Source organism: Panthera tigris, chromosome F2 (assembly GCF_018350195.1).
Source record: "Panthera tigris isolate Pti1 chromosome F2, P.tigris_Pti1_mat1.1, whole genome shotgun sequence".
In the NCBI taxonomy this organism is placed as follows: Eukaryota; Metazoa; Chordata; class Mammalia; order Carnivora; family Felidae; genus Panthera; species Panthera tigris.
This window is the reverse complement of record NC_056676.1, coordinates 60,907,555-61,051,733: the sequence shown is the minus strand read 5'-3', so window position 1 is coordinate 61,051,733 and position 144,179 is coordinate 60,907,555. Positions and strand designations below refer to the sequence as shown.

At 37.9% G+C, this 144,179-nt stretch overlaps 1 long non-coding RNA gene across 1 annotated transcript; it reads left to right on the top strand.

Moving 5' to 3' along the window:
• Positions 1-39,569: 39,569 nt before the first annotated feature.
• LOC122234948 lies at positions 39,570-114,354 on the top strand. Its single transcript, XR_006212949.1, has 3 exons — positions 39,570-39,618; positions 113,800-113,952; positions 114,096-114,354. It is a non-coding gene; the product is annotated as an uncharacterized LOC122234948 (long non-coding RNA).
• Positions 114,355-144,179: the final 29,825 nt, after the last annotated feature.

Here is a 144,179-nt window from a genome sequence, read left to right as displayed (position 1 = left end):
AAATCAGCCATGGCAACACTCCAAATTTATTTTTCCAAGTTTAGACTTTAATTTTATTCCAAGATCTTTCTCCTGAGTATATTTCGGTCTCTTTCACTAAAGAACTGTCCATTTTAACCATTCATATTTCTTATCTTCCCAGTATTTGAGTTAGTAGTTTGTGTCTCAGACTAAGCTCTAATAGAGTTAAGAAGGAATGATGTTTGTTAGTTCAGCAAAGAATCCAGGAAATTGTTCTCAAGTCATTTAAAAAAACATTTAGTATTTAGAAATGTTCACCCTGATTTGGAAATTGTACATGGCAGGAAAGAGGGAGGGTGAGGAAGAACTCAGAGAAGCCTTTCTTAGACTTGTTATCCCAGAAGAACCCTTGAAATAATTTTCAGGTCTCAGGGAATCCCTGCATAAAATTATTATATCTTTAGCCCTGTATACATTGGTATGATGTGTAAGTTGTAAATACAATAATCCAACTAAACTCTCAATGCTCTTTTGGGTGTAAAAGATATTTTCCGTAGATCGGTTTATTCAGTCAACTTCTGAGATTCTTTTTGTATGTTTCTTCCTTTTCACATGCTAATGCTAGTCAGTAGTGAGGGTGGAAGAAACATCAGTTCTTTTGGTTTCTGAATTCTTACTTGATTGTTTTTTAAGCCTCATCCAAGTAGGTTTGACAGTCTGATCACTAATTTTTACCACACAGTTGCTGAGGAGCTATTGAATGTGATAGATGACATGTACAAAAGCAGTGTAGTCTACCTAAAATTAAAAAGAAAAAAATCTTTGTAGCCAAACTTTCTTTTTCTAATTTTTAATTACAAAATTATTTTAGAAAGAGCACAAGTCGGGGAGAAGGGCAGAGGGAGAGAGAGAGGCGGGCGGGGAGAGAGAGAGAGGGAGAGAATCTCAAGCAGGCTCCACACTCAGTGTTGAACACAACATGGGGCTCAATCCCATGACCCTGGGATCATGACCTGACCTGAAATTAAGAGTCTGATGCTCAACCAGCTGAGCCACCTAGGAGCTCCTATAGCCAAACTTTCTTTACAAAAAACCAGGTAGGTAAGCTCAGCTCACCTCTTTTGAAATTATTCCCTTCTTTTAACAAAATTTTAAAACTCATAAGGCAAGATAACAAATTTCTGTTAAATAAATGATTTAAGTCAAAAAAGGGGCTTGATAGGCAATCAAAGAGGGGCTTGGTAGATTTAATTTAAATGAAAGTTCACAATAGATTTTAATAAATGTTATTTATGATATGAAAATTACTGATAGTGTCATTAATACATTGACCTACTTATATGAATAGTGGAGCCTTTCCAACTTTTGATACTGCATATGTCCTGGCATTTTACTCACTTGAATATTATATGCTGGCAAATGCTTAGCAATTATGTTACTTTTACTTTTCTGGTCAGTAGTTTCTACTGCTAAATAACTTGGCTCCTGAGCGTTTTCACTGAATATTACTTATTTTAATTTTTTTTAACAAAAGCTTTACTGTTTTGAGATTCCAGTAGCCCTTTAAAATAATTATCCCTCTTATTTGTCAAAAGGATATGATTAATATTTGTGTCTTTTAAACTTTGCTGCAATTCTAACTTTCTGGCCATAGAGGAGGCACAAAAAATTGGACAACTTAGATTATTAGCCCATTTAAAATCACTGATAAGTAGCTTTCACTGTAGTGCCAGTGTATGTGTGTGTGTGCGTGTGTGTGTGTGTGTGTGTGTCTTTTTCACTCTCACAGTGAAATAACTCAGAAGATTGTAATTCTTCATCAGTAAATGTATCAGACTTGTTTGTAGGCCAAGGACTAGAATCCTTCTTTTCCATTTTATACATGCCCTAAAAACTCACCACATTGTATCATCAGAGATGTTTCTAAAACAGTCTAGAAAACATAAAGGCATAAAAAAGAATTAAATGAGAAAATCACCCAAAGTATCAAAACTTCTCAACACAATCAAGTTTGAATTACACAATTCATATTTTGCAACCCTCACAGCAACAGCAAAGTGGCAAGGGATAGCTAAGCCATGGCATGTAAAAATTCTTTCTTTAGAATAGAAATTTCTCATAAGTCAGTTGGTAGTATATGATGGGAAGTTGGGAGCGATAAGCTGACACACTATTTGCCTTCTGTCCTTCCTTTTGTACAATGAAATGCTTACCAGTTATCAATGACCTCCTTAATCCCACATCAAAAACTAAAAATTAACTCAAGCAAATGAATGTGGGCCTACTATAAACCCTGTCATGCAAGACTGAAAGACCTTTATCAAAATATACCTAACAGGGTCATTCACTGTTTACCTCTCTAAGCACTGAGTGGAACATTAAGTTAAAAAAATGTGTCTGTGCGTGTGTTTTATTTTGGTCCAAATCTGCTGTGGAACCCATAGTTACAAATGTGAGAACCATAGCAATTCACAGAAACCCTGCTGAGAAACACTATATTAGAATTAAATAGTCCCAGTCTTCCTTCTCTCTCTCTCCTCACCTTGACTACACCTTGTTTTGTGTATCTACTGAAAATACAGTACCAAAATTGCCTTGTGATTTAGAGCTTGGGCCTGTTTAACCCCCAAGGCATTTGCATGAGAGAACCTAGACATAGCAGACGTGCAGGTGTGCAGTTCGTTCCCCTTTCAAGAAAGGACTCCCTGCCCTGCTGCAAAGGATGTGGTTAGCTGATGGTCTCCAGTTGTTTGTTTCCTCTTGACCCACCTCAACCTTTGAGACAAGGTCTTGCTATTCTCAGGGAAGTCTCAGGGAAGGTGGTGGTATGAGGGCCTGGCCATTTCTACCCAGTGTGAGAGCTACTTCAGTGAGCAGTTCTTGCTCTGAAGTTGTCCTTTTGGCTGGGAGAGGATTGTGAGATCTGTATTGCAGCCTACTGGCTTCCCTGACCAATTTGCTTCCTTCATTTTCCTTTTATAGGAGTTTATTCTCTAAGAAACTATTTGCATTTCAAACTCCATCTCAGCCTTTCCCTCTTGGCAAATCCTAAATGGTACAGTTGTACCAGAAGTGGTCTGAAAAAACAGGTGGTAAGATGCGACTTTGGAAATTGATCATTCACTGGCTAGCTAGTAATAAGGATCCTATCCCCCATAGGTAGCCCCTAGGACAAGGTGGTAGTCCAGTTAAAATGTTCACCCATGGTGACCTGGGAGGTTGAGCTGGGATAGGACATGGACTGGCCAGTGAAATCATTCAGGGTTTAAAATGTGCCAAGAAATAAGATCAAAACAATGGAATTGGATAATTATTACTAAATTGCTTTGAGACTCTTTGTTAACTTATACAGCAGAGGAGCAGAAAAAGCTGAAGATCAAGCTCAAGATTTGATAGAGTGGCCAAACTTCAAAGATGATTTAATGGTCAAACGAACCAGATATGTTCTTTCAAAGTCAAGGCAAATTGGAAAAACTTATAACTCTATACATGGGATGGGGACATTTGACCTGAAGATTGATTTTCCAGACTTATCTGATCTTCTGGCCTTGAAGAAGTTGCTCACTCCTCCCTTTAAGAGCTAGCCTTACCCATTCCCATGCCCCACCAAGCCAGAAGATACAAAAATAGGTATTCCACCTCAGAAGCTGCCCTCTCTGCTTTCCTGACTCCCAGCCTATAACCAGAGTTAAGTAGCAGCATAATGCAGCCAGGGATGAACTACATCTTATAAAAGAAAACAAGAACTGCACTTCAAAGGAGCTACAAGACCTAGCTAATAGGGACCAACAGGGGCTGGAGTGAACCTATGTGCTGGAGAGTGATCAAGGGAGTCCAAATATAAGATTGGTTGAGAGAGTTTATTGACCTGGGGCACTTGTTTGAGGTACAGGATTTAATACCCTGGCAAGGGCTCTAGGAAATGGTACAAACTTGCAGCTCCTACTAGATAAGGCAATGGCCCACACCAAATAAGGTTGAAATACTTAACGTTGCTTAGTGATATACACAAGAGGATGGAACTAAAAGACCAAAAGATGTGGATATGCTGGAATGGTTATATAACATAAGGCAAAAAGAAGCACCAGATGTTCTTATGTTCCATAGTTGGAGGGGTCCCCAAATCAAACATTGACCTAGGCCATCAGGAATTCACTGGGGAGAAGGACATCAGCATCACCATGGTGTTCAATGCTGCCTCTCTTTTGTGGACCAGAGCTGAAGGTAGAAGAGACAGGATAATTGGGTTCCAACACAATAGAGGCCAGGAAATAGTTCTTAACACCAGACCTGGGAGATCATTGCTCTCCTAAGCATAGATAAGATCAGAGTGGCAGCCAAGGGCACCTAACCCACAGAGAACTATGAAAATGGCTTATCGAATGTTATTATATTTTGCCATAGGAAAATAAATGGATTGCCAATACAATCAAAAGGAAACAAGAATTGATGAACAGGAATCTGAGGTCTTTTGCTTGAATAAAGCCACATTCTCCTGCCCTGTTTTTCTGCATCTGAGTCAGTTTGCAGACTAGGATCCACTGACTCAAGAAATGTGGGATCCCCAGGGGAAGCACTGTATTAAACACTGTGACGGTTCCCATAGTCCTTCTCCAGAAGAGCCAGCAATCTATTCCAGTGACTATATGTTGGGGAAGGGATAATACCCAAACATACAGAGGCCTATTGGACATAGCAAGTGTTCTGACACTGATATAAAGTGACCTGATGCATTACCATGCCTCTTCTATTAGAGTATAGCATTTGGGGGGCAGGAAATACATCTACAGATCTACAGGTCTGTGGATGCACCCATTGGTCATTTCCCCATTTCTTGAATTCTTATTTGGAATTGGCACTCTTGGCTTTTAGAATAATTCCCACATTGCATTCTGGTTCTGTGTGATTGAAGCGATTATAGTGGAGAAGGTCAAGTGGAAGTTTCTTAAACTGCCCTCCATGCTTTGGCCAGGATGGTCAGTGAAAAACAGCATCACATCCTATAGACAGATGTTGGAAATTAATGCTACTCTTAAAAATTTAAAGGATTCAGTGGTGGTAATTTATATCATATCTACATTTAATCCCATTTGCAAAAACCTGATGGATCCTAGAGAATGACTAGAGACAACCACAAAATCAACCAGGTTGTAGCTTGTATATTGCTACTGTGCTTGGTGTGGTTTAATTACTATAGCAGATTATATCAGATACATGATATGGAGCTACCAAGTTGGCAAATGCATTTTCTATTTAAATCAGGAAAATGCTCAGAAACAATTTCCCTTCATATGGAACAAACAATACTATTTAATTTACTGTTTTGCCCCAAGACAAAACTCACTCTTAGTCCTGTTACAGTCAGAAGAGCTCCAGCCCATATGGACATCCTGCAGAATGTCACATTGATCCATTACATTGGTGGCATCGTGTTGATCAGGCAGAACCAGCAAGAAGGGGCCAGCATTCAGGGCAGGACTCTCCAGAGGGCGAGAGGTAAATACTTGGAACACTCAGGGACTTGGCATCCACTGAAGATTTAGGGGTCCCGGAGCGAAGGGTGTGCTGGGTCACCTCTTTCCAAGTAAGTTGTGGGAGCTTGCACTCATCTTCATCTCAAAGGAATCTCTTGAAGTGCCTGGTCATCCACTTCAGGGTTTGAAGGCAACACACATTCTGTACCTAGGAATACTGCTCTGATTTTGATAATGACGAGAGAGGCTGCCCACTTTGAATGAAATCTAGAGTAGGAGAGGGCTCTGTAGCAGGTCGAGGTTGCAGCCACCTGGGCAGCAGACCTTTTGGAACTTAGTGTGGCAGAGAGCTTGTGGGGTGAGGAAGGGAGGTAAGGTAGGAAAGAAAGACAGGTGAATGGGCCGAACTCAGGGGTTGAGAGTGTTCAGTGCTCCTCTGAAGAATATATTCATTCTCCTGTGGGCAATTGGGACCCATTAATTTTTTGTTGGTTTTGTAAAAGAATAGCTTAGCGATAGAAGTTTTATAGAAACATTGATTAGGTCCCATGTACAAGATGGACTGAAGGATGTTGGGTGTTCTCAGGAAGTTAATTGTAGAATGTTATAGAATGTTCCTCCTCCCTTTCACCTTGAGCATGCTCATCCACATTTATCTAAACTAGAGCTTGGGAGGAGAAGACACAAGAGAGTAAGATTTTGTGCATGACACATTCCATTTTGTCCCTGCTTGACTCGGGGCTAATTTTTTCTCACTTATTAGTTTGCTGCAAAGTGGCTATTTCTTTCCCTGCTCCAGAAGACTGGGAAAGTCATTTCTATCAATGCCTTCATTACTACATAGATCCACTACAACCAAATTGCATGTCTTGGGGAATTCATTACAATGAGCTTCTACCTGTGTATTGTAAGTACTACATTGCCTATAAAGGACTCTTAGGTTCCTTGGAGAATAATGTTATTTATTCTTTGCAGCTCCTTTAGAATCTCTTAAAAGTGTTTGACTTCCAACAGACTAAAAATATTTTCTAGCAGGAAAAATAACAAAACTGTTGCTAGTCATAAAACAATGAGACACTTGTAATAATCAAGCTAATCAAAGCAAATGAGGTCTTTTCATTTTGCTTCCATGATCAGGATAATTGAGTTAATTCTTGATTTCACTTGCAATAATAAATATTTGTAGAATTCATATATTAGTCATATAATTCATAGTAACACTGTTTGCCAAATATGCCTTGAGACCACACACACACACACACACACACACACACACACACACACACACCAGAGGGAGGGAGAGACAGAGAGAGAGAGACAGAGACAGAGACAGAGAGAGAGAGAGAGAGAGAGAGAGAAATTACACTTTGTTCTCCAAAATCTCCTTTTTCTTATAGTGAAATCTTGTTTTGTATTGATAAATATATAAATATAGGCCTGGGGTAACCTTATGGGTTAGTGGTGTTTCTTGTATTTTTCTTAAGTGTAGGTAATTAGACTCCAGGATTTCCTTACAGGTTTCAATGTGTTTCAGAGTAAGGCCAAGTTAGTACTTGAGTAAGAGCTCCCTCCGCTGGAGTCTGAGCTTTAAAACTTTTGTCCACTATCTGCCTTCCTTCAAGAAGTTCCCCTTCCAGCATGCACCCCACCCAGCGCTGGCAGATTAAACCAACAGGGCATTGAATAATGTCCTTCAGAAAAGCTGCAAGTAAGCCCATTTATCATTCCAAGGAGGTTGAACTGCAAAGAAAAAGAAAAACTCGGTACAGCAACTTCTTCACTCTTGAATCCTGTCGGCCACACAGAATATGCTCTTGGAAGCTTGGAGCATAAACTGACTGTAATCATATGCCTTCAAGGTCCTAGCCCAGTTTTTCATCAAATGCACCTTTTCATGAATTATTGCTTTCAAGAAGGAGTGGGAGATTTACATCCCAAAAGTTCTACCCTAGGGTCACTGCTTTCTTTAAGAAAGTTTACAAATTTGAGCTATCTTTCTAAAAAAATAAAAACTCAGGATATTTAATATTGTATTAGGGTATTTTGGTTAATCAAATATTCTAGTTAATTCTGAGTGACCACTTTTGTCATACTTGGATTGCATATTTTCAATGAACTGGAATAAAATAAGACCAGATAATTAGCACAAGCTATATAGGCCATGTTCAACCATTCTTGTGAGGTCTTGGGTTCACCATTATGAATATTCATTACTAGCTGTGTAACCTTTATCAACTTACATAAGCATTTTGAAGATGCCTCTTCATCTAAAAAGGGGGTGTTACCACATTACTTACCTCTGAGGTTTGTTCCAAACATTAAATGAAATAATGAATGTAAAAGTGCCTTGTAAACCGTAAAACCCATTACAGGAGATACGGCTATGAAGTAACAAGATAAATGTTTTCAGACTAGCTGAGCTTTATAATAAAATCTGTGAATGAGTATCATATGTGGAATTAATATCATTAATATAGAGATACGCTGCATACCATAGCTTGATAGTGAGGACCAGCTAACAAGTAACATCTGGCCTAATGGAGAACATTATCTTTTCACAGAATAGAAATACACCATTTTTAAAAAACTGATGTTATTTTTCTAAACCCAGTTTTCCGTTTGCAAAGAAAGAGAAAAAGTGAAATTTCATCTTGGAGGGCTTATTGTGGATTTCTTTTTTGAGCGAGCAAATATTTCTAGCTTATCATAGTTTGATAGTGTCAGTGAAATTTGAGTATTTTTGCATAAATTGCACTGTCAAAGTCAACATAAGCCAATTGATGCATATAGTCCTCCAAAAATAAATTAGATTGTGTGATCACATGCTGTCAGGATGTGTGTACGCATTTGCTATGTTCAGCTTTATCAGTATCTACTCCTGACCGCATTTCTCCCTTCCGGTGTCACAGATCCAATCACGTCCGTAGGAGCTCAGTAAATCTTTTTTGAAAGTAGTCATTATACTTATGTATGGTAGAAATATCAAGCTCCCTGGAATAACGTTGAAATTAAATATTATAACTTTTCAGACATTAAAAAAAATCAGAGACTGTTTGGCCAAGGGATTACCAACGTGTACTTCAAATATTTTTCCATGGAGTGAGTGCTCCTTATCAAGTGGAAATCATTATATAATTGGCTCAGTAAATGTTTGCTAATGATTCTCATACTGAAATCTTCTAGAATTTGTTTATTGTGACCAAAGAAGATGAGAAACAATCTGTCTTTAGAGGTTCAAATTTTGTTATAGTTCTGTATTTATAACAGCTGTATCTCATTACTCACATCATTGCCTTCTTACCTTGTCTTTTCTGATAAAGTTATGTGTTTCCTTCTTGTGTTCAAGTAATTCTTTGTATATTCCATAATACATTGCATTAGAAGCAATTGTTTCAAGGACTCAAGGACTTTGAACTTTTTAAGGTGTATTTGTTTATTTATTTATTTCTTTAATCATTAGTACCTAGAACAGTGCCCGGGGTCGCCACCATAAAGAATCTCACTATACTGTTGTATAATAAGAAAGTAACAAAAGAAATACTTTCATTCTTTCTCCACCTTGTTAAGATCCTTGAGATATGACAAGGTGGTATCCTCAGGAAAATATTCTTAAATGTAGGGGCAACTGCTTGCTTGCTTTAACAATTTGCCTATAAAGCCTGCTTTAAAAAAAATCTCTGAACTTCCCAGCGGATACAAGTAAATGATAATTTTTTGTTGTTGTTGTTTAGGGCTGGAACATTTAAAGTGAGCAGCTGGGACTATATCCTCCTTGCACTTTGTTCATACATAAGGAGAAATGAACATTCTGAAAAGACATCTGTATTGTAAATCAAAATACATTGCTGAAATCAATGTTGAGTTGACATTCTGCTTGCAAATATTCTTTTGAGATTGGTTCTTGTAAATCTCTTTCCCATCTGGTTTTTATGTCTGCTTTGGGACTTGTATGCACATAGTTGTCTAGGATCTGCTCAGAATGTTGAAATAAAGTGTGTGGTTTTTAATAAAAGGTTATCTGGGAGGGGAAGATACTGTCTTGGTCATATCTAAACTCGCTTATATATCTTGCAGCTTGGCTTAACTTTTGGAAACTTTGCAAAGTGTTTTCTTTGAATATTTGAAAACTTATTTGAAGTCATGAAATAATTCTACCCTGCAACTTATATCTTTATAAAGAGCATTTGCTGGGAGGATAATTTTTATTTTTAAACACAGGAAGAATGAGCCATAGAGAAGCGTTGGTGATTGCAATTTCCTCTCTTACTATAATTGCACTATTTCCATTAGATTAATGATGGAAAGGAACAATTGTTTATATAAGTTCCTTTCCTTATTGAAAGTTTGTTAATTTGAGAATATTTACCCTTCTTACAAGACAAATTCAATGATGACAAAGGAAAAAAAGTCAATCTGAAATGTGTCATTATAAAAGCCCATGATTGGAACTTCACATCTGGAACTGATATCCCTACTTGAGTTTTATAAGGGATTGGTGTTCTGAATGGACTTCCAAGTGAGAACATAATCACCACCATCATCATGTAACATTTACTCAACTGTAGTCTCTAATTGCAGGTCAGTGGTTAATCTTTACACAGCAACCAATCTTGGATTCATGCAAGGAAAAAGAAATACCACCTTGCCTCTTGGAAGTATGAAGTTGGTCCTTATTATTTGATTTTTTATGTTCTATGGTGTGTGTGTGTGTGCACGCACGTGCCCGTGTGCATACAGGAGCACACACATTCACATATGCACTTGTGTGTGTATCAGGGCAACCTAGGGGTTGACAGGAAGAAGAGAAAGCACTGAAGAAGCTCTGTATAACCCTGAATAACCTACTTACTGAGGAAAGAGCTAAATAGATCCACTGGAGCTAGGAGCTTTCTCTTTGAGAATAAGGATAATGCTACTGACTTCAATTTGTCATTGGTGGGGCTGGGTGGAGGGAGTTCTTTTTGATAAATAATATGGAGTAAGAAATCATGGAAGGAGTAAAGGGAATTGAAATGCCTCCCCTTATAGACCTTTGGGGACCGTTGCTGTGTCCATAGGAGATGTAAGGGAAGGAGAGAATAAGTCCACCTCAGCATCTTCCTCCTTCTAGTAGTGTCCCTTCCTACTTGCATTTAACATCCAGCTCTCTCCACCCAAGCTCTCACAACAATAGCAAATCCACAGCCTACTATCACATATTGAAGTTTTAGACTTGATTTTAAAATAGAATGGGACAAACTATTTTGTAAAGTGGAATATTTAAAAATTCTCTACAGATCCCTCACTTACCACTAAGGATTTCACAATTATCCTAGAAACAGAATGGTTTTCATGCCTTGACATCTCTTTTCTTTCTTTCTTTAGTATAGATTAGGCATCTTCAAACTTTGATTTCTATAAAAAAGAAATTTTTTTCAATAGTAATTTTGTGTATATACACTTTTTACTTTCTTGTTGACTTAAGGCTTTCACCTGTGCTTAAACTGTAAGTCCCCTTATTATGATCCCCCAGATCTCTTTCTCTGTATTTTTTTTTCCTAAGAGGAGGTAAAACCAAAAAGAAACCCAGTGAGGGACCAACCCTGCAGCCCACTTGCTGACCTGCTGGATAATCCAGGATACCTTAAGGGCATTGATGGGCTTACAAAATAACAATTTAATAACACTTAAGGGAGGAGGAGACATACAGGCCATGAGCCAGGCCTCTATTTCTAGAAGCAGTTGAACAGGATACCTGCTCTGTATTGGTCTTCAGAAGGGATTTGATGGTTGATATCAGATGTAAGGCCATGTTCCTTTGTAACCTGACAGTACAGCCTCATTACCTACTACATGTGCATAACCAATAGTAGCTTCTTCCAAGCTCAGGAGTAAGTCCAAGGTGCAGTGGGCACTCCCTTTGTAAACCTAAAGACAGCAGTATCACCAAGATACATTGCATTCCTTACAATTAGGTTACAAAAATGTCCATTACACTTGGATTTTATAAAGCACACCTGTTAGATGACCAGTTCTTACAGTTAGGACTTCCCAACATTACATAACATCAAACTGAATGGATATCATGGGGCTTTCCTTCCTGAGTTTTAACTACTTTATCCAGATATCTTGTGAAATACATGTTTCCTTGTAGTTACCACTGCATTCTAATTCTTCCTTATTATTTGCAAGTCTGTCTGTAACTTTGGATTTTATTTACCTTTCCTTTTCCCTACATTTCCATCCACCATTTCACATGGAGCTTTCATTCACTTTCTCTGGTTGATTATTAGAAAGTCACCTGCTCATTGCCAGTAATTGCTCATTGCCAGTAATCTGTAACTAAATACGTGGAATACCTGATATGAAATAAAAGTTTCTTATTATCACTAATATCCCCGTTTTCTGTTATAGGGAGAGTGCTTACAAATTTGTGTTGTAATGGAATGATGTTTAAATGTTTATGGGGCACCTGGGTGGCTCAGTTGGTTGAGCATCCAACTTCAGCTCAGGTCATGATCTTATGCTCCATGAGTTCAAGCCCCGTGTCAGGCTCTGTGCTGACAGCTCAGAGCCTGGAGCCCGCTTCAGATTCTGTGTCTCCCCCTCTCTCTGCCCCTCCCCTGCTCATGCTCTGTCTCTCTCTGTCTCAAAAAAAATTTTTAAAAATAAAAAAACCAAAAATTAAAATGTTTGTATGTGTGGTATGTGTGTGCAGTATGAAATTATGTGTCGCAGGTGGTTTAATTAGTGATACTCCAGAACATATTCTGTACCCATTGGTCTCAGGAATTTGAGATTGAGTTTGCACAAACAAGTCATTTTAATGCCAGCCACTTTCTATTACACTGCGACACAGCCCCGTTATGATGGCTATAAAGACAATAAAGGCTAACTTAATATAGATCATGTCACTTCTGAAGTGGTCCCCATCCAAGATAATTGAAACCTCTCTGGACCATTGGGAAGCACCATCATGTAGTATAAATGGTGTCCGTGGTTTACCACTCTTCAGAAACTGATTTATTTAAGTGCATTTGTACAACAGAAATATATCCTCAAGTAAGGCAATGTAAAGACTTGATTGTAAACTGGATCTTTTTTTGATTCCTAAACACCTGAGTAAATAGGTAAATATTCTGCCCAGCTGAACCTCAAACATCTGGACAAATATGGAGATTGGTGAGAAACACTAAAAAGTAAGCAATAGGGTGGTTGTTCTATCTAACAATCAGCTTCAAAGCACAGAGATTGGCATCCAGTGAATGATCCAGCTATCACAACGTTTATTTTGAGACAAACAGAATAATGGTGTGGAAAGGAACAAAAGGGAGAATTTATGGGTGTCTCATCAGACACATAGACAAATACCAAGAGAAACAAATGCAGAGCAACTTTTTAGACATGCTTGTTTCGCAGATCTGACTACTTCTATCAAGATTCTATTGGTGAAGATGTAAAGGGCATTTTCCCCCAGATTGATCTGTATATTAAGGAAAAGTAGAGCCCAGGCAGTCTCTGTAATAACCTCTGGAGAGGGTCATTTGTCTCATGTCACACAGTATGATTTCTGTGAGGGAAATAGGGGTAAGGGAAAGAGAGAAGGTTGGAGAGGAAATCCCTTGATATTTTCTACCAGCATGGCATATCAAGGTGATTAGGACTTTCTTTTTGTGTAAGAGTTGTTAAGCCCTTACTGAAATACAAGTTAAAAACTAAGAACAGACACTCAATATATGAAAAATATGAATTCAGCAAGATTTGGGTTCAAACTGTGATGTATGTGTGTACACGTGTGCTCACTTATGCATGACAGTGTGTGTACGTAGTTACTGAACTGTAGATTTTAAAGTTCATAAGATTAAAGGGAAATAATATATTTTCACAGAAAACATGATATTTACTAGTGAAACTTTGTAAGCATTCCCATTAAAATCAGAACAGGACATTTAAATTATATAAACATCTTGTCTGTGTTATTTCGTGTCCTAGAAACTGTAGTCTGTGTTTCTTGATTCCTTACTCTGTGAAATGAGGTCATTATACCTCTGCTCATACCCAGTTCTGCTAGAAGGAAAGAATTTTTTATTTGCCTATTTCATATACATAGACAAAAATTTAGTAAGTTGGATTGTTTAGAGCTTCAAAAATCAAATTAAAGCCTTTGGTCTTCGTAAGAGATGTACAGTATCTTTTAAATGTTAAGTAGGAGTGTGAAATAATCAGATATTAATTTTAATACTATACTGCAGCTTCTGGGTAGAAAATAGATCAGAAAAGGATAAAAGTAAATGAAGAAGAACTGTGAGGAAGTTCTTTGGACATGGTGGTGGCTTGTTGTTGGGTGAGGGTGTGGAGATTTTGAGAAGTGAACAGTTGCATGGTGTTGCTAAGAAGTAGTATGGACAGGAATCAGTGATGGGCTGTACATGGGACAAAGGGACAGGAAATTGCCCAGTATGCCCCCATGTTTCTGACAGGAGCAACTGGATGAATGATGTTGAAGAATAGTGGAGGAAAATATTCAAAATGGGGGTGGGTGTGTAGGAAGAAAAGCATGCCAGTTGAGGCATGCTCAATTTGAGATTCTAGTGAGACAGTCAAATGCAGATCTAGGATGGGAAGCTGTTTGTGTGCATCTAGAGCCCAGAAGAAAGTCTTGGAAGGAAACAGAATATTAAATGTATTTTAAGTTTTAAAGAACAAGATGGTAAATGACAGTGAAATAAGACACAAATAAGAAGTGATCATGAGCAAGAGTGAAGACACAAAGAGGGCCAAGACAAAACAGAGTTTCAACATTTAAAAGGTAGATAGTGTGTGAGAAGTTTCCAAAGAAGACTTAAGTGCAGCATTGGAAAGGTAAAAGGAAATTTGGGAGAGTGTATAATTGTGGAATCCAAGGGAAGAGAATATTTCTAGCAGGAGGAAGCTGATGAGAAATTGCCTAAGATCTGGAAGGATTGGAAAATGTACATTGGGTTTAGGAACATGGAGGTGACCTGTGGCCTAAGCAAGAGAAGGCTATTTGGGTGATGGGAACAGATGCCAGAATGGAATTACCTGAGAGTGAATGCCATGTGTGCAAGTGAAGGCTGCTTGCAAAGGCATTCTTTGGATAACAATTGCTGTTAGAAGGAAAGAGAGGGGCCAGGAGCTTGGGGGCATGTTTGAGTCAAGGAGGTTATTGTTGTCATGCTGTTGTTGCTTTTAATAAGAGAGACTGTAACACATCTGAATGATTATGGCAAGTGTCTAGGAGGTAGCAAGAATTTGACGATATTGCCACAGTGGAGAAAGCACAGAGGCAGCTGGGTAGGGACAGAGATGCCAGAGGCAGAACAGAAAGCTCAAAGACAAACCACACACACAAGACACACACACACAGACACACACACACCCCCACATATCAGATTTCTAAGAAATAGGTCGCCGGCAAGGAACATTTCTGAAGGACACATTGTTTATCATAATAGATACTAAATGTGCCAGGTAAAGTCCTATTTTCTTTACTTATATCAGTCCAATTCCCACAGCACACTACAATTCCCAAGCTCCTACATTTTGCTCTTTGTTGTGCTTCCCAGTGCCTAGAACTGTGCTTGGCACATAGTAGGCCCTCAATAAATATTTGTTGAATAACTGAATAGTTAGATAGGTTAGGTGGTTCTGCCTTTGTGATGAGGGAACAGATTATTAGAGAGGTTAACTAACTTGCCCAATCACAAAGGCAACAAGTAGGGACTTCTGAGTTTGTACCCTATTAAGGGTCTTGATTAACATGCGAAATTGCCTCCAATTTGAATCAGATTAGATGAAACAAATATTTCTTTTTAGAATTTTTGTGTCTTCATATGCTAACCCCATAATCCCAAGGGATTTTGAAGTATTAGACTCAAGCTTATTAGAGTTGTAAGAAAGTATTGACATTGACATGTGCCTAATAGTTTGATTACTTACGAAAAGAACGCATTACCATGCTATTCAGCCCTAATTCAAGAGCAATGAGCAAGCAGAAGCCCTGTTTCTTTTCCCTTCAAACCACAGACCATCCTTCTGACTGCCACACTCTCTCTTGCGCTCAGAGGTGGATATACTTTGTTCTTTTTCTGTCTCAGTCCGGGCCTTCAAGGTATCTTTGCCTACCTCTCTTAATTTGTGCCTGTAATCATCATTGTCTTTGCTTTTTTCTTTTCTCTCTTTCTACCTCTGCCCCAACTATGAAATCCCAGATTTTATTCAGCTTTTCAGGGAAGCTCACATCTCATGAAATTGTGAGAGCCTGGGAGTTCCAGAGAAGTAGAGATACCATCACACTGAGCAAATAGACTTGATTATCATTCTATCCTTAAAAAAATCTGAACTTTGAAAGGCAGAATTGTAGCAGTTCTTGATAAATGCAAATGTCCATTTCAGCAGGGAATGGAATGAGAGGAAAATAGTTCAAAATCCAAAGCAGAGGGTCAATGAAAGGCGAGAAAGCCTGACAAAACAAAAAGAAAGTATTTCCTTTGGACATGCTAGGCTTATTTCTGATGAGGAAGACTTGGACTTCTGAGCATGATTTATAGCTTGTATGATTATATTTAAGTGAATTCTGTAGTAAAGTATGTTAAAGCTCATTCTCAAATGTGAGTTGGGGTCTCAGTAATTTTTCATGTTGATAAAGCTACATTAGAGAATTTCTTCAGGTATTGTTGTATACAGAGATCTTTAACAGGCTTGACTCCAAATGACTCCTGAAGTCAAGACAATGTGATTAGTCCAGAGGACCATGTAAATAGTACTCTTAAAAAACTCTTCATGATAAAGTCTTATTTCTGTCTGGATGTACTATGGGCTACTTCAGACCATGAAAATGAACTCACGCTTATTTCTCTCTGTTGATTTAATTGTGTATTCCTAGCAACTTCTATTTTAATGGCCATGCCTCCTGCTCCTAGGTTATTACTATTGTGCTGCTCACTGAATTAAATTGTCTAATGAAAGGGAGAAAAAAAATGCTTACTTTCATCACCCCCCCACCTTTATTGAAATAAAACTGATAAATAAAATTGTATATATTTAAGGTATACAATGTGATGATTGGATATGCTTTGTGAAATGATGAGTATAATCAAGTTAATTAACACACTTATAACTTAATATGGCTTCAGTTTTTGTTTTCATTTTTTGGCAGTGGTGGTGAGAACACTTAAGATTTACTCTTTTAGCAAAGTTTTAGTATACAGTATTATTAACTATAGTCACCATGTTGTACATTAGATCCCGATGACTTATTCATCTTGTCACTGAAAATTTGTACCCTTTGACCAAAAAACTTCTTACTTTTAAGAGGCATAATGGGGTGCCTGGGTGGCTCAGTCAGTTGGGCGGCCGACTGCGGCTCAGGTCATGATCTCGTGGTCCGTGAGTTCGAGCCCCGCGTCGGGCTCTGTGCTGACCGCTCAGAGCCCGGAGCCTGTTTCGGATTCTGTGTCTCCCTCTCTCTGACCCTTCCCCCGTTCATGCTCTGCCTCTCTCTGTCTCAAAAGTAAATAAACATTAAACAAATTTTAAAAAAAAGAGGTGTATTAATTTTTTTAGTTGCCAGAGTAGAATTTACAAATTTTACAATCTGCGTGTTCCTGTGCTCCAATCCTCAATGACCAGATTATCTGAGAAAAGGCTAAATTGTATTCTTAATTCAGAGGTTTCAGGCTGGTTGAATACTGAGAGCTGTGCTGAATGCTGTTAATATGGCTTCTTCTCACTCATCTCTAATGGGGTCCAAAAGCAGTTCTTACCCGCTTGCAGTGAAAGTGGTCAGCAAGGAAACCTACCATAAGGACGGCAGTAGTTCAGACTTTGATAGCAGATCTACCATGTGTTTTAGACAAGTGAATTAAACTTTCTGAGTCGATGCTTTCATAGTTTAAAATGAACAGAGGTGAGTAACATTCATGTACTTCTTCAAATATTTACTGTGTTCCTTCTGTGGTCTAGACACTGTGCCTTTTGTTTGAGATACAACATTGAACAGGATAGACACTGTCCCTGCCTTCATGGGACATACTGTATACTAGCCAAGATAAACTACGAGGCAATAATAAAACAGTGAAATAGATGATACCAGTGGAGGCATAAGCTCTAAGATCATGTGCTGTCAAATTTATTAATCTTTTAGGTAGACTGATGATTGTCTCCATTTCTTTGAATTTGTTATGCACTATCCATTGTCTCCATGTCTTTGAACATGTTCCTCTGTCCAGAATTGCATTTTTCCTCTTCTTCACCTTCACCTCTTCTTCACCTCTTCTTCACCTTCCTCTTCTTCACCTTTATGTCTACCTGGTCTCTAAGGTCCAGCTCAAGCATGACTTCTCAGGGAAACCTCTGAATTTTTGAGTTGGGTTTAGGTGATCCTCCTTGAACATTCCTAGTCTTCATATGTGTCTTTCAATCATAGTAGCTTGCCTTTGTTTATTTACTTACCAATATTCACTGTTAGGATTTGAACTCACTCTGTGCAGGAATGTCATTTTTCCATCTCTATATTCCTGGAACACAGTCTAATATTTGATCTGTAGTAATTATTGATCATACAATATCAGACATTAATTGAATACCTACTAGGTGCCAAGAACTGTAAAGGAAGTTACTTTCATCCTGTTACTTACTTTATTTTCATAATAACCCTCTGTTATTCTGGTTTTAATATTCTTCTTTACAGCTGGAGAAATTGAGGCTCACAGAGGCTCAGCAATTTGCTTAAGGTCACACAAAAAGAGAAAGCCAGAGTTTGAAGCTTTGAAGCCAGAGGTTTCCTTCTTTTATTCTACCACTGAATGAACATCATGGATTTTATTGTATTAACATGTGTGTGTGCTGTGAAGGAAATCGTCTTCTCTAGGAAGGAACCCAAGGCTAATGGTTTTTATGTCATATTTGCATAAGCTGGTATAAATCCACACTTGGATAATTTTGCTCAACAGTAGGAGAAAAAAACAACACACTTCTTCAAGTGAACAGATGTCTGTGCATAGATATCTCTGTGAGACAAGGTCATGTTAGGGGCTAATCTGCATACCTCTATAGAATATGTATATATATATATCCATCATATATATATATATATATATATATATATATATACACACACACACATAGATATATGTGTGTGTGTACATATGTATACATACATAAGATGGATATGTATGCACACACAGAAATATACACGCATGTATATCTTACAGATAATATCTATATATACAAATACATACACATATATACATATACACATACATATACATGTACACATATACATGTGTATACACATATACATATACATACACAGGACACAGGACAATAAGAACAAACAGAGAAGGAGAGCAGGAGATCTGAAGTCCAGGACCTTGGGGATGTTAGAATTATAATTCTGAAACAGAGAAGAGATTATGCAGTTTTCATGAAAAGATTTGTAATTGTGACAGACCCAAATAAGAGATTTGGGAGATAGGCAGTATTGACTCCAATGAGATGTATGGAGGTGGTTGGAGAACATTTTCTGCCAACAGAGAAGAGTTATATCTTCATTGAAAGCCAGAGGAAGTCCTAAATTCCCACTTGACTAGACTTTATAGAAGTCAGTTCAAATATTGAAACAACACATATTTTCTTTGCTTTCAAATTTTCCCAACATAATCGGGTAGCCAGACAAAATCTTTGTTCTTTTTTAGCCAGAGTCAGTGGCATAAAATAGAGATATGAGTGTTTCTCCTATAATGCCAATGTTTGCACTATTGAAAAACCTTACATTCTGCAAAATTGAACAGTAAAAATAACAGGGCCCATGGGAGAAATAAAATGAGGGGAGACCACTCAAAACTGTGGAATTTGGAGAGCAGGGCACTAAGAAAACAAAACAATTACTATTAAAAAATATATACATAGGCATCATTAACCCACTAATGGCATTTGCACCTGACTTTAAAGTAAGTTGGTCCTTAGCAGCCTTAAGTCCTAGACTTTGAGGTATAGATTTTTCCAATATGAACAGTTTTTATCAAAACTAAAAATGTCATCTAATGTTTAATACAAGGAGTAACATCTTTGCAATTTTGTTAACTGTACTGGCAACTTCACCAGCAAGCTTAACATCATTGCACATCTAAAGATATCCTTGAAGCACCAAAGGGAAGTGCTTTTGTCAATTTCTAAGCCTTTTTCTAAAGATTTCTATATATGCTTTTTCTTTAATTGTGCTTGCTCTGGATAACTTTAAAAGATTAAGCTGCTGGGAAACAATATATAAGAACCAGCATTACTTCTGAGTTATAACAACATCTTTCCCTATTTACCAGTCATATCGAGGATAATTTACATCAAAGAATTGGCTGTTTTACAAGAACAGATTATCCTAATTCATGTGATAGTAAGAATCCAACATCATGGAATGAATGCCAGATTAGTCAATATAAAACTGTCTCACTGACTGTATTCAGGACCTGTTTCATCTTAATCCATGCCAGCGTTTTCAATAACAACACAATTAACAAGATTTGCTCGTAGATTAGCAGTGTAGAGTAGGCATGCATGGTGGAGGTGGGCTTTAAGGAAAGGCAGGGTGATACCTTGGGAAAGATAAAAGAAACAAAACACTTCTATACATTTAACAAGTAGTTTTAACTGCGCTGGTTCATTAGTTTTACATCAGATGGTCATTTACCTCATTGTTCCTTCTCCAGTTAGGTGTTTCTTCCTTTCTTCATTTTCTCTCTTTCCTCGCTTTCTTTCATTTTTTCATTCCTTCATTAATATTTTCTTCCATCTATGTGCCCTTTCCACCCTTTATTTACTATACATTAAATATCTAACATGTACCAGGAACCCTGATGGTTTCTGGAGATGGAATGGTGAACATAGGCAGGGTTAAGAGTAGTGTGGGGAAGTAGGCATTAAACACATAATCACACAAATAAATGTAAACTAACAAGGTGATAAGTGTTACCAAGAAGAGGAGCTATAGAAGTCTGTCAGAGAGCAAATACATGCTGTAAGAACATGTCAGGGGTCATGTGCACAGACCTTGCAGCCCTAGCCAGGACAGTGCTTGTGAGGAACTGAAGGAGGGCCAGCGAGGCTGGAGGATGGAGAGCTAGGAGTGGCTTCAGGTGGAGCCAGATCAAGCAGGACCTGGATGACTTGGGCTGGAATGCAGAGTTTCATCTTTATCCCCAGTGATATTGAATAATCCCCAGGAATTATTGAAGTGTTTCAAACCAGGAGATGTAGGATATGATCAGACTTCAATATTAAAAGTGTGTGTCTGATTACAGTATACCAAGATTACTATATAATTTTTGAGATTGTTGAGATAATTTTGCATCTTTAAAATGTCCCCGTGAAAAAGCAATCCTTATATTTGCATTCTTGTTTCCAATTCACAGATAGAGAGACTGAGGCCAAAGGGAGAATCATCCTTAATCAGACTGTTTTGTTTCTCATATTTCTTCTAAGGGACATCAGTGTCACATGGGGTGACATCACAGCTATGAAACAAAGCATATAATCATTTGACATTTCTTTGAACAGAGGTCCTCAAGTCCCTCACTTTTCCTACTCTTAATCCAGAAAACAGCTTCTACTCCCACTTCAGTTCTCATTTATAAGTTACTTGTGTTTCAGATTTATTAGAGGTATTTGCAGGTTTTTTTTCTTCCACGTCACACACACACACACACACACACACACACACACACACACACACACACACAAACACACACCTTTAGGGATCTGTCAGCAAAAAGGGAGGTTTGAAAGGATCACCAGAATTAGAAAAAGAATAAAAGAAAAAGAAGTTGGAGTTTTGGCAGTAAGCTATCTACCTGAGGCCACATTGCCTCATTCCCTTGGCAACCATACTTGCTATTAACAGTTTTCATAAATAATTCAAGCCTCCCATTTACACTCTCCATAATCTCTCTTATGGAGACAACAACACAGTGTGTGTCTTTACTGAGGGGTTTCTGTTTAGGCAAATCACACACCTACTCCTCCACCTTCACACAAACCATTAAGGCATAGTATTAAAACCTCTAGCAATGTGTTAGGTGTTGTGCAGGATCTAAAGGAAACACTGGATATTTCCTCGTTAATTTTACATCCAACCTGTCACCAAGCCCTCTGCTCAAACCCTGCTTTAATGACATGCTGTTTCTCTTAGAAAGCAGGGTAGCTCTGAGAGAGGGCACTGTCTTAACAACTAATGGTGTCTCTACAAATAATGATAACACGCTACTTGGCAAATTCTGGCTGCTAGCAGTACTGCTTGAGGTGAAATTATGAGAGGTGGGGCCTGGGCCAGAAGCAAGAAATTGATGGAGACGTGTCACCAGCTGTAAATTTTTCACTTGTCTAATGGACTGTGTTTTTAGGGTCAAGAAGCAGAGTTGCTGGTGGGGAGGAATTGCATTATCACAAAAGTGTTTGAAACAAGAATTCTCCCTACTCTTTTGTCATGATCAAATCTTCAAGACTCTCAGATGATAAATGGGCATAATGTAAACTTACCTAGGGTCCAATCACTTTGAATCTAAACTGTGATCATACATCATCTGATGATATAATAAATGATTTATCAGGTTAGGGCTAAGATAGTTCCACATGGCAAACAAACAAACTTTCCTGGAATCAATTTCCTGACATGAAAATGTTCAGTAAGCAAAAAGTAATGAACTGACCTGGGCAGAAAACGAACAAGTTCGGAAACACTTTACAATTTTGAAGTTCTTTTTCCTCCACTAAACACCCAATGACTTAGAAATTGACGTGGGAACAGAAAGAAAAGAGAGAGAGTAGAGAAAAAGACATTAACAAAGGGAGAATGGGAACAGAAAGCTCAAAAAGAGTGAGAAACAATGAGAGAGGAAACCTGTCAAAGGGATGCTTTTTAAAGCAGTCGAGAATGTGAGGGACTGAGACCATGTAACACTACAGAATAATTTTGGATAGGGATAAACCAAGAGTGTTAATTAGTCTAAATACACTATTTGTTTTTATGGAATATTGTTTTGTAATCTATTTCTAAATAGGAACTATATAATCCTTTCTGGAATGAGATGTAGAATAAATAAATTATGAAAAACAAACCCCAAATGACTTACAATGCTACCATAGAATAGGGCATGTAAAACAAAAGATTTAAGAAATAAAGTGAAGTGAGAAGAGGTATTTGAATAGAGCTTCCTATTATGGAAGTGTATTTAGCTTTTGATTCGGGCAAAGGGAGAAGTGATCTAGTATTGTTGGGTTAAAACTACAAGAGCAACAACAACAAAAATAATAAGCAACCTAAAACTTTATCAGAACATTAACACTTCTTTTCTGGTATTAAAAAATAATTACTTATACACAGGATAAAACAAAGGGCAATATTTTCATTATGATTTTCACAAAAGAAAAAAAGAATGAAAAAAAAATTTATGAGTAACTTATGTTTATTTAGTGGTTTATAATTTATCACCTAATATAATTATTCACTTGATCTTCACAAACAACCCTATGATTTACATACGACACATGGCAATGATCATTTTAGACACAATTTAAAAGCTTACAAATAGAACATGGTAAAGTTGAGGGATAATGAAACTTAAACTCAGGTCTTCTGACTCTTAATTCAATTCTATTTTCTTCTTTGAAAGAGCTAAAGGTAGACCATTATGTCAGTGATTCTACTAGCTGGATTGCCTCTGAATTAACTGAAAGTTTGAAAAATACAACATGTTTGGATATACCCTAGACCTCCTGATATGGATCTCTGATATAGAGGTACAGGCAGGTTTATTTATAGAAATCTACGGGATGGTTTTCATGCATATTAAAGGTTGAGATCTTCCTGAATTAAATCTTTTTTTCCTACTTTATTTATTTACTTATTTTATTTATTTATTTATTTATTTATTATTTATTTATTTTAATATGAAATTTATTGTCAAATTGGTTTCCATACAACACCCAGTGCTCATCCCAACAGGTGCCGTCCTCAGTGCCCATCACCCACTTTCCCCTCCCCCCACCCCCCATCAACCCTCAGTTTGTTCTCAGCTTTTTTTTTTAATTTTTATTTATTTTTGACAGAGAGAGAGAGACAGAGCATGAGTGGGGGAGGGGCAGAGAGAGAGGGAGACAGAATTCGAAACAGGCTCCAGGCTCCAAGCTGTCAGCACAGAGACTGATGTGGGGCTCGAACTCACGAACTGTGAGATCATGACCTGAGCCAAAGTCGGATGATTAGCCAACTGAACCACCCAGGCGCCCCTGTTCTCAGTTTTTAAGAGTCTCTTGTTTTGGCTCCCTCCCTCTCTAACCTTTTTTTTTTCTTCCCCCTCTCCCATGGTCTTCGGTTAAGTTTCTCAGGATCCACATAGGAGTGAAAACATACTGTATCTGTCTTTCTCTGTATGACTTACTACACTTAGCATAACACTCTCCAGTTCCATTCATGTTGCTACAAAAAGCCCTATTTCATTCCTTCTCATTGCCATGTAGTATTCCATTGTGTTTATAAACCACAATTTCTTTATCCATTCATGAGTTGATGGACATTTAGGCTCTTTTCATAATTTGTCTATTGTTGAAAGTGCTGCTATAAACATTGGGGTACAAGTGCCCCTATGCATCAGCACTCCTGTATCCCTTGGGTAAATTCCTAGCAGTGCTATTGCTGGGTAATAGGGTAGATCTATTTTTAATTTTTTTGAGGAACCTCCACACTGTTTTCTAGAGTGGCTGCACCAGTTTGCATTCCCACCAACAGTGCAAGAGGGTTCCCGTTTCTCCACATCCTTGCCAGCATCTAGTCTCCTGATTTGTTCATTTTAGCCACTCTGACTGGCGTGAGGTGGTATCTCAGTGTGGTTTTGATCTGTATTTCCCTGATGAGGAATGACGTTGGGGGTCTTTTCATGTGCCTGTTGGCCATCCAGATGTCTTCTTTGGAGAAGTTTCTATTCAGTTTTCTGCCCATTTCTTCACTGGATTATTTGTTTTTCGGGTGTGGAGTTTGGTGAGCTCTTTATAGATTTTGGATACCAGCCCTTTGTCTGATATGTCATTTGCAAATATCTTTTCCCATTCCATTGGGTGCCTTTTAGTTTTGCTGATTGTTTCCTTTGCAGTGAGAAGCTTTTTATCTTCATGAGGTCCCAATAGTTCATTTTTGCTTTTAATTCCCGTGCCTTTGGGGATGTGTCAAGTAAGAAATTGCTGCAGCCGAGGTCAGAGAGGTTTTTTCCTGCTTTCTTCTCTAGGGTTTTGATGGTTTCCTGTCGCACATTCAGGTCCTTCATCCATTTTGAGTTTATTTTTGTGAATGGTGTAAGAAAGTGGTCTGGTTTCATCCTTCTGCATGTTGCTGTCCAGTTCTCCCAGCACCATTTGTTAAGAAGACTGTCTTTTTTCCATTGGATATTCTTTCCTGCTTTGTCAGGGATTAGTTTGCCATACTTTGTGGGTCTAATTCCAGGGTTTCTATTCTATTCCACTGGTCTATGTGTCTGTTTTTCTGCCAATACCATGTTGTCTTGATGATGACAGCTTTGTAGTACAGCTCTTAAAGTCTGGGATTGTGATGCCTCCCGCTTTGGTCTTCTTCTTCAAAATTACTTTGGCTATTTGGGGTCTTTTGTGGTTCCATACAAATTTTAGGATTGTTTGTTCTAGCTACGAGAAGAGTGCTGGTGCAATTTTGATTGGGATTGCATTGAATGTGTAGATAGCTTTGGGTAGTATTGACATTTTAACAATATTTATTCTTCCAATCCATGAGCATGGAATGTTTTTCCATTTATTTATATCTTCTTCAATTTCCTTCATAAGCTTTCTATAGTTTTCAGCATACAGATCTTTGACATCTTCGGTTAGGTTTATTCCTAGGTATTTTATGCTTCTTGGTGCAATTGTGAATGGGATCAGTTTATTTGTCTTTCTGTTACTTCATTGTTAGTGTATAAGAATGCAACTGATTTCTGTACATTGATTTTGTATCCTGCGACTTTGCTGAATTCATGTATCACTTCTAGCAGACTTTTGGTGGAGTCTATTGGGTTTTCCATGTATAGTATCATGTCATCTGCAAAAAGTGAAAGCTTGACTTCATCTTTGCCAATTTTGATGCCTTTGATTTCCTTTTGTTGTCTGATTGCTGATGCTAGCACTTCCAACACTATGTTAAACAACAGCGGTGAGAGTGGATATCCCTGTCGTGTTCCTGATCTCAGGGGGAAAGCTCTCAGCTTTTCCCCATCAAGGATGATGTTAGCTGTGGGCTTTTCATAAATGGCTTTTATGATGTTTAAGTATGTTCCTTCTATCCCGACTTTCTCAAGGGTTTTTATTAAGAAAGGATGCTGAATTTTGTAAAATGCTTTTTCTGCATCGGTTGATAGGATCATATGGTTCTTATCTTTTCTTTTATTAATGTGATGTATCACATAGATTGATTTGCGAATATTGAACCAGCCCTGCAGCCCAGGAATGAATCCCACTTGATCATGGTGAATAATTCTTTTTATATGCTGTTGAATTCGATTTGCTACTATCTTGTTGAGAATTTTTGTATCTACATTCATTAGGGATATTGGCCTGTAGTTCTCTTTTTTTACTGGGTCTCTGTCTGGTTTGGGAATCAAAGTAATGCTGGCTTCATAGACTGAGTCTGGAAGTTTTCCTTTCCTTTCTATTTTTTGGAACAGCTTGAGAAGGATAGGTACTATCTGTGCTTTAAATATCTGGTAGAATTCCCCAGGGAAGCCATCTGGTCCTGGACTCTTATTTGTTGGGTGATTTTTGATAACTGATTCAATTTCTTCACTGGTTATGGGTCTGTTCAAGTTTTCTATTTCTTCCTGTTTGAGTTTTGGAAGTGTGTGGGTGTTTAGAATTTGTCCATTTCTTCCAGGTTGTCCAGTTTGTTGGCATATAATTTTTCATAGTATTCCCTGATAATTGCTTATATTTCTGAGGGATTGGTTGTAATAATTCCATTTTCATTCATGATTTTATCTATTTCAGTCATCTCCCTTTTCTTTTTGAGAATCCTGGCTAGAGGTTTATCAATTTTGTTTTTTGTTTTTTTCTTTTCAAAAAACCAACTCTTGGTTTCATTGATCTGCTCTACAGTTTTGGTTTTTTTTTTTTTAGATTCTATATCGTTTATTTCTGCTCTGATCTTTATTATTTCTCTTCTTCTGCTAGGTTTGGGGTGTCTTTGCTGTTCTGCTTCTGTTTCCTTTAGGTGTGCTGTTAGATTTTGTAGTTGGTATTTTTCTTGTTTCTTGAGATAGGCCTGGATTGCAATGTATTTTCCTCTCAGGACTGCCTTCGCTGCATTCCAAAGCATTTGGATTGTTGTGTTTTCATTTTCATTTGTTTCCATATATTTTTTAATTTCTTCTCTAATTGCCTCATTGACCCATTCATTATTTAGTAGGGTGTTCTTTAACCTCCATGCTTTTGGAGGTTTTCCAGACATTTTCCTGTGGTTGATTTCAAGCTTCATAGCATTGTGGTCTGAAAGTGTGCATGGTATGATCTCAATTCTTTTATACTTATGAAGGGCTGTGTTGTGACCCAGTGTGTGATCCATCTTGGAGAATGTTCCATGTGCACTTGAGAAGAAATATATTCTGTTGCTTTGGGATGCAGAGTTCTAAATATATCTGTCAAGTCCATCTGATCCAATGTATCATTCAGGGCCCTTATTTCTTTATTAATCCTGTGTCTAGATGATCTATCCATTGTTGTAAGTGGAGTATTAAAGTCCCCTGCAATTACCACATTCTTATCAATAAGGTTGCGTATGTTGTGATTAGTTGTTTTATGTATTTGGTGGCTCCCGTATTCGGCACATAGACATTTATAATTGTTAGCTCTTCCTGATGGATAGACCCTGTAATTATTATATAATGCCCTTCTTCATCTCTTGTTACAGTCTTTAATTTAAAGTCTAGTTTGTCTGATATAAGTATGGCTACTCCAGCTTTCTTTTGACTTCCAGTAGCATGATAGATAGTTCTCCATCCCCTCACTTTCAGTCTGAAGGTGTTCTTAGGTCTAAAATGAGTCTCTTTAGACAGCAAATAGATGGGTCTTGTTTTTTATCCATTCTGATACCCTATGTCTTTTGGTTGGAGCATTTAGTCCATTTAAATTCAGTGTTATTATAGAAAGATATGGGTTTAGAGTCATTGTGATGTCTGTAGGTTTCATGATTGTAGTGATGTCTCTGGTACTTTGTGGTCCTTGCAACATTTCACTCACAGAGTCCCCCTTAGGATCTCTTGTAGGGCTGGTTTAGTGGTGACAAATTCCTTCAGTTTTTGTTTGTTTGGGGAAGACCTTTATCTCTCCTTCTATTCTAAATGACAGACTTGCTGGATAAAGGATTCTCGACTGCATATTTTTTCTGTTCATCACATTGAAGATTTGCAGCCATCACTTTCTGGCCTGCCAACTTTCAGTAGATAGGTCTGCCACTAGTCTTATGGGTCTCCCTTTATATGTTAGAGCATGTTTATCCCTAGTTGCTTTCAGAATTTTCTCTTTATCCTTGTATTTTGCCAGTTTCACTATGATATGTCATGCAGAAGATCGATTCAAGTTACGTCTGAAGGGAGTTCACTGTGCCTCTTGGATTTCAATGCCTGTTTCCATCCCCAGATCAGGGAAGTTCTCAGCTATGATTTGTTCAAGTACACCTTCAGCCCCTTTCTCTCTCTCTTCCTCTTCTGGAATCCCTATCATACGGCTATTGTTGCATTTGGTTGCATCACTTAGTTCTCTCATTCTCTCGTACTCCTGGATTTTTTTATCTCTCTTTTTCTCAGCTTCCTCTTTTTCCATAATTTTATCTTCTAATTCACCTATTCTCTCCTCTGCCTCTTCAATCCGAGCTGTGGTCACCTCCATTTTATTTTGCACCTCATTTATAGCATTTTTTAGCTCCTCCTATTTCTTAGTCCCTTGATCTCTGTAGCAATAGATTCTCTGCTGTCCTCTATGCTTCTTTCAAGCCCAGCGATTAATTTTATGGCTATGATTCTAAATTCTTGTTCCGTTATATTGCTTAAATCATTTTTTATCAATTCGTTAGCTCTTGCTACTTCCTGGAGTTTCTTTTGAGGAGAATTCTTCTGTTTCATCATTTTGGATAGTCCCTGGAGTGGTGCGGAACTGCAGGGCTCTTCCCCTGTGCTGTCTGGAGTAACTTGCACTGGTGGACGGGGCCGCAGTCGGACCTGATGTCTGCCCCCAGCCCACTGCTGGGGACACAGTCAGACTGGTGTGTATCTTATCTTCCCCTTTCCCAGGGGCAGGGCTCACTGTGGAGTGGTGTGGCCCCTGTCTGGGCTACTTGCACACTGTCAGGCTTGTGGTGCTGGTCTTTGATGGGATCTGGCGTATTAGCCAGTGTGGATCTGCAAGGTGCACAGGGGCGGGAGGGGCAGGCTCAACTCATTCTGCCATTGGTGGTCCCCTGCGGTAGGGGCCCTGCAGCACTGGGAAGGAGGCAGACCCATTGGAGGGATGGATCCACATAAGCACAGTGTTGGGAGTTTGCATGGTGCAAGCAAGTTTGGTGACAGGAACTGGTTCCCTTGGGATTTCACCTGGGGATGGGAGAGGGAGATGGCGCTGGCCAGTGCCTTTGTTCCCCCTCTGAGCTGAGCTCTGTCTTCCTGGGCTCAACACCTCTCCCTCCCAGTGTCCTCTTACCCTCCTGCTCTCCGAGCAGAGCTGTTGACTTACAAATTTCCAAATGTTAAGTCCTGCTGGCTGTCAGAACTCACATGGTCCAGCCCCTCCACTTTTGCAAGCCAGACTTGGGGATTTCACCTTTCTGGGCGGGCTGCTCCTCCACCACCCTGGCTCCGTCCCACCAGTCCGTGTAGTGCACACCACCTCTCTGCCCTTCCTACCCTCTTCCATGGGCCTCTTGTCTATGCTTGGCTCCAGAGAGTCCATTCTGCTAGTCTTCTGGCGGTTTTCTGGGTTGTTTAGGCAGATATGGGTGGAATCTAAGTGATCAAGCAGGACAAGGTTAGCCCAGCGTCCTCCTACGTCGCCATCTTCCTAATGTCTCCTGAATTAAATCTTAAATCAGTAAAGACCTTGTTCATGAAACGCTTATTATCCAGGTGAGTTCTTTTTTTTTTTTTTTTTTGGAAAACACTTTTTTGAATTTACATCCAAGGTAGTTAACATATAGTATAATAATGGTTTCAGGAGTAGAATTTATTGATCCATCACCTACATATAGCACCCAGTGCTCATCCCAACAAGTGCCCTCCTTAATGCTCATCACCTATTTAGCCCATCCCCACCCCCAACACCCCTCAGTTTGTTCTCTGTCTTTAAGAGTCTCTTATGGTTTGCCTCCCTCTTTGTTTTTATCTTATTTTTCTTTCTTTCCCCCCTATATTCATCTGTTTTGTTTCTTTAATTCCACATATAAGTGAAATCAGATGGTGTTTGTCTATCTCTGACTGGCTTATATTCCTTAGCATAGTACAATCTAGTTCCATCCACATTGTTGCAAATGGAAAGATTTCATTTGCTTTTGACTGCCGAGTAATATTCCATTATGTATATATATACCGCATCTTCTTTATCCATTCTTCAGTCAGTGGGCATTTAGACTCTCTCCATTCTTTGGCTATTGTTGATAGTACTGCAGTAAATCTTGCAGTGCATGTGCCCTTTGATTCAGCATTTTTGTATCCTTTGAATAAATACCTAGTAGTACAATTGTTGGGTTGTAGGGTAGCTCTATTTTTAATTTTTTGAGGAACCTCCATACTGTTTTCCCAAATGGCTGTACCAGTTTGCATTCCTACCAACAGTGAAAAAGTGTTCCTCTTCTCTACTTCTCCCCTTCTTGTTTCCTGAGTTGTTAATTTTAACCATTCTGATGGGTGTGAGGTGGTATCTCACTGTGGTTTTGATTTGTCTTTCTCTGTGATATTGAGCATCTTTTTATGTGTCTGTTAGCCATCTGGATATTTTCTTTGGAAAAGTGTCTATTCATGTCTTTTGCCCATTTCTTCACTAGATTATTTTTATATTTGGGTGTTGAGTTTGGTAAGTTCTTAATAGATCATGGTACTAACCCTTTATCCAATATGTCATTTGCAAATATATTCTCCCATTTTGTTAGTTGCCTTTTAGTTTTGTTGATTGTTTCCTTTTCTGTACAGAAGTTTTTTGATCTTGACGAGGTCTCAAAAGTTCATTTTTGCTTTTGTTTTCCTTGCCTCCAGAGACATGACTAGTAAGAAGTTGCTGTGGCCGAGGTCAAAGAGGTTGTTGCCTGTTTTCTCCTCTTGAATTTTTGATGGTTTCCTGTCTTACATTTAGGTCTTTCATCCATTTTGAGTTTATTTTTGTGTATGGTGTAAGAAAGTGGTCCAGGTTCATTCTTCTGCATGCTGCTTTTTCAACACTGTATGCTGAAGAGATTGTCTTTTTTCCATTGGATATTCTTTTCTGCTTTGAAGATTAGTTGGCCATATATTTGTGGGTCCATTTCTGGGTTCTCTATTCTGGTCCATTGATCTATGTGTCTGCTTTTCTTTCAGGGCCTTACTATCTTGATGGTTACAGCTTGAAGTCTGGAGTTGTGATGGCTCCAACTTTGATGACTTTTTCAACATTATTTTGGCTATTTGGGGTCTTTTCTGGTTCCATACAAATTTTCGAATTGATTGTTCTAGCTCTGTGAAGAATGCTCGTTTTATTTTGATAGGGATTGCATTGAATATAGATTGCTTTAGGTGGTATCAGCATTTTAAAAACATTTGTTCTTCCAACCCATGAGCATGAAATGTCTTTCCATTTTTTTGTGTGTCTTTTTCAATTTCTTTCATAAGCTTTCTATAGTTTTAAGTGTATAGATTTTTCATCTCTTTGGTTAGGTTTATTGCTAGGAATTTTATGGTTTTTGGTGCAATTGTAAATGGGATCGATTCCTTGCTTTCTTTTCTGCTGCTTCATTATTGGTGTATAGAAATGCAACTGATTTCTGTAAGTTGATTTTATATCCTGTATCTTTGCTGAATTCATGTATCAGTTCTAGAAGTTTTTTCATGGAGTCTTTCAGGTTTTCCACATAGAATATCATCTCATCTATGAGGAATGGAGGTGTGACTTCCTTGCTCATTTGTATTCCTTTCTTTTGTTGTCTGGTTGCTGAGACTAGAACTTCCAGTACTATGTTGGACACCAGTGGTGAGAGTGGACATCCCCATAGTGTTCCTGACCTTAGGGGGAAAGCTCTCAGTTTTTCCCCATTGAGGATGATATTAGTTGTGGGTGTTTTGTATATGGACTTTATGATCTTGAGGTATGTTCCTTCTATTCCTACTTTGTTGAGGGTTTATCAAGAAAGGATGCTATATTTTGTCAAATGCTTTTTCTGCATCTATTGAGAGGATCATGTGCTTCTTATCCTTTCTTTTATTAATGTGATGTATCACATTGATTGTTTTGTTGTTATTGAACTAGGCCTACATCCTAGGAATAAATCCCACTTGTTGTGGTGAATAATTCTTTTAATATGTTGTTGGATTCTGTTTGCTAGTATCTTGCTGAGAATTTTTATATTCATGTTTGTCAGGGAAGTTGGTCTGTAATTCTCCTTCTTGGTGAGGTCTTTGGTTTTGGACTCAAGGTAATGCTGCCCTCATAGAATGAGGTTGGAAGTTTTCCTTCTGTTTTGATTTTTTGAGATAGCTTCAAAAAAGTAGGTGTTAACTTTTTAAATGTTTGATAGAATTCCCCTGGGAAGCCATCTGGCTCTGACTCTTGTTTGTTGGGAGATTTTTGATTACTGATTCAATTTTACTGGCTATAGGTCTGTTCAAACTTTCTATTTCTTCCTGTTTCAGTTTTGGTAGTTTATATGTTTCTAGGAATTTATCCATTTCTTCCAGATTGTCCAATTTGTTGGAATATAATTGCTCATAATATTCTCTTATTATTGTTTATATTTCTGCACTGTTGGTTGTGATCTCTGCTCTTTCATTTGTGTTTTATTATTTATTTATCATTTTTCTTTGTAATAAATCTGGCCAAAGGTTTATCAGTTTTGTTAATTCTTTCAAAGAACCAGCTCATAGTTTCATTGATCTGTTCTACTGTTTTTTTTTTAATTTTGATATCATTGATTTCTGCTCTAATCTTTTTTATTTCCCTTCCTTTGCTGATTTGGGGCTTTATTTATTGTTCTTTTTCCAGCACCTTTAGGTGTAAAGGTATGTTATGTATTTGAGACATTTCTTCCTTCTTTAGGAAGGCCTCGATTGCCAGAACTTATAACTGCCCTTCTACATCCCAAAGGTTTTGGGATGTTGTGTTTTCATTTTCAGAGGCTTCCATGTACTGTAAAATTTCTTCTTTAATTTTTTGGTTAACCCATTCATTCTCTAGTAGGATGTTTTTAATCTCCAAGTATTTGTGGTCTTTCCAAACTTTTCCTGTGGTTCATTTCAAGTTTCCTAGCATTGTGGTCAGAAAATATGCATGGTATGATATTGATCTTTTGGTACTTGTTGAGGGCTGATTTGTGACCCAGTATGTGATCTGTTCTAGAGAATGTTCCATGTGCACTTGAAAAGAATGTGTATTCTGCCTCTTTAGGATGAAATGTTCAGAATATATCTGTTAAGTTCATCTGGCCCAGTGTGTCATTCAAAGCCATTGTTTTCTTGTTGATTTTCTGCTCAGATGATCTATCCATTGTTCTAAGTTGAGTGTTAAAAATCCCCTACTATTATGGTATTATCAATGAGTTTCTTTATTCTTGTGATTAATTGATTTATATATTTGTGTGTTTCCAAGTTGGGGGCATAAATATTTACAATTGTTAGATCTTCTTGGTGGATATATCCCTTAATTATGATATAATGCCTTTCTTCATCTATTGTTACAGTCTTGGTTTTAAAGTCTAGTTTTTCTGTTATAAGTATGGCTACTCTGGCTATCTTTTGCTTCCAGTAGCATGATAGATGGTTCTCTATCCCCTTACTTTCAATCTGCAGATGTCTTCAGGTCTAAAATGAGTCTCTTGTAGGTAGCATTTGGACGGGTCTTGGTTTTTTTTTTGTTTTGTTTTTTTTTATCCATTCTTATACTCTATGTCTTTGGAGCATTTAGTCCATTTACATTTAGATTTAGAGTGATTATTGAAAGATATGAATTTAGTGCCATTATAGTGCCTGTAGAGTTGTTTCTGGTGATACTCTTTAGTCCTTTCTAGTCTTTGTTGCTTTTGGTCTTTTTGTTTTGTTTTGTTTTCCTCCCATTAGAAAACGCCCTTACCATTTCTTGAAGAACTGGTTTAGCGGTCACAAACTCCTTTAGTTTTGTTTGTCTGGGAAGCTCTTTATATCTCCTTCTATTTTGAATGATAGTTTTGCTGGATAAAGAATTCTTGGCTGCATATTTTTCTGATTCAGCACGTTGCATATATACAGCCACTCCTTTCTGTCCTGCCAAGTTTCTGTGGATAGGTCTGCTATGAATCTGATCTGTCTTTCCTTGTTGGGTAAGGACTTTTTTTCCCCTTGATGCTTTCTTGATTCTTTCCTTGTCTGTGTATTTGTGAATTTGACTATGATATGCCTTGGTGATGGTTGTTTTTTTGTTGAATCTAATGGGATTTCTCTGTACTTCTTGGATTTTGATGTTTGTGTCCTTCCCCAGATTAGGAAAATTTTGAACTATAATTTGCTCACATGAACCTGCCCATGTTTCTCTCTCTTCATATTCTGGGACTTCTATGATATGAATGTTATTCCTCTTTTATAAGTAACTGAGTTCTCTAAGTCTTATATTGTGATTTTTTGGCTTTGTTTCCTTCTTTGTGTGTGTGTGTGTGTGCTTCATTATTTTCCATAATTTTATCTTCTGTATCACTGATTCACTACTCTGCTTCGTCCATCCTTGCCTTCATGGCATGCATTTCAGATTGTAGTTTGGTTATAGCATTTTTAATTTTGGCCTGATTAACTTTTAGTTCTTTAATCTCTGCAGAAAGTGATTCTCTGGTGTCTTCTATCCAATATGTAAGTTATCCATCCATTAATTGTCTTTTCTTTTAAGAATAAATGCCATTTTTCTTGTTCATTTTGTTCCATGAAATGTTTAGTTGCATCATAGACCTATGTTGAAGAGTCTCTAGATTCCATCACTTTCTTCCAAATAGCATTGATATTTTAATTTTAACAGGAAACTAAGTTGATTAGACTACAACTGCCAACTGTGCCTGTGAGGCAACAAATTCAAATCCCAGTTCAGTTCTTTTATTCTTTCTGGCTGATTATAGTCTGTCCCTCCCACCCTCCATCCACATGGTTCATGGGTGGCCAGAGATTTTGGAACAGTTTATATAGAGACTTTGAGCTGCCTGTCTCCCATGCCCCAGATTTCTCATTTTGTTTCCTCTCTTACTTTCCAATAGTCAGAGTTCCTTGAACTCTGTCCTCTGGTTCTTCAAGATAGGAAAACTGTAAATTTTTTATTAGAGTTTTAGCCAACCTGCTTAGGCTGCCTACAAACTAAAAAGAAAAATAAACATTAAAATGGGATACACATCACATGAATCCCTTCTTGAAGGCATCAACTTCCCTTCAGAATCTGCCTTGATTTGTTCATTCTTTAGAGCCTTCAGGTAGTTGCCTTTTACATTTTTTTCCAGTATTTATAGTTATCTGCAGAAGGGTCATTCTAGTACAAGTGTGCTTGCTTACATCATATAAGGAACTCCAGGTAGATTTAGTTTTACTTTTTTTAAGTTTATTTCTTTTGAGATGGGAGGAGCTGGGACAGGGGGAGAGAATAAATCCCAGGCAGGTTCCATGCTGTCAGTGCAGTGCCCAACACCAAGGTCAATCCCATGACCATGAGATCACAACCTGAACTGATACCAACAGTCAGTCCTTTAACCAACTGAGCCATACAGGCACCCCAGGTTTATTTTTTTCCAGATTTATTTTTAATAACATTTTAGGCACATCATTTCAGGCACACAACTGTAAACTGACCCCTACTTCCAATTTTTGCCAAAGAATATCTTGAGACATCTGACTCTTAGGAGAAAGATTTAGGGTCATTCTTATTGACTCTTCAAGTTCTACCTCTGTATTAAATCCAATAACAAATAAGTTGGAATTAGCAGAAAGTACATAAAAGCAGCTATTATAATTATGTTCATAAGGTATAAGAATATATGCTCATAATGAATGGAGAGATTATAAATCTCAGAAAAGGTAATGAGACTATAAACATAAATCTAATTCAGACTCCAGAAATGAAAAATATAATATCTGACATAAAAAAATTCACAGGGTGAGCTTGACAGCAAAATGAAGATGACAGAGGAAAGATTCAACAACAACAAATCTATCTAACAAGCCAATAGAACCTCTCTGACCTCAGCCGTAGCAATCTCTTACTTGACACATCCCCAAAGGCAAGGGAATTAAAAGCAAAAGTGAACTACTGGGACCTTATGAAGATAAAAAGCTTCTGCACAGCAAAGGAAACAACCAACAAAACTAAAAGACAACCAACAGAATGGGAAAAGATATTTGCAAATGACATATCAGACAAAGGGCTAGTATCCAAAATCTATAAAGAGCTCACCAAACTCCACACCCGAAAAACAAATAACCCAGTGAAGAACTGGGCAGAAAACATGAATAGACACTTCTCTAAAGAAGACATCTGGATGGCCAACAGGCACATGAAAAGTTGCTCAACATCGCTCCTCATCAGGGAAATACAAATCAAAACCACACTCAGATATCACCTCACGCCAGTCAGAGTGGCCAAAATGAACAAATCAGGAGACTATAGATGCTGGAGAGGATGTGGAGAAACGGGAACCCTCTTGCACTGTTGGTGGGAATGCAAACTGGTGCAGCCACTCTGGAAAACAGTGTGGAGGTTCCTCAAAAAAATTAAAAATAGACCTACCCTATGACCCAGCAATAGTACTGCTAGGAATTTACCCAAGGGATACAGGAGTACTGATGCATAGGGGCACTTGTACCCCAATGTTTATAGCAGCACTCTCAACAATAGCCAAATTATGGAAAGAGCCTAAATGTCCATCAACTGATGAATGGATAAAGAAATTGTGGTTTATATACACAATGGAATACGTGGCAATGAGAAAGAATGAAATATGGCACTTTGTAGCAAAGTGGATGGAACTGGAGAGTGTTATGCTAAGTGAAATAAGCCATACAGAGAAAGACAGATACCATATGTTTTCACTCTTATGTGGATTCTGAGAAACTTAACAGAAACCCATGGGGGAGGGGAAAAAAAAAAGAGGTTAGAGTGGGAGAGAGCCAAAGCATAAGAGACTCTTAAAAACTGAGAAAAACTGAGGGTTGATGGGGGGTGGGAGGGAGGGGGGGGTGGGTGATGGGTATTGAGGAGGGCACCTTTTGGGATGAGCACTGGGTGTTGTATGGAAACCAATTTGACAATAAATTTCATATATTGAAAAAAAAATAACAAGCCAATAGACAAATTAAAATGGAATTCTAAAAAAGTTCAAATAAGCCAAAATAGGCAAATAAAGGAAAACAAAGGAAAAAAGAGGGACAAAAAAAACAAGCTTAAAAAGACAGAAGTCCAACAGAATCAATAATTACATTAAATATTAATAAACTAATATCCCAATTAAAAAGACAGAGATACTTAGAATATATAAACAACCAAGACCCAATGACATGCTTTCTAGGAGAGACACTTCAAATACAAAGACACAGTTAATTTTAAGGAAATGGAGATCAGAGAGCTGTACTAATATATAAAATTAGACTTTAAGGTGAATAGTATTACCAGACATAGAAAGGGAAATATCATAGATATAAAGGGATTAATTCATTAAGAAGACATAAAAATTATATACAAAACTTCAGAATACATGAAGCAGACTTAACAGAATTAAAGGGGGAAGAAAACTTCACAAATCAGACTAGATTTTACTATTCTTCTCTAAGCAATTCTTAAAAGAAGTAAACAACAAAGAAAAGGTTTAGATGACCTGAACAACACTATTACCCATTTTGATCTAACTGATATTTATAGAACATTACAACAAAAAATGAAGAATATTCCTTCTTTTCAAGTGCACATGCTATGTTTAAAGAGATCTATTTGGGGCCATAAAATATATCAAAAATTTTTAAATGTTGAAATCATATGAAATGTGCTCTCTGAATATAATGGAATTATACTAGACATCAGTAGCAAAGATCTATATCTATATGTCTGTATCTATCATATATATATTTTTAATCTATCTATGAGATATATATCATAGATATATATATATATAATAGATATATACATATATATGATATAGATATATATGAGATATATATATATGAGATATATATATCTCAAAGCCAAAATATTTGGAAATTAATTAACATGCTTTTAAGTAATTCATGAGAAATATTTTGAACTGAATTCCAATGAAAATATCACATATCAAGCTTTGTGGGATGAAGCTCATTAGTGTCTAGCATAGAACTTACAATTTTTAATACTTCTTTCTAAAATTAGTCATCTAACTTTCCACCATAAGAAGCTAGATTTAAAAAGAGCAAATCCTTTGGCACCTAGGTGGCTCAGTCGGTTAAGTGTCTGACTTCAGCTCAGGTCATGATCTCACAGTTCATGAGTTTGAGCCCCACGTTGGGCTCTGTGCTGACATCCCAGGGCCTGGAGTCTGCTTTGGATTCTATGTCTCCCTCTACCTCTCTGCTTCTACCCTGCTCATGCTTTGTCTCTCTCTCCTTCAAAAATAAATAAATAAACAAACAAACAAATCAGATCTCATCTGTGTTTCCTTTTCTTGCTGCTTTCCAGCTACACAGTCTTTTCCAGACTTCATGGTCTGTGAGACAGGTCTAGTCAATGAGATGTTAGCAGAAGGGATATGTGTTTCCTGTTGTAGAGTCAGGTCCAAAATTTTTTTGCAAGTGACCTTCTATGCTCTACCCCAATCTACTGTCTGGATATTGATGTTTTGGTGATTCAGAAGACTATGTTTTGAATATGGCAGAGATTCTATCAGCGTGGATGACTATGATAATCAAACTTCTATTATCTCTGATCTGGAGCTCCCGTTCTGACCTTTGCTAAAGTGAAAGACAAACTTAAGCCATTGTCAAGTCTGCGAGCCACTAGCTACATGTATCTTATAATTACTTCAGATTTGGCTAGTGTAACCCAGGAGGTGAATTTTTAATTTTAGCACATTTAATTTTAATTTCCCTATGTGTTTCATGACAACCATATTATCACAGTTCTAGTAGCACTTGGCTACATTTCCTTTTTTGTTTGAAGAAAGTTTGGACTACGTTTTTGCCATCAGGACAAGAGCCTATATTTTATACATGGCATAGAATGTCCTTATTGATATGCCCTCCATGAACTTCCCCAACATCCCATTTGACCATGCTTCACCTCACACATAGTGCCGCATTCACTACCAAATTAGTAACACTATTGTTCTAACCCATGCCTTCCTCTCTGCTCTTCTGCCTGACATGCTTTTCTCTTTCATGGCCATTGGCAAATGGCCTCTCATCTTTCATAATTTAGAGCTCATGTCACCTCCCCTATGAACACTTTTCTGACACATTCCAGGATGAATTGCTCATTTTCTTCCTTGTGTCACATTGCAACCTTCTAGATTTCTATTTTTCACCTACAACATTTTATTGCATTTATCAGTTATTGTGTTTCTCTCTTCTATTATTAGACTGTAAACTTTTGAGAATGGAGTATGTCTACTTAATATTTGTTTCCGTAGCATTTAGGACAGCATCATTTATAAAAATATAAATCATAATAAATGACACATGGATAGGAAATTTGGGAGACAGAATTCCATAATCATCTACTATTCAGTTGTCTTGATTTGCATTAGCTCACAGGAAGTTAAGAATTGATTAAGGCTGGCCCGGTGTCTTCTACCTTGTATTTATATTCAGAAGGATCTGCTTCTGATACTTTGCCCTCAGTGAGCACATAATCAAGTTTAGAGAATGGAACTACAACTGCACATTCCATTTCTTTCTTGTTAATCTCAGACTACAAGCCAGAAAATGTTTGTTGTGAAAACCTGCTGATTTAGGTAAGAGTCTCTGATGTGACTAAAATGAATACTGGAAATTATAATACCAGATTCTGACATATATGGCATATGGTCAATATGTTGGATTGGGTCAGTTTTATTGATAAATTTCATCTTGTTGCTACCAAATGATCATAATGAAAACAACACATTTTGAAGTTTATACAAAGACTTCAAGTAAAAACCTTGGATATTTCAATAATATTTCCCATGTGTTGGTGTGATGGTATATCTTAAAAAAATGGATATCTTCATTGTATTCTTCTTTATTTAATAAATTTGAAGAATAACTCAAACCTTTACCCTTTCCTGTTATTTCTATTTATTTCCATAGGTATGCACTTCCACCTGAGATAATTTCTTGTATGCAAATCAACTGGCAATTCAGGTTTTGTTGTTTGTCTTCCTTTCAACTTTTGTTCATTTTTACATTTTTTTTGTCTTTGCCTTTATTTTTGAAGGCTATTTCATGGTATAAACTTCCACATTGGCAGCTCTTTTACTTTCAGTTCCTTAAAGAAACTTTCATAGTTTCTATTCAAATGTCTATTATCACTTTTATTGTTCCTTTGAAGGTAATATGTTTTTCCCCCTGCTGATTTGATTTGCTCTTTCATTGGTGAATTAAAGTATTCTGACTATATCATGCCTATGTTATTTTTAATTATTTATTTTTTTAAAAATTCTGCATGGAGTTTGTTGAATATCTTGAATTTGTTGTTGTCTTTCATCAGAGTTGGAGAATTTTCAGCCAACTTTCATTTGAATGTGGCATTTTCTCCTCTTCTTCTGGGACTCCAATTACACACGTGTTAGACCTTTTGAGTATTTCTCCCATGTATCATGCATTCTTCTGGTTCATTTCTTCAGTTTGGATTTTTTTTTAGTGAACAGTTTCTTAATTCACCAATCCTGTGACACACTGTTTTCAGTACTCTCTTTAATTACCTAATGAAGTTTTAAATTATTATATATTTTAGATCTTCAATGCTAATGTGAATCATTTTCTCTGATACACCATTGAAATATTTTAACTTTTCATCCTTTTGCCCATCTTTTCTTTTTATATTGTTAAACATATTAATCACAGTTATTTGAAGATCTTGTCTGCTAATTCTAATATCTGTAATTCCTCTGAGTCTCTCTCCCATTGATTGCTTTCTCTCTTGATTAATATTTACAGTTTCCTCATCCTTCACTTATCTGGTAATTTTTTATTTTACCTTCTCAACTTTGTGGGTGATAAACTATAGAGCATCTAGATTATGTTATCATTTCCTAAAGAGAGTTATACTTTGTTTTGTTAAGCATTTTAATAATTGGGTGTTACTTTGATTCTGCTGAAGGTTGCTTCAGGCTTGATCAGGTTGGAGCTATTGCATGTGTGCTCTTATTCTTAAAGAGTAGCCCTTACTCTTTTTTTTCAACTTTATTAAGATATAATTGACATATAACATTATGCAAGTTTAAGGTGCATAACCTGTTGACTAGATACACATATATTGCAAAATGATTATCACCCTAGCATTAGCTAACACCTTCATCACACCATATAATTACTATTCTTCTTTTTGGGATGAGGACATTTAAGATTTACTCTCATAGCAACTTTTAAGTATGTAATAGAGTATTGTTAACTATAATCACAATGCTATACATTAGACCCCCAGAACTTATTTGTCCTTTAACTGTAAGCTTGTACCGTTTGACAAACACCTCTCCATTTTCCCTACCCGGTAATTCCTGGTAACCATTTTTTCTACTCTCTGTTTCTATGAGTTCAGCTTTTTTAGAGTCCACATACAAGTGACATCATACAGTATTTGTCTTTCTCTCTCTGACCTATTTCACTTAGCATAATGTCTTCAAGTTTCATCTGTGTGGTTCTAAACAGCAGGGTATCCTTCTTTCTCATGGCTGAATAATACTCAGTTGTATATATTTACACTACATTTTGCTTATCCATTCACCCATTGATGGACACTCAAGTAGTTTCCATATCTTGGCTATTATGAATGGTGCTGCAATGAATATGGAAATGCAGATAGAGCTTTGAGATCCTGTCTTCATTTCTTTTGGATATATATTCAGAAGTGGAATTGCTGGATCATATATATAGTAGTTCTATTCTTAATCTTTTGAGGAACCCCCATGATGTTTTCCATAGTGGCTATACCAATTCAAATTTCTACCAAAAATGTACAAGGATTATCTTTTCTCCACATCTTCTTCAACACTTCTTCTTCTTCTTCTTCTTCTTCTTCTTCTTCTTCTTCTTCTTCTTCTTATCTCTTATCTTTTTGGTGGTTACTGTTCTAAGAGTTGTGAGGTGATATCTCATTGTGGTTTTGATTTTAGTTTCCCTGATGACTAGTAAGCACCTTTTCATCTACCTATTGGCCACTTGTATATCTTCTTTGGGAAAATGTCTATTTAGTTCTCTGCTCAATTTTAGATCAGATTTTCTTTCTTTCTTTCTTTCTTTTTTCTTTTCTTTTTATTTATTTTTTTTTTTTTTGCTGTTGAGTTGTATAAATTCCTTATATATTTGGATATTAAACCCTTACCAGATATATGATTTACAAATATTTTCTCCCATTCTATTGTTTGCCTTTTCATTTTGTTGATTGTTTCTTCGGCTGTGTAGAAGACTTTTAGTTTGATGTAGCCTCACTTATTAATTTTTGCTTTTTGTTGCTTGTGCTTTTGGTGTCAGCCAAAAAATTATTGCCAAGACTAATGTCAAGGATTTTTCTCCTATGTTTTCTTCTAGGAATATTATGATTCTGTGTCTTCTGTTTAAGTCTTTAATCCATTTTGAGTTGATTTTTGTAAGTCGTGTATGATAGGGGTCCACTTGCATTCTTCTGAATCTGATTAACCAGTTTCCCATCACTGTTTATTGAACAGACTATCCTTTCCTCATTGAGTATCCTTGGCTCCCTTGTCAAATATTAGTTGACCACATATATGTAGGTGTATTTCTGGGCTCTTGATTTTGTTCCATATGTCCCTGTATCTATTTTTATGCCAGTATCATATTGTTTTGATTATTATGCCTGCATAGTATAGTTTTTAGTGAGGAAGTATGATGCCTCCAGCTTTGTTCTTCATTCTCAGAATTGCTTTGGCTATTTGGCATCTTTGTGGTTCCATACACGTTTTAGGAATTTTTTTCTATTTCTGTGAAAAATACCTTTGGAATATGAAATGAAATATGCAAAAAAGAAATAAAACAATTCCAGTTTATAATGGAATAAAAAACAATAAAATAAACTTAAGAATTTAACCAAGGAGGTGAATGATCTCTGCACTGATAATTATAAGACTATGATGAAAGAGATTGAGGAAGACAAATAAATGGAAAGACCAATGTCTTATATTATAAGAATTAATATTATTAAAATGTCCATACTACCCACATCTATATTTATACTCAATGCAATACTGATCAGAATTCCAATGGTATTTTTTATAGAGTAGCCTTTATTCCTAGTACATGGTCATTACTCCTAGAACATGGTTCTTCCATGGTCTCACTTGAAAGAAAGCCTGAGATGTTTTCAAAGGTCTCTTTACTGAATTGGACCTGAAATCCAACATCTTCTCAACACTCTACAGCTTCTGAAATTTCTGCAGACCTCTCCAGCGTCCCAGTAGTTTTCCTATGATAGGCTTTTGGGATACTTGTCTTATAAACATGCAATTTAGGAATTAATCAAGAGTCCTAGGAAGACTGTTTATACTGATTTTGGTGCTCCTTACCTGTGGATCCTTTCTATGTAATAACCTATCTCCAAATCCCTGTGTATTGGCAGCCTCAGACTTCAATCTTTGTTTATGTAGCCCAGCAAGATTGCCCCTCTTGTTGGGCTTTACTTCTCTGTGCCATTGTTTAGATAGTGTCCTCAGGGAGAAAGTGAAGATAAATGTGGTACTCACCTTCATGCTTCCCTTCTTTCAATGACCAGAGTCCTGTGTTGATCATTAAACAATGTCTACAAACAGTTACTTTATGTATTTTGTCCACATTTTATAGTTGCTTTTGGTAGATGGTAGGTTTGATACCAAATCCTTAAGGCCCTACCAATCAATATCCCTTGTTTCCATGGCCATTCCTTGCTTATGCCAAGGTCTCATATTTTCCTTCTTGTTTAGTAACCTTTTCCCCATTCTTCTTAAGACTTAATTTCTTTCTCTCAAGAGCAAAAGAATTCTACCCACTTTTCTATGAATCAGTAATCTTAGACAAGTTACTTACCCTTCCTGACTCTAACTTTATTCATCTAAAAATGGGCATAATAGGTAATTTTTTTCATAATGTGTTCCACATACCACCTATATCAGAGATATCTGGTGAAGATTGTTAAAAATATAGGTCCCTAGGATCCTTTAAAATCTTCTGAGACAGAATCATGGCTGAATCAACCCTGGGTATTTGTCTTTTTACCAAGTTGTATGGATGATCCTTATGTAGACTAAAGTTTGAGAACACCATAATAAGGCTATTACAAAGGTTAAATTAGTCATATTTCATGAAACACTTGAAACATAGTGCTTAATAAATACTAATTGTCATCTCACTATCTTTTACCCATACAATTTAGAAAAAAATATTTTAAATAGATGTGCCATAAGTTGAAATATTTTGAAACTATTAATAGAATAAGATTATATATATTCAAATTATTACTGATATTAAGTAAAGTACTCCATGACCCAGCATTTTTTGATTATCTGTTGGAACACTCAATAAAAGAAAGTTCATCTCTAAACTTTATGTGAAATATAGAACTGAAAAGTATTTCTATAGTCAGAATCTGTCAAAATATTTCAGCCTTGTGAAATATTTTCTTTCTCAGGAAATCTTAAAGGGAAACTAAAATTCATCAGGAATATACACAATGTATGAATAAAGGGGGTCAAATAAACTACTGTTATGACTTGTGTTCTATTAAAGTGAATTCTAGTAAAGGAAGAAAATATCAGAAACTGAAAGAATACAGTGAGGTCCAACTTCACAGTTCTGCACAGAGCTAATTGTCTTAATTGTTGTAAGTGATTTAGAGGTCCTTAACATTCATTAAAGTAAAATAAAAATGAATAACCCCCTAAGTAATATCCTCCTTGGCTTAATGACACACAGAATCAATTGTGTGCAGCATTTAACATGCATTTTTAGAAAATTGGCTTCCTTTTTAGAAATGGCATCCAAGACATAGCTGCAAGGCATTCACCATCAATTACCTGATTATTTCTGTTTTAGTTATAACAGAATTCTCACTGGAAATAGATTATACTATTGAGGTATAATTAATCTTGCATCTCCTGCCCCAGTATAAGTTTAGAGTCAGTTGAGAAAATTTGGTAGGAACAAGATGGACAGTGATCAAATTTCTAGAGGCATATTTTTAGTAAACATAGTTTACAAAAGGTTACTTGGATCTATGGCCACAACTGGGCTTTCTACTACCTTTATCCAAACTGGAACAACATAGTCAAAGGGAAATTTGGATCTGCCAAGTAGGTTCACTTGCCCAGAATTGTTGCCACATGCCTGTTGAGCCTGTTAGTGTTGACTGAGAGAGACAGGCCTACAGACATGCATCTAGCAGAATTTTTTTGGTCCTGACCTATGTGTACTCATTTCAAAGAAGTAGGAGCAGAGCACAATTAACTCCTCATGGGCAGGGGTATGAAGAAAGAAAACGAGACAGCACTTGGGTCATGCATGTTTGGTTCATTTAAAAAATTTTATGGCAAGAATTTTTACTTTAGGATCAAAGTAGGAAGTTGGGTTGTAACGATAATAATTTATAATACTTAGAATTAGATATGAAGTTTCTTTTTAGGATAGAATACTGTACTTCCTTGTTTACCTCCCTGATTTCCATAGATCTGTCCTTTCTAATGCCTAGCAGAATTCAAAATTCTAAGAGAACTTAGAGTAAATTAATAATGACCAAATGGTATCATCAACATACACAAATGCTAATGCCTATATTATTTATATCCCATATTTGGACAAGATTTAAATAAATATACATTTTATTTCTAATGCCCTATTTTATGTACTATGTATTACATGTAAAACCCAGATGTGAGCTTATCTTTGAGTCTCAAATGAAGTTTGTTTAAACCCCACCCAATTGCACAATAGCAGAGACTCTGCACATGTGTATATATGATTGGGTGGTGATGTTGGGGGAGTTATGTCTGCATCATCCTGGTCTCCTCTGGTACTGATATCTTGTTTCTGATCAATCAGTTTAGCGTATGGATTATTCTATTTTGCTGTGGATGTTGTCTCCGTTCCATAATATACGCATTGAATGCATCTTCTTTATCCCATTTCCACCAAAACTGTGAAAATTAAAACATTCTCACGTGGTATTTGGGTGGCTTCAATGGATGTTGTACTGAAAGTTTGTGAAGATGGAGATGATTTATATAGTCATAAAAATAAACTAAGTTGCAAATTTGCTCTCCTTTACAAAACTTGTTACCATCAACATCATCTCATTTTCCTTTCCCTTTTCTCTCTTTCCAGTGTCCTTAGGAATAAACTCTACCCACCCCCTTCCCCAAACTATTTCTACTTATTCATGCAGTTTTCTCCAGCTCTTATTCTAAAACTCATCTTCAGGTCTTCAAAATCAAAGCCAGGTACTACCTCCTTGTGGTCTTATTTCTCTGAGCCGCTATAAGGATATGAGAGTAGGGGGACCACAAAGATTTATGTCCCCAATGATGTGAACTGTACCATAACTAGACAGAAGTAGATTTAATCTGTTTTGGTTTAAATATTAATTATTTTTGAATTTATTATATATAAATTGGATATCTATGACTATTATAAAAAAGTTGTTAGTTTATACTTATACAAAATTAGCAATAACTCTATAATTTGGCAAATGTAATCACTAGCCCCTAAAAAGTCTTCATAGGAATATGATTTCTTATCTAGTTGTAATTACATTCCTAGCTTACATTGTTTGATATTGTGTATCAGATGCTTCACCCTTATGGGACAAAACAACAAAATTTCCATAGCCTACTTTATGATTCTTGACATTTTTACAACTACAACTAGAATTATTTCTTTAAAAAATTTTTTTTGATGTTTATTTATTTTTGAGACAGAGACAGAGCATGAACAGGGGAGGTGCAGAGAGAGAGGGAGTTACAGAATTTGAAGCAGGCTCAAGGCTCTGAGCTGTCATCACAGAGCCTGCTGCGGGGCTTGAACTCACAAGCTGTGAGATCACGACCTAAACTGAAGTTGGATGCTTAACCAACTGAGCCACCCAGGCACCCTGAATTATATATTTTTTTAATTGAAGTATAATTGACATACAATATTGTGTTAATTTCAGGTGAATAACACTGTGATTTGATATTTATATACATTATTTAATGGTTACCATAAGAAGTCTAGTTACCATCTGTCACCGTACAAAGTTGTTACAATATTATTGACTATATTTTTTGTGATGTACACTACATCCCCTTGTTTTATTTACTTTATAAGATTGTACCTCTTTGCCTATTTTATTCACCATTTTGTTCCCATCCCTCTAGATATAAATTTGTTTTCTGTACCTATGAACCTGTTTCTGTTTGTTTCTTTTATTTTTTAGATTTCACATATAAATAAAATCATACAGTGTTTATCTTTCTCTGTCTGATATTTCACTTAGCATTATGCCCTATTGGTCCATCCATGTTGCTGTAAATGGCAAGACTTCATTCATTTTTATGGCTCAGTAATATTTAATTATACACACACACACACACACACACACACACACACACATCTTTATCCATTCATCTATCAGCGAACATTTAGGTTGTTTCCATGTCTTAGCTATTGCAAATAATGCTGTGATGAACATATGTGTGTATAGGTCTTTTTGAATTAGTGTTTTTGTTTTCTTTGGATAAATACCTAGAAGTGGAATTGGTGGATTGTATGATAGTTCTATTTTTAATTTTGGGGAGAACCTTCATACTGTTTTCCATAGTGGCAATTTACATGCCTACCCACAGTGTTCCAGAGCTCTCTTTTCTGTACTCCCTCACCCACACTTGTTATGTCTTATCTTTTTGATAACTATAGAATTACTTTTTTTACATGGAAGTAGTTTTCAGACAGATGTCTATAAGGCAAATAAATTATATGATCTTTTTATAAGAGTGGGTTTTGATCAGGAAGTAGGTGAGCATACTACAAGGACTCCAAATTCTTAAAAGGAAATGATGTCACTGATGAAGAAATGAGCTGAGGAAGAAGTTAGGAGTGATATGCCACATTTCTCCAAGCATACAATTTTGCTGAGAGCTGCTTTCATCTAACTTGGTAGCATTTGGGGGATAGGTTGAACTCTAGTCCCTTTACTTCTTGATACTAGATAGTTTTCAAATATAAATCTGTTATATTTTTGCTCAGTTTTAATAAACATGTTCTTTCATTTCTGCATTTTGCAGTTTGATCCAAAATCAATAATTTGGTTGTGGACATAACAAACCACTTGGGAGGTTGGCATAGTAATTTGTTAAAGTACCTAGCAGCTGCCTAGACACAGCTTCTATGTCTGAGAATGCAGATAGAAGGTTCTTTTCTAATCCTACCATATACTGAATAGAAAAAACATTGTTTCCTTTTGATTGGGGGAAATATTAGTGCTTTTATAACATACTTGGGCAAGTTTTAACTTCCCAGTTGGTTAGCTACATCCCTTTGTTTTTAATATATGTAGAGATTAGATGAGAAAAACAAAGAAACAGCTTTGGAAATTTCTACCTGTCAGTAAGATTCTAGAAAGAAAATTAATATTTTTCCATCAAATGTTGAGAACTAGTTTAAAAGCTACAAAATAGCAGCTAAAGAATAAGTAGTACAAATGCTTAAAATATAGGGCTATTTTAAAAGTGTTTCTAAAACTCCATTCCCCAAATAGGTGTGATGCTAAGAATCACCTTGATGTTTACTAAATATACAGATTTATGGGTTCTACCCCAGAACTCCTGAATCTGAATCTCCAGTAAAGGGGCCCAGGAATCTGTGTGTTTAACAAGCATTCCAGCTGACTCTTTAAACAAAACAAAACAAAATAAAACAAAAAACTTCATTTTTAAGTAATGTCTGCACCCAATGTGTGGCTTGAACTTGCAACCCCTAGATCAAGTGTTGCAGGCCCTACCCACGGAGCCAGCTGGGCGCCCCATGGCTAATTCTTATTATAAGGTAAATTTTGAACCATGATACTGATAGGTATTCCCCCATACCTAAGCAAACCATTATCACTACTTGGATATGTCATATCCCTAGATTGTTTGGGGAGATAAATCTAGGATATCAGGCTCTACTGAATAAGATTAGTATTAGAGAGAACTTAAAAAAAAACACTAGAGGCTAGGAAGGAAAATTATTTCCATATTTTTATTTTTCATCATGTCTATTCTGAAGCATCACTGTTAAATTAATGTATGTCCATTGCTTCCCCATTACTTTAAAAAAAATGTTTACTTATTTTGAGAGAGAGAGTACGTGTGTGTGTGTGTGTGTGTGTGCACGCGCATGTGAGTGGGGGAGAGGCAGAGAGAGAAAGAGAGAGGGAGAGAGAAAGAGAGGGAGAGAGAATCCCAAGCAGGCTCTACGCTGTCAGTGCAGAGCCCATTGTAGGGCTCCATCTCACCACTGTGAGGTCATGACCTGAGCCGAAATCAAGAGTCAGACACTTGACCAACTGAGCCACCCAGGCACTCCTCCCCATTGCTTTCTAAACTCTTTAAAAGTAGACATAATTCTCTAGTCATCTCTGCATCTCCAGCCTTAATGTAAGGTTTGCTACATTTATTAGTCAATAAATGAATGATTTAATAAATACTAAAATTGCTATGTTAAACAGTTTTAATGAGAAAAATCTTTGGTGCATAAGGATAGAATATTCTTGGCATATATTTGATAGAATATTTCTTGGCTTATATTCATAAACAGCAAGCACAATCAAGTCAAGGCATTGCAGAATTGAGGCTCAAACTGCAAAAAGAAAGTCACCAGGTGACAGTTTTATGACAGTGGCTCTACACACTTGATTCCATTGCTTAGACAAGTGAAAACTTCCCAGCTGGGTCTTTACTTCAAATTAACCTTAGTCTCCAGCAGCAGGAGCAATTATTTGGACCTACATTTAGAGACAGGAAAAGGAAAGAAATTCTTCTTTTATGCCTCATTAGGCTACAGAATAAGTAACACAATACAAATGTCTCTGAAAGGATTAATGATACAGCTCAAGATAGCTACTATTTGTTCTAATTGGAAATACGATCATCATTTCCTCTGATCTTCGGATCTGGGGATGAGCAAGGATCACAGCTGAACAGTAAGTAAAGAGGCAACTGGAGAGAGATGAAGTCATCCTGAAGTTGGCTATTATCAGTTTATCCAGCACTTCTTCCCAGTTTTACACTTTTCTGGAAGCAGTAGCCACATGGCTGCATGGTGCAATTCCAATATTACTGAATGGTAAACTATTGTCCTAGAGACTATGAGTACTTTGGGCATATTAATAGACTCTTGCAAGAGGCCATTTGGAGATAATGAGAACCTAAGCAGTTGTGTAGACTTTGGGTGAAATTGTTCTTGGCTGATGTGCTCTGATTCCTCAAAGAGTCTCCCTATTTAGCAATAGAATTAGAAGAACTTATTTGAGTTGATCCATTATATTTCAGGTATGTGTTAGAAGACTCTAAACACTATACTAATAAAGAATGTCATGTAGAGAAGCAGTTCTAGTTATCTATTAGCTATCTAGTTACTTTTTATCACATCAGCCTGTTACATAGCATAGCGCTTAAGATTACTTCTGGGAGCTGATTGCCTAGGCCCAAAGCTTGGCTCTTCTTCTGGCTGTATAACTCAGAGCAAGTGACTTAACTTCTCTGTGCCTCCATGTTCTCATCTAAAAAATGAGGGTTATGATATTCCCTGATTCACAGAGTAATGTTGAGAGTTAAATGAGTTAATCTATGCAAAGTGGTGAGTTGTCTGATCCATAGAGAATACTTTTCTATTGTTACTTCTTATTAATTCTCTGCACAGCACATAACACGGTAAGATATTTGTCCTGTTTATTTACATTATTTGATTCATTGTTTTCTATATAATGTACTCCACTAGATGATAACCTCCATGAGATCAAGGACTTTGCACTGATCACCACAATATCCCCAGAATTTGGACTCCTGTCTGATGGGGAGTAGATGGTCAGTAAATACTTCTCGAATGAATGTGTTAGGTGGAACCATATGAAATGCAGATGGTCAACCATTGTTGAGCTACAAAATCGTGAGTGCATGGCTCAAATGAATAGAATGAATGCTCTGGACTTGGGGACAGTCAACTTCAACTCTCAGTATAGCTAAGCCACCTATTCTGTGACCTTGAGCAGGTTTCTTCATTTTTCTAATTTATAGTTTGAAGATGATATATACCTGTCTCCAAGGGTTGTTATGGGAATAAAATAAATAATGTATGTGGAAGTAACTTGCACACAGTAAACAAAACATTTTCTTTTTGGAAACACAATAAATTCCAGAATTGATATAGCACTTTAGAATTCCAGAAATGCATTTGCCAGTTTTATCTCATTTGCTCCCTATAACAATATGAAGTTGTATAGATAAAAGAGTCTTGTTGTGTAAGGCTAATTATTCCCTACGAGGGAATCCACTTAAAGCTGCACCAAGACTTTCACAGTGTGTAAGGGGAAAATATTTCAATTGAAAATTTATCTTGAGAAATATGGAATTAAGTAATGAAAAATAGTATTTTTCTATAAATATAATAATTTTGGTCATAATGACAACTAGGGCTAATTAGTGAAAATAGTGAATTTTTTTAAAACATGATTTCTGGCAAAACGATATGAAGCACAATGCAATATCCTTTTATTTTATTTTTTAATATGAAATTTATTGTCAAGTTGGTTTCCATACAACACCCAGTGTTCATCGCAACAGGTGCCCTCCTTTTAATGTTTAATTGACTTTCTTTTTTTTTTTTTTATTTTTTAATATATGAAATTTACTGTCAAATTGGTTTCCATACAACACCCAGTGCTCATCCCAAAAGGTGCCCTCCTCAATACCCACCACCCACCCTGCCCTCCCTCCCACCCCCCATCAACCCTCAGTTTGTTCTCAGTTTTTAACAGTCTCTAATGCGTTGGCTCTCTCCCACTCTAACCTCTTTTTTTTTTTTTTTCCTTCCCCTCCCCCATGGGTTTCTGTTATGTTTCTCAGGATCCACATAAGAGTGAAACCATATGGTATCTGTCTTTCTCTGTATGGCTTATTTCACTTAGCATCACACTCTCCAGTTCCATCCATGTTGCTACAAAAGGCCATATTTCATTTTTTCTCATTGCCACGTAGTATTCCATTGTGTATATAAACCACAATTTCTTTATCCATTCATCAGTTGATGGACATTTAGGCTCTTTCCATAATTTGGCTATTGTTGAGAGTGCTGCTATAAACATTGGGGTACAAGTGCCCCTATGCATCAGTACTCCTGTATCCCTTGGATAAATTCCTAGCAGTGCTATTGCTGGGTCATAGGGTAGGTCTATTTTTAATTTTCTGAGGAACCTCCATACTGTTTTCCAGAGCGGCTGCACCAATTTGCATTCCCACCAACAGTACAAGAGGGTTCCTGTTTCTCCACATCCTCTCCAGCATCTATAGTCTCCTGATTTCTTCATTTTGGCCACTCTGACTGGCGTGAGGTGGTATCTGAGTGTGGTTTTGATTTGTATTTCCCTGATAAGGAGCGACGTTGAACATCTTTTCATGTGCCTGTTGGCCATCCAGATGTCTTCTTTAGAGAAGTGTCTATTCATGTTTTCTGCCCATTTCTTCACTGGGTTATTTGTTTTTCTGGTGTGGAGTTTGATGAGCTCTTTATAGATTTTGGATACTAGCCCTTTGTCCGATGTGTCATTTGCAAATATCTTTTCCCATTCCGTTGGTTGCCTTTTAGTTTTGTTGGTTGTTTCCTTTGCTGTGCAGAAGCTTTTTATCTTCATAAGGTCCCAGTAATTCACTTTTGCTTTTAATTCCCTTGCCTTTGGGGATGTGCCGAGTAAGAGATTGCTACGGCTGAGGTCAGAGAGGTCTTTTCCTGCTTTCTCCTCTAAGGTTTTGATGGTTTCCTGTCTCACATTCAGGTCCTTTATCCATTTTGAGTTTATTTTTGTGAATGGTGTGAGAAAGTGGTCTAGTTTCAACCTTCTGCATGTTGCTGTCCAGTTCTCCCAGCACCATTTGTTAAAGAGACTGTCTTTTTTCCATTGGATGTTCTTTCCTGCTTTGTCAAAGATGAGTTGGCCATACGTTTGTGGGTCTAGTTCTGGGGTTTCTATTCTATTCCATTGGTCTATGTGTCTGTTTTTATGCCAATACCATGCTGTCTTGATGATGACAGCTTTGTAGTAGAGGCTAAAGTCTGGGATTGTGATGCCTCCTGCTTTGGTCTTCTTCTTCAAAATTACTTTGGCTATTCGGGGCCTTTTGTGGTTCCATATGAATTTTAGGATTGCTTGTTCTAGTTTCGAGAAGAATGCTGGTGCAATTTTGATTGGGATTGCATTGAATGTGTAGATAGCTTTGGGTAGTATTGACATTTTGACAATATTTATTCTTCCAATCCATGAGCAGGGAATGTCTTTCCATTTCTTTATATCTTCTTCAATTACCTGCATAAGCTTTCTATAGTTTTCAGCATACAGATCTTTTACATCTTTGGTTAGATTTATTCCTAGGTATTTTATGCTTCTTGGTGCAATTGTGAATGGGATCAGTTTCTTCATTTGTCTTTCTGTTGCTTCATTGTTAGTGTATAAGAATGCAACTGATTTCTGCACGTTGATTTTGTATCCTGCAACTTTGCTGAATTCATGTATCAGTTCTAGCAGACTTTTGGTGGAGTCTATCGGATTTTCCATGTATAATATCATGTCATCTGCAAAAAGCGAAAGCTTGACTTCATCTTTGCCAATTTTGATGCCTTTGATTTCCTTTTGTTGTCTGATTGCTGATGCTAGAACTTCCAGCACTATATTAAACAGCAGCGGTGACAGTGGGCATCCCTGTCGTGTTCCTGATCTCAGGGAAAAAGCTCTCAGTTTTTCCCCGTTGAGGATGATGTTAGCTGTGGGCTTTTCATAAATGGCCTTTATGATCTTTAAGTATGTTCCTTCTATCCCGACTTTCTCAAGGGTTTTTATTAAGAAAGGGTGCTGGATTTTGTCAAAGGCCTTTTCTGCATCGATTGACAGGATCATATGGTTCTTCTCTTTTTTTTTGTTAATGTGATGTATCACGTTGATCGATTTGCGAATGTTGAACCAGCCCTGCATCCCAGGAATGAATCCCACTTGATCATGGTGAATAATTCTTTTTATATGCTGTTGAATTCGATTTGCTAGTATCTTATTAAGAATTTTTGCATCCATATTCATCAGGGATATTGGCCTGTAGTTCTCTTTTTTTACTGGGTCTCTGTCTGGTTTAGGAACCAAAGTAATACTGGCTTCATAGAATGAGTCTGGAAGTTTTCCTTCCCTTTCTATTTCTTGGAATAGCTTGAGAAGGATAGGTATTATCTCTGCTTTAAACGTCTGGTAGAACTCCCCTGGGAAGCCATCTGGTCCTGGACTCTTATTTGTTGGGAGATTTTTGATAACCGATTCAATTTCTTCACTGGTTATGGGTCTGTTCAAGCTTTCTATTTCCTCCTGATTGAGTTTTGGAAGAGTGTGGGTGTTTAGGAATTTGTCCATTTCTTCCAGGTTGTCCAATTTGCTGGCATATAATTTTTCATAGTATTCCCTGATAATTGTTTGTATCTCTGAGGGATTGGTTGTAATCATTCCATTTTCATTCATGATTTTATCTATTTGGGTCATCTCCCTTTTCTTTTTGAGAAGCCTGGCTAGAGGTTTGTCAATTTTGTTTATTTTTTCAAAAAACCAACTCTTGGTTTCGTTGATCTGCTCTACAGTTTTTTTAGATTCTATATTGTTTATTTCTGCTCTGATCTTTATTATTTCTCTTCTTCTGCTGGGTTTAGGCTGCCTTTGCTGTTCTGCTTCTATTTCCTTTAGGTGTGCTGTTAGATTTTGTATTTGGGATTTTTCTTGTTTCTTGAGATAGGCCTGGATTGCAATGTATTTTCCTCTCAGAACTGCCTTCGCTGCATCCCAAAGCGTTTGGATTGTTGTATTTTCATTTTCGTTTGTTTCCATATATGTTTTAATTTCTTCTCTAATTGCCTGGTTGACCCACTCATTCGTTAGTAGGGTGTTCTTTAACCTCCATGCTTTTGGAGGTTTTCCAGACTTTTTCCTGTGGTTGATTTCAAGCTTCATAGCATTGTGGTCTGAAAGTATGCATGGTATAATTTCAATTCTTGTAAACTTATGAAGGGCTGTGTTGTGACCCAGTATATGATCTATCTTGGAGAATGTTCCATGTGCACTCGAGAAGAAAGTATATTCTGTTGCTTTGGGATGCAGAGTTCTAAATATATCTGTCAAGTCCATCTGATCCAATGTATCATTCAGGGCCCTTGTTTCTTTATTGACTGTGTGTCTAGATGATCTATCCATTTCTGTAAGTGGGGTGTTAAAGTCCCCTGCAATGACCACATTCTTATCAATAAGGTTGCTTATGTTTATGAGTAATTGTTTTATATATCTGGGGGCTCGGGTATTTGGCGCATAGACATTTATAATAGTTAGCTCTTCCTGGTGGATAGACCCTGTGATTATTATATAATGCCCTTCTTCATCTCTTGTTACAGCCTTTAATTTAAAGTCTAGTTTGTCTGATATAAGTATGGCTACTCCAGCTTTCTTTTGGCTTCCAGGAGCATGATAAATAGTTCTCCATCCCCTCACTCTCAATCTAAAGGTGTCCTCAGATCTAAAATGAGTCTCTTGTAGACAGCAAATAGATGGGTCTTGTTTTTTTATCCATTCTGATACCCTATGTCTTTTAGTTGGCACATTTAATCCATTTACATTCAGTGTTATTATAGAAAGATATGGGTTTAGAGTCATTGTGATGTCTGTATGTTTTATGCTTGTAGTGATGTCTCTGGTACTTTGTCTCACAGGATCCCCCTTAGGATCTCTTGTAGGGCTGGTTTCGTGGTGACAAATTCCTTCAGTTTTTGTTTGTTTGGGAAGACCTTTATCTCTCCTTCTATTCTAAATGACAGACTTGCTGGATAAAGGATTCTCGGCTGCATATTTTTTCTGTTTAGCACACTGTAGATATCGTGCCAAGCCTTTCTGGCCTGCCAAGTTTCAAAGGAGAGATCAGTCACGAGTCTTATAGGTCTCCCTTTATATGTGAGGGCACGTTTATCCCTTGCTGCTTTCAGAATTTTCTCTTTATCCTTGTATTTTGCCAGTTTCACTATGATATGTTGTGCAGAAGATCGATTCAAGTTACGTCTGAAGGGAGTTCTCTGTGCCTCTTGGATTTCAATGCCTTTTTCCTTCCCCAGTTCAGGGAAGTTCTCAGCTATAATTTGTTCAAGTACCCCTTCAGCACCCTTCCCTCTCTCTTCCTCCTCTGGGATACCAATTATGCGTATATTATTTTTTTTTTAGTGTATCACTTAGTTCTCTAATTTTCCCCTCATACTCCTGGATTTTTTTATCTCTCTTTCTTTCAGCTTCCTCTTTCTCCATAACTTTATCTTCTAGTTCACCTATTCTCTCCTCTGCCTCTTCAAGCCGAGCCATCGTGGATTCCATTTTGTTTTGCAATTCGTTTAAAGCGTTTTTCAACTCCTCGTGACTGTTCCTTAGTCCCTCGATCTTTGTGGCAAGAGATTCTCTGCTGTCCTGTATACTGTTTTCAAGCCCAGCGATTAATTTTATGACTATTATTCTAAATTCACTTTCTGTTATATTATTTAAATCCTTTTTGATCAGTTCATTAGCTGTTGTTATTTCCTGGAGATTCTTCTCAGGGGAATTCTTCCGTTTGGTCATTTTGGAGAGTCCCTGGCGTGGTGAGGACCTGCAGTGCACTTCCCCTGTGCTGTGGTGTATAACTGGAGTTAGTGGGCGGGGCCGCAGTCCGACCCGATGTCTGCCCCCAGCCCACTGCTGGGGCCACAGTCAGACTGGTGTGTGCCTTCTCTTCCCCTCTCCTAGGGGCAGGATTCACTGTGGGGTGGCGTGTCCCGTCTGGGCTACTTGCACACTGCCAGGCTTGTGGTGCTGGGGATCTGGCGTATTAGCTGGGGTGGGTAGGCAAGGTGCACGGGGGCTGGAGGGGCAGGCTTAGCTCGCTTCTCCTTAGGTGATCCACTTCAGGAGGGGCCCTGTGGCAGCGGGAGGGAGTCAGATCTGCTGCCGGAGGTTTGGCTCCGCAGAAGCACAGAGTTGGGTGTTTGCGCGGAGCGAGCAAGTTCCCTGGCAGGAACTGGTTCTCTTTGGGATTTTGGCTGGGGGATGGGCGGGGGAGATGGCGCTGGCGCCTTTGTTCCCCGCCAAGCTGAGCTCTGCCGTCCGGGGGCTCAGCAGCTCTCCCTCCCTTTGTCCTCCAGCCTTCCCGCTTTCCGAGCAGAGCTGTTAACTTATGACCTCCCAGACGCTAAGTCGCGCTTGCTGTCGGAACACAGTGTGTCCGGCCCCTCCGCTTTTGCCAGCCCGACTCGGGGGCTCTGCTTGGCCGGCGAGCCGCCCTTCCGCCCCGGCTCCCTCCCGCCAGTCCGTGGAGCGCGCACCGCCTCGCCGCCCTTCCTACCCTCTTCCGTGGGCCTCTGGTCTGCGCCTGACTCCGGAGACTCCCTTCTGCTAATCCTCTGGCGGTTTTCTGGGTTCTTTAGGCAGGTGTAGGTGGAATCTAAGTGATCGGCAGGACGCGCTGTGAGCCCCGCGTCCTCCTACGCCGCCATCTTCCGGAACCCAGCTGCCACCTCTAATTGACTTTCAAAGCATGATTGAGAAGGTCACTTTTTAGAAGTGTTCAAGGCTTTATCAGTTTTCCCAAGGACCTGTATTATTGTTTTGCTATTGGAACCTTTCTCCTTCAACATGCCTGCCTTGTTATCAACCTGGCCTTTCCTCTCTTCTGCAATTCTGAACTGCTCACCTAGGCCAGATCCTTCTATGGTGGTGGCTTTTTATGTGATTTGCACTGTTTGGCAGCACTACTCCCATTTATCGCTCAAAATTCTGAAACTTTTCTGAGATTTATAGTTTTTTTTTGGCAAAGAACTTGTGTTATATTTATAGACTAATGATCAAAGACATTGACTTAATGGTTAGAGATAGATACGAATCTTAAGAGAGAAGGGATGTGGAGAGCAGACTAATTTTATACATGATCAACTCATTAGACCATTAGAGAATATTTTCATGTTATGATGGCTTTTGCTTTCCTGTGCAGTCTCATTACTGTGCAGACTCAGATAATAAAATTGAGATAATGAGGAACTTGTATATTATTACTATCTTCATTTTATAGATGATTAAAATGCAGCTCAGAGAAGTTTAGTGGTTTAAGGCAACACAGAAAGTTAAGTATGCTACCTTAATCCATGCTTCTTATGCAAAGGAACAGACAAAATTGGGGTTAAGAGTAAATCTATTTCCTCTTGGTTGGTAGCAACTTGAATTCATGCTTTATTGTAATAAGAGAGAGTCTTTTCATAAGACCCATAAGTCTGTATAGGTGTTAGGTTTTCTGAGTAGTCTGAAGTTCCAGGCTCAAGTCTTTTCTTGTGCAGGTGATTTTGGTCTCCACATAAAGTGAGTGCAGATCCCATGTCTGAGAATTTCTTCCTGAGAACATTGAATGGAATAATGGAAAGAGCCTTGAATGGAGAATCAAGATTTATGGGTTCTAAGTTTGGCTTTGATGCTGATCAGTTGTCAAAAATCAAATATGACCATGGACAAAGAGCTTTCTTATTCCAAATCTTGTTTTCCTTAACTCTAAGATAAAGATCCTGAACTCATTTACCACTAACACCCTTTCCACATCAAGATTTTGCAGGTCTGCTTAATACAGGCAGTCCACTAGCCAGGGCTAGTGGCAGGGCAGGCTAGCTCATGTTGCTCTGTATTTGAACTGTAAGGTCTGACACAGGCAGAGTGTAACTCCAGCTCTCTGCTTTCCTTCTCCTTGTAATTCTCCCTGTCCTTTCCTTTGAATCTCAGGTTTTCTAGCAGGCAGTGTATTGGTAAGAACTTTGCCTCAAGAGTCAGACATACCTGGGTTCAAATCTCAGCCCTATGGTATTAGAAAACTCGCTGAGTTTTGCTTCATATATTTAAATTGGTATATTAGAGGAGTGACTGGGTGACTCAGTCTGTTAAGCATCTGACTCTTGATTTTGATTGAGTCCCACATGGAGCTCTGCACTAAGCGTGGAGCCTGCTTGAGATTCTATCTCTCTCTCTCTGTCTGCCCCTCCCCTGTTTGCTCATGCACTCTCTCTCTCGTTTCAAATATATAAACATTTAAAAAATTGGTATATTAGAGAAATGCTGGCTACTAGTAAATATTAAATTTGTTAATATATATAAGATATCTGGTACATAGGAGAAATTCAGTAAATACTGGTTCCCTCTGTCCCTCCCCACCTTCTCCAAACACAAAAGATATAAAACATTTGCTTTAGGGACACCTGGGTGGCTCAATCAGTTAAGTGTCTGACTCTTGGTTTTGGCTTAGGCCATACATGATCTTAAGGTTTGTGAGTCCACATCAGGCTCTGTGTTGACAGCGTGGAACCTGTTTAGGATTCCCTCTCTCCTTCTTTCTGTGCCCCTCCCCAGTTCATTCATTCTCTCTCTCTCTCTCCCTCCCTCCCTCCCTCCCAAAAATAAATAAATAAACATTAAAAAAACACAAATTTGCTTTAGGGCCACCACATTCCCTTCACTGGGAGAACATGGAGAAGCAAATGGTTAAGAGAGAAAAATAAGCTAATTATTAATTGAAATGGGCTTAGATACTTCTAAGCAATGTTTATTTAAAAGGGCAAATCCTTTCTTTCTTTCTTTCTTTCTTTCTTTCTTTCTTTCTTTCTTTCTCTTTTTCTTTTCTGGCTTAAACAATAGACGTTTATTTCCTCACAGTTCTGGAGGCTGGGAGTCTGAGACCAAGAGGTGGTCAAGGTTGTTTTCTTCTGAGGCCTCTCTCCTTGGTTTATAGATGGCCACCTCTGTGTCTTCACATGGTCTTGCTTCTGTGTGTTCTTGTGTCCCAATCTCTTCTTAGAGGGACACGAGTCTTTGGATTAGGGCCCACTCTAACAACCTCATTTTATTTTTTTATTTTTATGTATTTGTTTGTTTGATTATTTCTTTATTTATTTTTAACTTTATTTAAATCCAAGTTAGTTAACATATAGTGTAATAATGATTTCAGGAGTAGAATTTTGTGATTCATGACTTACATATAAAAGGGCAAATCTTGAGACTGTTACCAGTTGTATGTACCTCCACTTGGAAGTCCCTAAACAAATCACTGACATGATGAATTCTAACTCACTGTCTTTTTAGTGACCTTGGACTTCAGGCCATTGCTTGGCTTTCTTGCTAATCTCGGAAAGTTTGATGTTCTCATAGCCAAAGACAATGTAGAGACCTGCCTTTAAAAGATCTTGGTGTTCCACTATCTCACGTTTTTCAGACAAGCCAAGCTGAAGATTCCCTTAGGTAGATTGGATACTGGTTCTCTTATTGACTGATATTCATGGCTTCTTCTAGACTTCCTGTGGGAGCCTAGTTTCTATCTTTCCTATCATTCATTCATCTCTCTATCTATCTTCTGCCAATCATCTATCATCTACTTGTCTACTCACTTATCTACCTACCTACCTATATAAGCCTGTCTATGCCTATACTTAACACAGATGCCAAATATTTTTTTGATTTGGGACCTGTGTAGAAGGCTCACAAATAGGTTTTCAGAGTGAAAGTAAACCAATTACTTTAGCCATTTTGTTCAGTTATCTTTCAGTGTATCTTAATTAAATTCGATTTAACGAAATGAATTCCTACCATGTGCACTTGCATATGATTTCTTTTAAGAAATCCAAACAAAATCATTCCTGTCCTCAGAACTCAAATTTCAGTTATTCAGGAAATGTGAAGCTGTCCAGCAGAGGGAATCCAACACCAGGTCAGTCTCCAAATGTGTCCTGTTCAAACCTCCTTGTCTCTATGACTGTCATTCTGTGATTCTTGCAGCAATATAGCATAGTTCTCTAGGCAGGATATTGGTAGAAAGTCAGGCAGGAGTTTTGCCTGCGGTCTGACAGTTGAGTGGTTTAGTAATCTGCTTGTCTTCAAGGTTTGAGATAAGTGACCAGAAATCTAAAAGTGATCAAGAATAGAAGGGGAGCATTAAAGCTTGGAGAAGCAGATAGATCAGAGAAGAAGAGGTCAAGTTGGAATAAAAGATGGGTTCAGATACATTAAGTCAAGATACAGGAGACAGAATGCAAAGTCAGAAACTAATATAGGTGGGAAGCTGTTTTAATTTAGGTATACCCAACATCCATCTTTGCCACTATATCCTTTGTTGCTCACATGATTAGGGAATTTGACCATACTCCATAATCATGGTACAAAAGAATAGACAATAACTCCTGACAATGGCTATTTTTCCATTTGTTTTCTGTAACCAAGGTCAAATATCACCCACAATATTTTATTTTTTTCTCTTGTTTGTTTGTTTGTTTATTTATTTATTTATTTATTTATAATTTTTTTTTCAACGTTTTTAATTTATTTTTGGGACAGAGAGAGACAGAGCATGAACGGGGGAGGGGCAGAGAGAGAGGGAGACACAGAATCCGAAACAGGCTCTAGGCTCCGAGCCATCAGCCCAGAGCCATCAGCCCAGAGCCATCAGCCCAGAGCCTGACGCGGGGCTCGAACTCACGGACCACGAGATCGTGACCTGGCTGAAGTTGGACGCTTAACCGACTGCGCCACCCAGGCGCCCCTCACCCACAATATTTTAAATGGTCTTCCAAAGACAGGATCATTTTCCTCTTTCTATATTAATGGACTTTAGTGTAAATCACTACAATGAGTGAGTTCAGAGAATAAAGACAGCATTTCCTTCTCTCTTGAATGCTATGGTCCCTGACATAGACCTGTAGTCCCTGGCTTGTGAATTGAGATTATTAGGTTCAGATTGTTAAGAGCAAATCAGTTCAAGCCATTTCTGTTATGAAACAATGTGTTTTCCCTATGCCATCACTTTCCCAGAGTGGAAACTTTACTGACTCTTCTAAAAGCCATTAGTCCAGAATCCCATAGAGCAACTTTTGGGGCTGTTGGGCATTGCACATCTGTCACTCCTCTTTGACAATCTGCAAGGTGTGGCTGCAGCATCTGTAGAGAGTGGATTAGCAACTCTGTCCTATTTTGTGCGAGAATCCCCAAGGTAGAATGGGAGGCTCAACACAGAGCCTGCACATGCTTAGCATGCTGGCTGGAATTAAACACCTCATTTGAAAACCAAGACGCACAAGGAAGGAAATGGAACAAATCCCTTGCTTTCAATTGTATTGCAAATAGGACTGAGTGAGGCTTAAGTGTAGAATTCTGCCTGGATTGTTCTGAATCTAAATGGTTCATCTCTTGCAAGACAGTGGTTGAGTTACATTGATGTTTGAGACTTGGTAGAAATATCAAGTGTATCAGCTATTTTATTCTTACATTCAGCTTCTCATTCAGTCATTTGCCAAATATCAGTTGGACACCTATTATGTGCTACAGATGAAGCAGAGAATAAGACAAATCCCCTATCCTCATGGAACTCACATTCTAGCAGAAATGAACAAATAAATATGTCACATAATGTCAGCAATGAATACCAACAACTCAGAGTAAGGCTGATATGGTGGCACCATAATGTCTGGTACCAGGTATTATGGTGACAGTGACAGATAATGTCACTGTTTTCTTAGTAAGTGCCTTTGGGGCAGAGACATGAATAAAGTGAGGGAGGGGATCAAGTAGATATACAGAGAAGAAGTTCCTTGTAAAAAAAAAAAAAAGAAGAAGAACATTCAAAGGCTCTGAGGTGGGAATATACTTGGCATTCTGGGGATAGCTAGAATGTTGGTGAGACTACATAGAATTTTGTGGGAGAGGGTTATGGAGGCTAGAATAAATCTAGAAATGGGCAGCTCACAAAAAGGATGTTTGCTGGGGTAAGGATTTTGGATTTTTTATAAGTGTGAATAAGAAAGCAATGGAGGACATGAGAAGGGGAAATACAACCTGATTTACACATTTTAAGATTATACTATGTGGTAGGCAGAATAGTGACCTTCCTAAAATGTCCATATTCTAATCCCTGGAACCTATGGACATGTTACTTTACATGACAAAGAGAAATTCAAATTGCAGATGGAATTAAGGTTACTAATAAGATAATCTTAAAATAGAGAGATTTGGGGTGCTTGGGTTGCTCAGCTGGTTAAGTGACTGACTCTTGATTTCCTCTCAGGACATGATCTTATGGTTTGTGGGATTGAGCCCTGTGGCAGGCTGTGTGCTGACACTGTGGAACCTGCTTGGGATTTTCTCTCTCCCTCTCTCTGCCCCTCCCCTGCTTTCTATCTCAAAATATATAAGTAAATTAAAAAAAAATAAAATAGGGAGATTACTTTGGTTTATCCAGGTTGTCCCAGTGTGATCCCAAGGGTCCTTAAAAGTGGAAGAAGAAGGTAGGAGATGAGGTCAGAGTGATACTATGTGAAAAGAACTCACCCACCTTTCTGGGCTTTGAAGGTGGTGGAATGTGCTCACAAGCTCCAGAGCATGGGTATTCTATATGGAAGCAAAAGGGAAGGAAATGGATTCTCCATAAGAGCCTCCAAAAAAGGAATGTAGCTGAACAACACCTTGATTTTAGCCTGGTGAGATTCATGTTGGACTTCTGAGCTATAGAAGAGTAATACCATAAATTTATTTATATTGTTTAAGCCACTATGTTTGTAGTAACTTGTTACAGCAACAAGAGTATGAATACATTCTGGCTTCTGCGTGGTGGAAGAAATATACAATCTGAGAGTAGAAGTAGGGAGTCTGATTAGGTTGCTGCTGTGATTGTGTAGTCTAAAGGTAATGGCGGCTTAGACTGGAGTAGCTGCAGTGGGGGTGCTGGGAGGTTAGCAGACGTGGCGTATCTTTCCAAACCAATAGAAGTTGTCCTCAATAATTCCCAGGACTATGGTTGGAGTCATTGAGTCTGAACAACTGGGTGAGTAGTGGTGCCATTTACTGACATGAGAAAGAGTAGGGGGAGATACTGTTTAGGGGAGAAAAACAAGATTTCTATTTTAGAAATGTGAGTTTGAGTTCCCTTTGAGATATCCAAGTGGAGATGTTGATTAGGCAAGTGGACACATTAGTCTGAAACTCAGGAGAGATGGGTCAAGGCTAGTACTATAACTTTGGGATGGCAAAGCTGCAAAATAGACAAGACTTTGGTGTCAGGCATTGTGGTGCCACCATATTAACCTCAACTGCTTACAGTTCAGATGTTATGTGAGAAGGAAGGATGGTTTTATCTTGTTGGGACCATGATTCTTTAGTCTTAGAGTAAAGAAATTGATAGCCTAACCAACCTCCCAAAGTGTTGCATCACTTCTTATTCAACATAATTTGAACTATTCACATTACTCCAATTAAACCCAGGGAACAGTAAAATTGCACTTATTTTGTCACAGGTTTGGGGATATAGCCATGAATATTTCCCAACCATATGTTCTTGTCTATACTTGCCAGGGCCAACTGAGTGACAAAAACAACTGTGGTTTCGTTGGAGTGGTGCATGTAGCCCTTATCAGCACAGTTGAAAATGACTCATCACGATGTCAGCCTTTGGAAAAGCCCGATAAAGAAAAAGATGGGGAGCATGTAGCACACGTCTTTTAGGACATGATCTTGCAGTTGTACACATTTCTTCCACTCATGTCTCATTGCTCAGAATTAAGTGTATGGTCCCATTTATTGACAAAGGGACTTTTAGTCTGGATGGCCATGTCTGTAGTTGAGATTTCAGAGTTCTGTTACTAAAGGATGAAAGAGAAAGTAGATGTTGGGAAACAATAGAAATTCTGATCCCAGTCTGTTCCTGTGGTCACCCTAATATTTTTTTTTGCATTCTTCTTCTTGATTTTGGAATACACTCACCCCTCCTTGTATGTGACCCTTGAAGGTCACACACCAGTCATTATATCAGTTCAAAACCCAATATCTGTAGGTGATACATAGTCTTTTCTACCATGACAAGGTGTGGCTGCTTGTGGCCCAGTGAACTACATAACCTACATAACATAAAAGGCCAGTTATATGACCCCTCAGCAATGCAGAACAGCAGATTAGGAGATGTATAGTGGCAATTAAAAGAAACATAAAATCCCCCAAACCTCCTGTTTAGAAAAAGGAAGTATCAGAACAATATAGCACTTACTTTCTAATAATTAGCAAATATTGCTGTAAAGGAATATCAAATACCAAAATACTCCTATATTAGTTTTTCTAGAGCTACCATAGCAAAATATTACAGACTGGGTGCCTTAAATAACAAAAATTTCATAGTTCTGGAAGCCAGAAGTCCAAGATCAAGGTGTTGATAGGTATGAGGTTTTTTTCTGAGTCCTCTCTCCTTGTCTTATACATGACTGTCTTCTCTCTGTGTCCTCACGTGGCCTTTCCTCTGTGTATCCAACCCTAATAATGTCTCTTTTGTGAGTCCAAATTTCTTCTTCATATAAGGATACTAGTCAGATTGGATTAGGGCCCACCCTAAGGGCCTCATTTTCAACAAGGCTTTTAAAAACCTTTTAGAAAGCCACATCACCAAATATACAGTCACACTCTGAGGTATTGGGGGTTAGGATGTCAACATGAATTTTGGAGGGACACAACTGAGTCTATAATTCCTTTCCTTGGCAGTGGAGTAAATTCCTTCTTTAATTCCTCTGGCATTGCTGGTTCTGCTCATTGGGCAGAACTTTCTGAATTAATGTCCTATCTCCTTATGGCCCATATTAGAGTGAGGTGGGATTAGAGAGACAGGCATTTGCCCCAGGCACAAAACTTAAAGGGGTACAAAAAATTCAGTAATCAAGAGAACAATATTTTAGAAATGTGATATTTTAAGCAAACAAAATGAATGCAACAGATCCACAATGAACAAAATATCAATTTTTAATAAAGACAGGATCAATACAACTGATTTTTCCTTTTTGCCTCAGGCTCCAGTATGGCTTCCTATGACACTGTTACTGATCCTGTCATCTTTAAAATTTTTTATATTTTATTCATGAAGGACCTTTTGCATTAATTTCAATTGTTCAAAGTATTTCGTGAAAATACATTTATCTTCATTACTGACTTTTTTTTAGTCACTTAAATTTTGCACCTGAGGCTAGTGCCTTACTTGCTTTGTCATCATCCTGCTCCCCCCCTTCCCTAAACCCTGGCCTTTTTTTTTTTGGGAATTTTGCCTTGTCCATTGTCCTCTTTCAGTACACTCAAAGTGGATACTGGAAAGGTTATCCTTCTTGGTGACCGAACTACCTTATACTGGAGCAGGTTCAAAGATTTATAGGTGTTTTAGTGTGTAACAGTCTCAGGCTTTGCCCAACAAAGTTTCCATTCATTTAGTATCATAATCCCCTGAAAAACCAGGTCAATTTCTTATCTTTTTGATTCTAATCAATCCCAGAGAACAATAACAACAGCCAATGGTCTCATGTAACATACTTCTTAAGCATGAAAATTCTAGTGTTTTATTTTTTGTGCTCTACTTACCTCCACACTGATCTTTTCCTGCAAGGTATCTGAGGTCATTAAAAATAGTCCCAGCTAAGAGGGAAATATCCTTAGTCTGATTTGTGTCATTGTGTGTATCTCTCTTTCCCATCATCTTGTCAGAGAACACTTACCAAGATATGATCTAGAAAATCTTGAGCTATAGAGACTTATGTCCTTCTTTAGAATCACCAGAGTATAGAAGCTATTGCCTTTCCAACCCTGTGACGATCCAGATATCTGGACCCTGTCCCAGACCAATAAAAAGGAAAATGAAAATAAAGCATCTTCCTAAGCAGGCTGACTTTTCCTCTGGCTCAACTTACTCTTGTATGGCTTTGTGGAAAATGGCAAGAAGTAGTCAACATGCACCAGTATTCTGAAAAATTTCAACATCTTCTTGTAATATGCTCATTTAGCTTGGTTTCTCATTTTCAAATGATCACAGAAGACATTGTGGTGGACAGAACAACAGCCTCTCAAAGATGTCCTGTACTAGTCCTGGAAATCTGTGAATATGTTAACTCCCGTGGCAAAGGAGAATAAAGGTAGCAGATGGAATTAAGGTTAATAAAATGACTCTGAGAGAGGAAAATTATCCTGGATTCTCTGCGTGGGCCCAACAGTTCTCAAATGGAGATGAAACAGACAAAAGAAGTCAAAGTGATTTGATGTGAGAAGGACTTGACCTGAAACATTTTTACCAAATGTTTGCCATTAGATTTTCAGCCTTAATTTTTATATCCTTTGCTACTCACTGCCTAACCATTAAGTCAATGTCCTATATGCTACATTGCATTACAGTTTCTGGATTCATTAGTACATTGTTTCATGGTTCTGATGAGACCCAAAATAACCATGGCTTAAATAAGATAAAACTTGATTTCTAGCAAGTGCAGTATTTACTTTAGGTGGCCATGTACCCAACTAACATTTGAGGATTTTATTACTAAAGGAAAAAGAGAAGGATGGAAACATTAATTCCTGCTACACACAAGAAGTGACATGACATTGTACAAAGAAGGCATTGGTTTGTATGTGGATTCAAAGTAGGAAAAAAAATACCCAGAAAAAAGTGACTTTAAAACTCTTCCCATGGGCAGTGAAGTAGCATGGATTCACCACGGAATCTGCATTCCTGCAAAGATAGTATAAGCATAGCGTGTTCACATCAGAGACTTCTCTGCAAAGGTACATAGGCAAACAAGTGTTCAAGTCAAGCAAAACTCTCCTGTAAAGACTCAGACGTGGCAAGGAGCTCCTCCATCAAGGAGTGGACAACCCAGAGCAGACCTTGTGATAGAACAAGGTGGAACATAGAAAGGAGGCTCCAGATAAGACTAGCCTACAAGGCTCTTCCCTTAGCTACTGTGTTGAAGGAGTTATTATCAATTCCTGCAAAAGAGAAACCAAAGTGTTGCCAGAATCCACTGTGTATCATTTATAGATTAAACTGTAAATATTCTCATTTCAGAGTGTACATTTTTTAGTCATTCTCAACAAATCCTTTTGTCATTTTTGTTCATATCCCAAGTTAACACCCCCCACATGGGCGTTACTGCATTTAGATATTTTGAATAATTACATTATACAGATTACAGACCAGATTCAGTTGTCCTGAGTGGGAAAACTAGGTAGGCAGCCCCCCTATAGAATTCTGATCAAATGTGTTACCCAGGGAGCTTAACCTTTCCAAGTCACTAAACAGTAGAGAAGTATCCTGGCAGGTTAGGTCATTGTGCTTTTTCACCCATAGAAGTTCTGACATTTGTGCTAAATATCATTGGTTATTTGCTCACTGTCCTATGAAATATCAACAATTCAAAAACATCTCAATGTCTTAGAACATTTGTGATCCTTATGCTTTATCTGATGGAAGAAACTGGTGCCCAAAGAAAATAAGTGAGTTATACTTAGTAACTAAACTATTAGTTATTGACAGAGTAACACATGGAGTTTTAGTCTTCTGATTCTTACTCCACTGTTATATTCTTTGTGTTATGCTTGCTTTTCTAGTTGATTCTTCCTTCTTCTTTTTTATTTTTAAAATTACCCAAGTAATACATGAATTTATGATCTTTTTAAACGTTACATTATAAAGTCCATACACTATTAATTTTAGTTCATTACTCTGGTCTTCAGAATTAACCATGTAAGTGTTGAGTATCCTTGCCCTTGAATATATACATAACCATGTTTGTGTCTATTTTCATAGAACACATAGAGTATTGCTTGTAGGTTTTTATTTATTATTTAAGTAAGATCATACTATACTTATTGTCCTGAAATTTGCTTTTACTTTATTCAACAATATATTTTTATGATTTACCCATTGCGATACACAGACATAATTCTTTCCTTTTAATTAATGTATGGTATCTCATCATCCAAATAGACCACATTTTATGTATCTATCTTCTTTGGCTATTTCCCTTCTAGTTCACATTTTGTTTCTAATATTAACTACTAAAGCTAATTAAGTTTATGCATTCGGTAGTCAAGATCTTTTTAATCACTCAAAAAAATCCTCTGAAAGAGAATTGCTATAGTCTGAATGTTTGTGTCCCCTCAAAATTCATACATTGAAATCCTGAACCCCAAAATGATGGTATTACAAGATTGGACTTTGGAAGATGCCTAGGTTATGAGGGTGGAGCCCTCATGAATGAGATCAGTGCCCTTATAAAAGAGGGTCCAAAGAGATCCCTAGCCCTTCTACTCAGTGAGGACATAGCAAGGTGCCAGCTATGGACAAAGAAGAAGGTCCTCACCAGAACACAATCATGCTGGCACCTTGATATTGGATTTCCCAGCCTCTAGAATTGTGAGAAATAAATTTCTATTGTTTATAAGCCACCAAGTCTGTGGTATTTTTTTATAGCAGCTCAAACACACATAGACAGGGATAAACTGCCATTCGGAATTATGGCCACTGGAAGAAGATTTGGATTTTAATTACTTGATTTTACATTGAACACATTAGCAGTCCTAGAGTCATAGATCATAGAATTAGAAGAGGCATCAGGAATCCTCCAGTTTGCCTTCCTCCTTTGTAGGAGCAACAGTAGATATGAAGAATTTAATGTGACTTTCCCCCCAAATTATAGAAGCACAGTTGATGGTTTGTGCCCTCTATTTATCTCTGTTTCATGAGTCATTTTCAATGCCATCTTCCAGGTTAAAATTCCTTGAGTCACCCTTTGCTTCTTCCCTGTGTACCCCCCACTCCTCTCCCCCCCCCCCATTTATCATGCCACTCCTAGGAAACCTTCAGTGAGATCAGATAAGTTCTAGACTCCTCTCTTCCATTTCTACCCAGAACCATTCCTCTATGACATAAATCATTACTCTATAATGTAAGCTCTATAATGGCAAAAACCAATTCTCTTTTCTTTTGTCCATGACAGATAAGTCTACTCTATGATAACACTCTTTTCTTCTCAGATACATCCTTAGAATTATCAGTACAGTCCCAGGATCTTTATCAACACTGTCCTACAAAAAAAATCAAATTGGCAAGTAAAGTGGAGCCTACCTCTCTCATCTTCAATGTGAAACTTTGTCTGTCTCTAGGTGAGGCACTCATGGTTCCCTGGAATTGGTGGTTTATGGTTTATACATATCACTTAACTTTTACCTTTGCTTTGTTTTTATTCTTCTTATCTGGCTTATCCTACCCCATGCACTCGAGCTGTTCAAAGCTCCCCATTCTCAGGATCCAATTCAACCCCTTCATTCCCTTGAAGCCTGCGTTGACTGTTCTTATCTACAGTCTTCATTCCTGTATTACTTACCTTATATTAGTGTTTAAATACCTTATGCGTCTCATTCTTCTCCTAGATGCTCTAAAGATAAAGGCCATGCTCTTCATTTCCCCTGTCTTCCATAAAATATCCACAATGGTACTGAGAATCTAGTAGAATCCAGTGACTCATTGTGTAAGCAAATGACTACTGAGTGGAAAACATTAAGTAAGGGAAAAGCCTTCCATATGGAAATGTTTTCAAAGGATTGAGATGATAATTTGTCAAAAATTAGTATCATATCCTGGCAAGTGATTTCAGCATTTTGAAAAATGCACTATTTTAAGTAATTTCCTTTCCTCATAATAAAAGTAATAAATGTTTATTGTAGGATTTTCAGAAAAAGCACATGGAAAATAAAAATTATTTCTAATTTCAACACCCAGAGATAACTTCTGAGGGTATTTTGTTCTTCTGTTCCCCTCCCCCAAGGTTATGTATCTTTATATTTATTTGCTTAGTTTTGAGACAATTCCAAAACAATCAGCAAATATAATTATGTACCTTGCTATTTTGTAATTAATATTATATTATCATCATTTCCTCCATTTAATAGTGCATTAAAACTTTTTTATGGCTACATAATATTCCATTACATAAAATGTTTCATGATGTCTCCAATCACCTGTTATGGAACATTTACGTATTTCTAGTTTTTCATTGCTACAAATTAATGAGCTAAAAATTATTGCGTACTCTCTATGGGCCAGGTATCCTGCCAAGTCTTTTTTTTTTTTAAATATAATTTATTGTCAAACTGGTTTCCATACAACACTCAGTGCTCATCCCAACAAGTGCCCTCCTCAGTGCCCATCACCTACTTTCCCCTCTCCCCCATCCCCCATCAACCCTCAGTTTGTTCTCAGTATTTAAGAGTCTCTTATGGTTTGCCTCCCTCCCTCTCTGTAACTTTTTTCTCCCTTCCCCTCCCCCACAGCCTTCTGTTAAGTTTCTCAAGATCCACATATGAGTGAAAGCATATGGTGTCTTTCTCTGATTGACTTATTTCACTTGGCATAATACCCTCCAGTTCCATCCACGTTGCTGCAAATGGCCAGATTTCATTCTTTCTCATTGCGAAGTAGTATTCTATTGTAAAGGGCTAGTATCCAAAATCTATAAAGAACTCACGAAACTCCACACCCAAAAAACAAATAATCCAGTGAAGAAATGGACAGAAGACATGAATATACACTTTTCTAAAGAGGACATCCAGATGGCCAACATACACATGAAAAGATGCTCAATCATAGGTCTTAATATTTATATTATCTTTTATATTTAGTGACACTTTAAAGATCTATAACAGTCCTTTATGGGAGGTACTTTTATTATACCCATTTTTTACACGAGCAAACTAATAACCATACAGGTTGGGTTCTTTATCCAAAAGCCGGAATTCAAACCCGTTTATCTGGCTCAAGAACCAGTGCCAACCATTATGAATATAATCATGACAAATTCTCCTAATACAGAATTCTTTGTTCACACGTTTAATACTTTCTAATAAAAAAATAACAACAGTGGAATTACTAAATAACGGGTCCTGAAGAAACATCCTGTTGTCAAATTACTTTTCAAAAAGATTTATACGATTTACATTCAATATATGCGTATATGAGCCTTCCCTCTTTCCCTGAGAGAGACATGGAATCCTTAGTCATACATGTCCACTGTTAAAACTTTTATCTTAACTACTCTCTTATAGCATCTATCATAATATATTTGTTTATTTATAATACTTCAGTCTGTCTTGCTATACTGTGAAATCTTTGAGAGCAAGAGTGAGCCTCATTTGCCTTTTAATTCACAATACCTACCACTGTGCTAGATACATAGTAGATTCTCAGTATGGCTTTTGTAAAAAAAATTTTTTTTAAATCCCACCATGTCTTGTAGTTTCATGTGGCAGTTTGATGTACACAAGTAAATGTCACTTCACTGTCCTTTCAGTCTTCACACTTCTTTAATATGCAACTTCATCTCTAGAAATTTGGTTTTCTCACTGATCCTATGTGCCCTTCCACCTCTTTTTATCACCCCACCTAATTCCCAACTCTCCAAATCCACCTAAACAATGACCTGTTTCATGAAGCCTTTGCTCTTGCCATCTTCCTCTCCAGTGCTGGACTTTCACCTTCCAGATTCCCCTAAAGGATTGACTGCTCATAATGTATACAATAGCAGCAGGCTTTATAAAATTTAGCAACCCATTATACAACTCCTTTAATGTCACTTTAATAATCTTAATGTCACTTATTCCTCATACATCTTATTCCCTGATTTCCTTGAACATATTTTAAGACCCTGGACACTTGCAACCAATCTCCACACTTTGTGCAGTGGTCCACTAGAAGCACTCAGAACTCCTCAGACGCTTGGGGATGGGCCAAGGGACTGATCTGTTCCCAGGCTTCTCTCTAGTTGGGTTTGTGTGGCTTCTGCCATCATGATATTTTGGAAGAAAGTTCAGGAGTCATTGATTTTTCCTAATATCTTATAATGAAAATGTTTCATCACAATATAACTAGAGGCTCCTGGAATCCTATAGATGAGTTCAGAACATTTAGCCATGAGAGATCTTAATTAACTGGTTTCCTTGGCCATCTACTAGAACCATGATTACTAGTATCTTTGATCAACATAAGATTACTGAGTTTCCTGTGGCTAAAAAAATACTGTAAGATAATGAAAACTTGCTACAGTTGCATGTTCCAGTTCCCAAATGAGGCTGCTGTATTTTGTTCCCCCATCAGCATCCATTGCAATTTATGTGAATATTGTCTTTAGCACAGTCTGCACTTCATAGATGACCATATGTTTTTCTCCTTTTGGTATAAACACAGCTTTTAAAGTTAAAAATTCTTTGGCATATTAATGTGCCCTAATAAATCAAGTACATATGTCTTTAAACCACAAACACAAATATTCCATTTGCCATTAAATTTGTTGATACATTTGATTTATCATATTTTCTGTTTTTCTGTCACTAGAACTTGCCAACTTGCCTTTTGAAATTGGCACTTATGGAAAATTAATATTTAATGTAGAAATTGAAGAGCCTGGAGGTTGGTGAGGATGAAAAGAGGAAGCAGTGGGCTAGAGAGGAAAGGAAAATTTGAAGTGAGGCTACCTTTGCATGTATGGCAGTCTTCATGTAGTGGGAGTAAAGGAGGTACCGCAGGAAATGAAAGGCACCACAAGAAGTGAGGGGCTGAGGACAGGAGGAGCCAAAAATGGGAAAGAAGCATTAGACACAATGGAAGAGTTCAGAAGAACTGGCAGAAAAAAGGAATGATGGTAAAACCATTGGCAAAGATGAAGGTCACCACCAGAATGAAAAGTCATTACTGGAGAAGAGGAAAAATGCAGAATTTAAAGAACAGGGTCTACACCTCTCCAGCTTCCATACCACCTTTACTTTCAGTAGCTCTTAGTAATTTAACAATGGCTTTCACAGCTAGAAAACTTTATTACACAGAGGGGAAGTGAGTCAGGAATGAAAATGTTTACTGACCAGATAAATGCTATGATTCCAACAGGTGCTATGGCTCCTTTAATGAAAAATTGATTCCAAATTTTGGCAGAAAATAACCTGGCAAAAGCAATAATGCTTCTTTGGGCTTGGCATGAAACTCCACCACTTTTGTGGCTCTCTCTGTCTCTTATATTTTGCCAGGCCAATTCCATGCTTAGAAAGAGAGGCAAGAAACTACTATTTATGCAGGAGGGAGTGTTCATGTTAGAAACAGAGAAGGGGAAATCTAAGGTTGTGATTTAATCACTTGTTTTTATTTGTTGTTTAATTCATTGTAATGAAGATTTGCTGAACACATAGTAAGTGTTAAGTGCTGCACTAGATTCTAAGGATGAAGAACTCACTGATATTTAAGGAATCACAGTGGGTTAATTCAGGGGTTGGCCAAGTATAGCCTGTGGACCCAATGTGCCCACTGCCTGTTTTTGTCAAGTTCATTGACCCATTCATTTGCATGCTTTCTCTGGCTTCTATTGTGTTACAGTGGCAGAGTTGAGTAATCAGGACAGGGACTGGATAGCCTGCAAGAGTTAAACATGTTTATTATCTTACTCTTTACAGAAAAAGTTTGCTGACTGCTAGATAAATACAGTTGTTATAGTGGAGTTAGGTTGGAGTTCAATAAATTATATACGGAGCCAGGTATGTTAGTGAAAGCTTCAAAGAAGGGTTGATGTGTGGGATTTGATTTCAGTTTTGTGAGACGTAGAGAAGTTTCTGAGCATGAAGAAATAAGAGTGGCGCTTTGGGAACAGCAATGACAAATATATTACTGTGAAATCACTTGTGAGTTTTAGAAATCTGCCCACTGCTTGTTTTGGCTGAAGCATAGGTTGGGGTGGGTGGCTAAGATTGGGTTTTGGAGGCTAGAGGGGGCAATAGGATCCAGATCCTATATGGAAGGACCTCATACTGAAAACTTCACATGCAAATATTCAGCATGGCAAGATACCCATATTAGTAGGACACAATCTCTGACCTTGTGAAGTTTGGCCTCCAATAGGATGTATAAGCCATTAAATAAAGCACACAACAGAATGAGATACATGCCATAGAAAAGTCTAAATGAAACATAATGAGGATCCTTTTAGTAAGAAGAAATCACATCTGATTGGAGAGATGAGAAAATTAATTTATGTTAATGCTAATAGTGCACCTTGAAGGATGGCTTTAATTTGGGGGGATGCTACTGAGGCAGTTGGGCACAAGCAGAGAAATTAGCCTACAGGTGAAAAAGAAATGTTAAGAGTTTTGGGATGTGTCTTAGTCCAGATCCCCTAGAAAATGGAATCTGAGGTCAAACCTTTGCACTAATACTTAATTGGGTAGAGCTATCCCAGGGAAGCAGAAAGCAGAGATGAAATGGAGTGAGGAAGAGATGGAGGGACAGAAAATATAAGGGGGGCATTTCCCAGGCTGGCCACAGCTACCTAGAAAGCACAGCTGATTGCTGTGACTTTGGGGACAGCTTCCTAGAGGCTGGATTTATTTCAGAACAGTCCACATGGTAGAGTAGAGGAATGAAGGAAGAATTTCCCCCCCTCCCTCCCTATGTATCTCTTTCTCTGTCCTTTCTCTTTGATTTCATTGGCCAATTCACTCCTTTGGCCATTAACTTCCCTGTACTGCTGGGTTATGCCTCCAAGTCCTCTTAGCTACTGGGAAAGTAAGAGCCCCATATGTTCAGGGTGGCTTCACTGCCCGTGTACCTGTCTCTCCTTGCCAGTCAGTGCCATAGCAGAGCTCTTTAGTCTGTAGCAGTAGTGGCAGCAGCAGCAGTGACCTGATTTCATGACCTTGGGGACAGTGCAAAACTTTCCTAGAGCCACTGCAGCCAGAAAACAAATGGGCAGATTCATGGTGGCACATAAGCTGAGTCTAATACAAAAAGCATTAACTTACTTGTCTGGAATATAAGGTAGAGAGCTAATGGGAGAGAAGACCAGAAAAATTGGAATGCCTTTATGGAAGACACTGATTATTGGCAGAGGAATAGGGGAGCAGTGGTTATATAAGGTCACAGCCACTGGTTATGGCCATTCTTGATGGCAACACCAACGATGTATGGGGTTGGGTTCCTTTTTTGTTGAGGCCAACACTGTCCCTTTAGAAAGACAATATAGTAGTTAAAACCATGGTCCTGGAGCCAAAATGCCTGAATTCAACTCCTGGTTCTACCCTTACTAGCTAACATGTCTCAGTTTCCTCATCTTTAAGTGAGAACTATGATAGTTGCCTCTTAATAAGGTTGTTGAAAGGATTAAATGAAATAATATATGTAAGGTGATTAGCATAATTATTTTCAGTGCTTATCTGTATTACTTTAGGACAAAAATCTCATTTGTAATCCTGAAATCCAGAAATCACTGAAAAAATGAAAGTTATTTTGTAACTCATTTGATGGCAAGGGCTCATCTGAACTTATTTAGAGTCTTTACGTATCACACATAGATAGTATCAATGTTTGCTTTTTTTTATCTCATCATATGAACCTCATCTGTTTCATGATGGAAATATTAATGTGTGTTTAATTAAAGGGTGTTATTCCAGGCCCTGATAGGGTTGTTTTATGTCATTTGGTCTATGCACCACATTCAATGTTTAAAAAGCCCCAAATTTCCAAATTCTGAAACATAATTGCACAAGAATTTCAAATAAGGGATTATGCATTTGTATTATTCAGAGGTTTGAAATGTAGGGACAATGTAGGGATTAACACTGATTACTCCTATCCATCCTACAATAAAAACACATTAAAAATTCTTGGGAAGCTTTCAATTGCTTTCAAAACATAACCCAGTGTGTGAACTTTTGAAAAATATGTTGCTAAACATTTTTAATGAAAAAAGAAAAATTTGAACCATCTCCCTAACATTTTGCTCCATTCTCAGCCCCCTGATGTAACAAACAGTGGTAACACTTTGGCATAGGACTTTGCGTATCCTGAAATATTTTCAAGGATAACCTATCAAGATAAACTACTTTTGGAACATGATTTGGACCCAAACATGGAAGACTAGTAGTTTAATGAAAAACTCTTTTTAAAAAATACATTGCAGGGGCGCCTGGGTGGCTCAGTTGGTTAAGCAGCCGACTTCGGCTCAGGTCATGATCTCACGGTCCGTGAGTTCGAGCCCCGCATCAGGCTCGGTGCTGACAGCTCAGAGCCTGGAGCCTGTTTCAGATTCTGTGTCTCCCTCTCTCTGACCCTCCCCTGTTCATGCTCTGTCTCTCCCTGTCTCAAAAATAAATAAAACGTTAAAAAAAAATTAAAAAAAATACATTGCATATAACATTGTGTCAACTATACTTCAATTAAAAAATAAAAGCAACTACATGGCATTAGAATGAGAATGAGAAAACCTCACTAAAAATTCACTTATAAAGTGCTTGATTTTTACCTGAATGGGATCTATTTTGGCATAAGTTTTAATAACATTTCTTAAGCCTACATATATAGAGCTGAAGACTTTCTTTCAAAAAGACCATTAAAACCTGTCATTTTGGTTACATAACTTCTGTTTCTGCTCAAGAGAAAAATGAGACAAGGGAATCATTTAAAATGTTGCTGAGCAAAATCGAAACCTGAAAACCTGGTGGTCAACTTTTGAATTCCTGAATTATTATCTGCTTTACCTACCTCTAAGCCTACTGATAATTGCTTATTGTCCATCTAAACTGTAGTTTCCATATTGTATGCCAACTGTGTGCATTTCCCAGCCTCGTCAAATGTAAGAAAGCATTTTGGAGTGAAAAACTGGAGTGATTTCATTCTAACTCCCTACCCATGCTCCAAGGCTTCCAGACTCTGGAATGATATTTATTGCTATTTAGGGGTTTTACCTTTCATTTTGTAAAATCTCATAACTTTAAAAATCTGAATTTTATCTTTTAAAGAAGTGAACCACTCTTTGGTTATTTTGTATAAATTTATCATTGGCCTATTTCTGCAATTATCTTAGACTTACTCCTTGGTCATACATCAGACATGTCTCAAAGGTATCTAAGATTAATACTAATATCTAACATTAATACTTCTAGGAAAAGAGATGCCTTATGACTAAAAAAAATAAGGGGATATTATGGGAGGGGGGAGGCCGTAATAAGAATGCATTTTTAGAATGTTGCAGTTTACTCCCACTTTGCAGTAGCATTTATGGTGCTATTTGGGAGTTCACCAAAGGAGAGAACTTGGTAAATCTAAACAATGTGAAAATTATTGATGGCATATGTTGGTGTTTGAGTGCAGCCTAATAGAGTATGTTATTCTGTTTCCTGCCTAAATTCTTTGCTGGGAGACAAGCAAGGAATCAGGCAGATGGAGATTAAAGTGCCTAGTTCATTACTGATGGATTTATGGGAAAATGAGTCTTACACATAAGGCAACAATGGGCTTTTTAATGCTTAACGCCATTAAAGTCCAGACTTAGTCACTCAATGTCAGGTACTGCTGGTCAACCACAGCCTTTCACACACAAGGTCAGGGCTGCTACTGTGAAGCTCATTGAATGACCAAGAACAGACTAGAGTGTATCTTCCCCAAATCCCGTAGATCCAAAGAAGAGAAGGAGGGAAGGGAATCAGCCATAGTTGTCCAGTTTTTACTCCTAAATTTATGAATCAGATAATTTAATCCTTCTCTCATAAGGAAAAGTTAGTGAGGGCATAGAGAAAATCAAGAATGTTATACTGATTATGTCCCTCTTCATGGAAACATGAGTCAAGGGTAAAGGCACTATCTTTCAAAAAAAACATAGTCTGATAGGGGATTGAGTATACTTATCATGATGAGCACTGAGTAATGTACAGAATTATTGAATCACTGTATTGTACACCTGAAACTACTATAAAATACTCTATGTTAATTATACTGGAGTTTAAAAATGTAAAAAATTTAAAAAATACATGAACCTAATAAAATAATACAAAGGGTATGGTCAGCATTTACATCAGCATTCCTACTTCTGTTCTTCCCATCCAAGCACACATGTAGGTGGCCTAGAACCAAGCATTTATCTTCTATGGCAAAAATTCGAGGTATATTCTCTGAAAAAAATTACACTAATTGTCAGAGAATGCCACAGAGTAAACCTTTCCTCTTTGAGAAACTTAGCAATGTAATCACTTGTGATGTATATTAGAATATTTAGATCTCAAATTTCAGTGGTAAAATTTTAGCTGGCAGTCTGTATATCACATACATTACTTTGTCAGGGTACCCTAATAGAGTCAGAGAACCTGAGCAAATTTGGCTTAAATGGTGAGCGTGGAAGCTTTCACCAGAGTCCATCAAAAAAGTATATACGCTTAGTGGGAAAGGCACACACCTCTGTCTAAACTATCAGACTATACCTCACTCTCCAGTCTGACCATAACTGTAATGAAAAAAGGTACCAAGGATTCTGGTTTCTGCTCTTCTCAAGAAACACTTTGCTACTTTGACATCAAAACCACATAAACAAAATACCAAAGCAGAACATCAAACCCAATCAGAAATGGACATACCTATATATGCTAGGTAATACCAACATTCTCATTTGATTGAATCCTCTCTGGCACAATCTGCATCATACATATGACACTATTGCCATGGAAGTTGATTGCTATTTTACCCCCCTGAAAATAGTCTTTTGTTGTACTATAGAGGGTAAAATAAAGGGAGGACACACAGAAAAGGGGACGTGAAACAATTAGTAGTTTTAAAGTACTAGCAATACCAATGCTAGTTTAACTGAAAATCACAAGTAGCATGTCTGAGAGCAATGGGAGATCCCAGAAAACTATCTTGATCAGAGAAGAAATCATTCCTTTCCAAGTTAGTTTTTTGCTCACTCAGATGGAGGGGACACATGAAATAATGCACAATTACATATGACAGATATGTCATTATAAGGTTATTGTTATACATCTCAATGTCATTCTTTATTTTGCTTGATTCAGAAAGTGTATGCTCTATACAGTAAAGCTGTACTTGGTTGAATAAGCAAAATTTCTGTTCTCTTAATTAGGTGAAAATTATCCTGCTATAGTAGTGCTGTAAGCATATTATAGCTTCTTAGTAGATAGCCATGCAAATCTGACTACCAGAAATGCCATAGTTTTCTACAGCTTCCCACTGTATTTCCTGGGAGTAAAAAAGAGATAATGGTTGTAAAGTATTTAGTCCAGGGCCTGATATATAGTATGCCCTCAATAAATAGAAGCTACAAAGCCCCATTTGCTCACTCCAGACTCATCTCAGATCCTGAGATAGTTCTGATGAAGAGGTATGTTGGCAGCCTTGCCCTCTCTTCCCCTATCTAATGGCCCTTGGAACTTAGTCTCATTTCTTAGACCCCAAGTCCAGCTAATATTGATGGCCTGTCACATGCCCTCTGAGTAACCTTACTGCCAACCTGATTCAGGACCCCATGTACCAGGAATGAGAATCTGGAGAGTCCTTTATTATATAGCCTTTTCTTTTTCTCTGTTTTATGAGTCCTAGCCATGGGTTCTTTATTTTTATTTCCTCCTTCATGGTTTCTATTTAGTTTTCCTATTTAACACCCCTGTTCAGCTTAGGGTATTTCTCTGAATTCTATCCAGCATCTTGCCTGGCTCTTGGAAGCCTTCTCTCTCAAAGCTGAACCCTTCTCTCCTCATATTTCTACCTGATAGGAGACATATACATGGACAAACTCGGAGCCAACTATTGTTCACCTTTACTAGATATTCTTTACCACTTAGATCTTCGTTCTTGCATGCCACTGGCCAGATGGACACTGAAAATCATCTTAGTCCCTTGAAGCTTCTGTGTCTGAAATGCCCCTACTCACACCATCCTATATCCTGGTGACATTGATGCTACTGAAACCTGGTTTATCACCTCCCCACAAAAGATGTGTCAGTGGTCCAACATGCATCTCACCTCACCTCCCTGTGACAACACTAATTTTCCAGGCTGGGATACAAACTGGCTCATCTCCAAGTGCAGGGGTTGAGACAAGAATAGAGAGGGGGTCATAAAGCTTACCACTCAAAGGTGTTTATGAGTTGCATCCTGGACCCTCAAACTCAAATGAACTGAGAAAGTGATCTTTCCTTTGTCTTTGTCTTTCTAGAATCACAATCCCTGCAACATTTTATTCATTAGATTTATTTTCCTTATTCTCAGCTCAGAACTTCTGTGCAAGATGGAATGAGAAAGCGACAAACCCCTTCAGGCCACAAATCAGGAATTGTTTCAATTACCTCTTTTCTTGATGAAGCCCAGGGTATAGGTCCTGATGAAGCTATATCAGCACTTTTTCTGTTTTCCTTACAGAACAAATTGCCAGCAGGATTCCTGTTTATGAGGGTAGGAATTGCTTGTACAAATTTCCCATAAGGATTCTGACAGAAGCTTCTCTCTGCTAAAGCAAAGGGCTCCTTGTATCACTGATTTTGGGCGTGCAGCCAGAATAAGTCTGAAATCCCTTATGCCTACCCAGATACCCTTCCCCAAAACTGTATGATCTGATCTGTTTGAGAAACACAATTCATTTCTGTAATTATCTCAGAAGGGAGAAGTCTAAGTCTGTGTAATTATGGTGTTCATGCATTTGGAGGATTTTCTTAAGGTTGGATGTCAGCAGGGCGCCCAGGCAAAAGCTGAACAGTGGATCTAAGTGTTGAGGCCACAAGCAGGGTAGGGTGGAAGAGGCCCCATAATGACATGCTAAAGCCCAATTTCATACTGATCAATGCAGCTGTGAGAGGCTGAGACGAACAGCAGCAGTAGCAGCAATGGCAAAGCCAGCCATCTTTCCTAGGCTAATTCACTTTGAACAGACCATGAATGTGGAAGCCTCAGAGATGGTATTATAAGTTAGAACAGTGACAGTTAGACTAATGAACTGTGCCACACAATATGGATGAAAAATAATAATCATGATAACCTTTTATTAAGCATTGAATATATTAAATGTTATGTGTACATTGCATCAGCAATACTTTTTCAAGTGTCTTCTAATTGCCAGACACTTTTTCTAGGTACCAGAAATGCAGCAATGAATAGATAAGATAGACCGGTAGAAAACAGATAAACTCATTGCCCTTATGGCTCATCTAATAATCTTTAAATACCTTTAACTTTAAATACCTTCAAAGTGCTTCAAAGTGTGAGTTCTATCCGCTAAGCAATGGCACCTCGTCCTGCTTAAAACAAACAAACAAACAAACAAACAAACAAATTTGGTCACACATGCAAACAATGTTAACAGTGGTTGTGTTTGTTTTCAATTGTGAAAAGCAAGGACGTATCAGCCATTAGTTTAAAGCATTTGCTTCCTCCTTGAAGACCATACCACATTCCAAGCTGGTGGCTTAGCTGAGACTTTAATAGGTCTTCTCACTATTCTGTTAGTTTGGTTGGTCCTGAGTGATATGGAATACGGTTAAGATTCCATATGTTTCATGGTCATTGCTCCACTGTTATAACTTCTATACTATAAAGTGTATCTCTTTGATGGGCAATACTGTATGGGATCCCATGCCTACAAATCTAGCATTCTGTAAGTCCTTGGATGGTGATACTAGAGGAAGTACAGCAGGGAATGCTAAGACATATCTGGAGTAAGTGCCATTTTGTTTAAAGATGAATTGAAACTCCCTTGAGGATGAAAGAGGCCTGATGTAAGCAACTTGCCACAAAGTTACTGGCAGATATTCTGGGGACATGGTGCCCTATCAAGGGATGCAGTGTTGATTTTTGCTGGCATTTTGGGCATGTCAGAAGCTAGGTTAGCCTAGATAAGAAGGACCCCAAACTTTGGACCCATCCATAGGCTTTATTTCTCTCACCATGGCTACTCAGTTCATGGGCCCATTGACAATCACAAGCGTGGCCAAGGATAGAGGCTGGCTGACAACCACGGGATGGTGCATCATCTTGTCCGCCCACTTAAGGACCTCCTCGCAATGGAGGGTCTCTGGTGGACATTCACAGAAAATAAAAATGTCCATATTTTTTCCCCACTTTCATTGGTATGTCTGTATACCCTCGTCTCTGATCTAATCTTGCTCCTTTAGGCCCCTAACCAAGTAGACAAGCCTTTCGCCAGTGCTCAAAGATCTGTGTATGTTATTAACTCAAGTCATTTCTCAATTCATACAAAGTGAATAGTCAAATGCACTCTCACAATTCTCCATTTAGAGGATTTACCTTACCACAGTCTTTTAGAATGTAGCCTGAATAGGACTATACTGAAGTACCATCTATTTTCAGCTCAAATCAACATAGTGGGGAAAAAAAGAACTTGTAAGCTAGGTTTTGTTTTTGTTATTGTTTTCTGCCTCTACTTTTATTCACAGGAAATCAGGTGATATGAGGTCATAGATGTAAACTGTGGAAGAAGCATCATTAATATGTTGAAGCACGTCTTAAGTATAGCTTACATATGTCTCTAGACCTCTTTGGGCTTTATCCTAAATATACAATTTATATTGTTCAGTGTATAGTAGATTGTTGCTGTGCCCAATATTATGATTTGGAGAATCTGATCATATCTACCTCATGTTTGATGGCTTCACTTACCTGGTAATCTGTTGTTGGGTGCTCAGTCTTTTTTTTAAGTTTATTTATTTATTTTTGAGAGAGAGAGAGAGAGAAGGGGAGGGGCAGAGAGAGAGGGAGAAAGAGAATCAAGGGATTGAACTCACAAACCATAAGATCATGACCTGAGCTGAAATCCAGAGTTGGATGCTTAACTGACTAAGCCAACCAGGTGCCCCCGTTGGGTGTTCAGTCTTTACCAGGACCCAACAGCACTCCAGGAGGTGCTTTTTAAATAATAACCAGTTCTCTGCTATGGTAGGGGTCTGTGCTGTGCTTTCCTATTGAAGTTTGACAGAAGTTCCAGACAGCATCCTTATATATCACAGATAGTTCTAGAACCATTGGCTTTGCCGAATTATACGGCTCAAATATCAGAGAGGCTAGCAACACAGCCAAGACCTGTTGCAGAGCTTTCTTTCACTCTGGGTCCCATTCAAAACTGTCAGTATTTCAAGTCAGCAGATAAATGGATTGGAGAGCTATTCTCAAAATATAGTTAGAAATCCAAAATCCAAAGAGGTGTACCAAATGCCATACTTCCTTCTTAGCAGTAAAAGGTACAAAATGCAAAAGTTGCCCTCCTCCTTAGATGTCTCAGCATGTCTTAGGCAATTGGACCCCTAAAACATTCACTAATGTGGTATGTAGTTAGTTCTTTATGGGGTTTATCTCCAACCGTCTGACATGTATTTATCTTGCTAAGGTACTAGAATACTTACTACTTTCTGTTCACCAAGTCTAATATGCATGATATCTTCAATATTGTGGACCAGTATAATTCCTGAGAAGTGTCAAGGTTCCTGTTGACTATGTCATGACAGAAAGTCTGAGACTTAATATAGCCCTGGGAAAAGATAATGATGTATAATGCTGTCCTCATAACATAAAAGGAAACTGTCTTTGACTCTCCTTTCTGTTAGAATTAGGGAAGAACACATTCACAAAATCAGTAGCCTCATACCCAGTACCAAAGTCTGTGTTGCTCTGTTTCACAAAGATTTTACATTCAGCACAGTAGGTTTATTGGGATGGCCATAACACTTGGTGAAGTTTATGAGTCTACTGTCTTCCACCATGACTCATAGGCTTTTTTTCTTCAGGGTTTATACAGGTGAATATAGGTGAATTTAATAAGGATATGTAGGGAGCATTATCTTTGCATCCTTTAAGTCTGATGATAGGGCTATTCTCCACATTTCCTCTTGGAATGGAGTATTTCTTATGCTTAAGTTTCTTGGCAAGAGGGTAGAGGCAATCTCAGGAGTTGCCTGTAACTTTGACTTGTACTCCATAGGTCAGGAAATAATAAGTGTTCTGCCAGCTGTTAAGTGTACTACCTCAATTGTACACTAGGGAATTGGAAGATGAATCTGTGGACTCAATGAACCCTCTGTGGAATGGACTTATGTCAGAACTGTTCATCACCTGACCTTTGTTAGCTACCTTCTGGACCTCCTGGATAGTATCTTGGATCCTCTGTATCCGTGTCAGCTTAGATCCAGTATTCAACTGTCCTTGAATGGTCTAAGTATACCATGTTCCTTTTGTATAGTTACTCTAGTAAATCAATTTTAAAGAATATGTATATATATATATATATATATGTGTGTGTGTGTGTGTATACACACACATTTATATATGTAATTCCTTATATATATATTATTCTTTATATATATATTATTCCTTAAGAGAAACAAGCCTCCTCTTCAATTGATAACCTGTGGGTATGTGAACTAATAGAGATCTGGAATTTGAGTGAAGGACTACAGGTTTTCATTGTGTTGGCTGACATCAGCCAGCTCTCAATTTTGTTGTTGTTGTTGCTGTTGTTGTTGTTGTTGTTGTTGTTGGGTGGTACAGAGGAGGTTACATTAATTCAAGTTGAATAACATCTTTGTTAGCTGTCCATCTATCTTGTCCCCTGGAACATTCTAATCTATGAGCCATTACCATAGAATCCCTCAGGTAAAGTCACTTTGATTGCTATCTTGGCCCTTCCCATTATAGTAATCACATCTACTTTGCCTCTAATGGTTGAGTACTGCCATTTTGCCTTTGCTATTCTGAGATCATTAGATCATTTAATAACCCACTGATATTTAGCAGTCTAACAAGAAGATAGCAATTCTACTACAGCACCAACAGATAGAAGTCTCCACTGAGCTTCTAAAATCTACTCTTCATGGAGTCTTCATTGTGGTCTTGGTAAAGGAGTCTCTATCTATGGGTCCTTCCGCTGAATAGTCAGTTAGTGGGGTTTTCTGGTTTCACATAATAAATCCATTCTAACATTCTCACATCCCTTATTAGCCTTTTGGCTCCTTCCATTTTCTGTCTAGGCAGTTCTGGCATCTCCACCTCATTTAGTGTGCACCATCATTGTGGACAATCTTCAAGGAATCCAACAGTGGATTTGAACTGGTTCCAGGTCTCTTTGCCAGAGCATTAAATCCTGAATCTTTGTTCAGGCTATGCTGAGACAAGACCCAAGTTTTTGTTCTTGGCAAAAAAAGAGTTGAGTGGTAGTGGATTTTGAAGAGAAAAAAAGCAATGCTCTGTAAGGCATCTGCCTCAGTTAAGGCCTTGTCAAGGTGTTTAGGCAATGGGAGTTGCTTTTTGCGAATAAGGGGGAATTCCTTTTGCCTGGGTGGAGTATTTAGGAGAAGCTCAAGGGTTAAGATTCTCAAACTCCTTCACTTACTGGTTGAAGGGTGCCCTCAGGGCATTAATTTTCCTTCACTTCCAGGCTGCACATGAGGAAAGAGCAGTGTCCTCCTATTCGCTATACCACCATGTCAGAGAAGACCCAAAACATAGGGGGGAAAAATAGGTGGTATATCCTTGAGGTGAGATGTTGCCAGTGAGTCAAAGACCCTAAGAACCATTTGCTATAACCACAGTTGGAATCAGAAGTGAGGCCAAGAGAATGTGAGACAGTGCACAGATGTGTCTGTGATAAATAGCAAGAAGAGGAAAAAGAAGTGGAGGGAAAAGACTGGCTTAAATTAATTGTCCAAGATAGTACCTGGTAGAGAGTGAGAATTAAAAGCTAGTCTCTTTAACTCCAGATGCCATCTCTTAACCACTGTTGCTTTTCTGGGCAACAAAAAATACAAGAATGAGTATTTTGACACTCAAGTAGGAGGGCAGAACTTAGCTCAGCAGCCATCTGTGGATGTTTCACCTTTAGCGTCCAAAAAAATATAGCTGCCTAGAAAGCTACTGATCCAAAGTCTCAGTGCCTTCTGGAAATTTAAAGCCTGCTAAGCACTTATCCAATATGGCAAAATTCCCTCGGGAGCCCCAAGGTCTTTATAGTTTTCCCTAATCAAGCCTACAGATTTGTTCTTTGAACACTAAACTTGCTACAGCTCCGGCATCTTTGATCTAAAGATTACTTCTGCCAGGACTTTCTTTCCCTGTCTCATTGTATGGTGGACTTCAAGTATGAGCTCAAGTACTATCTCTTCAGAGAGGCTGTCCCTAACTACCTCATCAAAAGGAACACACACCACCCATTTCCTCCATTGCCCTCCACTACATTACCCGAATCTTGTTCTTCATAGCACCATCAAAGGCTTTGACAATTTGATATTTGTTTGTAAGTTTATTGTTGGCTTCCTCACTAAAATACAAACACCCTGTGGACAGGCACCCTGTCTATTCTGTTTACCATTGTATCCCTTATTCTCAAATTGTGCCAGGCATATAGGAGATACTCCAGAAATATTTGCTGGGTGAACAAATGAGTCATTCAATAAACAATTGTTTTCTCCTTAATGCCTATGTATGGCTTTCCAAGAATTACCAAATAACTTACAGACCATAGGGACATGATAGCATCAATGGGCCAGGGCCAGTATCACCAGCACACTGCACAGAATGCAGAACAGACTTTATCCTCTACAGCATGCATTTCTATATAAACATGACAAAATATTGAGCAATAAGACAATGATAATATAACCAAATGTAAAGACAAAAATTCAGAACCTTAATAAAGAACAGCAACCTTTCAGAAATGTGATGCCAACTTTTCATTTTTTCTTTTCTCTGGGAAAGTGTTGAGGTGATTTTTTTCCGTTAATAGGTGACATCATTGTCCTTGGTGCTAGGAATGAAATACAAAACTGAGTTGCTTGCTAAGAGGTTCAGAGTGTTCTTCTGTGACTTACTTTTTAAAACCATTCACACCTCCTTTGACATTCCTAGCAAGGCCTGGAATTTTGGTCCTTTTAGCCTCTCTTATTGGTTTTCTCTTCAGTCCTTGATTTGACTTGATTTAGAACCTGCCTCCAGATCATGTGCTTCATGACTGCTTTTGAAATCACATAGAAATCTTCAATGAAGAGTTACTCCAAGCCTTGTAATCTAGCTGAAATCTCAATCCAGCTTCGGATGCTCAGTTTCATAAAACAGAAATGCAGTTTGTCCGTCCATATAAAGAGATGTACATTTTAAGTTTGTAATATCCATGTAGTGACTGGAATATTGAGGTTCACGTTTGGAGGTGACCTTGTCCCATTAATGGTAAATTTAGGAAATTGAATGATCACTGGATTGTTGAGTAAACATCAAAATCAAAAAATGGAATGTTAACCATTTTGTGGAATATTTCATTCTGGGTCAAAAGGACCAGAGTTCTAATCCAGACTGCCACTCATTAGCTATGTGAACTTGAATAGAGGACTTAACCTCTTGAGTTCTCAATTCCATCATCTATTAAAAGAACAGAGTAAAAATAGTATCTACTTTGTGAGGTTGTGAGGGTGAACTGAACAAATGCTCATAAAGCCCTTAGCACAGCATGTGGCCATGGAAAGCACTCGATAAATGTTAGCTGTTAATGATACCAATAAAAATCGGCTTGGCATACCTTTCCCTGTGTCTCCACCAGGAACCTTTTCTGTCATTCTTCAAGACTGTTCAAAATTGTTTTGCTCTGCTTCCCACACAAGTGGCCTTAGTCGCCCTCCTTGCCGTGACACCATTGTTCATATTTCTATAGTACTGATGATATTATTATTCATGTCTGTATTACAGGTACTAACCCATGATAGTTATTCAATAAATCCTGATTGAATGAACACACACCCTCTGCACATTACCCTTGACCTCACCTGAATCCAGCAGCAACGTATTGTGAAGTGAGATTTCTGAAGCTCTAAATTGTTAGAGAAATTACTGTTTTATAGGAGCCAGAAGCACACAGAAAAACCTTCACATTCAATGCCTGGACCAACTATATTTGTCCTCCAGGCTTTGTACAGGTAGGAAGAGATCTCAGCATAAAACCCTAAAATCAAAGTTCTAACATTGCTGACACATTTTGAAAAATGCTGGCCCTGAAAGTAAAGATAGGATCTTGGAGCTACTCTTAGTAAATGCTTCTACTTGAGATTTGAAAAGCAGTTACAGGGAAAGTGTCAATAATTCTAGTAGATAACAAAAACAAATATTTTCTAAAATATCTGCTGCAAAAGTCAGCCCTTAGCTCACTCATTATAATGCTCTTAATATTTAATCTCATTAGTTAATTGCCAGGCTAGTAAACATCTCCTTCATCCTAAACTTATTCTTCTGGGCTGTCATTAGAGACTCACATGTTCAGAAACGCATAAAATTCCTCACCCCCCTCAATGCTCAGTGAAGAATGAGGACTCTGTGACCCTTAGGACCTTTCCAACTATGAAATTCTATGATTCTGTGATTCCTTCAACCAGATAAAATGTTACTGTTTTTCACGATTCACACCAGGAAGAGAGAGGCCATTTTACCCATTCAGGTGTGAATTGTGCACAAAATTGTGTGAATTATGTTGTGTAAAAATCCTATCGGTTGGTTCAAAAAGAGATAGTATAGAACTCTTCAAATTGTGTAGTTATTTCGCCAAGAGGAAGGTTCTAGAAGGCCTCACCTCCAAAACCTCAGGGATTATTGAAGCCAAACTTCCTTCCCTTGCATCATCTTGAGACAAAGTCCCTTTACGTATCTTGGCTAACCAGCCTTATAAACTCATTTCAGTATCATTTTATCTCCCTTTAGACTATATCTTGCCTAGAAATAGCACTAAATGAATGATCAAAAGCAAATGAATCTGCTGAATCACTCTGGGCTCTCTCTCTCTGTTGGTCTCCCCTCTTTTTTTTCTGAGAGATTTTATTTCTGACAGTCTCCCTAAGAGCCATCTCATGAATCATCTTACTTCCTCTGAGAATATCTGCTCTCAGAGGCTGTGAACCCTCCAGGGAAGGTTGTTTCTGACTGAGGCACAGGCTGTGCAAATCAGGAAAATGATTTAGCTTTAGCTGAGAAAGCACTATTTAAATGCAGCATCACCTCTTTCTTTGCTATTGTGTTCAGGTATTGCCCCATTATATTCATTCACTTATTCATATCTTCATTTATTCTTTCACTCACTTTCTTACACATTTACTTACTCTTGCAATCAGAGTTCAACATTAAACAGCTCCAGGATATTTCTTACATTATTCAAGTGTTACTTCATTTACCATTTTGCTTAAAACTGGGCACACAAACTAAATGATGCATTTCTGCCTCATAGATCTTTTTCATACATTACACTAGTAATGTGTCATATTAAAATATGGAATATATATGCCTTTAATGGGACCACTGTTAGGACCCCAACCTTGAGCATCTTACTATGTGCCAGGGACTTTGCTCAGCAGTTCTTATAGGATCTCCTTGATTTCTACAATAATCTTATGAGCAGTCATTATTATTCTTTGTTTCCTTATGACAGACTCTGGCAAGGCTAAGATCATGCCTTATTCCTCATTCTATCCTAGATGGCTATACCCAATGCCTGGTAAATACTAAGTGCTTATTTATTTATATGTGCATTTATCAAAAATTATCACTAGTCCACTGTGAACTATGTTAGCCTGTGGGAATGAAGTTAAATGCAAAGTGGATATGATCCTTGACTTTATAGAGCTTACACTCTAGTAGAGGAGATAATGTTTGATGGATGAGTAAGTGAACATAGAGACTAAGGTTAAGAGGAATTAAGTAACTTCTAATTAGTAACAAGATTAAGATTCACAGCAAGGTCTGTGCTTCTTCCATGATACCTCACATAGGACAATTTTAGGCAGAATACTTATTTTAAAGGAGCTCACGGTCTAGAGAGAAGAGGTAGTGTGGGAGGGGAGAGGAGGGCAAGTAACCAAACATTTACAATGTAAACTATTTGACATTTAGTGAATCTGTGTTATATGCTAGGTACTGTTTGAATGGCTTTCTGAATATTGACTCTTCTAAGTCTTACAACAATTTGGGAGACATGTAGTATTTAGTCCCCAGTTACACATGATGAAAAGAGGTACAGAGAAGTTATGTGAGTTTCTAAAGATCACCCAACCAGTAAATGTTAGAATTTGAATCCAGGGAGCCTGATGCAATATCGTATGCTTTATTACCATATTACAGTACCCTTCTCAGTGTCACAGTACGCTAGGAGCTATGCTAGCCTCTTTGGATTCAAAGGCAAATAAGATATTCCCTGCATCTTTATTTTTATTTTTAAAGTTTATTGAGGTATACTTAGTATATAAAAAGTTGCATATATTTAATATATACATTTTGATGAATCTGGATATGTACATATACCCATGACCCAATACCACACATAAGGTAATAAATATATCCATTGCCTCCAAAGGATTTCTTGTGTCCTCTTGCTGTGTGTGTGTGTGTGTGTGTGTGTGTGTGTAGGGGGGGTAAGAACACTTAACATGAGACCTACCCTCTTAACAACTTTTTAAGTATATAACACAGTGTTGAAAATTATAGGCACTATGTTGTACAACAAGCCTATAGAATTGTAACTCCACATTCCCTGCCCTGGCAAATACGATTTTATCCTCTACCTCTATGAATTTGACTATTTTTGATACCGATCCTGTTGTGCCTCACGTTTTTTACTTAGCATAATGTCTGTCCATGTTGTTGCAAATGGCAAGTTTTAAGGTTTATAAAAGACTTTCAATGGCTATTCCATTATATTTATATATCACATTTTCTTTATCCATTCATCTCTCTATGGACATTTCAGTTGTCTCCAAGTCTTGGCTATAGTGAATATGCCACAAATCTTGGCTATTGTAACCATGCTGAGCTTAAAGAGTACTCACTGGCTGTGGTAGACTGAATTACTAGCCTCTACACTCACATGTTTTTCATGACCTTGTGTATGCTGAGTATTTCCCTACACCTTGACTTTGGATATATGACTTGCTTCAGTCCAGTTTTATCTAATGATCCAAGATGACTTCTGGGCATAAAAATATAGTCTCTAACTCTTTTTTTCACCCAGTGGCATATAGGAGGAAGAGACAGTGTGACACTTCCAGTCATAGGCCCTAAGCATTACAGTGGGTTTCTGCTTGCTTTCTTGTGCCACTGTCTTCTTCATGGGAAAAACATGCCCAGGCTATCCAAAGAGGAAGAGATACACTTAGAGAAAAAGTACCTAGTTGACAAGCAGCCTTACGGTTTGAAGTAGAGCTACCCAGGTGAGCTGAGATGAGCCTAATCTACATCAGCTGACCTCCAGTCTAGGAACAGATGCTCAAAGAAGTCCAACTGAGATCAGCAAAATCATCCCAGCCAACCTACCGAAACACAAGCAGCAAATGAATGCATATGTGCATTCATTTTCTAAGGCTTCCATAACAAAATACTACAGCCTGGGTGGTTTAAACAACAAAAATTTATTTTCTCTCAGTTCTGGAAACTAGAAGTTGAATATCAAGGTGTCAGCAAGTTTAGGTTACTCTGAGGCCTCCCTTTTTTGCTTATGATGGCTATCTTCTCACTGTGTCCTCACGTAGCACTTTCCCCCATGTGTACACATGTCGGTGTTCTAATCTCTTCTTATAAGGAACTAATATAAGAGTAGAACCCACCCTTATGACCTTATTTTACTTTAAATACTTATTTAAATACCCTATCTCCAAATGTAGTCCCATCTGAGATATTGGGGGCTAGGGCTTCAGCATACTGATTTCTTTGGGACACAACTGAGACTATAACAATATGCTTATGAGATATTGTGTTCTTTGTTACACAGAAATAGCTAACCAATACAGGTGGGGAGGGCCAGTTTTATCTAATGAGCCAAGGTAACTTCTGGGCATAAAAATATAGTCTCTAGCTCTTTTTTTCCCCTCAATATCGAAAGTTATTAAAATCTCTTTGAGTGGACACTAGTAACCCAGACCAGATTTCGTGACAGGGAAGGGCAACAAGGCCTCAGAGTTATCATTATCATCACAGTAGGAAGGAATAAGATCAGTGTGCCCTAAACCAAGAAGGTTGGATAAAAGAAGAGTGGTTACAGATCTATGAGGCTATCACCCAGTTATCCAGGTGGCAGATAACATGCCCTGAGGAAATAGCTGTTTGAGTACACTTAAAAGCCAAGATGATGAGAGGCCATATTAAATCTGGTATAAGGTGCTAATGCCTAGTGTAATGTCGAGGGAAGGACATGCTTCAGTTTCAAGTGCAGTGTCAAGAGTGTCCATCCTTTGCCAACCACAGATGAGCTCTTCAAGGGGACTCTTGGGCACATCGTGGAAAGGAAGCTTTTGTGATGTGATAGAAAACTAGTATGGGCATTTGGGGGTCTCAGCAATTGTACTCTAAGGGCATGTTCTTAGCCTAGCAGCAGCAGCTTTGCCTGGGAACTCGTTAGAATGTTAGAAATACAGAATCTCAGGCCTCAAGCTGCTAAATCAGAATCTACACTTTGAGCGGGATCCTGAGGAGATTTAAAACAATTTTTAATGTTTTATTCATTTTTGAGAGAGAGAGAGACAGAGAATGAGCAGGGGAGGGGCAGAGGGAGAGGGAGACACAGAATTCAAAACAGGTTCCAGGCTCTGAGCTGTCAGCACAGAGCCCAATGCAGGGCTCGAACTCGTGAACTGCGAGATCATGACCTGAGCTGAAGTCCAACGCTTAACCAGGTGTCCCAATCCTGAGGAGATTCTTAACACACCATGAAGTTTGAAAAGTGCTCCCAGAGAGGACAGTATTGTCAGGAGAGGGAGGTTGTTGAGGTAAATTGAATGGTACATGGAAACTCCCTAGTGACATTAGCATTCCCTTGTGACTGTTGTTTCATCTAGAAACCTAATCAGGTTATCACTAGTCTGCTGGCCAGTTTTATGTGTCAGCTTGGTTTACATACAGTCCTATCCAATCAAACACCAATCTAGGTGTTACTGTGAAGATAATTGGTAGATATGAGTTTTTTGAAAATGTTTCTCCTCGTCTGGCTTTATATGTTGTTGTAGGGAAGTCTTTCTGCCTATCTGATTGTCTTTCCTTTGTGTTTTTCTAAATAAGTTTATGTATTTACTTTGAGGTAGAGAGATTGCATGAAAGTGGGGAAGGACTGCGAGGGAGAGTGAGAGAGAGAATCCCAAGCAGGCCCCTCACTGCCACTGCAGAGCCTGATGCAGGGCTGGATCCCACAAACTGTGAGATCATGACCTGAGCTGAAATCAAGTGTCAGACACTTAACCAACTGAGCCACCCAGATGCTCCTGATTTGATTGTCTTTCCTTTATAAATGATGTGGTTTTTGTTTGTGGTTTTTCTGTGTTGTTTGTTTTTGGCTTTAGACTTCTTTTTTAAAGTCTAATAGTTTTATTAATATGTCTCAGATATAACTGCTCCAGATCAGATCAATTTTCACTACACAGTGTGTCCTTTCAATACTTGGAAATAGTCCTTCCCTTATTTATGGAAAAATATCTTGGATTATGCTTTAAAATATTGTTCTGTTGCATTGTTTTGTTTTTCTTCTTCAGGGACTCCAATTATAGGTATATTAGATCTTTGCCTACACCAAATACTTTCTCTTGGTTCTTTTTTAATTTTATTTTCATTCTCTTGGCTGTTTTTATTCTCTTGACTTTCTGAGTCATTACATTTCAATGCAACATTTTCTTTGTCAGGCAATTTTTAATGTCTTCATTTCTAAGATGAATTTGAGTTTTTCTACAATTTCTTTCCTGGGTTTGGTCATCTTGTATCTTCCTGGCTTTTTGTTCATATTGGTTATGAGTTTTAATTTCTGATTTGAGGTATTTATTTCACATCTGCAAGTTCTTATTTTCAGGTATTTAATTCAGGTGGAAATATCATGTTACACACCCCCTACCTTTTCTTTTACTTCATGATTAACATTTGAGGAGCTTTTTTAACAGCTGATATATTTTAGTTTATATTTTGTTTCTCTTTAGTCTAATTTTGTGTGGATGCCATTTGCTTTTTCTGTTTATTTTGAATGTCTAATTTTCCAAACCAGCAAAGGCAGTTGTATCCACCCAAAAATGAGTTTTGAGAAGTTTACTAGGTACCTTAGTTCAAGACTGCCCTCTTGTGTTGGGATAGTGAAGTACAGTTTCTCTAATTTTGCTGGTTTTGTGGGAGGAGGATTTATATTTATTCTGCTTATGATATCCTTTCTCTCTGTCTCTCTCTCTCTTTCTCTCTCTCTCTCTGTCTCTCTCTGTCTCTGTCTCTCTCTCTCTCTCTCTCTCTGTCTCTCTCTGTCTCTCTCTCTCTCTCTCTCTCTCTCTCTGTCTCTCTCTTTCTCTCTCTCTCTCTCTCTCTCTCACACACACACACACACACACACACACACACACACAGACACACAGACACACACACGACAGTTTCCTACTTTTATTTCCTTTTTCCCTTCATCACTAGGTACCAGGGAGCATATGTCCTTCTCAGGCTGCTCCATTCCCCATCCAGAAGTGTTGCTTTGGGTTCTCCTTGTATTCAAATCTCTCCCTTTTCAGCTAGAGCTCTGATCTACTAGATTTTAAATTTGTTCTCAGTGTCTTTCAACTCATGGTGGGGCTTTCATGGTGGGAGTTACTTTGGGGCAATTCTGTTTGGACTCTGTCCTCCCCATGTCCCTGCTCCTGTTTCCTAAGACCCCTTTAATATCTGTGCCTGCCTCTTTTTCAGAACTGGATTTAAAAAGTATATTCCTACTTGTGTTTCAAGCTCATAGTTTTATTTTTTTCTGTTGCTTATATATGCAGAATGTGTAGATTGTGTGTGGTTTAAGTTGCTGCTCTTTATCCAGATGAGTTTTGGGGGAATGATTTAGGAGGTCACCGTTATTCTTTGTCAAACCAGAAAGACCAGATGATTTGAATTGAAGCAAAAGAGTGTCAAAAGTAGGATTTGGAAAGATAAAGCTTGCGACAGAGCTCAGAAATGTGTTTGACTACACATTTGAATGTCTCAAAGAAAAAAAAAAGCTGCTTTCTTCTTTGCTCAGGTGCAAGCAATCCTCCAGGGCACCCATTCCTACTCACCACATCCATCTTAACCTCACCCTGGCTCACAGAGGGTGAGGCAGAGAATTAATTACTGGTGGGGTTTTCATGAGCAATAGTGCTTCTACTGTCCTTGTGTCTGACTGCACAGTTTCTTAATTGTATACTTTTTTTCTCTTCCCAGGCTAATATTGCCCCCAGTTTTCTCAGGCCCGTTCAGTGAGTGAATTTTGACTTACTTTAAGGTTCTCCCTAAGTACCAGCTCTTTTAGGAAGACTTCTATGGCTTACTGCAAGCTGTATTAGGAGTCTTTCTTGTGTGCAACTAGAGCAAACCATACTCATCCCCATCAGTGAACCTGACATGTTGTTCTGCTTGTGAGTATACCTCTACTATAAAGCATAGATGCTTCATGATTCCTTCTTCATCTTTTTATTTCCCTGACATTTGCTAAATGCTTGAATAAACCAGAATAAAATATTCTGGTGCATCTCAGAATAGAGCAAAATGATGGGTAAAGAAATGAATACAACTGCTCTAGAAGTGCTTATACTCTTCATAGTCCCAATCAATGGGAAAAGGTCTACCTAACTCTTTTGTTATGAGTGAAGGGCCACTGGTCTCTATAGAATAGTGTTCTAGCTTGTGTCCCTGGCTGTAGAGCCACTTGGACATAAATATTGACCAGACCTCCCTCAGAGTCTGGAAGCACGGAACATTTTGCTGAGTGAGCATCCAGGTGATCTTTCTATTCTTGTTTTCAGCCAGGTCCCATTTGGGACACACAAATAAATATGTCTTCTCTATATAAGGCTAAATAGGAAGAACAAATCTATCCTCAAAGTCTGAAGAAAGAAATTTTCTCTTCAATTAGAGGCAGAATAAAATTCATGTAGCCTACTTTTCTGCTTTCCTTACTTGATCTTTAATTGTATTTTACAAGAGTATTTGGTAGTGAAGAATGACCTGGTTTTGTGGGTTTTTGTTGTTGTTGTTGTTGTTGTTGTTGTTGTTGTTGTTGTTTGGTCCAAGATCATTTTAATTCTTGAATTCAGAAGTCTATTTTTTCCCTCTTCTCTAGGGATACCTGGGACTATAAGAGTCACCAAAGCACAGAATTTAGTACTCAAGGAGACCTTGCGATCCACTACTCTTCCCCATGACAGCCAAACACTGACTTGATCATAATTATAGAATGAATAGTAAAATCAGTTTCTTGAGTCATAGTTGTGTGTTCTTTCTGTATGTGTTTATCTAAATCAAAAGCTAATACAAATATACATTATACATTTATGTATGTAAGTATACACTATATCTAACTTATATTTTATTATATTTTCATTAGTATATTTTAAATTATATTTAAAATTAAACATATGTATATGTGCATGTATCATCTCTGCTTCAAGTCAGGATGGTGGTCTCTCCCTTAAAACCCCTAACATTCTGCTTGTCTAAGGGGTTCCAAGGGGCAGTTTGAAAATCACTTTACTACATCATGTAGCCTTGAGGTTATAAATATGAATTCTCCCTGCCATTCTCCACCAAAGTTTAAGAAAGCTAGAGATGTTTCTTCCTTTATTTTTCTCATGAAAAAAGAAATAAAACATTCTTTAAAAAATGAAAAATAAGCAGGTGTTCTCCCAAGTTTTTCCAGGCTTTTTTTTTTTTTTTTTATTTGAGCTTTCTTTTTTTTTTTTTAACATTTTTTTTTTATTTTATTTTTTTTATTTTTGGGACAGAGAGAGACAGAGCATGAACGGGGGAGGGGCAGAGAGAGAGGGAGACACAGAATCGGAAACAGGCTCCAGGCTCCGAGCCATCAGCCCGGAGCCTGACGCGGGGCTCGAACTCACAGACCGCGAGATCGTGACCTGGCTGAAGTCGGACGCTTAACCGACTGCGCCACCCAGGCGCCCCTTTTTCCAGGCTTTTATGTCATTCTCCATCAGCTACAATTTTCTCTTCCAAATTTTCCACTTTGGAAGGCAGAGTTAATAACCAGTTTGGGTCCTTTTGGAGAATTTGCTGTCTCAGAATACTACCTTCTACTCTTTTCTATCTAGGTCTTTTCCTACAGGGGCAACTCTATTTTCTTTGAACATAGACAGCAGTAATTCACAGTCTTTGTTTTGCCACACCCCAGGGTGTCTTCAGCCATAAAGCGGTGTCAAGAGATTGTCAAAACAAAATTAATTGAAATTGAAACAATGAATTCCTGCCATATAATATCTTCAGAAGGTGAAAGGGAGGGTGTGTCTCAGAATAGAGCAAAATGAAAGTGTCCCAAAGGGTGGGGATTGTTGACCCAAAGGGAAGATGAAAAGTCTTTTTCTCTAAAATCACCCATGTTTTTAAAACCCTGCAGGTTTTAGAAGGAAAAAAAAACAACAACCCAGAATTGTCAAAACAAGAAACCACATCTTCTTACAAGTCAGGGCCCTCTACAGCATTTGTGACAGTTGGAACACCAACTAAAGTTTTTTTTAACACCAAATTTAACATACACAGGCATTTCAGATCTGTCACTGGAAGCAGGATGATGTCAGTGAGAAAATCTGGTGGTGTTTTGTTTTCACAAGTTTCTCAGATCTGAAATGGAGCTGTTTGTTGAGCACATCACCACAGTGGGGGGTGGGGGGGAGGCATATAATAATTAGTGATCTGAGAAATGAGGTTAAGAATTGAAAAATGCTTATTAACAAGTAGAAGGCTGTCAAAGGGAGGAAGGCAGGGAGACAAACACGGTGTTTATCATTCCTGGAGGTTCCAGTTTTTTCAGAAGCTTTGGAATTATGTTCTCTTGGCCATGCATGTGGCATGATTAAAGCCAGAAAGTCACATATTGGGGGGATACCACCGAAATCATGCTTGAGACACATGTCATGACATGGGGCATCTTTTTATCCCAACCCATTTGTGCCTTGCCTTTCAGACTAAGGGGGCTTCTTTAGTTTAAATTTTGAGCTGAAACATGTATGAAAGCTCTATACCAACAAAGATGCTTTGAAATAAATATGGCAATAATGAGGTGTTTAGGAATCTTTCATTATCCTATGCCCATTTAATTCTCTGCATCATGGTAAGGAGCAGTGTTCCTCCCGATTAAATTTTCTTTGCACTAAAGTAGCATTTAATTGTTTTAAAATGGCTCTGTGTCCATTAATCTGGTGTCCTCATGAAGAATGTAGAGTTTCACCTAATTTAGCTAGTATCTTTCCACGTAAGAGAGGGCCCCTCAATACCCATTTGCTCCTTTTCATTAGTAACAGAGTCCAAGTTTTATATTGGCAGCAATGATCATAGTTAAAAGAAGACATTTCCCAGATAATTTTTCACCTAAGTGTGGCCATGAAATTAAGTTCTTGCCAATGACATGCAAAGAAAAAGTTGTATGACAAGGAAGGCGTTAACTCATAAATATGCCCATTTAATTCACCTTTCTCCTCCCTGCAATCTGGTATTGGTTCTGATGGTTGGAGTTCTAGCAGCTGACATGATCCACGAAGTTTTTACAGTGGAAAGTGTGCTTTAGGACAATAAAGCAGAATGATAGGTGAAGGTTTGGCTTCTGACAATTTCATAGAATGACCATACTTGTCCTAGACTGCTAAACTCTGGGGCTTCAAGTTATGTGAGAGAATGAAAACCTAATTTGTTTAAACAGTTATTTATGTTCTCTGTTGCTGGCAGCTAAATGCAATTCTTAATTAATATAGCAACTCCCTTGCTATACATAAGCTCAGTGAAAGCAGAGCAACCAATCATTAGACCTATTCTCAGAAATATGGCCTTATACAGCAAAGGATTGACAAATGAATGTAATTTATACACTTATAAAATGTGTCATTTAAAAATTCCTCCTACTAAATAATTTTTAACATTCACTGTCTGCCAGTTCCATTTGTCTCTGATGTAAGCCTTTCCTATGTAAAATTCATGGTTTTGACATTAAGACATTGGTAATTCAGGATTAGACTCAGATATTTATATATTTAGTGATGAAACACTCATAAGTATTTGCATTAGAACCCTTAATGTTGGGAATATATATAACCTTAGACCCATTTAAGCTAAATGGTAATTTATTTGCTCATGTGGCTTGGAAGTCCAAGGTCACATGGGCTTTCAGCATGGTGTGATCTAGGTGACCATACTGTGTCATCAGATATGTCACCATCTTTTAGCTCTGTTTATTTTTGTATTTTTGTTTTTCTGTAAGCCTATTGGATTTATTTTCTCCTGCTATGGAGAGATCTTCTGTGTGATGGAAAAATTGGCTGTAGGCAGCCTTCTTTTTTTTAATTTTTTAAATGTTTTATTTATTTTTGAGACAGAGAGAGACAGAGCATGAGCGGGGGAGGGGCAGAGAGAAAGTGAGACACAGAATCCGAAGCAGGCTCCAGGCTCTGAGCTGTCAGCACAGAGCCCAACGTGGGGCTCAAGCCCATGTACCGTGAGATCATGACCTGAGCTGAAGTCAGGCACTTACCCAACTGAGCCACCCAGGTGCCCTGGCTGTAGGCAGCCTTCTAAGCAGGCATCACCGTTGCTCATGTTACTGAGGGCAGTAAGTCTGTCTGTCTCAAATCTAATTGGTCCTGAATGGGTCTGTGCTCTTAGACTAGTCACTGTGGACGAATTTGGCTCACCAAGCCTATCCATTCCAATTTATGGTCATACCAGAACCACTTAGAATGAAGAGATAGTAGACCAGCCCAACCTCCCCACTGAAGCCTCAGAAAACACTGTTCTTGCCCTTCCATGATCCTCTGTTTCCTCTAGGATGCTGGGATGCTGTGAGGTTTTATTAGCCTGTTCATTCTAGGGCCAACAGAAAGCCACTCAGCTACATATCACAGGACTCAAGAGAGAGTCCTGTAGTTCATTAATTGACTTCATATCCGTAAAAGTCACTCACTCTGGATGAAGACATTGGACTTGATACTCCTTAAGATCACTTCAAATGCAGCCAATGACGTCTTACAACTATGACTCCTTGGCTCTACACTTTTGTCTAGGCCATGTGTCTTATTCTAGGAATAGTTTCACCTCTGCATATTTATATATGTAAACTCTGTCTTTGATAAATAGCCTGGTGCCCTTCATCAATCTACAACAATTCTAGGAAAGTTCTTTTGGTTATTTTCCTAAGCCATTTTTAGTACTTTAATCTGAGAAAAATGGTGCCCTCCTTTATAGCAAAACCTGTTTTCTAAGTGAATCCAAATTAGGCAGAAAAAGATAATCATAAAGAATGAACCATTGCAGGAGATGAAAACAGGAGTATTGGCAGGTAGGGGAAGGAACTAGATATGCTAAGGGTATGGAGACACTTGAATAGTCACCACTCACCCCACTTTAGAGAGAGGGACATTCATTCATCCAAAGACATCAAATTTGAACATACAGCTTTTTGAAATAATAGATGAAAAATTAATACTTATTGTACACTTTAGGCCAGGTATCATACTATGTTCTATTATGTAATTTTTATTTTATTTTTCATGGCAACTCCACAGGGCAGGTTTTTTTTTTCAATTAGGACCATTGAGATGAGAGAAGGAGGCCTTTGGTAAGTTAAGTGGCACAAGATCAATTAAGCAATAAATGATAAAGGTGGGTTAATACTCAGGGAACTTCATTCCAGAGTCTGGCCTCAATTCAGAACGACTTCATGGTTTGGAGTCTTTCCCATTACATTTCTTCTTTGTTCTCCTCTGCCCCTGGTTTCCTCCTCTGGAACAGTCCACCTCTGTCCCATTCAAAGGGAGACCTTGAGGCACACACACAATCAAGAAAACTGGACTTGAAGTTTCTAAAAAAAATGTGGCCTGCTTCATTATAGCTAAAGAAAATTAATGAGTTTGCCTAAGGGTTCTTCAGCCAGAGGTAAGAAAAATGAGATCTTGTTGATGGCTAACTGTTCCTTTTAGAATTTATTAATATTTATTTGGAAGCTATTATTTGGAAAGAAGGAGTAAAGAATGTATCCATGATGATTACACTCTCTTGTAAGGTCAGAGGTATCTCAGGTACGCATGCCAAATCACCCAATTAAAATAACACATACAAAAGAGCTGTTCCTTTGATAAGGATTTTTCACTTTCTCACCAAATCACTGTCTAGGAAAAAATTTTATAAATTAGAATATGTCCTCTGTTGCTGCTTTGAGTTATGATTGCATTAGTCCTAAATCTCATCTGGAAGTTTGGGAATTTACCCAGGTAGAATGCTATGGACAGTAACACCTAAGTCTTCACTAAAGGCGGACATTTAAAAAAATTTAATTCCAGTATAGTTACATTGGCTTCTTGTGTGCAACCTAGTGATTCAACAACCCTATACATCACTCAGTGCTCATGATGGTAAGTGCACTCCCATACGCTTCACGGGCTTTACCCTAAAGGTGGACATTACAGCCTTTCTTCTGCAGAGCAGCACGTCCCTTCCCCTGCTGTTAATCCCATAATCTAGTTTCTTCTTTTATATTTTCTGTTTCAAGACCATTGCCTACCATCCTAGCTTTTCTCCTTTTTTCCATTTCTCCATTCTTTATTTGTGACATACATCACAGGGTGTCACAGTGATTTGTGTTTTTACAGGGATTTGAGTAAGAGGGTTGGCTTCTTGAGCATCTCTCTGTGCTGAGTGTTTAGCCTAGTGCCTCACATCTAGAAGGGACCAGTGTTTGTTGCACTTAAATGATTCTAGGACAAATCTTGCCTTCATACCAGGAAGAGTAGAGTAAGGTGTGAACAATCAATTATGGTCGTGGGTCGAAATTCAGAACTAATCTTAGGAACCACCTAAAGAGGAATGACTGCACTAATGTCAACAAATTATCAGCTTAATTTAACTGAGCTCCATTTATAAAACCATTTCCCCCGAGAGGAAATCTCACAAAGCTTCTTCTTCCATGCTGTGGTTCATTTGGAAATGTGGTGGTGAGAGCAGAAGAAATAAAATTCCATAGAAACATGGAGAATGGATTTTTTAAAATTATTTTTGTTTGAAGTGATGTATTTGGCTCCTGAGTACAAAAATGAAAAGATGCAAGAGACAGAATGAGCCAAAGCATAGTGATTTTTAATTTAAACAATTCTTAAAGCATCATGTTGGGAACAACCATAAGAACAGTTTTTCCCCATGTTATCTCAGAGCTTTGGATTCTTGTTCCACATATGCAGCTTTATATCATGAAAGCATATTTAAGAAGTGTTCTCCAGACTTCATATTACTTCGTGAATGTACTTGTGACTAATTTAAATGTCATGATAAAAGAAATTTTCTGTTCTGTTTTATTTGGTTCTGCAAATGTCAAGTGCTATTACAATAAATACCAAGGACTAACCAGTTTTTTAAAGTAACGTTACTTTTTGATAAAATGTATTTTCTCTGATAATAACTTGCTTAATCAACTGAGTTCTGTCTCTGCCAGCTTCTTAGTGATCAAACTTGGGTAAATAATTTAACTTCTCCAAACCTCAGTTCCCTCGTTTATTCTTATGATGATAAAATGAAAGAATATATGTAAAGCCCATGGCACAGTGTATTAGAAATTGAATATATGTCACTTTTTTTTTCCTCTCAAAAAAGGAAAAAATTACTATGATTACTATGTTACTTCTCTCAGCCTTCTCTTTTACCAAATAGTTCCTTTCAAATGTTCTTAAAAATCTCCACAACTGGGGTGCCTGGGTGACTCAGTTGGTTAAGCGCCCATCTCTAGATTTCAGCTCAGGCAAAGATCTCGTGGTTTGTGAGTTCGAGCCCTGAGTCTAACTCTGTGCTGTCAGCATGAAGCCTGTTTGGGAGTCTCTCTCTGCCTCTCCCCTGCTCATGCTCGCGCTCTCCCTCTCTTTCAAAATAAATAAATAAACTTAAAAAAAAATCTCTACAACCCTTATTATTCTATTCTATCCTAAACTGCCTTTCCCCCCTACTCACTGTGAAGTTGCATAATCAAAAAGAAATTAAGACCATTTTCAGTCTTTACAATGACTCAGCTCTTTGTATTGTATTGAAATGTAATAAATTGTACAGGTGGCCACATTGTAAGTAAGTTAATTAGCTTTGGCTAAAGTTACTGCATTTGGTAGAATTGAGCAAATCTTCTTTTTTCTAAATGACAATAACAAGAAAATGTATTGTTTGAATTCTACATTCAAGTCATTTAGGTAATTTTTCATGCTTCCTCCTCAACTGTGATTACAGAGGATCTAGAAAAGTATTTTGAGACAAGTCCAGAAAAAGATGGTCTTCCTAATCTCCTGGTTCATATGGAAATGGGCATATCGTGAATGTACTTGTGACTAATTTAAATGTCATGATAAAAGAAGTTTTTATCACAAACAAAAGAATGTGTTTGTGTGTGTGTGTGTGTGTGTGTGTGTGTATGTGTGTGTGTGTATACATGTGTTGTAGAGTGGTGATGAAATCTACAGACAGCCCTTTTACCTAATCAGAACACCTATGACAATGATAATGGTTTTACACCTTATTCTACCCTAAAGATGCTTCAGGTAGCCACCCATTCTATGGAGCCTGTCAATAGGCAGATTTAGTTCATCATTATGTTTGTTAGGATGTTGTAAAACACCCTGAGACACAACACTTTGGTGAGTAACATTGTGTTTCAAGCCCTTATCTTGAGTTTTTATGGCCCATCTTTGCTAATTTATAGCCTTGAAATGATTTCTATGTCTTTGGCAGATTTGAGATGGCTTGGTAATTTACTTGAAATTCAGGGAGTTGTTAGTGAACTTAACATTTGTACTGAGTGCCAACCCTTCCTACAGGGAGATTAATATGGTGTCAGTTATTGCCATATCCCTAATGAAGAAGAAGATAGTATGTGTCATGGAATAAAAGCAGTTAATAATATTAGCATTAATTGACTGCCTTGTTCCAGGCTGTAAGATCCTTACATGTTTTTTGTAACTGAATTATCAACAACCCCTAATTAATATTATCCCCACTTTAAAGGTGAGAAAATGAAGAGCAGAAAATTTAAATAATTTTCTCAGAGTTATATATAGTGATTAGTAGTAGAGTTATAATTCAAACCCAGATATTCTTACTTTACAGTCCTACTTCTTTTCTTTGGCAACATCAAATACCTTGTATATTTTACACTGCAGAGATCGAAGGATTAATGTGCTAACTCAAGGGGTCAGTTAGATTTTCACAGGGAAAAATTCTCAGAGACCTCAATGACTTAGCCCCAACATAGCTTTCCAGACTTAGCTTGTTATAAATCTTTTATGATTGGATGCTTTATCCAAAGTGGGTTACTGACTTTTTCCTCACATCTGTTGCCTTTTCATATCCATTCATTTTCTAATGCTTTTTACTCTATTTTATGTTTTTGCCTTTTAATCTCTATCATTACAAACCCTACCCTTATCTCCAGCCCACTTTAAGGACAAATGTTCCTATGAATTCTTCTGTATCTTTATTCCCAAATGAAATCAATTTCTCCTATTCAGTTTGGTTGGATTTCTCTTGAATGTGTGGTTTATCCTTATTTGTACTCCTGTCTTATCTGTTTTACTGGATTATAAATTCTTTCAAGCCAGTGCTGCTCCTTAGGTAGAATAGGCACCTGATAATTGTTTGTTGAATTGATCCTGAAAACCCTAACTCTTGTGTTGGCAAATGAGCCACACTGGTCATGACAGAGCAACAGATAACTTCACCCTCCCATTTCAATGCCCAGAAAACAAAACCAGATCCTAACATTGGTGGGGCAGAGCAGCATAGCTCTGCTTCTGCTCAGGTACATTTCTCAGTCAAGGAAGGGTCATTGCCTCTCCCTGCAGCACTGGGAACATAGTCTACTTTCTTCTCTTCTTTAATGCTGTCACCATTCATTCTATCCCTTAGGGTTCTTACTTCGCCAAAAAAAAAAAAAAAAAAAAAAAAAAAGAGTATCACCCTAGATATTATCCTTTCTGCTGAACCCAAAGACAAGCTCACAGTATCTTTAACCCTTAATGGCTTTCCTGTTTGTAATTATGGAGAATACAAGGGACACAAGAGAAAATGTAAAAGAAATTAAAAAGCTGAAGTTGTCTGTCGCAACTTTTTTTTTTTTTTTTTTTTTTTACTGTGGTCCCAGTGCATTGTTCCTGTCGATTGCTGAATTACAGATTCAAAGTTACTTTAGACTTTTCTCAACCTTTATTTTGGGGGGAATGATTCCAGAGAGAAATAATCATGGCAGAGAGTAGATGTCTATTCAGATGCCCATCGACATCCAAGAAGATGGGATAGCATGGTGATAAAAAGCATGTCTTGGGGTTATAAGACCTGTATTTGAATCTCAGCTCTGCTGCTTATGTAGCCATGTGACACTGGGAAATTTACTGAATAACTCTAAGACTCAAGTTCCTTATTTGTAAAAAGAAGGTAATACTGTGCTTACATCTCAGGACTGTGGAAAGTTTAAATGAGAAATGAATGTAGAGGGCTCTGGCCAGGCATTGCTATTATTCAACATTATCTAGTTTTCTATTTCTAAGCCCAGAGGAAGTTTGCTCTTTCCCATGGCCTTGAAACCAAGAGTGGTCAGGCTACACAGTCAGTGGAATAGGAGCGTAAGTAATGTGTGTCACTTCCAGGTAGAAATATTTAATTGCTGGAACCGGTCTTTCCAGTCTGCTCTTTCTTGGACATAAGCACATTGGTGTGGTGCCACAGGGGTATAGAAGCCTAGAAAACTGAAAAGCCCAGAGAAGACTGTATGAGCAGGAAATAAACCTTTGTTTCTTTAGCTTTTGGATTTGTGGATTTAATCTGTTATTGTAGCATAAATCAGTCTGTCCTAATACAGTGCTTAATGGATCCTAAGATAAACAGTCAAAAATTGATAGTTTTAAAGGTGGGTAATTTGCATTTCCTGGGACCTCTAGATTGGGAAGTGCCTATGTCAGTGGAGCCCACACCCAGCTCCACATAGGAATATTTGCTCTCGTTCAGCATCAGCATGCTTCCATGAAAAGTGTCCCTGACACAGCCCATCAGCATTGTATAGCATATTCTCATGTAACTTTCCCTGCATAGAATTTCTTTATTTCAGTAACATAACTAGAAACCTTTGAGGTAAACTTTTCTATAGGAAGACACAGTGCATTTCTCCTTGCACACAAAGACATTAACAGTCCTCTTTCCTCTACCTCTCCTGGCCGCATCATGTCCTGCACTACCAAATTTAAAATTCTCTTTCTTTCTTTGTGTGAAAAAGTCATTATGTGTCTACCTGCCACAAACATCCTTGGTAAATAACATGTTTCATCCTTCTAATAGGTGACGGTAATCATTCAAAATCCCATAGAGTTCACAATTTATATAAGCCAGTGGATTTCATGACCAGGGCTGGGTCACTCTTTCCAGTGAGCAGTAAAGATATGGATGGTAATTCCATAATAACGTGTGGCTTACGGGAAGAACACTTGTCTACTTCCCGGTGTCATGTTATAGGCCTGATCCTAACAGTTTTGTGATGTGACTTTGATCACATTTCTTTCTCTTTTGAGCTCCGTGGAGTTTTTCCCTCATTGGCTTGTAAAAAGTCTTCAACATCATGTGGATATTAGCTTTTGACTCCTTGTATTTGTTGCAGTCTTCCCCACACACATGAAGACACCCTGTAATTTCCCTTCTGATGATGCTTGTGTTTTTGTAGATACAAATCTTGTTTCCCATCATGGCTCTCCCTCTGCTATCGCACATAACCCAAGACAACCTATTCAGCCTCTCTGGGTTTTTGTTGCTCCAACCATGAAATGAGAATAACACTTAACTCACTACAGTGGGAGGATGGGGTAACATTGGAAATTAGCTGGTATATAGCAAGAAGGAGATGCATAACAGTTTCTCTTCTCTTTCTGAACTTCCATATTCCATATGGTCCAAAGATGATTACATACGAGTATTCAGTTAAAAAAAAGACTTGATATTTCTCATTTCAGAAAATTTAGGTAGAACCACCTGCCTCCTTCATAAATATTTCTCACTTTTCTGGTGTCTTGCAGTTTGCAGTTAGGATGTACTCCATTAGCTAACATCAGCCAGAACTCTCCTACATCAACATGTCAATTCTTAAAGCGGTGCTTTTATTATTGGAGTACTGAAACTAGTAAAAATAGATAATATATATATTTAAAATTTTTTTTTTTATTTTAGAGAGAAAGAGAGAGTACAAGCAGGGAGGGGGTCAGAGAGAGAGAGGGAGAAAGAATCCTAAAGAGGCTCCATGCTTAGCATGGAGCCTGATGTGGGGCTCAATCCCCAACCTTGGGATCATGATCTGAGCCAAAATTGAATAGGATGCTCAACTGACTAAGCCACTCAGGCACCCCCAAAATAGCCAATATATACTGAGCGTATACTATGTACCATATAAATTCTAAGTATATTTTATAAAAAAATGTATTTATATATGTGATATATAACATATAATTACATATAGAATTGTTGAGAGATATAGATCATATTACACACACACACACACACACACACACACACACACAATTCTATGAAACCAGTATTATTGTCTCCACTTATCAGTTTGGTTCCAGTCAGGAGAGTTATTTCTTCCTTTCTTTTTTTTTCTTTTTTTTCCTAGTTACACAGTGTTATTTGTTCCTTGATTTTTGTTCTTCACCCATTCGTTTGTATTTTTTTTAACCATCCAACTAGATGATAAGCTTCTTAGGTATATGAACCATGCACCCATATTTTACTTGCATTCTCTTGAATGCTAGCACATGGTGAACATAGAGTAGATAATGAAAAATTATTCATTAATTAATAGGATAGAAACCATTGTTGCTTACATTGTGCATGAGATGAATTTTATCTTTATCTGTTTTATCCTTTATATATTTCTTTTTTATCTTTTTATTTTATTTATTTTTTATTTTTTTAATTAATTAATTAATTTTTAAATTTACATCCAAGTTAGTTAGCATATAGTGCAACAATGATTTCAGGAGTAGATTCCTTTTTTTTTTAATTTTTAAAAAGTTTTTATTTATTTTTGACAGAGACAGAGTGTGAGCATGAGCTGGGGAGGGGCAAAGGGAGAGGGAGACACAGAATCTGAAGCAGGTTCCAGGCTCTGAGCTGTCAGCACAGAGCCCAATGTGTGGCTTGAACCCATGAACTGTGAGATCATGACCTGGGCTGAAGTCGGACACTCAACCAGCTGAGCCACCGAGGTATCCCAGGAGTAGACTCCTTAGTGCCTCTTACCCATTTAGCCCATCCCCCCCTCCCACAACCCCTCCAGCAATCCTCTGTTTGTTCTCCATATTTAAGAGTCTCTTATGTTTTGTCCCTCTCTCTGTTTTTATATTATTTTTGCTTCCCTTCCCTTATGCTTATCTGTTTCATAGGTTAAATTCCACATATGAGTGAAGTCATATGATATTTATCTTTCTTTGACTGACTAATTTCGCTTAGCATGATACCCTCTAGTTCTATTCATGCAGTTGCAAATGGCAAGATTTTATTCTTTTTGATTGCCAAGTAATACTCCATTGTATATATATGCCACATCTTCTTTATCCATTCATCCATCGATGGACATTTGGGCTCTTTCCATACTTTGGCTATTGTCGATAGTGCTGCTATAAACATTGGGGTTCATGTGCCCCTTCGAAACAGCATACCTGTATCCCTTGGATAAATACCTAATAGTGCAATTGCTGGGCCATAGGGTAGTTCTATTTTTAATTTTTTGAGGAACCTCCATACTGTTTTCTAAAGTGGCTGCACCAGTTTGCATTCCCACCATCAGTGCAAAAGAGATCCTCTTTCTCTGCATCCTTGCCAACATCTATTGTTGCCTGAGGAGTTAATGTTAGCCATTCTGGTATCTCATTGTGGTTTTGATTTGTATTTCCCTGATGATGAGTGAGTTGAGCACTTTTTCATGTGTCGGTTAGCCATCTGGATGTCTTCTTTGGAGAAGTGTCTATTCATGTCTTTTGCCCATTTCTTCACTGGATTGTTTGTTTTTTGGGTGTTGAGTTTGATAAGTTCTTTATAGATTTTGGATACTAACCCTTTATCTGATATGTCATTTGTAAATATCTTCTCCCATTCTATTGGTTGCCTTTTAGTTTTGCTGATTGTTTCCTTCACTGTGCAGAAGCTTTTTATTTTGATGAGGTCCCAATAGTTCATTTTTGCTTTTGTTTCCTTGCCTCTGGAGACATGTTGAGTAAGAAGTTGCTGTGGCCAAGGTCAAAAAGGTTTTTTCCTGCTTTCTCCTCAAGGATTTTGATGGCCTCCTATCTTACATTTAGTCTTTCATCCGTTTTGAGTTTATTTTTGTGTATGGTGTAAGAAAGTGGTCCAGGTTCATTCTTCTGCATGTTGCTGTCTGGTTTTCCCAGCACCACTTCCTGAAGAGACTGTCTTTTTTCCATTGGATATTCTTTCCTGCTTTGTCAAAGATTAGTTGGCCATACGTTTGTGGGTCCATTTCTGGGTTCTCTATTCTGTTTCATTGATCTGAGTGTTTTTATGCCAGTACCATACTGTCTTGATGGTTACAGCTTTGTAAAACAACTTGAAGTCTGGGATTGTGATACCTCCTGCTTTGGTTTTCTTTTTCAAGATTGCTTTGGCTATTCGGGGTCTTTTCTGGTTCCATACAAATTTTAGGATTGTTTTTTCTAGCTCTGTGAAGAATGCTGGTGTTATTTTGATAGATATTGCATTGAATATGTAGTATTGCCATTTTAACAATATTTGTTCTTCCTATCCAGGAGCATGGAGTCTTTTTCCTTTTTTGTGCGTGTCTACTTCAATTTCTTTCATAACCTTTGTATAGTTTTCAGTGTATAGATTTTTCACCTCTTTGGTTAGATTTATTCCTAGGTATTTTGTGGTTTTTAGTGCAATTGTAAATGGGATCGATTTCTTGATTTCTCTTTCTGTTGCTTCATTGTTGGTGTATAGGAATGCAACTGATTGCTGTGCATTGATTTTATATCCTGCAACTTTGCCAAATTTATGGATCAGTTCTAGCAGTTTTTTGGTAGAATCTTTTGGGTTTTCCATATAGAGTATCATGTCATCTGTGAAGATTGAAAGTTTGACCTCCTCCTGGCTGATTTGGATGCTTTTCATTTCTTTGTGTTGTCTAATTGCGGAGGCTAAGACTTCCAATACAATGTTGAATAACAGTGGCAAGAGTGGACATCCCTGTCTTGTTCCTGACCTTAGCTTAGGGGGAAAGCTCTCAGTTTTTTCCCATTGAGGATGATATTAGCGTTGGGTCTTTCATATATGGCTTTTATGATCTCAAGGTATGATCCTTCTATCACTACTTTCTTGAGGGTTTTTACCAAGAAAGGATGCTGTATTTTGTCAAATGCTTTCTCTTCATCTATTGAGAGGATCATGTGGTTCTTGTCCTTTCTTTTATTGATGTGATGAATCACATTGATTGTTTTGTGGATATTGAACCAACCCTGCATCCCAGGTATAAATTCTACTTGGTCGTGGTGAATAATTTTTTTAATGTATTGTTGGATTCGGTTGGCTAATACCTTGTTGAGGATTTCTGCATCCATGTTCATCAGGGAAATTGGTCTGTAGTTCTCCTTTTTAGTGGGGTCTTTGTTTGGTTTTGGAATCAAGGTAATGCTGGCTTCATAGAAAGAGTTTGGGAGTTTTCCTTCCATTTCTATTCTTTGGAACAGCTTCAAGAGAATAGCTGTTAACTCTTCCTTAAATGCTTGGTAAAATTCCCCTGAAAGCCATCCGGCCTTGGACTCTTGTTTTTTGGGAGACTTTTGATTACTAATTTGATTTCTTTACTGGTTATGGGTCTGTTCAAATTTTCTATTTCTTCCTTTTTCAGTTTTGGTAATTTATATGTTTCTAGGAATTTGTCCATTTCTTCCAGATTACCCATTTTATTGGCATATAATTCCTCATAATATTCTCTTATTATTATTGTTTTTATTTCTGCTGTGTTGGTTGTGATCTCTCCTCTTTCATTCTTGATTTTATGTATTTGGGTCCTTTCCTTTTTCTTTTTGATCAAACTGGCTAGTGGTTTATCAATTTTGTTAATTATTTCAAAGAACCAGCTTCTGGTTTCATTGATCTATTCTACTGTTTCTTAGGTTTCGATAGCATTAATTTCTGCTCTAATCTTTATTATTTCATGTCTTCTGCTCGTTTGGGGTTTTATTTGCTGTTCTTTAAGGTGTAAGGTTAGGTTGTGTATCTGAGACCTTTCTTCCTTCTTAAGGAAGGACTGGATTGCTATATACTTTGCTCTTATGACCACCTTTGCTGCATCCCAAAAGTTTTGGGCTGTGGTGTTATCATTTTCATTGACTTCCATGTACTTTTTAATTACCTCTTTAACTTCTTGGTTAGCTCATTCATTCTTTAGTAGGATGTTCTTAGTCTCCAAGTATTTGTTACCTTTCCAAGGTAAGTATTTCTTACCTTTTCTTGTGGTTGATTTAAAGTTTCATAACACTGTGGTCTGAAAATATGCACGGTATGATCTAGATCTTTTTGTACTTGTTGAGGGCAAGAGTTATTTGTTTCAACAGAGAAAATTTAATTTAAAGTATCAAATCAAAAAGGTGGCACTGAGGTATCACAGAAGTAGTACTTGCACCTCTAAGACTATGAAGAGGGAAGGGAGGAAGTTGGAATTATTAAAAGGTAAGAGCTTAAAGGAAGGACCCTATGCATCTGAGACTCAGACCTCTGTGGAGGGGTGCTGTGTGGGGCTGTTTGCATTCCCGAGAGAGGACGGTAGGCTGATTCTAGATGTTGGGAGAACTGCAGACTAGAAGCAGTGCTGATGGCACAGATTGTTATTGAAGATCCATTGCTGCAATGATGAGACTGGAACAGGAAAGAAAGCAGGAAAGAGTAAGTGCTTCTTCATCCCCAGTCTTCAAGGCTTCCTTTGAGCATCTCTATGTGCAGAGCCTAATGGATCCAGCTGGCAAGAGAAATATGGCCTACAGAGTTCCCACTCTAGCATCAGAAAGCAGTAGAAGAGCTGAGAGACAGCATTTTAATAATCACCATACCCTACCCCTTTGTCTGTTAACGATCTGTATACACCCTCTACACTTAGTTACATTTCAATGCAGCAATAATAAAACAGCTTTAAGCTTGCACTGAAGAGGATGCAACTATCTCCTTGTAGAAACAAAGATGCTCTTTCCCTCCCAACAAAGTGAGGAGACATAGTTCCAGCTGTTATTGGGTGCATCTCAGGAAGATAGTCACATCCATCTGTGGAGTTCTGAAAAGCAAACAAAGTAATATCCATTGGATTATGCTGAGGCACCTGCACAAAACTTGAAGAAAAGGATCCAGTGAACTATGATGGGAAGGAACAATTTTCTTCACAATGATTTTCCTTGTCCACTGACTGGTAGATAAGTTTAAGAGTTTGGGAAACTCTTCATTTCCAATCTCATTTTCAGCTCTGCGTTGTCTCTGACATTGTCCTCTTCTCTCTTCCTCTCCTTCCTACCTTTTTTTCCTTCCTCTCCCACTTCTTCTTCTTCTTTCAGTCTTCTTCTTATATTTGTGTATCCTTTAATCAATTTGGATTTTTTCTGATACAAATTAATGGATGAATATACAGTACACAAAATTTTGCCATTTTTTCCCCAGAGAGGCTCTATGTTTGCATACTCACAGGGATTAAAAAATTTTTTTTCTTTCACCCTAATATTGACAATAATATTTTTTTCACATCTTGGATAATATTATTGGTAAATAAGTTATATCTCCTAATTTATATTACTTAGATTATTAGTTAAGCTAAATATTTCTTGTCATGTAGTTTCCATTTATCTCCTTTTATCCTATAGATTTTTTATCTTCTAATCCCTTAGATACTCTTCTTCTGAGATACTTGGTGGATTGTTCTTATGAATTTTTATGAGTTCTTGATATATTAGAAACACATATCCATCATACCACAGTTGCAATTTTACACCCCATTTTTGTTTCTCTTAAAATTGTGTTTCATAGTTTCTGCTATTGGATTTGAGTCTTGGATCAATCAAAGCAGTTGAAGTTTCTCAAAAATCTATTGTTGATTTTAATGGAAGGATACAGAATAAGTTAGGGATCACCAAGCAGGTATTCAGCTTGTACTGAAGACTGTCAACATGGTGCTGACAGGTAAGTTAACCATTCAGATATAGTTTCTAAGCTCTTGGTCTGTCACTAGGTGACATTTTACCATATAAAGGGAAGCTTACATATGACTACATGGCTTCATCTTTTAGAGTGATAACATAGCAACAGCTTTTGTTCGTCTGCAGGAACCAGAAACAGATTGAATTCTTGGCAAGATGTAAGAAAAGAGCTTTCACAAACTCAGCTGGTTATGGTGCTCCCTATGTTGTAAATGCTACTGGAAACAGACCCTGTCAGTGAGGCTTCTCACACTGTGAACAACATATCACCCAGAAACGACCATCTTCTCATGGGTCTGACAGAGAAAGCAGAACATGCCAGGTGAAGATACTAGGGAAAAGGGCATTAAACACTGCCAAATTGCTTTCTTTTCAAAATGGAACACTTAGGAGCAAGCAATAAAAAATAAACAAACATACATATCCCTGCTTTATTTTTATTATTGAAGGTGAACAAATTCACAGCAAAGCTATCCACAAAACTGAGTATCTATTTCATTGTATGCCTAGATGTTTGCAGAGGTGAAAAAGGTCATTCTGATTCCAGATAAGAGTCAGGTCAGCTCTGAACAATAATGAAAGGCAAACTAAAGTTGTTTAATTTCCCTATCAGTGACCCATTTGACAATGTTGGATGCCTATGTCATGCTTACTTGGAGGATGTTCCTTCTCAGCTAACAGTATATCTGCCTGTCATCACACATTCTTTATCTAAGCATTTGTTATCTATCTTAAGTAGGTATTTGCTGTGCCAGGTATAGAAGCTTCAGTACTATAGATGTCTTAAGAGTATAACACTCAACTCAAACTGTTTCTCGCAAATATTTATGACTCTCATAACTTGGAAGCAAAAGGAATGAAGTTTTCTTTAAGCAAGATAGAATTCTAAGGTTAAATTACACCATTGGGATCTTCTCTTTCATTATTTTTCCTTTTCTTAGCTTGTCTACCCCTTTATAGGTTTTCATCTTAGGAACTTCCTCTGTACAGGGCAGCAGATAAAATTGCTGGCAATTTCTGAGTTACATGGGCCAAATTTTAATGACATAAGGAGATACAATGTCTTCAAGTGGCCAAATCCTCAAAAAAGGGACTGTGATGGGTTCTACTTACAGCATGTACCTACATCTCGAGTGGGAAAGATGGGGCTGTGTGATGGATACACCATCTCAAAAGAGAGAATGGGAGTTTCCAAAAGGAATTTGTTCAAGAGTAAAAGGATTATAACTTTAAAAGGAGATAGCCTTTTTGCTCAAGAAGAGTACAGTCTAACAGGAAGGAAAGGCAAAATATAAGTAGCAATAATCAAATGTAGTAAGTGCTGCAATGGAAATATTTTCAAAAAGCTTTGAAGCAATTCTGTTTCTGGTATATGATAGGGTAAACCCCAACAGGATCTACCCTCCTGTGTGCAACAATTGTCAACTCTGGACAAAATGCAGAAATACCTGGAAGTACCAGACAGTGACAAAAGCAGACAGATTCTGAAGGAGAGTCAGAATTTGCCAGAAGAGAACAGAATGGGATTAATTTCCCATTATTATAGCAGTTAGCCTGAAAGTTGGCTAAAGCCTAAAACCTTAATAGAAAACAGACTTTCTGGACTAATGAACCAGAGGACAAAATTCAGAGGAACTACAGCTGCTGCAAAGTAAGAGGATGGATGGTATCCAGGAAAAGAAAGAGCAAGAGAGAGAGCCCTGAATTTTGAAATTCTACCCAGTTCTCTAACCATGAAGCCACACATGTATGTGGCAGAATTAAAGCAACCCAGCTACAGATAAAGGAACTGGACTGAGGTTAGAGCCCTTCCCCCAAAACAGTTGCAACTTGAATTCAACCAATTTAATTGTCTATTAAAACGAGCAAAATACTCATTCTCTAGAGGAATATAACAGAGTTATCTTTCAAGGTATAATAGAAAATTACTTGACATTTGAAAAACTAGTAATATATGATCCATTCTCAAAAAGAGAATAATCTACTAAGTCCAACTGAAATTAGAACACATAGATTTTAAGGCAGCTATGTGTAATGATGTAAAGGAAAAAAACTTAAAGTACTACGTGGGCTTGAAGAATGGAGATGACAAAGGAAAGAGTCTGAAGAAGAGAGAGCCTCAGAACCTGAGGCACAATCCCAAAGTCTAGTGTATGCATAACCGAAATAGCAGAGGACAAGAAAGGTACAGTGGGTCAGAAAAAAAAAAACTGACACAAAAACACAAGGAACAAACAAAGAGAAAAATTAGACTACAGAAAAATTAAAAGTTTTTGTGTATCAAGGGACATTATCGAGAAAGTGAAAGGACGATGTATAGAATGAGAGAAAATACTTGCAAATCACGTATCTGTTAAAAGTCTAATATCCATAATATATAAATAACACACTGAACAATGAAAAGACAAATAACACAGTTTAAAAATGAGCAAAGGTCTTTAATAGACATCTCTCCAAAGAAGATATACAAAAGGCCAACTAGCATATGAAAAGTTGTTTAATGTCTTTAGTTATTAGAGAAAGGAAAATCAAAACCACAATGAAACACCATTTCACACCCACTAGGGTGGGCTATTTTTAAAAAAAGCAACAACAAAATAACCAGTGTTGGTGAGAATGTAGAGAAATCGGAACCTATGTACGTTGCTGGTGGGAATGTCAAATGGAGCAGCCACTGAGGAAAAGAATTAAAAAGAGGTATTCCAACAAATACCTGTACATTAATGCTCACAGAAGCACTAGTTACAATAGCCAAAAGATGGAAGTAACTGAAATATCCCCCTCTGGATGGAGAGGAAAACAAATGGGGTATAGCCACATAATAGAAGATTATTCAGCCATAAAAATGATGTGCTGATACATGCTGCAACATTAATGAACCTCCAAATCATTATGCTCAGCTATAGAAGCCAGACACAAAAGGCCGGAAATTGTACAATTTCATTTATATGAAATATCTAGGGTAGATAAATCCATAAAGACAGAAAGCAGATTCGTGGTTGTCAAGGGCTGGCCAGAGAGAAGGCTGAGGAGTAGTTGCTTAGTGGGTACAGGATTGCCATTAGTGGGGGATGAAACTTTTTGAACTACATAGAGGCAATGGTTGCACAACACTGAGATTATACTAAATGCCATCAAATTGTTGAATAGTTTACGTTACGTGAATTTTACTTGATATCATCTTGAAGAAAGGATAGTGGACATGTTTTCGAATTCAGGCAAAGGCATAAACATGGACTTTCAAGAAGCTCACTGAATCTGGAGCAGAATAGTTAAGAAGTAAACCACACCTAGGAATCATATCTGAACTACTGAAAACAGCAGATGAAAAATCTCAAAAGCAGCTAGAGAAAAGCAATACACAACGTATGGGGAAGCAGCAATTCAAAAGACTCCTGAATTCTCATCAGAAACTAAGAAAGCCATAAGACAGTGGGAAAACATCTTTAAAGCTGAAAGAAAAACAAAATGGTCAACCCAGAAATCTACATCCCATGAAAATAACCTTCAAAAGTAAAGGTAAAATAAAGACATTTTCAGATGCAGTGAGACTAAGAGTATTCATTGCCAGCAGATATAGACTCCAAGGGATGCTAGAAGTAATTCTTGAAGCTGAAGGAAATGATACCTGAAAAGAAATTCAGATCTTTTACAATAAACAAAAAGCATTAGAAATGATAAATATTGTATGTTTTTTCTTATTAATTTCTCTAAAATACATTTGTTGAAAACAAAAATTATAATATTTTATCAATTTTATAATAGAAATATATATAATATATGTGATAACTGTAGCAAACAGAACAACGGGGTGATAGATGGGTCTCTCTAAGATTTTCGCGTTTTACACGAAAGGTGTGATAGTAACTCAAAGTAGGCTGTGAAAAGTTAGGGATATATATCGTTATTTAAAACTTTTATTCATTTATTTTTAAGTTTATTCATTTGTCTTGAGAGAGAGTGGGGGAGATGGGTGGCAGGGAGAGAGAGAATCCCAAGCAGGTTCTGTATTGCCAGCTCAGGGCTGGATGTGGGGCTTGATCTCACCAACCTTGAAATCATGACCTGAGGCGAAATCAAGAGCCAGACACTTAACCTACTGAGCCACCCAGGCACCCTGGGGTATATACTGTAATTCACAGACACCAATTTTAAAAAGTAACAAAGAGGTATAATCAAAAGATTACTTGATAACCAAAAGATAACTTGAAATGGAACGCTAATAAAATAGTTAGATGATCCAAAAGGAGTCAAGAAATGAAGAGCAGGGAGATAGAAATATGAAAAAAAAAGAAAGAAAGCAAATAAGGTGGTAGACTTATATCAAATCACATCAATATTAGCTATTATTAACTAAACTAAAAGCAGAAATTATCAGAAGAGAAAAAAAAGCAATAACATTCCCCTCTTCAGCTATATGCTGAATAAAAGATGCAATTTATAAATAAGGAGATTCAAAATAAAGGGATAGGAAAAAATAATATACAAACAGCAAAGGATGGCTAGTAACTGTATTAATATCAAATAAAATAAGTACTTCAAGACAAAGGGATAAAAAAGAGCATTCCATAAAAACACGAGAGTCAGCTTATTACAAAGACATAGCAACTCTAAATGTGTATTTGCTTAATACCAGAGCTTTAAAATAGATGAAGCAAAAATTAACAAAACTAGAGGGAGAGATAGAAAATTTCAAATAGTGTTTGAGAATGTTAACACCTATCTCTTAGCAATTGATAAAAAAGTAACAATAACAACAAAATCAGTACAAAGCCAGTCTGACAAACAGTATCAATTACCTTGACCGAATTGATAATTACAGTAAAATACACTAAAGATATACAGAATGCCTGTTCTCTTGAAGTGCGTGTGGCACATTCAATGAGATAGACTGTGTATTGTACCATAAAATGATTTTTTGACAAATTTTAAATTATAGCGATTATGCAGAATATGTTCGCTGATAATTGAATTGAAGCAGAAAACAACCTAGGAAAACCCTGAATATTTGAAAATAAAACATTTCTAAGTAATCTATAGGTCTGTAAAGAAAGCACCAAGAAAGTGAAAATTATTTGAACTGGCTGATAATAAAAAGGCAACAATGAACTGGATGATAATAAAAAGGCAACAAATTAAAATGTTCAAGATGCTTAAAAATAAATGTATAGTCTTAAATGCCTACAGAAACTAAAGGTCTACAATTAAGTTTTACTTAAAAATTTTTTTTTATTACATTTCTTTATTTTTGAGAGGCAGAGAGAGACAGAGCATGAGTGGGGGAGGGGCAGAGAGCTTGGGAGACACAGAATCTGAAGCAGGCTCTGAACTGTCAGCCCAGAGCCTGACACAGGGCTCGAACCCACTAACCGTGAGATCATGACCTGAGCCGCAGACACCTAACCGACTGAGCCACCCAGGTGCCCCTAAGTTTTACTTTAAGAAACAAGAAAAAGAGAAGCAAAGTAAACACAAGGAAGATTTTCTAATAAATGTTGGAATAAATGTCCATGAAGTAGAAATCAAACAAACAAGAGGGAAAATTTGCTAGGTGAAAAGACATGGGTAGCAACTATGAAACAGAAATAGGACCCTCAGTTACAAACATTATCTCTTTCAGTTTTTCAGACAATGCATCCCTGATTTCATTCATTCCCAGCTTGAACACCCAGCAATATTACTCTAGTCCTTATGAAACTGCTCTAGGTCATTTCCGTTTTGTTTGTGATATTTAGATGTGCAGATTTCAGGAAGTTCACCTTTAACTTCAGCATTGCAGATGAAGTTTCCTGACTCACTGCTTTTGCATAAGGAAATAGGTTTTAAAAGTGGTAAGGAAAATCGGAGATGCTAATAACATCCTCCCATTCCAACTGCACCTGAAAGTGTGCATGTCACCTTCAAGGTTTTATAATTGCACTGTTTGTTTTAGGGATGTACAGATTAAAATTATTGCTACATTTGAGGGAAAAAAACCCAACTAGATGAAAAGATGGTTCTTTGAAAAGATTAATGAATTGATAAACTCTTAGCTAGATTGGACAGGAAAAAAAAGATCAAGAACATCATGTACTGATATGCTTTCAGAAATGATAGAGGAATAATCACTGTTGAGTCTGCAGATATTAGGTAAAAAATGAGAAAATCCTATGAACAACCTTAGTTCACAATTTAGTTGAAATACACACTCCTTGAAAATAAAATTTACCAAAACTAACACAAGATGAAACAGAAAATATCAACAGTCCTGCGTTTGTTAAAGAAGCTGAATTTGTTGTCAACAATTTTCACATGAGGAAAACTCCTGGCCCAGATGGTTCTTGAGTAAATGCTTTCAAATGTTTAAGGAAGAATTATCACCAAATTTATGCAATCTCTTTCAGAAAAAAGAAAAGGAGAGAACACTTCCAAACTTATTTTGAAAACACTAATCCCAAAACCTGGCAAAGAAATAACAATGCAAAACAAACATAAAAATTAAGTAAAATTACAGATGAATACCCCTCTTGAACATGGATGCAAATTTGATATTTGCAAATCAAATCTATTCATATATGAAAAGGATTATATATCATCACCAAGTAAGGTTTATCCTAAGAATGCAAGTTGGTGTAGCATTTGAAAACCCATCAATATAATTTACCACATTAATGGAATAAAGGAGAAAATCCATGTGACAACTTTAATTGATGCAGAGAAAGTACTTGATGAAATGAATTATTACTTATATATCGATCTTGGCACTCCTCTTAATCAAGGATGGGTAACCTTACTTGTAGTCGCTTAGCATTTGGTGTGGAGACGGGATGTTCAGGGAGGAGGGAACACAGAAAGGCCAGCCAGACCTGTTAGCACCTGTGGTTAGCTGCTTTACACTCCAGAAGGGTGTTAGCATCTCCCCAAGTTTCTCTGTCTCACTGCAGGAGCTGGGCTGGTTGCTCCTGATCTGCTTTGTAGTTTAGTCATCTCAAGGCGATATTGGCAAGAGAAAATAGTGCACAGAAAATTGTTTCCTTGCTCCATATCCAGATGTTCCGCATTGATTACTCTACCTAGAACAGATGCAAGGACCTAACCCATTGTTTTCCCTTATCCCTGGTGTTTCTCTATTTTTTCTTATTGTGACAGATTTCTCAATCTTCCTTTTGCTTCTGTGGTTCCTGCAGGGCTGGATTCAGAAGGAGAGATCAGGAAAACTTTTTAGTTGCCAACTTTCCGTTTTACATAGCATATATCCTGATGTATTTGCACTGCTCTGATCACCTTCTCTTTGACTAAAAGACCTTCTCTTAAATTTATTTTATTTTTAATTTTTTTCCAGTTTTATTGAGATATCATTAACATACAGTATTGTGTGCGTTTACAACACATAATGGTTTGACTTACATATGCTGTACAATGATTACCACAATAAGTTTAGTTAATCTGCAGTAACTCTCTCTGTCCAGAATGAAGTTTCATAGTCCTTGAACAAGGTAAAATTCATGACTTTGTGAGCCATTCTTCTCCAGTGTCTTCTGACCCTTCACAGTTATCTAAATTAGACTATTCAGAGTTTTACAAAAATTTAGTGCACTTTCCCACCTCTGCATCTTCAAGCTCAGACTCTCTTTTATTTGGATGTTTCCTGTTCTTCCTGTGGAAACCCTAGATGTGATACAAGCCCCACCTTGATCACACTTCCCATCATGCAATGCGATGTAGCAGAAAGAATGAGGTCTTTGGAGTTCAGGACCTCAGCATGGTCTCTAGCTCCTACTCCTCCCATTGCATATATAATTATAAACTGCACATTTCACATTTCTCTGTTTCAATTTCCCTCTTTGTAAAATTGGTAAAAATACTGCATACTTCATAGGACGGCTCTGAAGGTGTTATGAGATGGTAGTTACTTCATGCTAAAAAGGCCAGTGAAAAGTTTGGTCTCTGTATCCACACCGCCTCTCCTCTCTTGTGTTCAGTCTCATCCATTTTCCACAGCCCAGTGGAATTTATCTCTTCTTTCAATACAATCCCATAACATCTTCTTAATAACAATTTTTAGGGCGTTTGTTCCATTTAATCTGAGCTATAAGCCTGTGTAGGAATTTAAATTTTATTTACCTCAGAAGTTGTTTTCTCTCTCAGAAAAGTGTTTCAGGAGAACAATATTAGTACTTAAACAAGGGCTTTGTAATCAAAATCACAGAGTTTGTGTCCCAGATTTACCAGTCATTAAGTCTGTGGTTGGAAGAAAATTTCATAACCTCTCTGAGCCTCAGATTCCTCATGTCTAAAATAATTTCAGTCTGTAACTTATACAGCAGTTGCAACAGTTAAGCCTGATAATATATGTAAACCACTTAGCACAGTGTCTGATATAAGAGCTCAGTGATAGCAATTATAAAGGCAGATGGAATTAATAGCTTTAGAATATGGTGAGAATTGCCACCTCCCATGCCCCATGGCCCTGCCTTCCCATGCCCAAATGGTTTCTCCAACTATAATAATCTTTAGAATTTTTTAGCACTCTGAGGTATTCCAGGTTTTTGGATTTTCTCTTAAATCCCTAAATCTCCTTGGTCGACTGGCAGAATCAAATTGCTGTTGAACAGGTGTTTTTTGTCCTGGTCTTCTAGGTTTTTTAGTGTTTAAAGACTTCTCTTTATTTTCTTATGCAAGTCAATTTTCTTTTCCTCTTTTGCCCATCACAAGAAGCTGGTAATAAACACATCAGGTCTGGCATTGGGCCAGAGTTCCCAGGTGGGGTTTGGCATATTGGTTTGGATTTGAAGACATTCTTTAATTTTCCCCAGCCCTCTCCCAAGACTACTGACCCTGCAGCTCCATAATTGCTTGTGTATTTTCATTTCATTTTTTAAGGCAACCTTTTGGTATGGCCCAAATTGGCTTCCTACATTATCGAAATGCTCATACAGAGCCATCAGCCAACACTGTCTGGTCTTGTGTCTCAGTTTTGTATCCCATTTCTCACTAGGGGATCTGAAGTCAAGCTGATGAACACCAGTTTAAATCCTAAAGGTCACTGCCTAATGATTCCAGGTGAAATGCATCTTCAAAATTTATCCCTTTCTATCCAACTTCATGGCAAATTCCTCCCATGGCCCTTGCTCAATCCATATTCTAGATAGAATGTAAAAGGATGATTAAAATTCAGCTTCAGAAGAAACCTCTTCTGCAGTGCCTGATTTCATGTTGTCAATGTTTTGGACCTGGCTTGGCTTCCTCGTTCTTCCTCTCTGTCATCTGCAGAGACTGTCAGGTACAAGTCACCATGCAGGCAGAGTGAGATAAATTAGGAAGGCTTTTATTGTCAATTTATCAGGAGGCTGCTGCAAGTCAGACCCATGAATTTCCTTGCTAAGCCTCTACTTTCCATTCTCCACTCACACTACAGTAATAATGCCTTGTAACTACATAATGGCACTCATCCTTCAATCTCCAGTGACATTGCCCACGGTTAATTGGCTCTTATAGCATCCCTGTAGGGTAAGCAAGCGTCATTACCGCTGTCCCCAATTTGCCAATAATTGAGACACAGAGTGGTCAAGTGTCTCTTGGAAGGCCATAAAGAGTGTCACTCAGAGAATTTCTTGACTGATCTGCTTGCCCCGATCACTGGGTTTCCCTGTAGCTCACAACTTTTGGGTGAAAGACTACTAATCGGATCGTCTCTGGGGAAGTCCAGGGGATGAGAAGTTGAAGACTAGATGCTCCTTGGAGGCCCCTATCTACTTGCTCTTTACAGGAAAATACACAAAGAGATGGTTTTTGTTGTTGTTTTGCTTTTTTAAGTTTATGGTTTTCTGTAGTTGGAAGCTTCAAATAGGACATAATCTGTCATTCTCAACGGTTGCTTTATTGTCAAAAGACCTGCTAAATGATTATGGGAAGGAGATGCATTTATGATCACTGGAAGAAGGAGATTCATTCCCTCAGTGCCCAGAATGAAGCTCTACTTGTCTCCTGGCCTCTGCAGCTTCCCCCACCATGGGATTCACTCTCCGCCCACCCCCACCCCAAACTCAGCCCAACTTGAGTCACCAGGAGCATTACTGTCACCTTATACTGCCAGGACCCAGCATTGGGTTTTTCTGGTTATGGTTTCTTTGCCAGGGGACTTGCCAAAATTTCATTTGATTATTCATTTCATTAAGTGAGGCCACATTTGATTCTTCCGGGACACAAAGACTAGTTTGTGACTTATCTATTCATTTGTAGAATTAATAAACATCTGTAAAAAAAATCTCCTATATGCCAGGCACTGTTATAAGTGTTGTGGAGTAAGAATGAATAGCACACACAGTGTCTGCCCTCATGAATCTTAAATTCTGTTATTCCCCTGTTTCCTTTATTCCTTCATTCTGGCAATGCTGAGTAATATCCAGTAATCCCAGATTTACACTTTTATCCTCTGTAGAAATGGGATTATCTCCACAATCCAAGTGTAACAGGAATATGGTATGTGTAGTAGGTTGAATGGTAACTCCCCAAGAGACATATCCATGTCCAAATTCCTAGAACCTATAAATGTTATCTTATTTGGAAAAAGGGTCTTTGCAGACATCATTAATTCAGGATCTTGAGATGAGATCATCCTGGATTACCCAGGTAAGCCTTAAATCCGGTGACAAATGTCCTTATAAGAGCAAAAGAGAAGAAGCAGAGAAGGCAATGTGAAGATGGAGGCAGAGATTGGACTGATGCAGGTACAGGTCAGAGTTCTGTGGGTTACCAGAAGCCACTAGAAGTTAGGAGAGAAAGGTAGAGTGGATTCTCTTTACAGAGACTCCAGAAGAGTGTGGCCCTGCTGACACCTTGATTTAGAATTTCTGGCCTCCAGAACTATGAGAGAATAAATATGTGATGTTTTATGCCACTCAGTTTATGGTATTTTTTTTTTACAGTAGCCACAGGAAACTACTATAGCGTGGCACTTTGGACACAGAAATGTTTTCCTTCAACCCATGCCCAATGGGCACGTCCAGGTGATTTCTTCAAAGTCAGAATCCTGACCCTTTTAACATGCTTCCTGAGGCTGATCCGATCATAATTTTGTTGTCTCCTTTGAAGGAAGTTCCTTTGCTTTTTTCCTAACAGCAACATATAATTAGCAAGCAAAATCTCAAAGTTGTCAAGAAATATGTATTCAGGGTGTCTGGATGGCTCAGTCAGTTAAGTGTCTGACTCTAGATTTAGATCAGGTCATGATCTCACAGTTTGTGAATTTGAGCCCCATGTCGGGCTTTGTGCTGTCATCGCAGAGCCTGCTTAGGATTCTCTCTCTGCCCCTACCCTGCTCATTCTCTCTTTCTCTCTCTCAAAATAAATAAACATTAAAAAAAAATGTCTAATGCATATTCCTTTTGTGTCAAGACTTATAAATTGTTCTCTGGGAAATGTGCATACAGATTATTTTATAAGGTATGTAACAATAATAGGCAACACCCACAATGTGCCAATACCACCCCTTTATTTTCCAAGAGAAAGGCAGAAAATAAATATTCATATGACAAATGTTGGAGGGCTTCCATGTCTGTAAAGGAGGGCTTGTTCACCAGTCTCCCAGAACACCCCATTGAGGACTGAGAATCATCTGGTCTTGCTTCTCGAAAACCTAAGCCCCCCAAGGGTGGGGGCATCTATAGTGCTTATCACTGTGCCCTCCCATGCCTGGTATAGTTTCTGAGTCTTGGTAGTAACAATGATAACTATAGCCAAACTTTATTGAATTCTTAATATTTCAGAATTTATTTTAACTGCTTTACATATATTGACTAATTTGATTACCGGGGCAAACTTACTTAAGAAGTACTTATCTGACCCCTATTTTACAATGAGAAAACAAGGGTACTGACAGGTTAATAAATACTTGTTTTGTTCCTGATGTGCATTATCTCACTGGTTGAATTTCTAAGAATCTCTAGCTTCTAGGTTCTCTATTGCTTTTTACTTTCTCACTTTATAGACAAATATTCCCCCACATAATTGTTTGCTTTTATCAATTTTATTGAGGCAAAATTTATACACAATAAAATGAGCCAAATTTACTCATACAGTTTAATGAGGTTTGAGAAATGTGTTTGGTTTTTTCCAGCACAATAAAAATAAAAAACATTTTCATTACCTTTAATTTTTCCCTCATGCCTTTTTGCAATCAAGTTCTTTCTCAAACCCACTGAACCCAAATCCACCGAACTGTTTTCTGTATCTAAGGATTAGTTTTGTATGAATAGGATCACACACTGTTGTTGTACCTAGGTAAATAGAGTAGTTTTGAGAGTCATCCATGTCGTATGTCTTAATAGTTTCTTTTTTAAAAATTTTTAATGTTTATTTTTGAGAGAGCAAGAGAGAGACAGAGCACAAGTCGGGGAGGGGTAGAGAGAGAGGGAGACACAGAATCCAAAGCAGGCTCCAGGCTTTGAGCTGTCAGCACAGAGCCTGACACAGGGCTCAAACCCACAGACCGCGAGATCATGACCTGAGCCAAAATCGGACGCTCAACCGACTGAGCCACCCAGGTGCCCCTAGTTTGTTTCTTTTAATTGCTGAATAAAAGTTGTATGAAAACATAACTTATCTTAAAATTTTTATTTATTTTTAATTGAAGTATAATTGATGTACAATATCCGATTCGTTTCAGGTTTATGTACCACTTCTTGATGCATATGTGTGTTGTTTCCAGTTTGTGGCTATTGTGAATAATGCTTCTGTGAACATTTGTATGCAAACCTTTGTGTGGACATGTGTTTTCATTTTTCTTGGAGTGGAAATTCTTTTTTCTTTAACCTTTTTTTTGTGGAGAGGAGAGAGAGAGTGTGAGTGCGGGAGAGCCAGAGAGGGAGAGAGGGAGAGAGGGAGAGAGGGAGAGAGGGAGAGGGAGAGAGAGAGAGAGAGAGAGAGAGAGAGAGAGAGAGAGAATCCCAAGCAGGCTCTGTGCTGAAAGAGCAAGCTCAATCCCACAACCCTTGGATCATGACCTGAGCTGAAATCAAGCCAGACACTTAATCAACTGAGCCACTCAGGCTCAGCCCCTAGAGTGGAACTTATGATTCATGTAGTAAGTGTATGTTTAACTAAAGAAGCAACTGCCAAGTTGTGTTTCAAAGTAGTTGTACCAGTTAACAGTTCCATCGATAACATATGACTGTTCAAGTTTCTCGACATCCTTGCCCACACCTGGTATTGTCAGTATTTTTAAATTTTAGTTATACTAGTGGTATATCATTGTGATTTCATTTGTATTCTTTGATGAATAATGATGTCAAGCATTTTCTCTTGTGCTTAATAGTCATTTGAATATCTTCTTTTGTGAAGTGCATGGTCTACTTTTTGCCAACTTTTTGTTGGTTTGGTCATCTTATTACTGAGACGTAAACTTTCTTTACATATTGTGAAAATGCTTTTTGTTAGATATTGCAATATATGTTGTAAATATCCTCTCTCAGGCTTCAGTTTACCTTTTTATTTTCTGAACAGTTTTTTTTTTTAATTTAAAGAGAAGGTTTTGATTTTGATGAAGTTCCAATTTATCGATCTTTTTCTTTTATGGTGAGTAATTTTTGTAACAGTAGTTTAAAATCTTGCCTACCCAAAGGTCACAAAGACCTTTGTTTTCTTCTAGAAATTATATAGTTTTTAAAATTTTACATTAAATCAACTTTAAGTTATTTTTTGTTCATTGTTTAAATAAGGATTGCAATTCCTCTCGTCCTATATTGCTATTTACTTGTTCCAGCATAGCTTGTTGAAAAAAGTGCTCTTTTTCCATTGAATTACCTCATAAATGTTCTCCAAATCATTTTCTTCTCTTTGATCTGTATTGCTACACTTCTTTCCTTGCTATAGTCTTTTGGCAATTATAGCTTTACAATGAAACTTGATGTGTAAGTCCCCCTTCTTTATCTCACTTTTTCAAAACTTTTCTGGCTTTTCTATGATGGATCCTGATTTTCTGCTTCTTTACATACCTAGTAATTTTTAATTGGACACTGGACATTGTAAATGTTACTAGGTTGAATATCTGCATTTTGCTCTCTTCCTGAAAAGAACGTCGTGTATTGTTCTGGGAATCAGTTACTTTGCTTCTAGTCCACTTGATTGTTTCAAGTCTTGTTGTTAAGCTGTGTTAGGGCTTGTCTTAGAGAAGTGTTAACTCTTTGGCTGTGTGATGTGTGGCTATAATGGTCTCTCTACTAAATGCCCTAGTGTTCAGTGAGGTCTCTGAACACTAAGTCTTTTTGGTCAAGACTTAGAATTTTCTCAGCCCTGTGCAAACCAGATTGGTTGTCTGGTTTACAAATAGGGTTCACCTTATTCATTTTCCTTTCACTGGGAATTACCTTGCTGTGCTATTCTTTGTCTAGTATCAGAATATTGTTTTTTGTTTTTTTAAAATAAATTTTGTCTAGTTTTCTAGTTATTGATGGTGGAATGGGTAATCCACTACCAGGTTTTTCTTCATGGTCAGAAGCAAAAGGACTCAGTATATTTATTGAACAAAGAAACTCAAGTCCCCACTTCATGATCTATGGTAAGCTTAACACTTTCTCCCAAATCCTCAAAGTTTCCTGGAGAGTCTATTTATTATTTCTTTGTTCTTTATCCACTAACATTCACTCCTGGAGAATGAGTACTGACTAACAGAGCATTATCACACTACAACAGAGGACAAGTAGATACTTAAAATAGAATATTTGACATCAACAGTCTTGAAGATACTTAGCCATCCATGGTAGGGAATTTCTTACCATATGTCTGCCCTACAGAGGTTCCAGTCTGAGCCACTCTTTGAGATACGTTAATTCTCCTTTTTAAATCCCTTTGTCTGTATTCTTTCTGTATCCAGTTCTGTAATTCCTAACTCCTCTTTCTCAATCCACCAACTTCAGTCTAAGAATTCTCATAACTTGATTAAGCAGAGCAATTTAGATTTTTCTATTCAACCTTCTTCTAGAAGAGTGGCTTTCAATTCTGGCTGCTCATTAGAATCACCAAGAGGAACTTTTATGAATTCTGCTCCGTAGGCTTTATCTGTAGCCAACAAGATCAGAGTTTCCTGGTGAGCACTGGGTATCTCTATTTCTATTTTTAAAGGTTCCCTGATGATTCTCAAGTGCAGTCAATTGAGAACCATTGCTGGCGATCTACCCATGAGGACTGTTTTTCTCAACTGGAAAGACCCTGTCAGGTGTTTTTGTCAACAAAATCACCATGTACTTTTTTCTCACCCTGAAAAGCATGAAAAATCAGCATAAAATTTGAAATTTTTATTCTTATTTATTCTTTTAATCTTACCTGGTCCCGGATCAGGTAATTCAAGTTGGATGTTGTCTTCTAATGTTCCCAAAATGAGAGAAAAGGAATAGGAAAATGTATTTCTTCCTGCATAGAGCAAAACCCATAAGTCATATTTTTTCCTTATCCTTATAATCCTCATATCTTTTAATACTTGATGCATTTTAAAACTTAAACAGGTTAGGGTTTAGCATCTCAAATTCTGCCAGTTTTTAGTTACTTCTAGTCTATAAAAGAATTTGATGTCATTATCCCATGATAAAATTTTCTGAAATAGACCAATCCTTTTTATCCAAAACCAGAGAGGGAGTATCCATGTAGATACATGTGTCTGTTTTAAATACCTACTTTTTTAGCCACATTCTTGGCCTGAGTATATTTTAGAGGGTGGGGTATAACATTCTTGGGCTGCAGATTCTAAACCTTGACCCTAACTTTCTTTATCTACACATTTTATTTTATATTAATTCTAAGAGAAGAAAGTGTGAGTCTCCAGATATCTGTCTTGTCAAATTTTTGCACTATTTCAAAGGTTCCTTAGAGAAGTGTCAGTATTGGCAACAGTAGATAGAACATTCTTAAAGATTTATACCAAGGAATGCACATTTCCTTCACTTTGTTTTGTCTATGAAGGGAGCCCGTTTGGACCCTGGAATTAAACTGTCCACTGACTAATTCATCATTGGAGATTCAGGGGAAAATTGTTAATTGTTGTCAATATCCTTCCTAAATTTAGGACCTTTCATCTATCACCTGATGGTAATACTTAAAAATTCTTAAAACACCTAAGAAAGCTGAGCTTCAAAGAACCTAATTGACTTTGTCCTTAGCCTCTTATGTGGGTATTAGCAAAGCCACTGGATCTTGGAGCTCCCAGATAATATTCTTTCCACTGTAAAATTGTGATTTATTTAACAGATACTTTTTGAAAGCTTAAATGTGGTACAGTAGTTCTTAAACTTTGGTCCTCCTTCACAAGATGGCCGCACATGCACAGAAACACATGTATGACTTTTTATAATATTTTGCATGTACTTTCAGGGAGTTCTGTCATCATGGATCCCTCATTAACAACTCCTCTAGATGTAGGTTCAGAGGAAGAACAGAATACTTGGTATTTCAGCATTGACTTTTTGAGAATGGTGGTGGAAAGGGCTACTTTTCCAACATTGTCACCTTAAGATCCAAGCAAATTTTCTTCCCAAGAAGGCAAAAATGTTTTTGTTTGCTGTTTTAACCTCAGCCAATTCCTTAAAAATTAGCCAGTCTAGAAAAATTAGCCAGCCTAAAAAAGTCAGCCAGCCACATGCTGTCAAGATAATTCCTGGCTTAGATTGTGTACAACATTGCAGAACTTCTTTTTTGACCTTTATTGGCTTTTTACTGTTTGCACATTTTTCCTTCTTTTTCTTATTTGTTTTTAATAAAAAAGGCATTCTAATCTTAAGTATTTTCTATTTTCAATGGAAAAATTTCCTCCAAGAACATGAGCCAATAAGAAATCTAAAAGACAAGATTAAGAGGCTCTTTCCCTCCACCAAAGGCAAGAATAATAGTGTGCCTCAGCAGATGTGTTTTGAAGTGAATTTGAGTATTTATCACATCTTTCACACAACGTATTAAACACTGTCAATGTGCCAAGAAAGGAGGTAGATTCTTACTGTTAAAGGTGAATAAGATATAGGGAGAGAGTATTTTGGGAACACAGAGGACAGAACAACTAACAGGATAGCCCTTTGTAAGCACTTGTAGACTAGAGCAAAGCAAAGAGAAGCAATTACCCTGACCCTAAGACTTCTGAGATCTCGTGAGTCTGCAGTGACAGATGGCCAGTGAATCCCGGATGGCAGCAGGAAGGGGGGATAGTAACTCTATTAGTTGTTGTTACAGGTATCTGAATCTTACATATAATGGACACCTCGCCAAGAGAAAGTGGCTTCCCTGGCCCTTTTTTTTCTTCATACCTAACCTCAAGCTAATTGTTGGCTCCTTGTATTTCATTCCTTATTTGAGGCAACTTTTGATTTTTTTTTTTTGTCTTAATCAAACATCACTGTGCAAATGCACAACCTTGAGAGTGAATGAGTGCTTCCTTACAATTTGGCCCTAGGTCTCTGTTGTCTTATTTAGTCTTAGCCCTACCTTGAATAAAAAAGCATAGAGAGGAAGAGTAAGAAGGGATGGCTTTCCACCTAACACCCTGTGGCTAAGGTTTACAGAGGACTTGTGTGTGTCCACTGAAGAAAGAAATCTTCCCCTTTTTCTTCCTACAATGCCCTCTCACTCTGCTCAGGGTCAAGATCTTCTTGGGCATTCCCACAAAAAAGCCTGAAAAGAGGCTAAGGTAGAACATGCCAGAAATGTGCCAGGATGGTTGTTGCTGACTTAACATTTGGTTTTGGCCATTGTGGATTCCAAGTAGCATCTCAGACCCTTCTCTACCATTTGATATGAACATTGAGGTTTGCAACAAGTGCTACAAGAATTTTTCTTTCTGCTCACTTCTTAAAAACTTCTTCCATAAATCTAAACAGGGTACGGGACAGCCCTAGGAAAGACTTAGAAGCCTTTGATGCCCAAGCCCCCTACACCAGGTCAAAGCCCTGCAATTCCCAGAGAAATCTGCGGCCTCATTCACAGGGGGGTGATGGGACCATTACATGCTGCCATTTCCCAAGGTAATTTATAGGTTAAAGAAAGTAATGCTTAGCTTAGAGGTGAGAAAGCTTATTGTAGGTTATGATCATCATCACTACAGCTCATTATTCATCCACTTTCTAATTTTGCAAAGCTCTTTTACTTGCATTCTCTCATTTTATCCTCACAATAGAGCCTGATATAAATTATATTTATCTTTATTTTACATATGAGAAAATAGAGGCAGAGAGAGTTAAAGGATCTTGCCCAAGAACACAAATGAGCAATAGTGTAGGAAGACCCTGGGCACAGATTTCCAAGCTAAACATTTGTTCCTTCTCTGCCTCTGAGCGCTGCCTTTTGCACCACTGAGAAAGGGCATTTGTGGCAGAAACTTTCCTGATGTCCTTTACCCCTGACAAGTGGGAGCAGTAAGTTGACTGCAACCACACTTCTTTTGTTCATGGTGGTCTTCTTGGTGCTGATGAACTGAAGAGAAGATTATCTTCCAAATTCTCAAGGAATGTGCAGGAGAATAAATGACGGCCTTTTGTTTTTGACTCTCTATGTTCCATGAATTTATTTATTTATGTAGCATTTCATCATACATGGGATTTTGCTGTTGAGGCTAGACTCATCTCTCCCACTGGACTTTGTGTATCTTGGGTCTGGGGACCACGTCCTGAAACCGTATTATGCCTAGCACGGTAATGAAGCAAGGCAGGTGCGCATCAATATGTATGCATAGAGTGATGGACTGAACACCACTAGCAGTGACAACAATGATATGTGTCTGCACATGTATTCATAGGGGAGGTTCTGCTTTGGGACTTTTTAACATTCCATCAATTTCCCTAACTGTGTTTCCTGACTCCCCAGTGCAGACAAAGGCAGTTTTCTGGTTCTCGCAGCAGACAACAAGGTCCTTTCAGTCTGGTGACGTGCATCCCCAAACACAGCTTGCTTCTGCTTATCAGAGGGGGCGGGGCTTCCTTCACTCTGGATCTAGTATCTCTTCTCTTTGGGGTGCCCACATTCTCCACTCCACAGGCTAGCTCTTCCTCTGCCATCCATCCCAGGACCCATCTTATCCGCCCTCTCCTATCCCTCATGTTTTATACATCCATTTCTGGCATTGCTGCCTCTGGGAGCACGTGTGGAAACCCTAAGGAAAGGAGGCCCGCCCCAGGAGTACCCGGTCACGTCTTCAAAGAGTTCAAACAAAAGAAGGATGTGAAGGGTAAAGAGGTGGGATCATTGCCACTGTTCTTCTCTTTGATCCCCTAAAATAGATTGTGAATGTGACTGCTCAGAATCTTTCCCTTGAGCCCCTGCCCCCTATTTTTTTTTTTTAATGCTATGCCCCTTACTTCCCAGCCTGAGATGGTTGTGTGTTTGCAACTCGGGAGGGGGCGCGGGTGGTAGGCTGGGGGTGGGGAGGAGGGAGATGTTGGAAAAGAGGCCAGGCAGGGCTGGCAGCCCCCTCTGGATTCTCACATCCTCTCCTCTGCTCCCGCTGTCCTACCCACGGGTGTGAAAACATCAAGGAAAATTGCTCCACTTCTGAGGAACTGCTGTCTGACAGTTCTAGAACGTGTAACCTTGGTTTCAGGTATTATTGGCACATTCTTTAATTTGTCCTCTGGGATGTGGGTAATTAAAGGTTATGAGATTTGGGCAATTATCCAGCATCTTCCCTCCCAGTGCAGACAGCAAATATTAAAACGCTGGCCCGTGCTCGCCTCTCTGCCGTCAGCAGCCTTGTTCGCTTTCACACGGATCACATCCTTCCATGCCATGCTTAATTGGGAATAAAGGGGCCTTTCATGCTCTCGTTCACCTCTCCGTGATTTTTCTCACCTCCCTTTTGGTTTCCTGGGGGAGGCGTGTGAATGGACTCAGCCTTGCACCGTGTCCCCTCAGTGCTAGCTAGTGTTGTTCCGTCACTTTGCCACGTAAATATTTTGCATTCAAGGAGCTGTGTGTGCAAGCTGCCTTTCCCAAGCCTTTTTTGCTTTTGATTTAAGCAAGCTCCTCAGAAACCCAGCTCTGTGCCCAGCCTTAGGATTTTATTCCTAGAGAGTGAAGCAGTACACATTTAATCAGGTCTTAAGGTCCTGCTGCCACAGTTCAGTCAGACTCACTCCTCCGCACCCCCTGGGGGAGCACTTTTGCCACATAATCACCTGCAGGCTTGTAAGCTCTTTTTACAAAGTGTGGCACGATGCCTTACTTTTGCCGCAGACTGTGATTCCCTCACTCACCCATTTCCCGCGGGCTCGCTCCAGCCTATGTGCAGGTGCGTGAAAGAAAGTCTCTGTTCTGAGTACCTTGCCCTTTAGCAGTGCCTGCTGCTTATGAAGCCTAATAGTGACCGGCACAGATATCTCTCTCCTCTTCTCAACCACCCTACTAGGTAAGGATATTTGCTCTCTATTTTACAGATGAGGAAATGGAAATTGATCGGTAGAATTACTTACACAGGATCACATAGTAAAGTGTTGAGCTGAGAGTCAAATGTAGATTTACTCTGTCAACCATATGATGACAGGAGCAGAAACAGGAGCAGCTGACATTTTCAGTGATGACCCAAAAGATAATGTTCCTCCTTATAAAGTATGGCATGGTTGAAATTCACTCTCATGTCTCACTTGTACCAAAACTATATAAATTTTTCTTTCAAATGCAGGTCTCATCTTGCTCTGAAATGCTCATTTCTGATGTCTGTGGTTGTGTGTGTGTGTGTGTGTGTGTGTGTGTGTGTGTGTCCACGTGTGTACATTTGTGTTTGGAGGGTGAGACTGGGAGAGAATGCTTAAGAAAGGTAACTCAGTCTCTTGGTTTAAAACATTCTCTCTGATGAAAAAGCATGTGCACGTGTGCACACACACTCACACATCTGATAGTGTCTGTGTGCTGATCATACCTACATAAAGATATATGTGTAAAAATATATATTTTTCAGTCTAAAGTTGAAACTTCCTAACAGATTGTTCACCCTTTTAGGGAATTCCCCTTCTATTTCCTCCTTCTGAAGATGTCATCTGGGTATAGGTTAAGTACTTTCAAAAGAGCAGAGACACATGACCTTAGGACAGGCGTCTGTCTCTAGCTCAAGCCTGACCTCCACAAAGAGGTACCAGGTTCTTCACGGACAGTGGAATCCTCTCTTGGTGTCCCCAAAGTGCACTCATTCCCGTAGTTGTTGGGTTTTACACTTGTATCTATTGCTTATAGACAGGCGTTCTGCCATTGTCTCCAGTTATAAGCTTCTTGCTTTCTGTACCTTTATTTTCATGGCCTTTTGGCAGACCCTAGTGCTCCCAGGTACTTTCTCTACCCTGCACTACTGTGCACTGTAATCTGTAAGGTGGCCTCAGGACTTAGCCACTGCTACTCTGGGTCAAGTCAATATGGCATCTCTCCGAATTTGAAGTGGTTCTGAAAAGCGATTTTACAACCTCTCAGGTTCAGGGAAGTGGAACAGGAAACCCCCACCAACCAGAACCCACCTAGATATTTCTATCCCAGCTTTTGAGTCCCAGCCCCAAAGATGGAGAGGAGAAAGTGAGGCCCTTTGCACCTGATGCCACGCCCAAAGCTCGGCCCCCATCTCGACACCCACAACGTTAGACTTGTCTCTGGAGTCCTGTTGTGAATTCTTCCCCCCTCTGTGAACTGTTCCAGTTTCAGTTCTCCAATGTTTGGCTCGTTGCAATTCTAAAATCCTTTCATCACTCCACAAAACTTTATTTTTCTTTTGAAATGTAAAAGCATGGCTTTCAGTCTACTGGCTTAAATAATTAAAGTTTGAAACCCAAAGCCTAGGAAATGATGTTTTTAATTCTTGGTGGTGTTACCTTCCCTCTGAATGGATAAATGGCATGACCAGGTGGGAAATGGCAGGGCAACCGATTTTACGAGGGTTGGAAAATCCATCCATTTATTATTACTAAAGATATCGTGACCTCTAATCATCATGAGAGCAGATCAGGACTGGTGTTTGAGAAATTGAGGGAAGGGCTAATGGTGAAAAAGTTACTTAGATGTTATTTAATTGTACATGATGTACTAGAACTCCAGAACTGACAAGAGAGAATATTTATGAGAGTCCAAAATAGGTGGGTGGCAGCCATAGGCTGGTTGGATTCCCAAGAGAAGAGAGTGCAATCCAAAACCCAAAAACAAGGTGCACATAAGTTTGTATTGTTAAATTATTAGATCATCTGTTGCCATACGTCTGTATCCAGCGAACCCCTCCTCTCCTAGCAGCCCTGGAGGTGATGCTTTGCTCATCTGTTTCTTCTGCTGGGCTGTGAGGGTGACAGTCATGCCTTCTTCATCTTTATAATTGAGCATCGAAGAACTGTGCTGGACACACAGGCATTTGTCAAATGAATGTCTCCCACAACAAGACAATGCTGACATCATTCTGAACAATGTCTCACAAATTGTAAGAATTTAGAAGAGAACCATCAATCCATAGTAAGGCAAGGAGGAAAGGAACAGTTCCAGGGTCAGCTCAATATAGAACAAGGAAAAAAAAATCTGTGTGGTTCCTTCCAGATGACTGCCACTCACAAACTGTCTCTGGGCTCCCAAGACTTAATTCTTAAATCTCCTGGGGTCCATTAGAGTGGCCAGAAGACGAAGCAAATGCTTCCTGTCTTCAATGGAACAGATCAGGAAATTTCCTGTACTTGATCAGAGCCAGTAGAGATCTCCGGGTGTCAGGATGGGCTTTCAACACCCTGAAAGGCACCACCCAAGATTGAATTGAAAACTGATCTTATCCCTGCATGCATTTACATAATCCATTGGTGAACATATTATTGTAGAAGGTTACACCAAGTACTCCCGCTAAATACATGAATTTCTAAGTATAATTTTGTTTACATTTGTGTGTGTGACTGTGTGTTTCAGCAATTTTTTGCAACTTGTATTAAATTCAGGAGAGAACTTCTACTTGTAATGTGGATAGTCTCAGGTGGGTTTGAGAGAGCCTGTCTTTCTCTCCAGCTGTCAGTAGGCGGAGCTCATGCTTCATGCACGGCTGCTGGGCTGCCTGTTGGAGGCTGGGCAGAGGGGAGGCTGGGTGGAGGGAAGAGGGAGATGGGTGAGGTGCATTAAGAGAAGAGAGATGGTATGAAGCAGATCTGACATGGGAGGGAAGTTTTTTAAAAAACACCTATTTTTTTCTCAAATGTCACCACTTTTGTGCATAGTGTTTTGAAAGATAGAAAATGTGTGCCATTTAGGATAAACCTATAACTATCCAACATCTACTCCTTTCTACTACCTTTCCACACAGGAAAAAGCTTCTTCTGGAAAAGTGTGGTTTTTATTGCAATTACACATTTTTCTGAACTGTGTGTTGGAAGTTACTTTATTACATTTACCAAGGAAGCCTGGTAAATTTAATGGAATGTGCTTTTGAAGCCAGGATCCTGGCAAGGAAGTAGCATCAGAGTTGGCTTTGATGAAAGTGGAGCCTTTGCCTGTGAAAAGGTTTCTGGAGAGACGGGTGAGGGGGGGAGACTGGTCAGGGGGATGCCCACGGGGAATGGAGCACCATGTGTTATAATTCAGGTTATGAAGAGCAGGCATGTGGGTACACGTGTGTGTGTGTGTGTGTGTGTGTGTGTGTGTGTTTTCTGAATCAACAATTTAGACAATTTAGGCCAGCTTGAAATTCATTGTAGAAATTCTGCCAACCCGTCCATATCCAGCCCCAAAAGAAAAATAAATAAAACTCATCACAAGCTTGGAGAAATTTCTCAAGAGAAGCATTATCACTGGCTTTTTTCATTGATTCAGGGGACAATGTCTCAGAAACAAAGAATAAAGGCTTTCTTAAAAATGGCGTGTGGTAGTATTTTTTTTTTTTAATAGCGAGTTTCAGGTGCTATTTGTTAAAGGATCTATGCTTAAATATTTACTAAAATTCAGGAAGAAGTAGCTCATACTTCAAGCATTCTATTTCCCTCGTGTCTGAAGTTTCCTTTAAAAGCAGAGGTTTCTGCTTTAATATATCTTTCAGCCAAACAAAAAAAGACCCACTCTATTTTTTACCAAGATTTTTGCCAGCTGAGCTCCTGTGCACCTGGGGGCCCTGCCTGGTGCGCTAAGTGAACAGTTGGAGAGTAGCGCCATCTTGTGGCCCCGATGGAAATTAAAAGGTGACCAATAACACGGTCAGTTTCTGAAATACCTGAATTTTTCTGAGTACCTGAGGCAAATTGAGTTAGAATACTTCCTAATAGCCTCGCTTTGAGGTCCTGGGGCTTCTGTCAGCAACTGGGAACTAGCCTTGCACTTACGTGGATTAGTTTAGGTTTTCATCTTTAGTAAAGTTGAGGTGTTATGAAGGAGACCTTTATGCTTTTCAAGGTCACTTTCTACTTAGTATGAGTGAGTTAAAACTCTAGTGGTGACATTAGTGTCTGGGTAGGAGGAACTTCCTGAGAAGTGAGAGGAGAAAAGCATCTTTGAATTAGGAAGGAAGCCTGAAAGGTGACCAAGAAAAGAGAAAACCTCTCAAATGCTGTAGGAGGAGCTCTTGCTTCACAGTCCACTTTACTTGGCCTATTTCTGAAATTTATTTTTCTTCTTCTTCTTCTTCTTCTTTTTTTTTTTTTTTTTTTTTTTTTACCTGAAAGCAGAACCATAAGATTTTTCTTTGTTAAATGTCCTGAAACAGAAAGGATTGTAAACCAATAGCGAAGAGTTGTTTTTAAGAGGTTCTATTTTTCAGATCTGTTTAACTGGTCCTGTGATATTTATCATCATCATCCATAGTAGTTTTCTGGAACAGGCTACCTTCCCATGGAACCAACAAATATTCAGAAATCTTAGAAGAATACATGCTTTCTTTGTGGAGGGTGTCAGTAATACATATTCTAGTGCATTCTACAGTATTACAAGTGAGTAGTCTTGAAGCCAGGAGCCTTATTTTTGATCAGTAAACAATATTTTTCTTAATAACTGCAAATTTAAAAAAATTTTGGTAACTATCAATGGTGATGAAAGTTAAGTAACTTATAGTGGTGATCATTTTGCAATATATACTAATATCAAATTGGGATATTGTATACCTGAAACTAATACATTATGTCAATTATATATCAAAAAGAGATTGAAAATGCATGAAATAAATGAAAGCCTCTATATTCATTTAAAATATGTTCATATATAAAATATATATGCATATGTGCATTCTTGGAGCGTTGAAAGACTAGGGGTTCAGCATTTGGGTCACTTAGAATCAGGTGAAACCCATTCAGATCTCAGCTACCGACGAGCTGCATAAATCTGGACAAATTGTGACAGACTGAACCTCAGTCTATAAAACCATCACATAGGGCTTTTGTGATGATTAAGGGAGATAATATGAGTCAAACACTTAACACTTCTTCATTGTATGATGGAGGTAGATAAATTCTCCTCAGTTGCCGGTGTTGGAAACTTTGATTCCTAAGGCAACTTCAACAGAGCCTGGCCCTAGAGGAGCCTCAGATGTTCCTGATTCCATGTGAACCATCACAGAGGACAAATGGCATTTGCAGTTTGGTTGAGTTCTGGTGAATAGCTTTGCTTCAATCCCACCAGGTAGGAATTTGGACCAATACATTATCTCTCCTACAAGGACATAGCTGCACTCAAAAAGGACATCCTCTGGCACTCTCTTAGGCTAGCACTTCCTAAACTTTTTGCACCACAACCCCCAGTGTGTGTCAGTATACTTGATGGTATCCCACTGCTCTCTGGGCTCTGATGATATTTCTTCATTCTTTTACCTTTCTCTCAGACTTTCTGGTCCTCTTTCTTCTGCCAGTTCAAATGTGCTTGAGCCCCTCTCCTGAATTTTTCATTTTGTTTATTCTACTGTTCAGCTCTAAAATTACTAGTTTGTTTTCTTTCACAATGTCTATCTCTTCATTGATATTCTATGTTTAGTGAGGCATCATTCTTGTACTTTATAAAAACTCCATTAGACATAGTTTCCTTTAATTATTTGAACGTATTTAAAATGCCTCATATAACACTTTATGTAGTAGGCTGAATCATGGCTCCCAAAGGTATCAAGTCCTAATATCTGACACTTGGAAATGTGACTTCATTTGGGGAAAAAAAAAGACTTTTCAGATATGGTTAAGAATCTTGAGATGGGAGGCGGGTCACCTGCACTGTCCAGGTGGGCCCTAAGGATAAACACAAGTGATCCAATAAGAGAGAAGCAGAGAGAGATGTGACACCACATACAGGAGAAAGTGATGTAAAGACAAAAGCAGAAATTGCTAATGGCTTAATAGGAGAATGATCTTCCTTCTAAGTGATCACGGGTGAAAATTTTACCAAACTTTTACCAAATGAGCGCAACCTAGAATTCTCCAGATGTATAATCTGTTCTTTTTATGTCTTTTTCCTCACTACCCGTCATCACTGACTGCTAAGCCAATGCCACATACACTAGTTCGTTGTCGTTGTTTCTTGGTTTTTGGTCAAAGGACCATCCCAAATCAAAGAAATTTGTCTAATGGTTAAGGCAATGCCAGCTACAATCATAGAAAAACAACCTCCAACTCTTAATTCCTTAACAAAGGAGCATTTATTTCTCACTCTTGAAATAGTTCAAAAAGAGTAGAGCTAGTCACATGGATCTCTTAGACAATTCTGCTTCAGACAGTGAGCCAGGGCTCTTGGCTTACTCCGTTTTGTGGCTCTGTCATCCTCAGAGTTCTCTGAGTAATTGCCACTTAGTCAAAATATGGTTTAAATAAAAGAGTGTGTAATTATTCAGGAGACAGTACATAATTACTCAGGAGAATTTTTTTTTTGACCCAACTGGGAAGTGGTACTCATCTTAAGCCACATTTCATCAATTTGATTGGCCAGAACGCAGTGAGTTGGCTACAGAGAACTGCAAACGGGCAGGGGTGGGGAACCGAAATGTCATCTAGTTGAACATTCAGTTGGAATACAAAATGAGTTTTGGTGATCATGCTAGTACATACCAAGAAAACTACTTTTTTCATGAAATATTGTTTTCTTCTTTATTGAGGTATACTTGGCACAAAATAAACTGCATATATTTAAATTGTATAACATTATGAGTTTGAGATACATATATACCTGTAAAACTATCAACGTGGTCAAGAGAATGAGTGTATCCATCACTTCACTATATTCCTTGGGCCCCTTTGTAATTCATTTCTTCCCCATTTCTCATAACCAGGCAACAGATCTGCTTTCTGTCAGTATAGATTAGGTTGCATTTTATAGAATTTCATATAGATGGGATAATAGAACATGCTATTTTTGGTCTGGTATTTTTTCATTCAACATAATTATTTTGTGATTCATCTATGTTGCATGTATCAATGGTTTTTTTTTTTTATATATTGCTGAGTAATAGTCCATTACATAGATACATTACAATTTGATTATCCATTCATTTGATTGAATGTTTAGGACTTTTCCATTCTTTGCTATTGCACGTAAAGATGAAATGAACATTTGCATATAACTTTATTTGTGGGCATTTGCTCTCATTCTCTCGAGTAAATTCTCAGGGGTGGAATGGTTAGGTCATATGGAAGGTATACCTTTAACTTTTAAGGATATGGTCACATATTTCCCAACCATTTTACATTCATATCAACAGTGTATGAGAATTCAGTTGCTCTCTATCTTCATCAACATTTGGTATGGTCAGTCTTTTCAGTTTGAGCCATTCTAAGTGGATGTGCTAAATCGTATCATTGTGGCTTTAATTTAGAATTACCTAACGAATACTGATAGTAGGCATATTTACATGGCTATTTTGCCATCTATATATTTATGTTGGTTAAATTACCATTCATTCTTTTGCTATTTTTTATTGGGTTGTTTCCCTTCTTATTATTGAGATATAAGAAACTTTCTTGCAAAAGAGTTGCAAGTCCTTAGGCAGATACATGTTTGGCAAATATCTTTGCCCATACTTGCCTTTTCATTTATATAACATGGACTCCTGAAGACTAAAGATACTTAATTTTGATGAAATCCTATTTATTGATGTTTTACTTTTCGTAGCTTATGGTTTTGATGGCCTACTTAATAAATCTTTAACAAGTTCAAAGTAAGATTTCCTTCTATGATTTCTTCTGGAAGTTTTATAGTTCTAGTTCTTATATTTAGGTTAACGACTCATTTTGGGGAAATTTTTATATAGTGGGGAGAGGTAAGGGTTTAGGTTTATTTATTTGCATCTGGCTCCCTAATTGTCCCAACATCATTTTGTTGAAAAGATTATCCTTTCCCCATTAATTAATTTAGCACATTGTCAGAAATCAATTCACCATATATAAGAGGGTCTATTTCTGGACTCTATTCTTTTATTTTGATTAACCTAGTTTGTTTGCGTTTGCACATCAATGTTAGAAACAGCTTGCTAGTTGACACACAGGCCCAAAAAAGCCTGCTGCAATTTTGATTTGAGATTGCATTGAATCTGTCAGTTTGGAGAGAATTGATGTCTTAATAATATTGAGTTTTCAAATCCATGAATAGTTGGGTCTTTAGTTTCCCATTCTAATGTTTTGTTAATATTCAGTATACAGGCCCTACACATCTTTTGTCAAATTTATTCCAAGTATTTCATATTTTCTGGTGCCACTGTAAATAATGTTGCATTTTAATTTCACTTTATGATTGTTTTTAGTGTATAGAAATACAATTGATTTTTGTATATTGACCTTCTATTTTAAAATCTTGCTAAATTCATTTATTAGTACCAGTAGTTTTTTTGGTGAAACCCTTAGGATTTTCCATGCGGACGATCATGTCATCTGTGAATGACAGTTTTACTTTCAGATCTTTTGCTTGTCTTGTTTAACTGGCTAGAACCTTTAGTACAAAGTTAAACAGAAATAGAACAGATATCCTTTCTTGTCCTTTGTCTCGATTCTAGCCTTTTATCTGTCACCATTCTGTGTGATTTGAGTGTGGGTCTTTTGTTGAAGTCTTTTGTCAGGATGAGGAAGTTCCCTTCAATTCTACCTTGCTGAGATTTCTTATCCTTTTTTTTTCTTTTATTTTTAACATGCTTATTTATTTTTTTTTTTTTAGAGAGAGAGAGAGAGCACATCAGCAGGGGAGGGGCAGATGGGCAGGGGACAGAAGATCCAAAGCAAGCTCCGTGCTGATAGCAGAGAGCCCGATGCTAGGCTTGAACTCATGATCCATGAGATCATGACCTGAGCTGAAGTCCGACGCTTAACCTACTGAGCCACCCAGGTGCCCGAGATTTCTTACCCTAAATGGGTATTAGATTTTGTTAAATGCTTTTTTTTTGCATTGAAACTATTGTATCATTTTTTCCTTTTCTAGTCCCTATAAATCACTGGATTACTTTTTCAAATGTGGAACTAATCTTATTAGAGTATCTTTTTACTTTCAACCTCTTTGTGTCATTATCTTTAAAGAGTATTATTTGAAGGCAGCATATTGTTGGGTCTTGCATCTTTATCCAGTGTGACAATCTCTGCTTTTTAATTGGCAGGTTCAGATGATGCCTATTTAATATGATCATTGAGACGGTTAATTTAAATATAACATTTTGTCATTTGTTTTCTTTTTTTATCAACTGTTTTTCTTTTTGGCATCCTTTTTCTCTTTTTGCCTTCTTCGTGGAATAATTGAATAATTTTTTAATTATCTCCTTGTTGTGTTTGTTGGCTTATAAGTTAAACTCTCAGTTTTATTCTTATAGTAGTTGTTTGAGGGTTTATTAGATGCAACATTATCTTATCACAGTCTATGTTCAAGTAATATTATACCACTTTACATATAGAAACAAGTTTATTTCCATTTTCTCTCTCAAGACCTTTGTGCTGTTGTTAATATGCATTTTACTTCTCTGTACATTATATATCCCACAATTCATTATTATTTTTTATTTAAGCCATCAGTCATCTTTTAGAGAGACTTACAAAATGAAAAAGAATGTTTTCCCTGTGCCCATGTATTTATATATCTGGTTTCCCTCACCTTTGTGTAGATCCAGATTTCCATCTGGCATCATTTTTCTTCTCCCTGAAGGACTTTCTTTAACATTTCTTATATTGGAGGTCTACCGATAATGAATTCTTTCCGTTTTCATACTGTCTCACAATTTTTTTTTTACTTTACCTTCAGTTTTGAAAGATATTTTCCCTGGGAATAGGGCTGTAAGTTGATACTTTTTTTCAGGTCTTTGAAGATGTCGCCCCACTATTGTCATTCGTACTTTCT